The following is a 144,179-nucleotide window of genomic DNA, read 5'->3' as shown; positions in this document are numbered from 1 at the left end:
CCCCTTTGTTGTATGACACGTCGTGTTCTCACGAGCAATAAAAACCTTTGTTGGTAATTCTCCTGTCAGAAGCTGGACTCAATATTCACAGCTCAATGAGGCCTTTAATCGGGACTGCGTATTCTATGTCTTGGCCATTGTGTGTGAACATTGACGGCTTATGGAGGCAGAGTCTGATGATGACGTTTAGCTGCCAACGGGAGACAAAACCCGTCGGGCACAATAAAAAAGACGTTGGCGTAGGTATGTGCGTGTCAAGGGATATGTGTGTGTAACGTTTAAGACTGACCCAAAATGCTGGAGTAACTCAGCGGGTCAGGCAGGTTCTCTGGGGAAAAGGAATAGGTTACGGTTCGGGTCGAGAGTCTTCGTCATACCCAGACGCTATCTGATGAAAGGTCTCGACCCGAAGCATCATCTATTCCTTTTATCCAGAGATGCTGCCTGACCCATTGAGTTACTCCAGCATTTTGGGCATATCTTCGGTGTAAAACAGCATCTGCAGTTCCTTCTTACACACTGTGCGTAACAGTAAACTATGTGGTAGCCAGATCAGAGTGTGGTCCGTTTACTCTGGTATTTTATTTCATTCTTCACACGTTTAAATTATAATGTTTTATTTTTAATTGTCTACTGTGTTAATTGTCTATTGTTACTTGTGAGCAAAGCACCAAGGCAAATTCCTTGTATGTATACATATTTGGCTAATAAAATTTATTCAATTCAATTCAATCATGCCCAATCTATCTTTCCCTCCGAACCCCTTTCTCCTGCCTTCTCCTCGTAACCCTTGACACCCGTACTAATCAAGAATCTATCTAGATAGAGCTAGATTAGATAGAGCTCTAGGGACTAGCGGGATCATTGGGATATGGGGAGAAGGCAGGCACAGGCAAAGATACTAGAGGAACAAGATAGACCACTCGACCCTAAAAACCATAGTACGTCAAGGCGCCATTTTAGTAGGCAGAAACCTGCAGAAACATTAAAAAAAAAATAAAAATCTGTGAATTGATAGATGAGACATATTCTGCATTTTAATGGTATCATCACACATACTGTTCCCCCAAAACACTGATTACACTGCGAGAGGCAGAGCGAACGGTGGGTTTTGCCTACTAAAATGGCGGACGCTACGCTCCTTTACATACAACACTTCAGTATAGACGATTTCAACGGAGTGGTCCATCTTGTTCCTCTAGTATCTTTGGGCACAGGTTACTGATTGTGGATGATCAGCCATGATCACAATGAATGGCGGTGCGGGCTTGAAGGGCCAAATGGCCTCCTCCTGCACCTATTCTATGTTTCTATCTCTACCTTAAGAATATCCACTGACGTGGCCTCCGCAGCCGTCTGTGGCAAAGAATTCCACAGATTCCCCACCCTCTGACTAAAGAAATTCCTCCTCATCTCCTTCCTAAACACTGAGCGTTGTATCATTATGATATTGTCATCTGCTTACTGAGATGATTTATATCAACGTCATTCTCTCACTTTATTCAACCATCTATTTTTTTCGAACGGCGGAACGGTGGCGCAGAGGAAGTGTTCCTGCCCCACAGCACCAGGGACCCGGGTTCGATCCCGACTACGGGTGCTGTCTGTACGGAGTTTGTAAGTTCTCCACGTGACAGGCGTGGATTTTCTTTGCCTTCCATCACAGTGAGGGTGTGCCTAGAGCAATCACTGTGATGGCTGTTTGTGTAAAATTGTATCTGTGTGTCCTGTGCTTTTTGTTGTCTACTGCCGGACCCTGACGTGAGAGGACGCTGGCGCTGTTTATTCGCCGCTTCTCCATTAGGATAGTTTGTCTGTTTGTTTTTATGTTATGATTGTTCTTGTAAAGCGCTTTGAGCTCCCGATAAGGCGCTATATAAAATAAATGCTTATTATTATTATTATTATTATTATCTTCGGTTTCCTCCCGCACTCCAAAGCCGCACAGGTTTGTAGGTCAATTAGCTTGATGTAAATGTAAATTGTCCCTAGTGTAGTATAGGATAGTGCTCATGTGTGGAGGATGATTGGTCGGCGTGGACTCAATGGGCTGAAGGGCCTGTTTCCACGCTGTAGCTCCAAATTAAACGAACCAAAACTACAACATGTTTAGTTTAGTTTAGTTTAGAGATACAGCGCGGAATCAGGTCCTTCGGCCCACCGAGTCCGCGCCGACCAATGATCCCCGCACACTAACACTAGGGACAATTTGCAATTTTACTGAAGCCAATTAACTTACAAACCTGTACATCTTTGGAGTGTGGGAGGAAACCGGAGCACCTGGAGAAAACGCACGCAGGTCGCGGGGGGGAACGTACAAACTCCATACAGGCAGCATTTGTAGTCAGGATCGAATCCGGGTCTCTGGCGTTGTGAGGCAGCAACTCTACCGCTGCGCCACCGTGCCGCATTCTTTGATATTGCAACCTAACTAGATTAAAGCTGACAAAAACATTGGCTGGTGCATCTGGTAGAGCTGCTGCATTATAGCACCAGAGACCCTGATCTTGGGAGCTGTCTGTGTGGAGTTTGTACATTTCTCCTGTGGCCGCCTGAGTTTCCTTCGGGTACTACAGTTTCCTCCCACATCTCAAAGATGTGTGCGGGGTTGTGGACTAATTCCCTCTGTTCCTCCAGCACTTTGTATTTTGTTTGATTGCAGCGTCTGCAGTTTCTTGTGTTGCCTTTATTTCACTGAACGTTGCATCAATATTGTGTTCAACGTTCTATCAATGCAGCTACCATCAAAGTAATTTCTTCTTGTCAGACTTTCATCTTGAAGTGCATCTTCAAAGGATGTGCTGTCTAGAATTTGTGCTATCGGAATCATGGAATGACACAAATGCATCATTGAACTGAATTGAATTGAATGAATCTTATTAGACATGAATGTACACATACAAGGAAATTTGCCTTGGTGCTTTGCTCACAAGTAACAACACGACATACGGTAAACATAGAAACATAGAAACATAGAAAATAGGTGCAGGAGTAGGCCATTTGGCCCTTCGAGCCTGCACCGCCATTCAATATGATCATGGCTGATCATCCAGCTCAGTAACCTGTACCTGCCTTCTCTCCATACCTCCTGATCCCTTTAGCCACAAGGGCCACATCTAACTCCCTCTTAAATATAGCCAATGAACTGGCCTCAACTACCTTCTGTGGCAGAGAATTCCACAGACTCACCACTCTCTGTGTGAAGAAATGTTTTCTCATCTCGGTCCTTAACAATTAAGAATAAAACGTTATAAATTAAACATGTGAAGAATGAAATAAAATACCAGAGCACAAGAAAGCTACAGAGTTTTGGATGTTGAGTAGAGCTACTGCTCGTGTTTTTATGTCTGGCTGTGGCTGCTTTGACAGTCCGGAGTTGCCTTCCAGAGGGAAGTGCTTCAAAGAGATTGTGGCCAGGGTGAGAGGGGTCGGAGATGATCTTGCCCGCTCGCTTCCTGGCCCTTGCAGTGTACAGCTCGTCGATGAGGGGAAGGTTGCAGCTACTTGATCTATCATGACTGTGCCATCTTTTTTGGGAGACCCATCCTATTAAACCACACTCTTTCCCATGGTTCAAATTTGCTCATTCGAAGAATTCCAGAAATTCTTCACAGTTGCTCTGAATGTTCTTACACCGCCATTTCATCTGGTGTGTTTCGGATGAAAATTGTTCTTTTCAAATGTTCGCTCGCTCATACATTGGTTATTTTGTAAACCACCTTATCGTTGCCATTCGTCCCAGGGTGGTGGGTACATGGAACGCGCTGCTAGAGGAGGTAGTCGATGCAGGCACTATAACGTTTGAAGAAGGGTCTCTCCCTAAACGCCACCCATTCCTTCTCTCCCGAGATGCTGCCTGACCCGCTGAGTTACTCCGGCATTTTGTGCCTACCTTTGATTTAAACCAGCATCTGCAATTTTTTTTTCTCCCACTATAACGTTTGAACAGGTACATGGACAGGACAGGTTTAGAGGGATATGGGCCAAACGCAGGCAGGTGGGACTTGATTTAACAGGAACCTGAGGGGCAACCTCTTTATACACATGGTGCTGGGTACATGGAACGAGCTGCCAAAAGAGGTAGTTGAGGCAAGGATTATAACAGCATTTAAAAGACACTTGAACAGGTACATTGATAGCAAAGGTTTAGAGGGATGTTGGCCAGATATGGAGAGATGGGAGATAGACACAAAAAGCAGGAGTAAGCTGGGTCAAACCTATTCCTTTTCTCCAGAGATGCTGTGTGACCTGCTGAGTTACTCTAGCTTTTTGTGTCCGTCTCCGGTTTAAACCAGCATCTGCAGGTCCTTCCCGCGCATATGGGCACATTGGACTAGCTTAGATGGCGCAGCTTGGTCAGCATGGGCAGGTTGGGCCGAAGGGCCTGTTTCCGTGCTGTATGACTCTGCGACTCTACGACCCCTCTTCCAAAGAAGGATCTTCTCTGCATCCTACCGCAACCAGTTATGATAACCAGTTATGCTTGGGCAGCTTGCAGCCCAGCGGTATGAACATTGACTTCTCCAACTTTAGATAGTTCCTCTGTCCCTCTCTTCCCCTCCCCCTTCCCAGTTCTCCCTCTATCTTCCTGTCTCCACCTACATCCTTCCTTTGTCCCGCCTCCCCCTGACATCAGTCTGAAGAAGGGTCTCGACCCGAAACGTCACCCATTCCTTCTCTCCTGAGATGCTGCCTGACCCGCTGAGTTACTCCAGCATTTTGTGAAATAAATACCTTTGATTTGTACCAGCATCTGCAGTTATTTTCTTACAGTTATGATATTGACCATTTACAGAATCTTCTCCCTGCTACATAGAAACAGAACAACCAACTTCTCCAATCCCTGGGGAGCACCTTCATGCAGGGTAAGGCGTGGCCTAGTTCCAATGGTTTCTTCTCCCTATATTTGTGCCTGCAAGGCATCCACCTTGGAGAGAAGTTCAGACTGGATTTTAACTACAAATTCACAAAGACGTGTGGGATTGAACCAGTCTCTGTAAATTTGCCCCTGGTGTGTAGTGAGTAGATGAGAACGTGGAATAACAAAGAAGTAGTCTGAATGGATGATCGATTTGTCAGTGTGGACTCGGTGGGCCGAAGGATGTGGTGTCATATGGGTTAGCATTTCTCACCAGGATGTTGCCAGGACTTGAGGGCAATAGACAATAGACAATAGACAATAGACAATAGGTGCAGGAGGAGGCCATTCGGCCCTTCGAGCCAGCACCGCCATTCAATGTAATCATGGCTGATCATTCTCAATCAGTACCCCGTTCCTGCCTTCTCCCCATACCCCCTGACTCCGCTATCCTTAAGAGTTCTATCTAGCTCTCTCTTGAATGCATTCAGAGAATTGGCCTCCACTGCCTTCTGAGGCAGAGAATTCCACAGATTCACAACTCTCTGACTGAAAAAGTTTTTCCTCATCTCAGTTTTAGATGGCCTACCCCTTATTCTTAAACTGTGGCCCCTTGTTCTGGACTCCCCCAACATTGGCAAAATGTTTCCTGCCTCTAACATGTCCAACCCCTTAATAATCTTATACGTTTGTGAGGGCCTGAGCTACAGGGAGAGAGTTTGAGAATTCTAGGACTTTGTTCCTTGGAGCGCAGGAGGATGAGGGGTGATCTTACAGAGGCATGTAAGATCATGAGAGGAATAGATTGGGTAGACGCACAGAGTCTTTTATCCAGAGTGGTGCAATCAAGAACCAGAGGACATAGGTTTAAGGTGAGGTGGGGGGGGGGAAAGATTTAAGAGGAACCTGAGGAGCAATTTCTTACATAAAGGGTGGTGAGTGAGGCAGGTACTATCACAACATTCGTGAAACATTGGGACAGGTATATCGATAGGAAAGGCATGGAGGGGAAATGGGCCAAACGCATGCAGGTAGGACTAGTGTAGATGGAGTAAGTTGGTCGGCGTGGGCAAGTTGGGCCGAAGGGCCTGTTTCCACATTATATGACTCCATGATGCTATGACTCTATAATCTGTTTCCATGCCGGTATCTTTCAAAGAAAAACAACTTGCATTTACATAGCACCATTCATGATTCACACAAAGGGTGGTGGGTGTATGGAACGAGCTGTCAGAAGAGGTAGTTGAGGCAGGGAATAGTTGTTTGGTGTTGGGCAAGTTGGGCTGAAGGGCCTGTTTCCATGCTGTATAACTCTATGACTCTATGACTCTATGACTCTATGACTCTGATCTCAAGGCTTCCATTGCGATCCAGGAAACCAGTTTGAGTAGACAGAGCAACGAGCTGATGACCATTAGGCTCGGACACAAGAATTAATCCTCCTACTCTTCTTTGAATAGACTGCACCTATTTGGCACCATCAACAGAAGGTGATATATTCAAGGATCTGGAATGGGTTTTGAACCTAAGAGCGTCAAGGGCAAGCATTCCACGCAGTGAGCCGTGGCTGATGATCCAATGCCCCTGCGAGAAAGGGGGGTGGTAAATAGAAAGACAGGAGCTGATTCAACAGCAATCACATTCACCAAGCTCCCACATAAAGGATGATAATAGGATGGCGCACCGAGAAGTGGGGAAAAGGAAAGATTTAGACTTTAGAGATACAGTGCGGAAACAGGCCCATCGGCCTACCGAGTCCACCAATCGCCCCGTACACGAACGCTGTCCTACACACTAAGGCCAATTTTACAACTTACCAAAGCCAATTAAGCCAATTATCTCATTATCCCAGGGGCTATGGGGAGAAGGCATGAGAATGGGGTGTAGATGGCAGGATTGGTCAGCCATGATCGAATGGCAGCATAGACTTGATGGGCCAAATTCAACCTCATTCTGTTCCTACAACTTCTGCTCCTATCACTTATTTTGCATCCTGCGCACTAGGGACAATTTCCAGAAGCCTATTAAACTACAAACCTGCACGTTTTTTTGGGGGGAAACCGGAGCACCCGGAGGAAACCCACCCGGTCACAAACTCCACACAGCCAGCAACTGTGGTCGGGATCGAACCCGGATCTCTGGCGCTGTGATGAGGCAGCAGCTCTACCCGCTGTGCCACCGTGCTGCCCTTAAAGTGTGCTTTAAGTGGAACCAATGACATACCTCGACCTTATTGCACTCCACACAGACAGCACCCGTGGTCAGGATCAAACCCGGGCCTCTGGCGCCCTGAGGCATCATCTCGACCGCTGCGCCCCTACCAGCCGGGAATGAATGGGTAAACAAAGTTTGCAAAGCATTGGTGTCAAAGAACAACGCCGCACTTAGTGATTTTGTTTTGAATGATGGTGTTATGGGGCGAGATAGAGACAGACTGATTTACGAAGTATGGACTTGTTGAGTTTTATTATTTATGGGTTGAGTCAAAAACGCTGGAAGTAAAGGCTCTAAAACTTAAATTAACGGCACAGTAATAACTTTTTCTCCAAACGCAGGGCACCAGTGGCTGAATAATTAGTGGTCTCTGACTGAAATATCAGCAGTCTGGGCCAGAGATGCTGTAAGCACCACAATGCTTTACACGTTGAAGCTCAGATCAACTTTCTATCATATTCGTCGAACTCACTTCTAATTATTTCCCCCCCAAATTTGTCACGGTTTATGTTTCCCCTTTGGCTCGGGAGTTAATGGGTTGGATGTTGTTATGTGTGCGAAGTGAACTGCAGATGCTGGTTTACACCGAAGATGGACAGAAAGCGCTGGAGTAACTCAGCGGGTCAGGCAGCATCTCTGGAGAAAAAAAAGAATAGGTGGCGTTTCGGGTCGAGACCCCTCTTCAGTCTGAGGGTCGAGGGAAGAGGGAAATGAGAGATGGAGAAGGTACGTAGAACAGATGAATGCAAAATACAACGATGATCGAGGACAGGTGGAGCCCACAATGGTCCATTGTTGGCTGTGGGGTTGGTGATGACGAGCTATACAGACAGTGAAACTCAACAGAACGACAGTGAAACTAGGACGGCAACTAGGGTGAGAGAGTAAACTAGGGTAAACTGCTGGGTGATTGCATTTTGCGTCTAGCTGGGATGATAAGTTCGAAAGACAATACACGATTTCAATCGAGTCATCCACAGTGTACAGATACATGCACAGTGTACAGATACATCCCCTCCCTCCCCCTCATCCCTCCCCTCCCCCTCCCCATCCCCTTCCCTCCCTCCCTCCCCTCCCCTCCCCTCTCCCCTTCCCTTCCCTCCCTCCTCCCTCCCTCCCTCCCCCCCTCCCTCCCCTCCCCCTCCCCCTCCCCCTCCCCTCCCGCTCCCCCCTCCCTCCATCCCCCTCCCCCTCCCCCTCCCCCCTTCTCTTCCCTCCCGTCCCCTCCCCCCACTCCATCCCCCTCAACCCCCCTTATCCTCCCTCCTCCCCCCCTCCTCCCTCCCTCCCTACCTAGGAGATAGATTTAAACTTTAAAACTATAACACCGATTTCAATGAAACTTCTTCCATTAGCACCAAAGGGACGACGGTGAGTAAGGTGGGCCTAAAAGTGTCGCGCTATCGTGTACCGTTTTGGCTGTAGTTCAGGAACAAACAAACAAACAAACAAACAAGAGTTTTAGTATATAAATGGATTGAGTCAAAGTTGCTGGAAGCAAAAGCAGCAATATTGAAATTATCGGAACTAAACCTATGTTAGAAATATGCATGGAGTTAGGTCTTTTTGTCACCCTCTCGCATTGCCATTCAGCTCTGTTTTATATCGGTCAGTAAAGAGAGATTTTTCCCTTTGGGTCCAAATACTTCCAGAGGTTGCAGCATGGACAATGGTCTTCCCAACTACCAGCTGATTGTTAGTACAAATAGTATATTTCCTTTCAGGAAGGACTTTCCCTCCATCTACGCGGGCATACTTTAAAACTGTGTGAAACTTTCAACGAAACAAGTCGTGTGAAACAGATTAGAAATCATTAGCCAGTCAAGAACTGTTATTTAATTCTAGAGGCAGTAGAAAGCACCTAGAACTGCAGGCTATTATGAGTCCCGTAATGGAGAAAAGGAAAATGTATTGGTTCTGTGCTTCTGGGGTGCTTAGAAATGCAATGAGTGATGGTTATCATAATAAATGAGCAGTATTGTGATTGTATGGCCTAATAGTTCCGAGCCATGATTATTTCCGACTGAAGATCACATCAACTTAACGTTTCTTTTATTTTTTCCAAGGTGAATTGCTTTAATTAAGAAGATGTATGGGCAAAATTTCCGGGCAGGCTAAATTATTCTCATCCATCCACCCATTTTTGCCGAGATTTATTTGCCTCGCCTTTAAATTTTCTTCCAATTGCACTGGCATGCAGTGTTCATAATTTCAGAAGTCCATAAGTGTCAGGAGCAGAATTATGCCATTCAGCCCATCAAGTCTACTCCGCCATTCAATCGTGGCTGACCTGTCTCTCCCTCTTAACTCCACCTCCTGCCTTCATCCCATAACCTCTGACACCCGTACTAATCAAGAATGTATCTATAACTCTGCCTGAGAAATATCCACTCATTTCCATCAACAACCAATACAACCCATCAGTAATGAATGGCGAAGATAGACACAAAATGCTGGAGTAACTCAGCGGGACAGGCAGCGTATCTGGGGAAAAGGAATAGGTGATGTGTTGGGCTGGAACCCTTCTTCAGAGCGAAAGAATGAGGTGCGGGGAGGAAGGGGGGTTGGGGGTGTGGAAGGGAGGATGGAAACAGGAGGTACGGTGGCACAGCGGTAGAATTGCTGCCTTACAGCGAAAGCAGCGCCGGAGACCCGGGTTCGATCCCGACTACGGGGCGCTGTTTTACGGAGTTTGTACCTTCTCCCCGTGACCTGCGTGGGTTTTCTCCGAGATCTTCGGTTTCCTCCCACACTCCAAAGACGTGCAGGTATGTAGGTTGATTGGCTTAGTAACGGTAAAAATTGTCCCTAGTGGGTATAGGATAGTGTTAATATGCGGGGATCGCTTGTCGGCGCGGACCCGGTGGGCCGAAATGGCCTGTTTCCGCGCTGTATCTCTAAACTAAACTAAACTAATATCCCCCACACGAGGGAAAACTTTACAATTTTACCGAAGCCAATTAACCTACAAACCTGTACGTCTTTGGAGTGTGGGAGGAAACCGGAGCGCCCGGAGAAAACCCTTGCGGTCACGGGGAGAACGTACAAACCTCCTACAGACAGCAGCCGTGGTCAGGATCGAACCCAGTTCTCTGGCACTGGAAGGCAGCAACTCTACCGCTGTGCCACTGCTCCAAACTTCTGCCACTTCATCAGCTTCAAGAAAAAGTTTGTGTGATGAAAAATAACGACCAAAGTTTGTGTGTCTAAAGTGAACCCAGAGACAGAGGCCAGCTGAGAGGAAAATAACTGCAGATGCTGGTACAAATCGAAGGTGTCACAAAATGCTGGAGTAACTCAACAGGTCAGGCAGCATCTAGGAGAGAAGGAATGGGTGACGTTTCGGGTCGAGACCCTTCTTCAGACTGTCTGAGGTCTGAAGAAAGGTCTCGAGCAGAAATGTCACCCTTTCCTTCTCTCGCAGATGCTGCCCGACCTGCTGAGTTACTCCAGCATTTTGTGATACTTTCGAGGCAAGCTGAGAGATCAGAACAACACAAATGGTGCCGACTGCATTCATGGGTTTACCGAACTTTAAATTAACACAAAACCCTCGAATGGAAGAGAAGCCAAGTTCAAGCTTCTAAGTTAACAAGGCTGCCTGGGAGAATAAGGGGGAAATATTTCAGACAGCAAATTCGAAATTAAATGAACAAAACCCAGTCCAGAGGGCTTCAGCCGCCGAACTTCCAGCGAGCCTATTTAACATTTTCAAGTTGTGCTTTTAGGAAATGTTTCAAACCAATTTTGAGTTTAAATGCTTACTTGCAGCAATTTTTTTTTGCCTGATCCAAATTTACATGCACAAGGTAAATATCAGGCAGCAATTATTAAAAATCCAATATCTTTACCAGTCTCGGAGTGCTATCATCTTATTGAGCAGTTTCTACCATGGTCTTAAAATCAAACATACTGCTTCCAGGCATTTGAGACAGTTCTCTGCAGCTCTAGGTTAGTGTTAGCGTTTCAGCATTGCACCCAGTCTCGCTTTGATCAGCGTAATCATTTCGCACGCAGATTTTAGTTTAGTTTAGTTTAGGGTTACAGCGCGGAAACAGGACCATCGGCCCACCGAGTCCGCGCCAACCAGTGATCCCCGCACACTAACACCATCCTACACACACTCGGGACAACTTACAATTTACAAACCAAGCCAATTAACCCACGAACCTGCACGTCTTTGGAATGTGGGAGGAAACCGGAGCGCCCGGAGAAAACCCACGCGGTCACGGGGAGAACGTACGAACTGCATACAGACAGCAGCCATAGTCGGGATCGAACCTGGGTCTCTGGCACTGCAAGGGCAGCAACTCTACCCTCTGAGCCACTGGCGGTAAAGACACAATGAAAGATGAGAAAGGGGAAGATGAATGAAATGGTAGAGAAAGGATCAAGAGAGAACGAAAACCCAGTAGTCACCCTCGGTCACCCTCTTAAATGCAACTTCAATGCTAGTACTTTTCAATGTGAAGTCTAAAAAGTTACAAGTCTGGATTGAAAATCAAATTGCTTGACGAAGCAGGAAATATGAAATAAAAACTTCCACGCTCCATCTCCGAAGTCTAATGTCTAAGGCCCCCGTCCCACTCAGGCGATGTTTTAGGCGACACACAGGCGACTAGGCTGTCGCCACACGGTTGCCGGGGTGTCGCCTGTGCGGTCGCGTGTCGTCTCCAAAGAGTCGTAGCGTTTTTCTGGTCGACGCTGGATTTTGAGATGATTAAACATTTTCGGCGACTGTTGGTTTGACGCCAATGATCGTAGCTTGACGTCTCCTGACGAGGGCGCTGTCGTTGGTTGTCGCCAGGTGACGTAGGTTGTCATTGGTGCAGACTTCGGTGAATTCCATTGGCGACTACCTACGTCAACCTACGCCAACCGACGTCAACCTACGTCAACCGGCGACAGGCACCGGCGTCAAAACCGGAGGCCAAAATGACGTGAATTGTCTTCGGTTATCGCCGACACGGTCGTAGCTTGTCGTAGCTTGTTGCGGGTAGACGTAGATTGACTTCAGTTGTCGTAGGTTGTCGCCTGCGTGGTCGTAGCTTGTCGTAGGCGCGGTCGTAGGTGGACGTCCAAAGTCGCGAAGATTGGGTCGCCGGTAGCTTGATGTCGACTGGGTGGTAGGTTGTTGTAGCTTGTCGTGGACAGGGTCTCGACCCGAAACGTCTCCTGCTCCTTCTCTCCAGAGATGCTGCCTGTGCCGCTGAGTTACTCCAGCGTTTTGTGTCTATCTTTGGTACCTATCCTTTTGTTCAAGGTCCATCTTGGTGATAAGGAGAACACTGCCATCGTGTGATGGACAAAATGAAGAGGAGTCCGGAGAAGGGTCCCAACCCAAAAGGTCACCTACTGCTTTTCTCCAGAGATGCTGTCTGACCCGCTGAGCTACCCCAGCATTTTGTGTCCATCTTCTGGATGAAGCGAAGTCCGGATTGGTAACACTCGAGTGCGCTGCATTGTGGAGCTGAAGAATTTAGCTAGCTTTGACATTGTCTTGCGTCTACCTTCGATTTAAACCAGCATCTGCAGTTTCCTTTCCTTGACATTATCTTTGGGTGTTTTTCTTCATTGTTTTGTTGGGCTGAGAATGTTGTGGAGAAAACTCACGGGGCATTAACTTCTGGACAATGTCTTTGTCGGTTGCCTCCCTAGGGAGATTAGATGTGTTGGTGGGAGTCGTGGCAGGTCTTAAGACACGGCTGGCAACGTTTCCAAGAAGCAACGTCACAGCAATTTCAAGGCTATAATTCCACCAGTAAAGTTTGGACGGTCTTGAGGAAGTCCATTACCAGTACAATTCCTCTGTTTCCTCTCCCTTGACACTTGCCTCTCTTTCAATGGTCAATGGTTCTCCATTATCACATGTTCGTAAGCTACAGGAGCAGAATTAGGCCAATCGGCCCATCACGTCTACTCCACCATTCAACCATGGCTGATCCACCTTTCCCTCTCAACCCCATTCTCCTGCCTTCTCCCCATAACCCCCGACACCCGCACTAACATACAGAAGTACAGTGAAATTCGTTTTTTTTGTGCATACAGTTCAGTAAAGTATTGCCATACCTAAGCACAATCCCCGATTAGGTCAAATTGTAAGGGAATAGCCGACTGAGAGTGCTGGCAATGATCGCCAGGTTTTGGTGCCATTTTCAAAGTCCAAATACCTCGATCTTCTGGAACTGAAGCCAAAAGGTGTCTAGAACTAAGAACATAGAACATAGTGTGGCGGATCAGGCCACTCCTTGGGTCAGCCCCCTCGTTACGTGACGGACAGGCGTAAGGGGTTAAAAGCCAGACCAGGGGGAGGCGTGGCTCATCCCTAGGTGGACTACGCTGTGGGCAGGAGCTCACAGCCTAATAAAAGAATCTTACTAAAAACTGCCTGGCGTCTTGCCTTTTCTCTGGCCTCCGCCAGGCCACTACAATAGTACAGGACAGCACAAAAAAACAGGCCCGTCGGCCCCCGTTGTCTGTGCCGAACATAACGCCAAGATCATCAAGGACAAAGGAGGAAGCGGCGTGGGGGAACTGCCCCCGGGAGGGAGGGGGGGGGAGAACAAAGGAGGAACGGTCATGGGATGTTTTGTTACTTTAACGCCGCCCTTTGTGTGGTGAATCTTTGCATACCTTGTGTGTGCAAAACAAAGAATATCACCGTGACTTGTCATATGTGACAATAAAATATTCATTCATTCATTCATTCATTCATTCATTCATTCATCGACCAATAATAACCCATATCCACTCCCTGCGTACCCATATGCCTATTCAAAAGTATTTTAAATGCCACGTATTTGCTTTAACAGCATGTTCCAAGCACCCGCTACTCTCTGTATTAAAGAAACTTGCCCCTTCTTGATTTCTGGGCGTTTTGAGTTGCCGAACCAGGAAGTGATGCAACCAGTCAATACACCCTCTGCTGTACACCTGTAGAGGCTCAAGAGAGTTTTCGGTGACATACCGAATCTTCCCAATCTTCCAAAGAAGTAGAGGGGATGATGGACCTTCTTTGTGGCTGCACATGAATACGCAGGGAACGGAGGGGATATGAATCATATGCAGGCAAACGAGATTAGTTCATCTTGGCATCGCGTTCAGCCCTGACATTGTGGGCCGAAGGGCCTGTTCGTGTGCTGTACTGTTCTGTGATCTATGTTCCGTGTCAGTACTGAAGTTGTGGGCTGAAAAATTCAGGTAACATTAAGCTGATAGCAAAAGAACACAAGTTTATAGAAGCAGAATTAGGCAGTTCGGCCCATCAGGTCCACTCTGCCATTCAATCATGGCTGATCTATCTCTCCCTCCTAACCCCATTCTCCTGCCTTCTCCCCATAACCCCTGACACCCGTATCTACGGTGTTTCTCTTCATCACTTTGTTGGGGTAGGTACGTCACTGAGAATATTCATTGGGCTTCCACCTGGAGAGAATGTCTCCATCAGTCATCGCCCTGGGAAGATTAAACGTGTTAGTAGGAGGCATGGCAGGTCATTAGACACGGTTTGCAGGATGCCTATGAAGCACTAGCACTGCAATTCCAAGGTTTAGTTTAGAGATACAGCGCGGAAACAGGCCCTTCGGCCCACCGAATCCACACTAGTAAATTGTCCCTAGTGCGTAGGATAGTGCAGCGATCAATGCTCACTAGCACTATCCTCCACACTAGGGACAATTTACAAAATGATACATGTTGTGATAACCACGAAGTACAACAATACCAAGCCAATGAACCTGCAAACCTCTTTGGAGTGTGGGAGGAAACCGGAGCACCCAGAGAAAACCCACGCAGGTCACGGGGAGAACGTACGATACGATACGATACAATAGAACTTTATTTATCCCAGGAGGGAGATAGACCTGCCAACAGTCATAAAAACACAACACACACAAACTCGGTACAGACAGCACCCATAGTCAGGATCGAACCCGGGTCTCTGGTGCTGGAAGGCAGCAACTCTACCGCTGCGCCACCGTGCTGTTTTGGCGGAAAAATGTCGACTATGTGGAAACGTCAGGCACGTACACCTTGGTTTGCGTGTTCTGAAAGGTCCCGCTGGTACTGCTTGGCAACCGTCATCCAAGCAGAGGCATTGAGGGACTTCTGTGTGAGAAGATAAAATTAACTTATTTTGTCCTGAGAACTGCAGTTGGAGTTTCATTGTTCCCAGGAGCTCCAAAGGCATTTAATCATCACGAGCCCTGAAACCCCACATTGACACAGATATTTAACAAGCCTTTCAATGTTCTGTAAAGAAGGGACAAGTTGATCAACAAAGCAATAAAGAGGCATTGTTTGCAATAAAATAATAATAATGTCTGGCGATGGAAAAGAGAAAATTATATTAATGCAACATCAAAAACACAGCCCATGGAGATATCATTTTAAATCCTTTAAGGCTTTAATGGGTGGGTAATGTGACAGACATTTTGTGAGCAGCAAAATCTCATGTACAGTAATGAGACCAAATGATCATTATTGAACATTATTGCTCGCGTTTATTAAGGGGTTGGACACATTAGAAGCAGGAAACATGTTCCCAATGTTGGGGGAGTCCAGAACAAGGGGCCACAGTTTAAGAATAAGGGGTAGGCCATTTAGAACTGAGATGAGGAAAAACTTTTTCAGTCAGAGAGTTGTGAATCTGTGGAATTCTCTGCCTCAGAAGGCAGTGGAGGTCAATTCTCTGAATGCATAGAGCTCTTAAGGATAGCGGAGTCAGGGAGTATGGGGAGAAGGCAGGAATGGGGTACTGATTGAGAATGATCAGCCATGATCACATTGAATGGCGGTGCTGGCTCGAAGGGCCGAATGGCCTCCTCCTGCACCTATTGTTTATTGTCTATTGTCTATTGTCTATTGTCTATTGTCTATTGTCTATTGTCTATTGTCTATTGTCTATTGTCTATTGTCTATTGTCTATTGTTTATTGTCTATTGTTTCTGCGGCAATTTTAGAAACGAGGAACTGCAGATGCTGGTTTACGAAACTAGACACAAAGTGATGGAGTAACTCAGCGGGTCTGGCCGCATCTCCCAGGAACATGGATAGGTAGGTGACCTTTCAGATTTCAGATGTAAGATGCAACTAGTACGCAGACAGATCCTGACCCGGCCTGGATGGAGTAGATGTGGAGAGGATGTTTCCACTAGTGGGAGAGACTGGGACCAGAGGTCTTAGCCTCAGAATTGAAGGACATTCCGTTAGGAAGGAGATGAGGAGGAATTTCTTTAGTCAGAGGGTGGTGAATCTGTGGAATTCATTGCCACAGAAGGCTAAGTCTTCTGGAGTTAGACTCTCCCAAGAGTGGAAACATCCACTCTCCACATCCTCTCTATCCAAGTCAGTGGATATTTTTAAGGTAGAACAGATAGATTTATGATTCGTACGGGTGTCAGGGGGTTATGGGGAGAAGGCAGGAGAATGGGGTTAGGAGGGAGAGATCATATCATATCATATATCTACAGCCGGAAACAGGCCTTTTCGGCCCTCCAAGTCCGTGCCGCCCAGTGATCCCCGTACATTAACACTATCCTACACCCACTAGGGACAATTTTTACATTTACCCAGCCAATTAACCTACATACCTGTACATCTTTGGAGTGTGGGAGGAAACCGAAGATCTCGGAGAAAACCCACGCAGGTCACGGGGAGAACGTACAAACTCCTTACAGTGCAGCACCCGTAGTCAGGATCGAACCTGAGTCTCCGGCGCTGCATTCGCTGTAAAGCAGCAACTCTACCGCTGCGCTACCGTGCCGCCCATGATTGAATGGCAGAGTAGACTTGATGGGCCAAATGATCTAATTTTGCTCCTATCACTTTTGACCTAATGACCTTATATCGAACGCCTAAGATGTTTGGTTGTGGGCAATATAGTATAAGAAAATAACTGCAGATGCTGGTACAAATCGAAGGTATTTATTCACAAAATGCTGGAGTAACTCAGCAGGTCAGGCAGCATCTCGGGAGAGAAGGAATGGGATTCCTTCTCTCCCGAGATGCTGCCTGACCTGCTGAGTTACTCCAGCATTTTGTGAATAAATGGTTGTGGGCCTCGGAAGCTAGCACTGCAATAGGTTCTATCATCTGTCCCTCATATCCCAGAATAAGTGTGTTTTTAATTTTCCATTTCTGGTGATGCTGAGACTAAACGCAATCCTTGTCGGAGTGGCCAGTTTACCGGATTCATCACGCGCGCTACAGTGTGTGATTTTCTTTTTCTGACACAGAAACGCAGAAAACGAGACAGACGATTTGTCAGGCTGCGGATTATGCCTTTAACTACCGGGCAGATTTATTGAGCAGTGAGCGGATAAATCAATGGCAGCAAAAGCAAACCATAGATTTCCGGTAATTATAGAACTGAGGGTCAGTTCGGCGAGGAGCGATCTCAATTCCAGGTCGATAGGTTGTGGACTAATTGTCCACTTTGAGGTCTTCAGCACAGAATCCAGATTCACTTACTCTAGCATTTTGCGTCTATCTCTGTGGTGTAAACCAGCATATGCAGTTCCTTCCTATCAGATTAACACTACTGTGTGGTAGCAAGGAGGAAGCTACGCGATCTGGGATAGACAATAGACAATAGGTGCAGGAGGAGGCTATTCGGCCCTTCGAGCCAGCACCGCCATTCAATGTGATCATGGCTGATCATTCTCAATCAGTACCCCGTTCCTGCCTTCTCCCCATACCCCCTGACTCCCCTATCCTTAAGAGCTCTATCTACCTCTCTCTTGAATGCATTCAGAGAATTGGCCTCAACTGCCTTCTGAGGCAGAGAATTCCACAGATTTACAACTCTCTGACTGAAAAAACTTTTCCTCATCTCCGCTCTAAATGGCCTACCCCTTATTCTTAAACTGTTGGCCCCTGGTTCTGGACTCCCCCAACATTGAGAACATGTTTCCTGCCTCTAACGTGTCCAACCCCTTAATAATCTTATATGTTTCGATAAGATCCCCTCTCATCCTTCTAAATTCCAGTGTATACAAGCCTAGTCGCTCCAGTCTTTCAACATATGACAGTCCCTCCATTCCGGGAATTAACCTAGTAAACCTACGCTGCACGCCCTCAAAAGCAAGAATATCCTTCCTCAAATTTGGAGACCAAAACTGCACACAGTCCTCCAGGTGTGGTCTCACTAGGGGCCTGTACAACTGCAGGAGGACCTCTTTGCTCCTATACTCAACTCCTCTTGTTATGAAGGCCAACATTCCATTGGCTTTCTTCGCTGCCTGCTGTACCTGCATGCTTCCTTTCATTGACTGATGCACTAGGACACCCAGATCTCGTTGTACATCCCCTTTCCCACAGTTGCCGCAGTTACACTAGCATGGTGGTGCAGCTGGTAGAGTGTCTGCCTCAGCGCCAGAGACAGACGTAGTTCACTGGGAGAACATACTGACTCCGTACAGACAGCACCCATGGTCAGGATGGAACCCGGGTCTCTGGCGCTGTAATGCAGCAACTCTTCCGCTGCGCTCATTATCTTTTTGCTGTTTTGTGGGTGTTTCGCATACACAAACCTGCATGCACCTCACGACAGTATTCAGACTTCAAAAGCAGTCAATTAAATCGTTTTAGTTTTAGTTTTTAGAGATACAGCGTGGAAACAGGCCCTTCGGCCCACCGAGTCCGCGCCGACCAGCGATCACCTGCACATTCGTTCCATCCTACACACGAGGAACATGTGTAGACATGTGTAGGTTAATTTACAGAAGCCAATTAACCTACACCTTTGGGTCTTTGGGAGGAAACCGGAGCACCCGGAGAAAACCCATGCAGGTCACAGACTCCGCACAGACAGCACCCGAGATCAGGATCAAACCCGGGTCTCTGGCGCTGTAAGGCAGCAGCTCTACCGCCGCGCCACTTCAAAAAGAGAAGATGCTTTGTGATGTTCCGCAGTTGTGAAAGATATCGCGTCTCATTAGTTGCTCCCTAGACTCTAGCCTACCCTTTTCGGAGAGACTAGTGGCTTGGAAATGGCAGCTTCAGAGTCTTCGCCAATTCAACTGGGGAAACAGAAAGCTGATCACAGCTCACAGTCGGAAAGATTTCCTATCAGACGAAAACCCTTCAAAAGGTCCGGAGGGAGGGTTGAGTTTGGAAAGAACAGTTTGACTCGCTACTTGGGGACTAATTATATTATCCCACCTGACCGGAGACGAAGAAATGGAGCAGGTCATCCAGTCTGCTCTGTCATTCGTTTGGACTGTCACTGACACAGAAATTTGCTTCATTCATTCATTCATTCATTCAAATCTAATTTAGAAGGATGAGAGGAGATCTTATCGAAACGTATAAGATTATTAAGGGGTAGGACACGTTAGAGGCAGGAAACATGTTCCCAATGCTGGGGGTGTCCAGAACAAGGGGCCACAGTTTAAGAATAAGGGGTAGGCCATTTAGAACTGAGATGAGAAAAACTTTTTCAGTCAGAGAGTTGTGAATCTGTGGAATTCTCTGCCTCAGAAGGCAGTGGAGGCCAATTCTCTGAATGCATTCAAGAGAGAGCTGGATAGAGCTCTTAAGGATAGCGGAGTCAGGGGGTATGGGGAGAAGGCAGGAACGGGGTACTGATTGAGAATGATCAGCCATGATCACATTGAATGGCGGTGCTGGCTCGAAGGGCCGAATGGCCTCCTCCTGCACCTATTGTCTATTGTCTATTGTCTATTGTCTATTGTCTATAACTTTCTCCGTGTAGTTCAGCTCAGTTTGTTGTCACGTGTACCGAGGTACAGTGAAAAGCTTTTGTTACGTGCTAACCAGTCAGCAGAAAGGCAACACACGATTACAATCCAGCCACTTACAGTGTACAGATACACGATAAGGGAATAACGTTTAGTCCAGGGTAAAGCCAGTAGACTCCGATCAAAGACAGTCCGAGGGTCACCAATGAGGACGACGGTAGTTCAGGACCGCTCTCTGGTTGTTGGTAGGATGGTTCAGTTGCTCGATAAGGCGACACGGTGGCGCAGCGGTAGAGTTGCTGCCTTACAGCGAATGCAGCGCCGGAGACTCAGGTTCGATCCTGACTACGGGTGCCGTCTGTACGGAGATTGTGCGTTCTCCCCGTGACCTGCGCGGGTTTTCTCCGAGATCTTCGGTTTCCTCCCACACTCCAAAGACGTACAGGTATGTAGGTTAATTGGCTGGGCAAATGTAAAAATTGTCCCTAGTGTGTGTGGGATCGTGTTAATGTGCGGAAATCGCTGGGCGGCACAGACCCGGTGGGCCGAAGGGCCTGTTTCCGCGCTGTATCTCTAAATCTAAAATCTAAAATCTAAAATAACAGCTGGGAAGAAACTGTCCCTGAATCTGGAGGTGTGCGTTTTCACACTTCTGTGCCTTTTGCCCGATGGGAGAGGGGAGAAGAGGGAGTGGCCAGGGTGCAAATCGCCCTTGAAGTGTCCTTGCGACTCAATCTCACCATTAAAGTCTAAAACCACAGACTTTTGAGTGGGGTAGGAAGAAAGAATCCCAAATTTCGACCTTTATGAACAAGTCCCTCCTGACTTCCTATATCTCCATTCTTTAGACTTTAGAGACACAGTGCGGAAACAGGCCCTTTGGCCCATCGAGTCCTTACGTACACTTTACACTAGCACTCTCCTGCGCACAACTTACAATTAACATGCAAACCTGTGCGTCGTTGGAATGTTTGAGGAAACTAGAGTACCCGGAGAAACCCCACTCAGTCGCAGGGAGACCCCACTCAATGCACAAACTCTGTACAGACAGCACCCATTGTCGGAATCGAACCAGGGTCTCTGGCTCTGTAAGGCAGCAACTCTACCGCTGAGCCACTGTGCCAGTTGGTGGCAGTAAAGAGAGAATGAGAGATGAGAAAGAGATGAAATAAATGGTAGAGAGGGGAACAGGAGGGAGAAAGTAAGTCCTGTCACCCTAGTTCACCCTTTTAAACGCTACGTCACATGCTGTTTAATGTATTACAGCACCCGTAGTCAGGACTGGACCCGGGTCTCTGGGGCAGTAAGGCACCTTGCCACCCCAGCATGTTCAATGTTATATCTTGTACTGACTGTTGTACCTTCACCCTTTAACTGTGCATTGTGGACGGCTTCATTGTCATCATGTACAGTCGTTTTTCTGACTGGATAGGACGCAAACAAAAGCTTTTCACTGTACCTCGGTACAGGTGACAACAATTAACTGAACTAGTTTTACTTTCCAGATGAATTGTTTCTCTTTTGGAGAAAGAATTGCTCAGGTCCATAGTGGGCTTCCACTATTTTAAATACCCAGATTAGATATACCTCCAATTATCCAAACCCAGGAGAATGCAAAGTAACTTTGTACAGCTTATCACTGAATGTTTGTACTCTGCTTTTGTGCTGGTGAATCTGCATTGTGCGCCTCTCCTGGGCCAATGCGTTTCCTGAAGAGCATTTTTGTTCTGAAGCCTTGCCAACTCCAATCTCCTCTCATTTTTATCACACACGTCTCCCCCATGACACAAAATGCGAATGTGGACTGCACCGCCTGAAGTCAATGGTGACTTTCAAAACGGGAACACTTTTTAGTTTTTAAGCTCGAGAGATACAGCTAGGTTTAGTTCAGACCAGTTTAGAGACGCGATGCGGAAACAGGCCCTTCGGCCCACCGAGTCCACGCCGACCAGCGATCCCCACACACTGGTTCTATCCTGTACACTCAGGCCCTGTTTCTGCAGTGTGTCTCGAAACTAAACGGAACTCAAATTAAGACTCGGGGTTCAATTTCAATGGAAAGAAAAGAAGAGTGAAATCATTGTGGACCTTCATTTGAAATCCCCCCCCTTTTTTAGATTTTTTTTTTCTTTAGAGATACAGCGCAGAAACAGGCCCTTCGGCCCACCGGGTCCGCGCCGACCAGCGATCCCCGCACGCTAACACTATCCTACACCCACTAGGGACAATTTTTACATTTGCCCAGCCAATTAACCTACATGCCTGTACGTCTTTGGAGTGTGGGAGGAAACCGAAGATCTCGGAGAAAACCCACGCAGGTCACGGGGAGAACGTACAAACTCCGTACAGGCGGCGCCCGTAGTCAGGATCGAACCTGAGTCTCCGGCGCTGCATTCACTGTAAGGCAGCAACTCTACCGCTGCGCCACCGGGCTGCCCTTTTTGCCTGCCATATCAATTGGTTTCCATAGCTTGTTTAAATGCAAGGATTAATGACTTTGTTGAAGGAGCAGAACTAAATTTCTAATTCTGTGAGCCAAAGCACACTACACACAGATTAATTCTAATCTATTAATATTGGGTCTCAAAGGACTTTCAAATCTCATTCACTAATTTGTCTCCATTCTCTTAACACCTGGATGTTGCCTTGTCCAAAGGGAGTAAATATTTGGGAAAATAGTTCTGTTGGGACACAATGCACAGCGATTTCATTGAAGGAAAGATTATCGTAAACATCCATGTGTGATTTCTTGGCAATGGGAATGCTTATCTTTCTCAGCCTCAAATAATGTCCTCTGTTTCTACAAGACCTATAATCTGATCGTCCTTTGTTCCCAAATCTCCCCGGCTGTAAGGACTATGTTACTGAACACAAGATGAGTTTTGTTACGTGCCTGTAGGGGAAAAGTGGCAAGGCTATTCACCAGAGTTTGGCACTGGGGACATTTTTATTATCGTTTAGCTTACAGCACGGAAATAGGCCCTTCGACCCACCAGGTCCACGCTGACCAGCCATCCCCGCACGCAAATACCATCCTACACATACTAGGGACAATTCTACGATTTTACTGAAGCCAACTGGCCTACAATCCTGTACGCCTTTGGAGCGTGGGAGGAAACTAGAGATCCTGGAGGAAACCCATGCAGGTCACAGGGAGAACATACAAACTCTGTACAGGCAGCGCCCGTAGTCAGGATCGAACCCGGGTCTCTGGCGCTGTAAGGCAGCAACTCTACTGTGAGTGAGGTGTAGACTAAACTAAACTGAACTAAATGTGACTGGATATGAATCAGTGATCTATCTCCAGCAGTTCCTGTATGCCACTGCCACAATACATCACCTTTGTGCCAAACCTACCATCATTCAGTTTATTTAATTAGTAATTAACTTTTTCAAATCGCTATTTATAACTTCTAATTATAATTCAGCCTAGTTAATAATCTTGTTTGAGATTAAAAAAAGAAATTAGTTACATTTTTAGCTTTGGGTTGTTAATTAGAGTGAATCCCTTTAAAATAGAGTTGAAAGTTGCACAACTCACTGTTCAATTGATTACCTACCTTCCTCCGACAGCACTCTCTCGGTGTTTTTCAAACGCTTCATCTGGGTTGCCACCGTTATTAATTCGATCCTGACGTCTTTTAAATATCAATGCGGCAACACTTTCCTGAGTGTGAACAGATTTCTTTGACAATAGACAATAGACAATAGGTGCAGGAGGAGGCCATTCGGCCCTTCGAGCCAGCACCGCCATTCAATGTGATCATGGCTGATCATTCTCAATCAGTACCCCGTTCCTGCCTTCTCCCCATACCCCCTGACTCTGCTATCCTTAAGAGCTCTATCTAGCTCTCTCTTGAATGGATGTTTCTTTATTTTGTTGTGGTGGTTGGGGTTGTGTAATTTGCTTATTTTACTGCATTTATTGTTGGACTGTGGGTGACTAAATAAAGATATCCTGAATCCTGAATCCTGAATGCATTCAGAGAATTGGCCTCCACTGCCTTCTGAGGCAGAGAATTCCACAGATTCACAACTCTCTGACTGAAAAAGTTTTTCCTCATCTCACCCCTTATTCTTAAACTGTGGCCCCTTGTTCTGGACTCCCCCAACATTGGGAACATGTTTCCTGCCTCTAACGTGTCCAACCCCTTAATAATCGTATACGTTTCGATAAGATCTCCTCTCATCCTTCTAAATTCCAGTGTATACAAGCCTCGTCGCTCCAGTCTTTCAATAGACAATAGACAATAGACAATAGGTGCAGGAGTAGGCCATTCAGCCCTTCGAGCCAGCACCGCCATTCAATGCGATCACGGCTGATCACTCTCAATCAGTACCCCGTTCCTGCCTTCTCCCCATACCCCCTCACTCCGCTATCCTTAAGAGCTCTATCCAGCTCTCTCTTGAAAGCATCCAACGAACTGGCCTCCACTGCCTTCTGAGGCAGAGAATTCCACACCTTCACCACTCTCTGACTGAAAAAGTTCTTCCTCATCTCCGTTCTAAATGGCCTACCCCTTATTCTTAAACTGTGGCCCCTTGTTCTGGACTCCCCCAACATTGGGAACATGTTTCCTGCCTCTAGTGTGTCCAATCCCCTAATTATCTTATATGTTTCAATAAGATCCCCCCTCATCCTTCTAAATTCCAGTGTATACAAGCCCAATCGCTCCAGCCTTTCAACATACGACAGTCCCGCCATTCCGGGAATTAACCTAGTGAACCTAAGCTGCACGCCCTCCATAGGAAGATATGAGAGTGGAGAGACCCAGTGAAATTGTGGTGAGCCCTTAACCTAGAGGTCACTGGATCAAAAACCTTCCTCTGCTATTCTTCAGGTGAAATACCCCAACTCAGCATTCAACCCCGGCAGACTTTAGTAGATGTCAGTCAGTGGGTTTATAGATACGCTGCACCTGCGCCCGGGGTGAGGTGTTTCACACTGGGGCATCAGAGATCTCCTCATTCTTCAGGAAACGGGGCTTCCCCTCTTCCATTATAGATGAAGTTCTCACTAGGGTCTCTTCTACATCCCGCAGCTCCGCTCTTGCTCCCCCTCCCCTCATTCATAACAAGGACAGAATCCCCCCTCTTTTTCACCTTCCACCCCAGCGTATCCAACAAATCATCCGCCAACATTTCCGTCACCTACAACGGGACCCCACCACCGGCCATATCTTCCCATCCCCTCCCCTTTCTGCGTTCCGCAGAGACCATTCCCTCCGTAATTCCCTGGTCCACTCGTCCCTTCCTACCCAAACCACCCCATCCCCGGGCACTTTCCCCTGCAACCCGCAGGAGATGCAACACCTGTCCCTTTACCTCCCCCCTCAACTCCATCCAAGGACCCAAACAGCCTTTCCAGGTGAGACAGAGGTTCACCTGCACCTCCTCCAACCTCATCTATTGTATCCGCTGCTCTAGATGTCAACTTCTTTACATCGGCGAAACCAAACGCAGGCTCGGCGATCGCTTCGCTCAACACCTTCGCTCAGTCCGCCTTAACCAACCTGATCTCCCGGTGGCTGAGCACTTCAACTCCCCCTCCCATTCCCAGTCTGACCTTTCTGTCATGGGCCTCCTCCAGTGCCATAGTGAGGCCCACCAGAAATTGGAGGAACAGCACCTCATATTTCGCCTGCAACTTTAGATAGTTCTTCTGTCCCTCTCTTCCCCTCCCCCTTCCCGGTTCTCCCTCTGTCTTCCTGTCTCCACTGATATCCTTCCTTTGTCCCGCCCCCCCTGACATCAGTCTGAAGAAGGGTCTCGACCCGAAACGTCACCCATTCCTTCTCTCCTGAGATGCTGCCTGACCTGCTGAGTTACTCCAGCATTTTGTGAAATAAATACCTTCGATTTGTACCAGCATCTGCAGTTATTTCCTTACACAACCTACAAACCTGTGCGTCTTTGGAGTGGGGGAGGAAACAAAAGATCTCGGAGAAAACCCACGCGGTCACGGGGAGAAACATAGAAACAAGCACCCGTTCAAACCCGGGTCTCCGGCGCTGTAAGGCAGCAACTCTACCGCTGCACTATCATGCCACCCTAGAGTTGATTGGTGCCTTTCAAATGCCGCAGTATGTTTGTATTGGCATGCACCATGCCCATCTGCCAAGGTATTGCTATTTCTCCTTTACTGCCATCATAGTGGCACGTGAGCATGTGCCAGCCATCTGCAGAGGAAACTAAACTGGCAAAGATCAAGAAACTGCAGATGCTGGCTAATAAATAGAAGAACACAAAGTGCTGGAGTAACCCAACAGGTCAGACAGCATCACTGGACAACATGGATAGGTAACGTTCGAACAACTATCCTGGAGAGGCTACATGACCTGCTGAGTAACTCCAGCATTTTGAGTCCTTCTGTGTATTAATCAGCATCTGCCTGGTCCTTGTTTTGTATTTTGACTGCTCCTCTGTGAAATCTCCCCAAAGGTTCGGCACGGTGGCGCAGCGGTAGAGTTGCTGCCCTACAGTGCCAGAGACTGGGGTTCGATCCTGACGACGGATGCTGTCTGTTACGGAGTTTGCATGTTTCCCTGTGACTGCGTGGGTTTTCTCCGGGTGCTCCGGTTTCGTTCCACACTCCAAAAAAACGTACAGCTTTGTAGGTTAATTGGCTTGGGTAAAATTGTAAACTGCCCCTAGTGGGTAAGATACTGCTGGTGTGTGAGGTGATCGCTGGTCGGCGCAGAATCGATGGGCCAAAGGGCCTGTTTCCACGCTGTATCTCTGAAGTCTAAAGTAGAGTCTGCCTCCTTCGAAAAGTTCTCCTGCTCTCTCTGATGGGAGTTCTGTGAGAGGCTCCTCCAGCACGTTGTGCCCTTTTGGCAATGTGGCTTTTGTGATCATTGTGTTCACTTTTGGTTTCATTGCATGTTGAATGACGGAGCTGGATCTCTAAACTAAACTAAACTAAACCGAACTAAACAAGCTTCGAGATACAACGTGGAAGCAGGCCCTTCGGTCCACCGAGACCGCACCGACCAGCAATCCCCGCACATTAACACTACCTTACACACACTGGGGACAGTTTACATTTTAACACTGAGCCGATTAACCCACAAACCGGTACGTCTTTGGAAGAGTGTGAGGAAATCGAAGATCTCGGAGAAAACCCACGCGGGTCAAGGGGAGGAGGTACAAACTCCCCTACAGACAGCGCCTGGAGTCAGGATCGAACCCGGGTCTCTGGCGCTGTGAGGCAGCAACTCTACCGCCGCGCCACCGTGCCGCCCGTCTATAAATGTCTCTCGGCAAAATCATGTCTGGGTCTTTATAAGCACTGTGTGAATGGTAGTTGGAGAGATAGCTGGTTTACAAGGCCATAAATGCTGCCACCTGACTGTCACTTCATGTTTATACTTTGATGGATTGTGCGTTCCAGCACAAAGGGCGCAAACCACTTCCAAACGGTGCTTCTCACATCTCTCGGCCGTTAAAGTTATTGCCCCATTAACCCCAGGCATCGCTCAGATGTGCCGCTCCGAGAATTTAATTAAGAGCAACCCCAGAAACTGGCGTGCTTGCAGATATCGATTTGCCTTTCTCTTTCTCGGTTCTCAGCGAAAGAGAGCTGAGAGGTAAAGCTTGGTTGGAGGGAATGTGTAGGAATGAACTGCAGATGCTGGTTTAACCCGAAGATAGACATGAAAAAAGCTGGAGTAACCCAGCGGGCCAGGCAGCGTCTCTGGAGAGAAGGAATGGGTGACGTTTCGGGTCGCGACCCTTTCTTCAGAAGCAGGGGAGGGGAAGTGACGCTATTAAGACTGAAAAGAGAACAAACAGGTAATTTGCCTGTATCTCAAGCTATGTTGTCAAGCTGGAAAGGGTACAGAGAGGTTTTACAAGGATGTTGCCAGGACTCAAGGGTTTGAGCTACAGGGAGAGGTTGAGCAGGCTGGGGGACTCCATTTCTTGAGGTGCAGGAGGATGAGGGGAGATCTTATAGAGGTGCATAAAATCATGAGAGGAATAGATCAGGTAGATGCACAGTGTCCCTTGCCCAGAGCAGGTGAATTGAGGACCACAGGAAATGGGTTTAAGGTGAAGGGGAAAAGATTTAATAGGAATCTAAGGGGTTACTTTTTCACACAAAGGGTGGTGCGTGTATGGAACAAGCTGCCAGAGGAGGTAGTTGAGGCGGGGAGTCAAGTCAAGTCAAGTCAAGTTTATTTGTCACATACACATACACGATGTGCAGTGAAATGAAAGTGGCAATGCCTGCGGATTGTGCACAAAAAATAATTACAGTTACAGCATATAAATAAAGTTAATAAGTTACTATAGTGTAGACAAAAATTTAGTCTCTGGGGTTATAAAAGTTGACAGTCCTGATGGCCTGTGGGAAGAAACTCCGTCTCATCCTCTCCGTTTTTACAGCGTGACAGCGGAGGCGTTTGCCTGATCGTAGCATCTGGAACAGTCCGTTACTGGGGTGGCAGGGGTCCCTCATGATCTTGCTTGCTCTGGATCTGCACCTCCTGATGTATAGGTCCTGCAGGGGGACGAGTGTAGATCCCATGGTGCGTTCTGCCGAACGCACTACTCTCTGCAGGGCCATCCTGTCCTGGCATGTTGAGTATCCCAACAATGTTGAGATCCCAACATTTAAGAAACAGTTGGACAGGCATGTGGATAGGACAGGTTTGGAGAGATATGGGCCAAATGCAGCCAGGTGGGACTAGTGTTGCTGGAATATGTTGGGCGGTGTGGGCGAGTTGGGCCGAAGGGCCTGTTTTCATTCTGTATCACTCTATGACTCAATGATTCTTTCTCCTCGGATGAATAGGGCAATTTATTTCACCAGACACAGTTCGGCACTGGGTACAAGGCGACACAGTGGCGCAGCAGTAGAGTTGCTGCCTTACAGCACTTACCTTGCCAGAGACCCAGGTTCGATCCTGACCACGGATGCTGTCTGTATGGAGTTTCTACGTTCTCCCCGTGACCTTCATGCGTTTTCTCCGCGATTTTCGGTTTCCTCCCACACTCCAAAGACGTATAGGTTTGTAGGTTAATTGGCTGGGTAAATGTAAAAATTGTCCCTAGTGTGTGTAGGATAGTGTGAATATGTGGATATCACTGGTCGGTGCGAACTCGGTGGGCCGAAGGGCCGGTTTCCGCGCTGTATCTAAAATAAACTAACATATGATTGCCACTATTAAATCCATTTGAGAAAGAGAAAAAGAGTTTTTTTAACCCAGACAATGATTTGATTCTGGTTCACCTGCACCTCCTCCACCTCATCTCTTGCATCCGCTGCTTTAGATGTCAACTTATTTACATCGGCGAAACCAAGCGCAGGCTCGGCGATCGCTTCGCTCAACACCTGCGCTCGGTCCGCGTTGGCCAAACTGATCTCCCGGTGGCCGAGCACTTCAACTCCCCCTCCCATTCCCAGTCTGATCTTTCTGTCATGGGCCTCCTCCAGTGCCATAGTGAGGCCCACGGGAAATTGGAGGAACAGCACCTCATATTTCGCCTGGGCAGCTTGCAGCCCAGTGGTATGAACATCGACTTCTCCAACTTTAGATAGTTCCTCTGTCCCTCTCTTCCCCTCCTCCTTCCCAGATCTCCCTCTATCTTCCTGTCTCCACCTATATCCTTCCTTTGTCCCGCCCCCCTGACATCAGCCTGAAGAAGGGTCTCGACCCGAAACGTCGCCCATTCCTTCTCTCCTGAGATGCTGCCTGACCCGCTGAGTTACTCCAGCATTTTGTGAAATAAATACCTTCGATTTGTACCAGCATCTGCAGTTATTTTCTTATACTATATGATTCTGGACAAAAGCACACAAGGTACTGGAGTAATTCAGCAGGTCAGGCAGCACCTCTGGGGAACATCAATAGATGATGTTTTGGATCGAAATCCTTCTTCAGAATTTTAATTATGGGGATTACGGTGCATGTAGACATTGGACTTTTGAGATATCGTGCAGAAACAGGCCCTTCAGCCCACCAAGTACGCGCAGACCAATGACCGCCCTGTACCCTAGCTCAATCCTACCCACTAGCGACAATTTACAATTTTACCAAAGCCAATTAACCTACAAACCTACAAAGAAAGACACAAAGCGCTGTCTGAAGAAGACTCCTGATCCGAAAAGTCACCTATCCATGTTCATCCAGAGATGCTGCTTGACCCGCTGAGTTACTCCAGCACTTTGTGTCTTTTTTTTTTGGGAAACCATCACCTGCTGTTCCTTGTTTCTCCTCTTGACATCTGCCTGATCAATCCCTCTCCGAGTAAATGCCACCGTAAGATGCTGAAAGTCTGTTTTACAATCTGGGAGAATGAATTGAAAAAGTCCAAGGCCTAATGAACATTAAAGATTCTCTTGACTGAAACAATTTGGTCTGATTGCCATTTAGGCTCTTTGGAAAGCAGAGCAAAAAGCCTTCAGCTCGAGAGCCCAAGGGATTGCACTGATGGAATGGTTTTCGACTAACACTAACTTTCTTTGTTTACCTTTAAAATGTTATCTTCATTACAGGAGAGCAATTAGACGGTGTCTTTGCAGTTAGTGTGCCCACTAGCTTCATTTCCTAAAAGGCAATATCCAGGGACAATTTACAACATTTCTCCATTCCTCTCTTTAAAAAATGCAAAGCGCGTTTTGGAAAGAAAAACAGACCACTTCTGTCTTCTGAGACAGAGTTGCTGCTTCACTAATGAGTTGCGGCGGTCTGAGGATGGAGTAGCAATTGTGGTTTTGCCATCTTTATTCTCGCAAATAATACAGAATCGTTACTTCACAGATCCGTTCCCTTCCATCGCCCTTTCAATCACCACAACAACCTCACGAAACTTGTTGATCTCTACCAGATTTTCTGCCACCCCACCCCAACCTGCAGAATGAAACGTTCCTGGTTCCATCGTTTAGTTGTAGTTCTGGAGGTACAGCGAGTCCATGCCGACCGGCCATCACCCACCCACACGTTCTATCCTACGCACTAGGGACTTTTTACAGAAGCCAATTTACCTACAAACCAGCACGTCTTTGGAATGTGGGAGAGAAACCAGAGCACCCGAACTAAACTCACGCGGTCATATGGGGAGTGTACAAAATGTGTAGGAAAGAACTGCAGATGCTGGTTTAAATCAAAGGTAGACACAAAATGCTGGAGTAACTCAGCGGGACAGGCAGCATCTCTGGAGGGAAGGAATGGGCGCCGTTTCAGGTCGAAACCCTTCCTCAGAGTTACTCAAGAGTTACTCCAGCATTTTGTGTCTACCTAGGGAGTGTACAAACTCTGCACCTTTAGTCAGGATCGAACCCGGGACTCTGGCGCTCTAAGGCAGCAACCCTGCCACTGTGCCGCCCTTTAGTTTACTTTACTGTAGAGACACAGTGTGATAAAAGGCCCTTCGGCCCACCGAGTCCACGCCGACCAGCGATCAATGCTAGTACACTAGCACTGTCCTACACACTCTAGGGACCATTTACAACTTTACCAAAGCCAATTAACCGGCAAACCTGCACGTCTTTGGAGTGTGGGAGGAAACTGGAGCACCCAGAGAAAACTCAGGCAGTCACAGGGAGAACGTACAAACTCCATACAGACAGCACCCGTAGTCAGGATCGAACTCGCGTCTCCGGCGCTGTGAGGCAGCAACTCTACCACCGCGCCAGTCAGAGAGTTTTTCAGTCAGAGAGTTGTGAATCTGTGGAATTCTCTGCCTCAGAAGGCAGTGGAGGCCAATTCTCTGAATGCATTCAAGAGAGAACTGGATAGAGCTCTTAAGGATAGCGGAGTCAGGGGGTATGGGGAGAAGGCACGAACGGGGTACTGATTGAGAATGATCAGCCATGATCACATTGAATGGCGGTGCTGGCTCGAAGGGCCGAATGGCCTCCTCCTGCACCTATTGTCTATTGTCTATTGTCTATTGTGCCACCCTCAGAAAAGTGATTGTACGAAACTTGACATCAGGTCACATTTGGGGTTGGGATTTATTTGAAGTATTTAAGGTTCTGAGCAATGGAGCAGAAATAATTTGTTGGGGCTGTCTTTGGCAGTGAATTGCAACCAGGCTTGAGTGAGTATCGTCCCATGTCTGAGACAGGAGTCTGTACCTTTGAATTCCCCTCCTGCAGTTTGTAAATTCATGGCCGCAGTGCTAAATGAACGCTGACTACCAAAAGGGTCATTTAATTTTGTTTAGAGATACAGTGCGGAAACAGGCCCTTTGGTGCACCAAGTACGGATCAGCGTGGAAATTGGCCCTTTGGCCTAACTTGCCCACACCGACCAACGTGTCCCAACTACACTAGTCCCACCTACCTGCATTTGGCCCATATTCCTCCAAACCTGTCCTATCCATGCACCTGTCTAATTGTTTCTTAAACTCTGCAATCGTCCCTGCCTCAGCCACCTCCTCTGGCAGCTCGTTCCATACGCCCACTGCCCTTTGTCTGAAGAAGGGTCCCTACCCAAAACGTCACCGATCCATTTTCTCCAGAGATGCTGCCTGAAAAAAATTGTCATCTGTCTTCTCCTACCCAGCTAAATATTGACTGCAGGGGGCTTACAATATTGGTCTGGTTCCGTGAAATGAGAAGTTAGTTTGACAACTAAAGATAAGGTGTAAACTTTCCGGTTGAACGCATCTGCTTAAGGTTTCCTCCAAGATCACTCGAGCAGAATAAACCAGTTTGTGCTTTCCTTCGAGAACTGAAGTTGGTCGTGAACAAATTTTCTTAGTTTATCGCAGCTACTGAAAGACACAAAAAGCTGGAGTAACTCAGCGGGACGGGCAGCATCTACAGGAGAGGAGGAATGGCCGACGTTTTGGGTGGAGACCCTTCTTCTAGTCTAGAGCTAAATAAAGAGCCAGGGGGAAAAGGAAACGAGATAGAAAGACGGTGATGTACCGAGATATAGAACAAACGAATGAAAGACATGCAAACAAGTCACGATGATAAAGGAAACAGGCGCTGTTAGCTGTTTGCCAGGTGAGAACGAGAAGCTGGTGCGACTCGGATGGGGGAGGGATGGAGAGAGAGGGAACTCTATATCTCTTGTTTCCCTTTCCCCTGTCTCTAGTCTGAAGAAGGGTCTTGACCCGAAACGTCACCCATTCCTTCTCTCCAGAGATGCCGCCTGTCCTGCTGAGTTACTCCAGCTTTTTGTGTCTATCTTCGGTTGAAACCAGCATCTGCAGTTCCTTCCTGCACATTTTATCTAAGCTGCAGTTTGTTATTAATGTCCTGTTGTCGGCCACTGGGAGCTCTTTTATGTGTGCATTTGTTTACTGATATAATTCTATTGAAGATTAATCTCTTCAACATTTATTGGTGGTACAATGTCCTGCATTGAATTTGAACAAGTCTTAAGGTACACTGTTTAAGCGACAGCATTATAAGGAGATAAATAATGTCACCTGTTTCCTGCATAAGATAGTTCCCATAAACCAGAAATGATTTTTCATCTTAGTTTCCCTTATGTAAGCCTTTAAACTCATTTCAGTATTCATGCGAGCTTTTCTTTATATTATTTATTTTCTTTCACAATATTCTTGTCTCTTATCTTAATTGCCCAAAGCCAATTGCACATGACATTGTAAGCAGCTTATTGCATTAACATACCTTAACATTCCCTTCTACCCTTCTACATTCTGAGTGAGTCTGATTTTATTGTTCTGTCCTCCCTACGTAGTCCATATTTTCCTGCTGAATTTAAATCCTGTTAATTAAATAAACCTGGCCTTATAAAACCAGCATCAATAATGGTAACAATGCAATGATCATATCACCGCTAGATAGTTCTTTCAGGGAAGTCAATCTCCATCCTTTCCCACTCTGGCTCGTTCATGACCTTCAACTTCATCAGCATCAAAATATTTGACGTTTAATCTCAGGTATGCACAGCTCGAGTGGCAAATAAATAGCCTCACCCGAGAAATATATAATTCCCCCCCAAAAAATTTCAGTAAAGTTTTTTTATAGTTTGTGCAGATAAAGTCATAGAGTCAAAGATGGACACAATGTGTTGGAGTAACTCAGCGGGTCGGGCAGCATCTCTGGAGAGAAGGAATGGGTGACGTTTCGGGTCGAGACCCTTCTTCAGACTGATGTCAGGGGGGCGGGACAAAGGAAGGATATAGGTGGAGACAGGAAGATAGAGGGAGATCTGGGAAGGAGGAGGGGAAGGGAGGGACAGAGGAGCTATCTAAAGTTGGAGAAGTCGACGTTCATACCACTGGGCTGCAAACTGCCCAAGCGAAATATGAGGTGCTGTTCCTCCAATTTCCCGTAGGCCTCACTATGGCACTGGAGGAGGCCCATGACAGAAAGGTCAGACTGGGAATGGGAGGGGGAGTTAAAGTGCTCGGCCACCGGGAGATCAGTTTTGTTAATGCCTTCTAGAGTTACTGCCTTACAGCACCAGAGATCTGAGTTTGATTCTGACTGCGGGTGCTGTCTGTACGGAGTTTGCACATTCTTCCAGGATCTTTGCGGGTTTTCTCCAGGTGCTCCAGTTTCCCCAATTCCTGTAGAATTTTATTCTGTTACTAGTTCGTCACCAGGCAAGCAAAACTCCCTCCAAAACACCTTTCAGAAGGTCATAAGGCCATAAGTGATAGGAGCAGGATTAGGCCTTTCGGCCCATCGTGTGTTACTCCGCCATTCAATCATGACTGATCTATCTCTCCCTTCTAGCCCCATTCTTTGTAATAACTAACTCATCCTTTCCTCTCTCCTTTCCATCCACATTCCTACGACTTCAATTTTTAATATCCTATCGTACTGAATTAAATGGGACCGCATTTAGAATATTGTGTTCAGTTCTGGTCACCATGTTATAGAAGATATGTTGTCAAGCTGGAAAAGGTACAGAGAAGGTTTACAAGCAGGTTGCCAGGGATAGAGGGTGTGAGCTATAGGGAGAGGTTGAGTAGGCTGGAACTCTATTCCTTGGAGCGCAGGAGGATGAGGGGTGATCTTATAGAGTTGCATAAAATCATGAGAATCTTTTCCCCTTCATCTTAAACTTATGCCCTCTGGTCCTCCATTCACCTATTCTGGGCAAGAGACTCTGTGCATCTACCCGATCTATGCCTTTCATGGTCTTATACACCTCTATAAGATCACCCCTCATCCTTCTGCGCTCCAAGGTCCTCCAAAGGTCCAAAGGTCAGTTTATTGTCACATGTACCAATTAAGGTACAGTGAAACTCGAATTACCATACAGTCATACTAAACAAAAGTAACAAGACAAACAACTACATAAAAGTTAACATAAACACCCACCACTTTCCTCACTGTCATGTAAGGCAATTAAGTTTAATCTACTTCCCTCTTTATTCTCCCGTGGTCAGGGCATTCGAACCATCTGCAGTCGGGAAGATCGAAGCTCCCGCGATCGGGGATGTCGAAGGTCCCGCGGCTTGGAGCTCCCGAAGTCGGTCTCTAACCAGGGACCGCGAGCTCCACGATGTTAAAGTCCGCAGGCTCCCGCGGTTGGAGCTCCCGAAGTCGGTCTCTACCAGAGGCCGCCAACTCCTCGACGCTAGGACGCAGTGCGGACGGAGATACGATACGGAAAAAAAATTGCATCTCAGTCAAGGTAAGAAATTTAAAAAAGTTTCCCCCCACACCCCCCACATAAACGAAGCTAAAGGACACTAAAACATATATATATAACACATACCAAAAATAACAACAAAGAAGGAAGGTGCAGACAGACTTGACGAGGCAGCCATTGCTGGCGCCACCCAGTGGTTATTCAGCCTACTCAACCTATTCAGCCTACTCAACCTCTCTCTATATCTCAGACATTCGAGCCCTGGCAACATCCTCGTAAATCTTCTCTGTACCTCTAATATAAGAAAATGACTGCAGATGCTGGTACAAATCGATTTATTCACAAAATACTGGAGTAACTCAGCAGGTCAGGCAGCATCTCGGGAGAGAAGGAATGGGTGACGTTTCGGGTCGAGACCCTTCTTCAACCTGATGTCAGGGGGGCGGGACAAAGAAAGGATATAGGTGGAGACAGGAAGATAGAGGGAGATTTGGGAAGGAGGAAGGGAAGGGAGGGACAGAGGAACTATCTAAAGTTGGAGAAGTCGATGTTCATACCACTGGGCTGCAAACTGCCCAGGCGAAATATGAGGTGCTGTTCCTCCAATTTCCGGTGGGCCTCACTATGGCACTGGAGGAGGCCCATGACAGAAAGGTCAGACTGGGAATGGGAGGGGGAGTTGAAGTGCTCGACCACCGGGAGATCAGTTTGGTTAATGCGGACCGAGCGCAGGTGTTCAGCAAAGCGATCGCCGAGCCTGCGCTTGGTTTCGCCGATGTAAATTTCGCCGATGTACCTCTTCCAGCTTGACAACATCTGTCCTATAAAACGTTGCCCAGAACTGAACACAGTGGTCTAAACTTGGCCTCACCAAAGCCTTATACAACTGCGACATGACCTTCCTTCTTCGGCACGAGGGAGAATCTCTTGCAAAGGGCCGGGCTCGCTCTGAAACGTCACCCATTTCTTCTCCCCAGAGATGCTGCCTTTCCCGCTGAGTTACTCCAGCATTTTGTGTCCGTCTGGATGATGGGTCAGATACTGTGCTCACATGCTACTTGGGCCAGTGAGACTCAGAGAGCAGGGAAAGGCCGCAAGGCACTGACGGTAATGACAGCCGTACTCTTTGCTCAACTTCAATGCTGGGAACTGGGACTTTATTGGAACGTAGTCAAGAGCAAAATATTTTGACCGATCTGAAGCATGTGATCAATTCTTGATGCACCAGATGGCTGATGCGCAAAATGTTCTATTGGCCAGATGGCCATGGACCGGCATGTTTCGCAAACTTTAATGGTGTCCTTCTTTTAATGAGTTTCTGTGTCTGCCAAGATGGTTGTGAGGTGGGATTGACAGAGATTTAACATACTTTTACAAGTAAATTGTGCTCATTGAAGCTAAGTGGCTTCATTAGGGGACAAGAGTATTTAAAAAAAAATATTGGTTTAATTATCTCTCATTTTTTGAAAAAATACATAGAAATCTTGGTGCGTGGCCTTTCCGAGGTATGGAATTGCTGCCTTACAGCGCCAGAGACCCGGGTTCGATCCTGACCATGGGCGCTGTCTGTACGGAGTTTGTACCTTCTCCCCGTGGCCTGCGTGGGTTTTCTCCGGGTGCTCCAGTTTCCCCCCACACTCCAAATACATACAGGTTTTGTAGGTTAATTGGCTTGGTAGGAATGTAAATTGTCCCTAGTGCGTGTAGGATGGTGTTAGTGTGAGGGGATCGCTGGTCGGTGCGGACTCGGTGGGCCGAAGGGCCTGTTTCTGCACTGTATCTCTAAACTAAACTAAAACTCGTCGGAGCGCGGAGTACCGGGAGGGAGCCGCTGGAGACGTTGCCCGGCAGGAGCGAGGGCTGGCAGGAGGGTGAACCGGTGCAACGCCTCCAGCGCCTTCAAGGTCGGCTGCAGGAGGCATCCCCCCCCCCCCCCCCCCCACCAAGGGGGCACAAAGATGGCCGGGCGAGGAGAGGAGAGGAGAGGAGAGGAGAGGGACGTTGGGTCGAAAGCGACGGAGGAAGGCCCTGCCGGAGCCTGGGGCTCGCCTGGGTCAGGAGCAGCTCAAGTAGACTGAGCACGCGGGCCGACCGAACCCTGGACTCTACAAAATGGCACCAAAACATGGCAGCACCTGCATCAAGAGTCAAGAGTCAAGAGAGTTTTATTGTCGTGTGCCCCTGATAGAACAATGAAATTCTTACTTGCAGCAGCACAACAGAATATGTAAACATAGTGCATTGTAAATAATAACAATAACAATAACAATAACAATAACAATAACAATAACAATAACAATAACAATAACAATAACAATAACAATAACCATTACCATTACCATTATCATTATCATTATCATTATCATTATCATTATCATTATCATTATCATTATCATTATCATCATCATCATCATCATCATAATACTACTACTACTACTACTACTACTACTACTACTACTACTACTACTACTACTACTACTACTACTAATAATAATAATAATAATAATAATAATAATAATAATAATAATAGTCTATTGTAGTTCAGAGCGTATTGAGGTTGCAGTGTTTAATAGCCTGATGGCTGTAATGAAGAAGCTGTTCCTGAACCTGGACGTTACAGTTTTCAGGCTCCTGTACCTTCTTCCCGATGGCAGGAGTGAAATGAGTGCATGGCCAGGGTGGTGTGGGTCTCTGATGATGCTGGCTGCCTTTTTGAGGCAGCGACTCCGATAAATCCCTTCGATGGTGGGGAGGTCAGAGCCATGTGTAAATACGCAAACATAATTCACAAAATGAAAGCACTATCTGCGGATTCTTGTGCGCACTAATGTAGTTTACATTGAATCCACCAAATGTCGGTATGGAAATACAATCACATTGTACCTTCAGGGTGCAGGCTGATTATAGTTTATCACCCAAAGATCATTCCTAACAATCTGTAGGCCTCCAGTTGTCTCAAGGTCATAAGGTCTTAAGGGATAGGAGTAGAATTAGGCCATTTGGCCCATCAAGTCTACTCCGTCATTCAATCATGGCTGACCTATCTCACCCTCCTAACCCAATTCTCCTGCCTTCTCCCCATAACCTCTGACACCTGTACTAATCAAGAATCTATCTATCTCTGCCTTGAAAATATCCGCTGGCTTGGCCTCCATGACCTTCTGTGGCAATCTCCTTCCTAAAAGAACGTCCTTTAATTCTGAGGCTATGACTTCTAGTCCTAGACTCTCCCACTAGTGGAAACATCCTCTCCATGTCCACTCTATCCAAACCTTTCATTATTCTGTATGTTTCAATGAGGTCCCCCCTCATTCTTCTAAACTCCAGCGAGTACAGGCCCAGTGCCGACAAACGTCCATCATAGGTCAACCTACCCATTCCTGGGATCATTCTTGTAAACTTAATTCTTGATCATTCTTCTTTTGTGTCTCCTCCTTTGACCTCTTCACATCTTTTTCTGAACTTTCTCTATAGAACTGACATTATAATTGTCCATTTCATTTGGTTACCTTCAGTTTCTCTTCCCAGCCCGTTTTCTTTATCCTGCACTGAAATCACATTGCATTTAGTTCTCAGCGAACCATCTCCAACTCGACTCCAGTATTTCACTGGATCTTAAAACTATTGATTCCTTAAATCTTGTAGCCTAAGCTTAATGTCACCTGTAGAACGCTAGCTGACCTATCCTGTAGAAACAAGGAATTGCAGATACTGCTTAATACGATTTTAAAAAAGGGCACAAAGTGCTGGAGTAACTCAGCGGGTCAGGCAACATCTCTGGAGAACATGCTTCGGTGATGTTTCGGGTTGGGAACCTTCTTCAGACTTATCTTGTCCTCTTTCTGACTTAGATATTAGCTTTTCCCATTTGTATCTTCTAAAAATTCTTGCTCATCATTATTCTTAAAAATTAAGATTGAAATTTTCTGAAATTCTCTTTTGCAGTATGAATATATTTACTCTAGTTTTTCTACTGCTGAAACTGCTGTTTTAATCACTCTATCCATAAATGTCATGTCCACTAATCTTTCTCTTGTCTGAACCAGTGCACTTGTTAGTGATGCCAGTGATAATGGGAAATGAGACAGGATAAATCATTTCCCCAGTGGATAAGGTGCCCAGCTGGACTAGTAACAAGATTGTCATGGTGGACATTTATCATGAAATGGTGCTGATTCACCAATGGAAAAAGCCAACGTATTCCTTCTCGTGCAACAAAGCCCAGTGGTGCAACTGGTAGAGTTGCTACACTACAGCGCTGGAGACCCGGGTTCTATCCTGGTCTGTTGTGAGTCTGCACGTTCTCCCAGTGATCGCGTGGGCTTCCTCCAGGTGCTTCTGGTTCCTCCTACAGCCCAAAGATGTGCAGGTTTGTAGGTTGATGGACTTCTGTAAAATTGCCCCTGGTGTGTAGGCAGTGGATGTGAAAACGGGATAACGGAGAACGAGTGTGAATGGGTGAGCGATGGTCGCTGTGGACTCGGTGGGTCGAAGGTCCTGTTTCCATGCTGTATCTCTGAACTAAACTAAAGATAGACACAAAATGCTGGAATATTCCCGAGGGGTCAGGCAGCATCTCTGGCGAAAAGAAATAGGTGACGTTTCGGGTAGAAGGGTTCCGATCTGTGGAATTCTCTGCCAGAGAAGGTAGTTGAGGCCAGTTCATTGGCTATATTTAAGAGGGAGTTAGATGTGACCCTTGTGGCTAAAGGGATCAGGGGGTATGGAGAGAAGGCAGGAACGGGATACTGAGTTGGATGATCAGCCATGATCATATTGAATGGCGGTGCAGGCTCGAAGGGCCGAATGGCCTACTCCTGCACCTATTTTCTATGTTTCTATGATCCGAAATGTCACCTAAGTCCTTTCTTAGCAGAGACGCAGTGTGACCCCGCTGAGTTACACCAGCATTTTGTGCCTATCTTTGGTATAAACCACCACCTGCTACACATCTAAACTAAACCAAGCAGAAAATGCTGGGAATATCAGCAGGTCAGATGGGAGTGTAGGGTTGTTAGCTCCTATGTCAGGATCTCCAATCTGAAACATTAACTATTTATCTTCCAACATATGCACCCTGACTTGTGCATTTCCATTAATTACTGTTTTTACATAGAAACATAGAAACATAGAAAATAGGTGCAGGAGTAGGCCATTCGGCCCTTTGAGCCTGCACCGCCATTCAATATGATCATGGCTGATCATCCAACTCAGTAACCTGTACATGCCTTCTCTCCATACCCCCTGATCCCTTTAACCACAAGGGCCACATCTAACTCCCTCTTAAATATAGCCAATGAACTGGCCTCAACTACCTTCTGTGGCAGAGAATTCCACAGATTCACCACTCTCTGTGTGAAAAAAACGTTCTCATCTCGGTCCTAAAAGACTTCCCCCTTATCCTTAAACTGTGACCCCTTGTTCTGGACTTCCCCAAACATCGGGAACAATCTTCCTGCATCTAGCATGTCCAACCCCTTAAGAATTTTGTAAGTTTCTATAAGATCCTGTAAGTTTCTAAAATAAACTTGTGTGGAATTCACATTTCCAGCATCTGCAAGATTTTTGATTTTCATTCCTTCTTGTTCGTTGGCAAAACATTCTATGACCAGAGGACATCGCCTCAGAATAAAAGGACATTCCCTTCGAAAGGAGATGAGGGGAATGAATTTTTTTAGTCTGATGGTGGTGAATCTGTGGAGCTCATTGCCAAGTCAATGCGTGCTTTTAAGGCACCGATCAATAGATTCTTGATGAGGACGGGTGTCAGGAGTAATGGGGAGAAGGCAGGTTGTGAGGGAAAGATAGCTCAGCTATGATTGAATGGCGCAGTAGACTTGATGGGCCAAAAGGTCTAATCCTGCTCCTGGAATTTACAAACTTATGAACTTTAGAAAGTTGCTGCCTCCATCAGTTCTACAATGAGGGAGATGCATATGAGGTTCAAAGTAAACAAGATGGCCACTGTGGTGAAGGTGCTGCCATCTGACCACTGCCAACTTGTCACACAGTTTAATCACTTCAAGGTGCAGTAATCTAATCCAAGGAGCAAGAAGCAGGCAAATATAGTCTCCCCTCTCACTGAAATGATAGCTCTGCGGCACGGAGGCGCACAAGTAGAGTTGTTGCCTCACAGCGCCAGAGACCCGGGTTCGATCCTGACTACAGGTGCTGTCTGTATGGAGTTGGTACGTTCTCCCGTGACCAGATGGGTTTCTCCGGGAGCACTGGTTTCATCACACAAAGATGTACAGGTTTGTAGGATAATTGGCCTCTGTAAATTGTAAATTGTCCCCAGTGTGTACGATAGTTCCTGAGTTCGGGGATTGCTGGTCGGCGCGGTCTCTGTGGGCCGAAAGGCCTGTTTCTGCGCTGTATCTTTAAACTAAACAAAACTAAACGAAACTAAACCGAACTTCATTCTGGAGAAGGGTCTCGACCCGAACTAAACTTCAGTCTGAAGAAGGGTCTCGACCCGAAACGTCACCCAGTCCTTCTCTCCCGAGATGCTGCCTGACCTGCTGAGTTACTCCAGCATTTTGTGAATAAATCGATTTGTACCAGCATCTGCAGTTATTTTCTTATAAATCTTTTCTTGTGCAGGAAGGAACTGCAGATACTGGTTTAAGCCAAAGATAGCCAAAGAAATGCTGGAGTAATTCAGCAGGTCAGACAGCATCTCTGGAGAAAAAGGAATAAGCAACATTTCGGGCCGAAACCCCTTCTTCAGACTGAGAGTCGGGGGAAAGGAAAACGAGAGACATAGACGGTGATATGGAGAGATATAGAACAAATGAATGGAAGAATGAGACCTTTGCTTGTACCTCTTTCCCTGTAACAAACATTGTGTGATCATTTCTGAACCCTATTTAATGGATCATGATCAAAATAGATTTAAAAAATCCACCCCTGACATTCTGATTGCTGTAAGCAACTCAAAGCTTCCAAAATAGCAAGTGACCTGGATACATTCTCGGGCAAATAAGGTGGATTGTTTTAATTATTTGTCAAAACATTGTCAGATATTCAAATACGGTGCATGAATAATGTAATGAAAATTGTAATCTTTGCGTTCCAGACGCTTGCAATGCAAAATGTATCATTAGAAAGTCATTACTGCAATGAACATTATTTGTTCCTGTTTCTGACACTAATCTGTATCCAGTGTCAGTATTATGTATTGGCTGTTCACAAGACTGGTCACCACTAGGAGGTATTTTCACTAATACTTTCATTCTGACTGAGTATTCAATGTAGTGTCTAGTTTACTGCAGTTTAGTTTAGAGATACAGGCCTTTCGGCCCACCGAGTCCGCGCCGACCAGCAAACACACACGAGGGACAATTTACAATTGTACCAAGCCAATTATCCTAGAAATCGAAGACAGACACAAAAAGCTGAAGTAACTCAGCAGGACAGGCAGCATCTCTGGAGAGAAGGAATGGGCGATGTTTCGGGTCGAGACCCTTCCTCAGACTGAAAGTCACGGGAAAGGGAAGAGAAAGATAGAGACGATGATGTAGAGAGATATCGAACAATGAATGAATGAATGCAAAAAAGTAACAATGATAAAGGAAGCAGGCCATTGTCAGCTGTTTGTTGGGAGAGAACGGGAAGGTAGTGCGAGTAGGGTGGGGGAGGGATGGAGAGAGAGGGAACCTGAAGTTAGAGAAATCAACATTCATACCACTGGGCTATAAGCTGCCCAAGCGAAATATGAGATGCTGTTCCTCCAATTTGCATTTAGCCTCACTCTGGCAAAAGAAGAGGCCTAGGGCAGAAAAGTCATTGTGGGAATGGGAAAGGGAATTAAAGTGTTTGGCAATGGGGAGATCAGGTAAGTCCAGGTGGACTGAGCGAAGGTGTTCAACGAGACGATCGCCCAGTCTGCGTTTGGTCTCGCCGATGTATAAGAGTCCACATCTTGAACAACGGATACAGTGGACTGGAAACCTGTACGCCTTTGGAGTGTGGGTGGAAACCGGAGATCCCGGGGAAAACCCACGCAGGTCACGGGGAGAACGTACAAACTCCGTACAGACAGCGCCCATGGTCAGGATCGAACCCGGGTCTCTGGCAGCTGGCGGCACGCCCATTAGGAGGATAATTGCACTCTGACTGTGTATTCAATGTAGTGAATTAGTCTCGACCCAAAATTCCCTTCTCTCCAGAGATGCTGCCTGTCCCGCTGAGTTACTCCAGCATTTTGTGTCTACCTTCGATTTAAACCTGCATGTGCGGTTCTTTCATGCACACATTCAATGTAGTGGTTGACTGTGGGGCGTGTATCTGCAACAAACCTCTTCTGCTTCCAGAAGTGACTTTGAGTGTTCCGCCTTAACCCGTGTACTACTAAAAGGTCTCTAAACCATGCAACCCTTCACGAGCTGTAACCTTTTCCCAGCTGAATACACAGCATCTCCATATGGCAGCACAGTGATCTTTCTACTAGCCCCGCTGATTTAACGCTGCGGTTACACAGTGAGTCGACTTTACCCTGACGACTGAACACCAACCCCAGATGGTTTACTGAATGAACGATCTGTACCCTGTTGAATATGCAGCTACTCCGCACAGCTACACAGTGAGAAGCCCTCACCTTCTCAGGTAAACAAGCTGCATGCAGGCTTGTGTATTGATTGATCCTTGCCCCTGATGAATAACGAGCCACTACGCACAATTTACCAGCTTATTCTGCTGCGCGAGTGCAGTCTGTAACGTTCACTGCCTTGTGTAAACTGGAGTAATCGGGGCGGCACGGTGGCGCAGCGGTAGAGCTGCTGACTTACAGCGCCAGAGACCTAAGTTCGATCCTGACTACAGCTTGTCTATGCGGAGTTTGTACGTTCTCCCTGTGACCTGCGTGGGTTTTCTCCGAGATCTTCGGTTCCCTCCCACACTCCAAAGACATCATTGGCTTGGTAGGAATGTAAAATTGGCCCTGGTGTGTGTGGGGTAGTGTTAATGTGCGGGGATCGATGGTCGGTTTGGACTTGGTGGGCCGAAGGGCCTGTTTCCGCGCTGTATCTGTAAACTAAACTAAACTACAGCATAGTTGTAGTGAATAACTTCTGCATCTCCCTTCTACATTTACGAGGATGTTGCTAGGACTCCTGAATTACGAGGTTGAGCAGGCTTGGACTTTATTCCTTGAAGCACAGGACGATGAGGGATGACCTTATACAGTTGACCCACTGAGTAGATCCTGCACTTTCTGTTTTTATTAGTGTACAAAATCATGAGAGGAATACATCAGGTCGATGCACAGATTCCCTTGCCCAGTGTACGGGAATCAAGAACCAGAGGGCATGGGTTTAAGGTGAGGGGGGAAAGATTTAAAAGGAACACGAGGGGAACTGTTTTACACACAGGCTGGTAATGATATGGAATGAGCTGCCGGAGGAAGTAGTTGAGGTAGTATCACAACGTTTAGAAAACATTTGGACAGGTGCATGGATAATATATTCCTTTATTCATCCCACACCGGGGAAATTTACAATAGGATAGGATAGGTTTAGAGGGATATGGGCCAAATACAGGTAGGTGGGACTAGTGTAGAAGGGGCATGTTGGTCAGTATGAGCAGGTTGGACCAAAGGGCCTGTTTCACACTCTATAACTCTATGACTCCCAGTTTAGTTTAGTTTAGAGATACAGCATAGAAACAGGCCCTTCAGCCCATTGAGCACAGCCTGGTCATTGGTATCACAAAATACTGGAGTAACTCAGCAGGTCAGGCAGCATCTAGGAGAGAAGGAATGGGTGACGTTTCGGGTCGAGACCCTTCTTCAGTCTGAAGGAGGGTCTCGACCCGAAACGTCACCCATTCCTTCTCTCCTAGATGCTGCCTGACCTGCTGAGTTACCCCAGCATTTTGTGATACCTTCGATTTGTACCAGCATCTGCAGTTATTTTCCTGCAGTCTGATCATTGATCACCCATTCACATTAGTTATCCCATTTTCCAATACACTCTTTACACACCAGGGGCAACTTTACAGAGGGGAGAAGCAGGACAAAGCGTGCATAGCAGATAATAATTCGACACAAACAAGAGGTTTTTTTTTGACAGCCAGGCAGTTGGAACAAAAGCCAGCGGTAAGAACAGTAGGTGTGAGACAGGTTTGAAGAGTTGCGAAATGACCTGCACATAATCCATATCCCTCCACTCCCTGCATATTTAAATGCCTATCCAAAAGTTTCTTAAATGGCAATATCATATCTGCTTCCAGATTTATGGATAGATCGTGAAGGAAGGAACCAGCAGGTGCTGGTTTAAACCGAAGGTCTGAAGTAGGGTCTCGACCTGAAAAGTTACCCGTTCGTTCTATCCGGCGATGCTGCCTGTCCTGCTGAGTTACTCCAGCGTTTTGTGTCCAATTTCATGGATAGTTCCTTCCCAGCTGTTATCAGGCAACTGAACCATCCTACCGCAACTGGAGAAGAATCCTGAACTACTATCTACCTCATTGGAGACCCTGGGACGATCTTTGATTGGACTTTACTGGCTTCATCTTGAACTGAGCGGTATTCCCTTTATCATGTATCTGTGCACTGTGGATGGTTCGATTGGAATCATGTGTTGCCGTGCCGTTGACCGGTTAGTAGGCAACACACAATCTTTTCACTGCACCTCGGTACAAGTGACAATAAATAAAACTGAACTGAACTGTACTGCCTCAGCCACCGACCGACCCAGCAGCAAGTTCCAGGCACTCACCACCCTTGGTGTCTACAAAATATTGCTTTCCAGATCAGACAGCCTCTGAGTGAAGAAATATTTTTGTTTTTAGTTGAGATTCCAGGCGCCTTAACTCACGGGCAGCATGGGGTGTAAAATAACAACTGACATAGTGATAGTAAATAAGACAGCGGCTCGGGACCCTTCCATCGCCTGCCCCAGACTATCCCTCTCAGTAGCGTTGTGTTCAAGTACACATCAAACACAATGGTAAGTGGACAAATACCTCCTTAGAGTCATAGAGTGATACAACGTGGAAATAGGCCCGTCAGCTCACACCGGCCAGGCACGTGCCAGCTCCACTAGTTCCACCTGCCTGCATTTGGTCCATATCCCTCCAAACCTGTCCTATCCATGTACCTGTCTAAACTGCTTCTTAAATGTTGGGGTAGCCCCAGCCTCAACTACCTCCTCCGGCAGCTCGTTCCATACACCCACCACCCTTTGTGTGAAAAAGTTACACCTCAGATTCCCATTAAATCTTTTCCCCTTCACCTTGAACCTATGCCCTCTGGTCCTCGATTCGCCTACTTTGGACAAGAGACTCTGTGCATCTACCCGATATATTCCTCTCATGATCTCATGCACCTCTATAAGATCGCCCCTCTTCCTCCTGCGTTCCGAGGAATAGAGACACAGCTTCCACTTCTGCCTGTAGCTCAGACCCTCTAGTCCTGGCAACATCCTCGTAAATCTTCTCTGCACCCCGTACTCCATACTCCTTTTGAACATTTAGCTCTGATTGCAATCACAATACACCCATTCCACTTTAACAAAGTAACAAATAAAACAGCTCAGCGTAATTGAGTGCAGTGTGGATGAAATTACCCAGTGTGAAGATCAATCTCAAAAGTCCTTCATTGATGAGCTGATTACGGTTTGAATATTTTATATTTTAATATCTTGATTAGTAAATGAATGTTTAATATATTAATATGCAGACTGGAATTCAACCAGCAAAGAGATTAGCATAAAGATTAGAGTGTGCAAGCTTAACATATAAGTGTGTGCAGATTAGAGTTTGCTTGTATGGATCAGAGTTTGAGTATTTAAGGTTTAAAAGCGCAGCTATGTGCACAAGTTCTTAGTGCACTGTTTGTGTGTTAAAACCTTGCTGACTTAACAATAGGATAACATTTTGGCTGATGCATTGTCAAACTAATTACCGAATAGACCTGCGATTTCTTAGGAGCTTACGATCCTAATATGATCGCCTTCTGTATGCAAATGCAGACAGCACAATATTCAATAAAAGATTTGTGGTACAAATTGAATGAATGGTGCTTTATTACCACATCTGACAGGTCACAGTGAAATTCTTTGTTTTGCAGACATTGTTTTGCATGCTTACCTGTTCTTGCATCCAGCGTATGCAAAGAGGTGCCACGTATAGAAACATAGATACATAGAAAATAGGTGCAGGAGTAGGCCATTCGGCCTTTCGAGCCAGCACCACCATTCAATATGATCATGGCTGATCATCCTAAATCAGTGCCCCGTTCCTGCTTTCTCCCCTTATCCCTCGATTCCGTTCGCCCTAAGAGCGATATCTAACTCTCTCTTGAAAACATCCAGTGAATTGGCCTCCACTGCATCTCTGTACCAGAGAATTTCACAGATTCACAATTCTCTGGGTGAAAAAGGTTATCCTCACCTCAGTCCTAAATGGCCTACAGGGCGCCGACAAAGCTACAAAGTGTTCAAGGTCATCCGTCTTCATTCTCTGCAGCCCCCCCCCCCCCCCCCCCCCCAGGCTGGGTGCAGACAGCACCCGTAGTCAGGATTGGATCTGGGTCTCTGGCGCTGTGAGGCAGCAACTCTACCGCTGCGCCACCGTGACACCGCCGTTATAGTCTCTTTTTTTTTTAGATTTAGAGATACAGCGCAGAAACAGGCCCTTCGGCCCACCGGGTCCACGCCGCCCAGCGATCCCCGCACACAAACACTATCCTACACCCACTAGGGACAATTTTTACATTTGCCCAGCCAATTAACCTACATACCTGTACGTCTTTGGAGTGTGGGAGGAAACCGAAGATCTCGGAGAAAACCCACGCAGGTCACGGGGAGAACGTACAAACTACGTACAGACGGCGCCCGTAGTCAGGATCGAACCTGAGTCTCCGGCGATGCATTCGCTGTAAGGCAGCAACTCTACCGCTGCGCCACCGTGACACCGCGGTTATTAGTTGCACGTGAATTAATACCATCAAAGCGTTGACGCGTGAATATCCTTTCCCTTGCCTGGCAATGGCTGAAGCCGCGTGCCGTGAGACCGGCGGGCTTCAAGCCACCATTTCCAGATGGTCAAGCAAAGAGCTGCCTCCTGCAGGTGACAACCAGGCAAACCTGCCAGGGTTTTGTTGAACATAAACTAGACCATGTCAAGCAGGCCCCTCGGTCCCAATGCCACGGAGCACTGCCTTGCGTTTCCACAGTGTCTTTCCCAACATAGAAACAAAGAAAATAGGTGCAGGAGTAGGCCATTCGGCCCTTCGAGCCAGCACCGCCATTCAATATGATCACGGCTGATCATCCAAAATCAGTACGGGGTACTGATTTTGGATGATCAGCCGTGATCATATTGAATGGCAGTGCCGGCTCGAAGGGCCGAATGGGACCTCTCACTGTGCTTCATGACCAATACATATTTTTGGAAGATAGTCAGTGTGCAGTGTCAGAAATCCAGACTGCAGGCAGCAAAATTTCACCGACAGCAACGACATGGATTTCGATATGATGTGAGAGGAGGGAACAAAATCATGGGATTTTCTACACTTCCATCTCTAGTTTTTTAGTTTCTTTTAGTTTAGAGATACAGAGCAGAAACAAGCCCTTCGGCCCGTCGAAGATAGACACAAAATGCTGGTGTAACACAGCGGGACAGGCAGCATCTCAGGAGAGAAGGAACGGGTGGTGTTCCGGGTCAAGTCTGAAGAAGGGTCTCGACCCAAAACGCCACGCATTCCTTCTCTCTAAAGTCTAATGTCTTGTGATTATGTGCAGGAAGGAACTGCAGATGCTGGTTTAAACCGAAGATGGACACAAAAAGCTGGAGTAACACAGTGGGACAGGCAGCATCTCTGGAGAGAAGGAACGGGTGAATGAAGGGTCTCTTGTGATTATGATCTGTTATGATCTGTTGCTCAGGAAAATGTCTGGATTAGCCTGAATCCTAGAAGTGGAGCTCAGTGCAGACTCAGCCTGGAGTTGAGGTGGTGGTGGGCAGGGGTGGCCCATCTCTGCCTTTCTCCAGGTCAGATTAACTTTAACAGTTCAAGTTGTCCAAAATGTTGAGCGTATATATATATATAACGAGAGAAAAATAATATTGGTGGGTCTGTATTACTAGCGTTTAATATTGCTCTCGTAAAGGTACATTGCAGTAGAATGCTGATATGGCTTCATGATCACAATGATTGGCGGTGCTGGCTCGAAGGGCCAAATGGCCTCCTCCTGCACCTATTTTCTGTTTCTAATATGGAGTCGCCTGCTGATTGTGTTCTCTGCTATCTATAAAACCCAACGGAATTCGATCCTGACTGAGGGTGCTGCCTGTACGGAGTTTGTACGTTCGCGCCGTGACCCCGTGGGTTTTCTCCGAGATCTTCGGTGTCCTCTCACACTCCAAAGGCACTCACACGGGTTTGTAGGCTAATTGGCTTCATAAATTAAAATTGTCCCCGGTGTGCGTCGGATAGTGTCAGTGTGCAGGGGTCGCTGGTTGGCAGGGATTCGGTGGGCCGAAGGGCCTGTTTCTGCGCTCTCTAAGCTAAAACAAGACTAAAAAGAATGCCACATGTCCATATTTCTGAGTCTTCTCACAGTCTCCAAGCCAGGCAGGGTTACATCGTTGGGAACACGTTTGAATCCATGTCAACGAGTACTTGACTTCTTTGTCAAGCAGTATTTTGACCAAAGTCGGCCCCACAGCTGGACACTGGGCTGCTGTTTCTGTACACTGCAGGCATGCATGCATCGCCCACTGACAAACTGATGACCCATAACCCATTAAATCATTCCTTGCGTCAAGTGTTTCAATCCCCTAGGGTGAAAAGTCAGTCTTTTGCACCAGTGTGAGCTGATTATTAAAATGCAGTTTTTTTTTTCTGAATGTAAACTTGGGGAATAAATGTAATATAATCGAGTCATTGGGCTCATGGAGTGATACAGCGTGGAAACAGGCCCTTCAGCCCAACTTGTCCACACAATGCCAACATGCCCCAGCTACACGAGTCCCCCCTGCCCGTGTTTGGCCCATATCCCTCCAAACCTGCCCTGTCCATGTACCTGTCTAACTGTTTCTTAAATGTTGGAATAGTCCCTGCCACAACTACCTCCTCTTGCAATAGACACAAAAAGCTGGAGTAACTCAGCGGGACAGGCAGCATCTCTGGAGAGAAGGAATGGGTGGCGTTTCGGGTCGAGCCCCTTCTTCAGTCTGAAGGAGGGTCTCGACTCAAAATGTTCACCCATTCCTTCTCTCCAGAGATGCTGCCGGTCCCGCTGAGTTACACCAGCTTTTTGTGTCTATCTTCCGTTTAAACCAGCATCTGCAGTTCCTTCTGAAACATACCTCCTCTGGCAGCTCTCCCCACCACCCTTTACGTGAAAAAGTTACCACTTAGATTCCTTTTAAATCTTTCCCCCTTCACCTTAAACCTGTGGCCTCTGGTCCTCAATTCACCAAGAGACTTTGTGCATCCGCCCGATCTATTCCTCTCATGATTTTATACACCTTATATAATATAATAAATATAATATAATATAATAATATTAAAAATAAGTAAAAATAAATGCTTAATATTCCGGCCAGTCCAATCAGAATCATTATCTCAACGCGAAACGTCCCCTATTCCTTTTCTCCAGAGATGCTGCCTGACCCCTTGAGTTACTCCAGCATTTTGTGTCTATCTTCGGTGGAAATGAGTTCCTTCCTAGACAGAATCATTGAACAATATTTAAGAACGCTTAATTCTTAATTCCTAATTCTTTAAATTCTTCATTTTTAAGTCAACATTTAAGAAGCATTTATCATCATATCATATCGTATATATACAGCCGGAAACAGGCCTTTTCGGCCCACCAAGTCCGTGCCGCCCAGCGATCCCCGCACATTAACACTATCCTACACCCACTAGGGACAATTTTTTACATTTACCCAGCCAATTAACCTACAGACCTGTACGTCTTTGGAGTGTGGGAGGAAACCGAAGATCTCGGAGAAAACCCACGCAGGTCACGGGGAGAACGTACAAACTCCTTACAGTGCAGCACCCGTAGTCAGGATCGAATCTGAGTCTCCGGCGCTGCATTCGCTGTAAAGCAGCAACTCTACCGCTGCGCTACCGTGCCGCCCTAGACAGGTACATGGTAAATGGATAGGATAGGTTTAGAGGGATATGGGCTAATTGCAGATGGGACTAGTGTAAATGGGACACGTTAGTCGGTGTGGGCAAGTTGGGCCAAAGGGCCTGTTTCCACGCTGCATGACGCTAATATTGGACCATTTGTACAATGGTGGCACGATGGCGCAGCTGTTAGAGCTGCTGGCTCACAACACCAAAGACCTGGGATTGACCCTGACCCCCCCCCCCCCCCCCCAGTTATTAACTGTGTTGCGTTTGCATGTTCTCCCTGTGACTGCGTGGGTCTCTTCCAGGTGCTCCAGTTTCCTCCCATATCCCAAAGATCTTCGGCTCTGTTGGTTAACTGGCTACTGTAAATTGCTCCTGGAGTTTAGTTTAGTTTAGAGATACAGCGTGGAAACAGGCCCTTCAGCCCAGAAATCTGCGTCAACCAGCGATCCCCGCACATTAACACTATCCTACACACACTAGGGACAATTTACCCGATTCTACCAGCTAATTAGCCCACAGAACTGTGCGTCTTTGGAGTGTGGGAGGAAACTGGAGCTCCCGGAGAAAATCCACGCAGGTCACGGGGTGAAAGTACAAACACCGTACAGACACCACCCGTAGTCTCGGATCGAACCCGGGTCTCTGGCGCCGTGAGGCAGCAGCTCCACCACCATGGAGTGCAGGGAGTAGGTGAGGAAGTGGGACAACACGGCGGCACGGTGGCGCAGCGGTAGAGTTGCTGCCTTACAGCGAATGCAGCGCCGGAGACTCAGGTTCGATCCTGACCACGGGCGCCGTCTGTACGGAGTTTGTACGTTCTCCCCGTGACCTGCGAGGGTTTTCTCCGAGATCTTCGGTTTCCTCCCACACTCCAAAGACGTACAGGTATGTAGGTTAATTGACTGGGTAATATGTAAAAATTGTCCCTAGTGTGTGTAGGATAGTGTTAATGTGCGGGGATCGCTGGGCGGCGCGGACTCGGTGGGCCGAAGGGCCTGTTTCCGCGCTGTATCTCTAAATCTAAAAATCTAAACATAGAAGTAGTGTGAACAGTTGATCAATCGTTGGCATGGACTCATTGGGCCGAAGGGCCTGTTTCCACACTGCATCTCTAACCTACAGTAAACTCAAATAAAAGATATAGGACATTAAGTTATCCCTTGGAATTAAGTAACAATATTTGTGAGCTAGGGGGATCGATCCATCAGAACTCTGTGCCATGGCGATGAACTGATAGTTAATTTTTCGCTTGGAACTCCATGACTACCAAACAGGGTAAATAATGAAAAATAACTGGATCCATTGGGATTCCCTCTCTTCAAAAAGATTTGTCAATTAGAAGACTTGTAGCACAAACAAGAACAAACAACTCAAACAGAGATGTTCTTTTAATAAAACCGCAAGATAAAGAAAAAATGCCCCCCGGTTCATTTTTATTGCACTATAAAAATGAAATAAACACAAGTTATTATTGAGGATGGTTTTGTTAAAAAGTTGGAGGGGAAGTCAGTAATACAAATAATAGCCAATATGAATCTAAGTAGTATAAGCACAGAACGGCAAGGAGAGAATTATGTTACCTGTATCAGAGCCTGTTTAGACAACAAATTCCAAGTACAGTCTGTACTTACGATAACAGCAAAAATATTGAATATACTGGAGATGTCAGAGGGTGGTGAATCTGTGGAATTCTTTGCCACAAAAGGCTGTGGAGACCCTCAATGGATATTTTTAAGGCAGTGACAGGTAGATTCTTGATTAGTACGGGTGTCAGGGTTTTTGGGGAGAAGGCCGGAGAATGGGGTTGGGTGGGAGAGATAGATCAGCCATGATTGAATGGCGGCGTAGACTTGATGGGCCGAACGGCCTAGTTCTGCTCCTATCACTTATGACCTTATGAGAAGATGCACAAAACTTTTAGAGGCCTAACAGCAGGCAAGAACTAGGAGTATACTCCTGACTGCAGAAACCAGAGCATCAGGGAGTCATTGATCCAGATACATGTCCATATGCATATGAATGGGTTTTGCAGGGGATATGCAGAAAAGCACACAAAGTGCTGGAGTAACTCAGCAGGTCAGGCAGCAGCTCCAGAGAACATGGATAGCATGACGTTTCAGGTCGAGAGCCTTCTCCAGACTGATTGTAGAGGGAATAAAATAAAGTTGGAAAATTGGAGAAGTAGAACAAAGAGTGCCAAGCGCAAACCAGGCTCGGCGATCACTTCGCTGAACACCTGCGCTCGGTCCGCATTAACCAAACTGATCTCCCGGTGGCCGAGCACTTCAACTCCCCCTCCCATTCCCAGTCTGACCTTTCTGTCATGGGCCTCCTCCAGTGCCATAGTGAGGCCCATCGGAAATTGGAGGAACAGCACCTCATATTTCGCCTGGGCAGTTTGCAGCCCAGTGGTATGAAAATCGCCTTCTCCAACTTTAGATAGTTCCTCTGTCCCTCCCGTCCCCTCCTCCTTCCCAGATCTCCCTCTATCTTCCGGTCTCCACCTATATCCTTCCTTTGTCCCGCCCCCCCTGACATCAGTCTGAAGAAGGGTCTCGACCAGAAACGTCACCCATTCCTTCTCTCCCGAGATGCTGCCTGACCTGCTGAGTTATTCCAGCATTTTGTGAATAAAGAGTGCTAAGTAATAGGTTGAAATAGGCGTGGAGGGTTGGGGCATTTTGACAGGTTTTGATAGTTTCGAGATACAGCGCGGAAACAGGCCCTTCGGCCAACTGAGTCCGTACCGACCAATGATCCTGGCACACTAACACTATTGCACACGCACACACACACACACACACACTAGAAATAATTCTACATTTATACCAAGCCAATTAACCTACAAACCTGTATGTCTTTGGAGTGTGGGAGGAAACCGAACATCTCGGACAAAGCCCACGCGATCACGGGGAGAACGTACAATCTCCATACAGACAGCACCCATAGTCGGGACCGAACCCGGGTCTCTGGTGTTGTAAGCGCTGTAAGGCAGCAACTCTACTGCTGCACCACTTTGCCGCCCTGGAGCAACAGTTCACGAAAGATGGTTGGAACAAATCATTATAACACCATGATATAATACAACAAGCCATAAAAGATATTAAAAAGATTTTGCTGCCTCTGAAAGAGTCTGAAAAATACATTTTCACCAATAACTCCAATAGGCAGTTCAGACGAAACTTCTTCGGCTAGAAAGTAGTGAGAATGTGGAATAAGTCACACAAGAATAAGCATAAAGGAAGTAATATAGAATGTTAACGGGAATGCTATTCATAGGACTGCTGGACAAACTGAGGATTCAATGGGCCAGATTGCGTTGGCTGTTCAGAGTGATACCACGTGGAAACAGGCCCTTCGGCCCAACTTGCCCACACCAGGCCAACTGTCCCATCTACACTAGTCCCACCTGCCTGTGTTTGGTCCATATCCCTCCAAACCTGTCCTATCCATTCTGTTAGATCAGCTTTGCTATGCTGCAATGCTCCTGCTGGTGGAATTCTGGAATCGCCGAGTCATAGAGTAAAACAGAATTGAAAAAGGCCCTTCGGCCCAACTTGCCCATGCTGACCAAGATCCCCCATCTACGCTAGTCCCAGCTGCCTGTATGTGGCCCATATCCTTCTAAACCTTTCCTATCCATGTACCTGTCTAAATGTCTTCCATTGGTTGTTATAGTATCTGCCTCAACTACCTCCTCTGCCAGCTTGTTCCATATACAATATGAAAAACCTTTTCCCTCAGGTTCCTATTAAACCAATGTCCTCTGGTTCTTGATTTCCCTACTCTGGGCAAGAGAAACTGTGCGTCTACCCGACCTATTCCTCTCATGATTTTGTACAAATTTCTGGATAAAATGCTCTGTGCATTTACCCTTTCTATTCCTCTCAAGATCTTATACACCTCCATAAGATCACTCTTGATCCTCCTGCTCTCCAAGGAATAAAGTCCTAGCATAAAGTCAGGCGCTGTAAGGCAACAACTCTACCTCTGCGCCACTGCGCCGCTCGTACGCTGAGAAGCCTCACCGTCTGCCAGCACTTCTTGGCAAACCCTGGCAATTATGTTGCATTACCTACTGATTTGCTGTGTAGGCAGAGGATTTCACAGTGTAATAAGTGCTTAATGTGCAAAATGAAAGGGGGTCGAAAAAGCTAATGGTCCAAAGATTAACAAGACCTCAAAATGTGCATTTAAATCTCATAACATTGAAGACAAGAGTGTTCTGAGACTGAAGCCTTGTTAGAAGCAGGGACGAAAACTGATCGTGGGATCAAGAGAGGAACAAAGCCATCTTTCATCCATTGCGCAGCGGTAGAGTTGCTGCCTCACAGCACAAGAGAACCGGGTTCGATCCTGACTATGGGGGCTGTCTGTACAGAGTTTGTACATTCTCCATGTGACCGCGTGGGTTTTCTCCGGGTGCTCCGGTTACCTCCAACACTCCAAAGACATGCGGGTTTGTCGGCCAATAGGCTACACTATCCTCCACACACTAGGGACAATGTACAATTTTATCAAGCCAATTCTTCCAACTCTTTCCCTTCCCCCAACCTGCAGACCATTAGTCTGAAGAAGGGTCCCGACCCGAAACGTCACCTATCCATGTTCTCCAGAGATGCTGCCTGACCCACTGATTTACTCCAGCACTTTGTGTCTTTTTTAAAAAATGTCTTCACAAACCAACCTCCCTTCCATTGACACCTTCTACACTCCATCTACCTCGGCAAGGCCACCAGCATAATCAATGACCAGTCTCTCCCCAGTCAGTCCCACTTCACCCCTCTCCCACCGGGCAAGAAGTACAGAAGTTTGAAAACGCACACCTCCAGATTCAGGGACAGTTTCCTCCCAGCTGTTTTCTCTGAACCAACCTACCAACAACTAGAGAGCATTTATTCACAAAATGCTGGAGCAACTCAGCAGGTCAGGCAGCATCTCAGGAGAGAAGGGGTGGGCGACGTTTCGGGTCGAGACCCTTCTTCAGACAGGGTCTTGAACCGAAACGTCGCCCATTCCTTCTCTCCTGAGATGCTGCCTGACCTGCTGAGTTACTCCAGCATTTTGTGAATAAATGCCTTCGATTTGTACCAGCATCTGCTGTTATTTTCTTACCCTTCTTCAGACCGATGTCAGGGGAGGGGGGCGGGACAAAGATAGGATGGTAGTGGGAGACAGGAGGACTAGTGGGAGAACTGGGAAAGGGGAGGGGATAGAGAGGGACAGGGGAACTATCTGTGAAGTAAGGTACCTGCCTCAATTGCTTCCACAGGCAGCTCGTTCCATTTACCCACCACCCTTTCTGTAACAAAAAAGAAAGCTGCCCCTCAGGTTCCTATTAAATCTTTTCCCCCATTCGCCTTATATCAATGTCCTCTGGTTCTTGATTTCCCCCGCATTGGGTGAAAGACTGGGACTGTGCGTTGAATGCAGCATCAACAAACATTGCCAGCCTGCTTGAGTCTCTGGAGAGAGACTTGAATTCACAACCTTCAGTTAAGTGAGGCTTTAGTTGTGATGTTAAACTGCCTGCGTGACAACGTACCAGGCTTGTGACCTCATTCACCTGTAGTGTGTGTTCACATCCATTTGTGGATGTTCACATCCATTTGTGGATGTATTTGTCATGTGCCACCGTCGCTTCCTGAGTCCATCGGAATATAATAGGCAATAGACAATAGGTGCAGGAGGAGGCCATTCGGCCCTTCGAGCCAGCACCGCCATTCAATGTAATCATGGATGATCATTGTCAATCAGTACCCCGTTCCTGCCTTCTCCCCATACCCCCTGACTCCGCTATCCTTAAGAGCTCTATCTAGCTCTCTCTTGAATGCATTCAGAGAATTGGCCTCTCTTGCCTTCTGAGGCAGAGAATTCCACAGATTCACAACTCTCTGACTGAAAAAGTTTTTCCTCATCTCCGTTCTAAACAGCCTACCCCTTATTCTTAAACTGTGGCCCCTTGTTCTGGACTCCCCCAACATTGGGAACATGTTTCCTGCCTCTAACGTGTCCAACCCCTTAGTAATCTTATACGTTTTGATAAGATCTCCTCTCATCCTTCTAAATTCCAGTGTATACGAGCCTAGTGTATACAATCTCAATCGGTTGCGAGGATATCTTCAATGTGGGGGGGGGGAATGATATATGAATGGACAGAGGGAGGCTAAGTACATTCCTCTGCGAAATGGCCGCAGGATAGTTAATTCCACACATCTCTCCTAGGTCAATAAAGGGAATTACTTCTACAGCCCGTGTGCAATTTTAGGAGCCACGATTTCATGCTGCGATATTAATGTCACAGATCAGCCAGCCCTTTTCTCTCAGCTGGACTTGATGTGACTTTGTCTACCAGTTATAAACATTCTCCGCGGCAGGCGCGATTGGCAAAGCACAGGTTCATCGTGTTTTTATTGCAAACAAAATCTCCGAGGTGGCACGAAGTTCCCTAAAAGTGAGCGCTTGCAGCTTTTGCGAGGCGTATTTCTGGCCCATTTTCACCGTTGCTCCAATGCTTGAAACAGAAGGAGATCAAAGGGCGGCGCGGTGACACAGCGGTCGAGTTGCTGCCTCACAGCGCCAGAGACCCAGGTTCGATCCCGACCACGGGCGCTGTCTGTACGGAGTTTGTACGTTCTCCCCGTGACCTGCACGGGTTTTCTCCGAGATCTTCGGTTTCCTCCCACACTCCAAAGATGTACTGGTTTGTAGATGGATTGGCTTGGTACGAATGCAAGTTGTCCCTAGTGTGTGTAGGATAGTGTTAGTGTGCGGGGATCACTGGTCGGTGCGGACTCGGTGGGCCGAAGGGCCTTGTTTCCACGCTGTATCTCGAAATTAAACTAAACTAAACCAAACCCACTGCATCTGCTCAGCCATTTAAATGGATGCCAGGTGATTTGTTCCTCAACCATCTCCATTGTCATAGTGAGGCCCAGCGCAAATTGGAGGAACAGCATCTCATATTTTGCTTGGGCAGCTTACACCCCAGCGGTATGAACATTGATGTCTCCAACTTCAGATAGTTCCTCTGTCCCTCTCTTTCCCCTCCCCCTTCCCAGTTCTCCCACTAGTCTTCCTGTCTCCTACTACATCCTATCTTTGTCCCGCCCCCTCCCCTGACATCAGTCTGAAGAAGGGTCTCGACCCAAAACGTCACCCGTTCCTTCTCTCTGGAAGCTCCAGTTTCCTCCCACACTCCAAAGACATACAGGTTTGCAGGTTAATTGGACTCGGTAAAATTGTAAAGTGTGTAGGATAGTGCTAGTGTACTGGGGGATCCCTGGGGCGAAGGGCCTGTTTCCGCATTGTATCTTTAAAGTCAAAAGTCTAAAGTTTAGGATGAGAGGGGAAAGATTTTGAAAAAAGACCTGAAAAGCCATTTCTTCACGCAGAGGGTGATGTGTTTACGGAGCGAGCTGTCAGAAGATGTTGTTGAGGCACGAACAATGGTGATGTTTAAAGGACATTGAGGCAGACGTAGATGGATAGGAAAGGTTTAGAGGGGTGTGGGCCAAATGGTGAGATGAGCATTGTCCCACAATATGGAAGTAGTTCAAAAGCTCCAAAGATCAAAGCTGATGGAAGCTTACAGCCACAAAAGAAAAAATAGTGTAGAGAATCATGAGAGAAATAGATCGGATTGACGTGCGGAGTCGCCTGCCCAGAGTAGGAGAATCAAGAACCAGAGGACATGCAGTAGATTTAAGGTGAGGTGGGAAAGATTTAATCGGAACCCGAGGGGTAACCTTTTCACACAAAAGGGTTGTGGATGTATGGAACGAGCTGCTGGAGGAGGTAGTTGAGACAGTTACTATCGCAACGCTTAAGAAACATTTAGACAGATACCTGGGATTACTGTGGATAGGGTGAGCAGCTTTAAATACCTGGGAGTCCACATCACAGAGGATCTGACATGGACAACACACATTGCCGCACTGGTGGGTAAGGCAAGGCAGCGCCTTTACCACCTCAGACAGTTGAGGAAATTCAGAGTGTCTCTGAGGATCCTTCAATGCTTCTACTCTGGGGCTGTAGAAAGCATCTTGTCCGGGAACATCACAATCTGGTTTGGGAACAGCTCTGCCCAGGACAGGAAGGCTCTGCGGAGAGTAGTGCGTTCGGCTGAACGCACTATGGGAACTACACCTGCCCCCCTGCAGGACCTATATATCAGGAGGTGCAGATCCAGAGCCAGCAACATTATGGGGGACCCCTACCACCCCAGCAACGGACTGTTCCAGCTGCTACGGTCAGGCAAACGCCTCCGCTGTCACGCTGTGAAAACGGAGAGGATGAGACGGAGTTTCTTCCCACAGGCCATCAGGGCTGTTAACTCTCATATCACCAGGGACTAATTTAATTTACTGTATTAATTTATTTTTTAATGTTAAAAAAAAATTCTATTCTGTTTTGTAGTTTAGCACAATCCGCAGGCATTGCCACTTTCATTACACTGCACATCTTGTATATGTATGTGACAAATAAACTTGACTTGACTTGGATAGGACAGGTTTAGAGGGATATGGGCCAAATGCAGGCAGGTGGGACTTGTGTAGATGGGACATAGTTGTCTTAGCTTCATCCCCAGGGCCATAGCTGCTATGAACCGGTCCTGCTGAGCCGGATGGCCACAACGCATAGATCAACTTGCACTTTACCCTGTCTAAAAACTGATCCAATTGTTTCGTTTCGTTGGGTTGCTGTTGTCTAAATTACTTAAATTATTGCATCGTATGGGAGGCGCATTCCCAATCTCGTTGTACCCCTGGGTACAATGACAATAAAGATATATTGTATTGTATTGTATTGTATTGTGGGCAAGTTGGGATGAAGGGCCTGTTTCCACACTATGACACTGGAGTTCCATAACTCCAAATTGCATACAGTTTTGGTCTCCTAATCTGAGGAAAGACATTCTAGCCTTAGAGGGAGTACAGAGAAGGTTCACCAGATTGATCCCTGGGATGGCAGGACTTTCATATGAAGAAAGACTGGATAGACTAGGCTTATACTCGCTGGAATTTAGAAGACTGAGGGGGGATCTTATAGAAACATATAAAATTCTTAAGGGGTTGGAGAGGCTAGATGCGGGAAGATTGTTCCCGATGTTGGGGAAGTCCAGAACCAGGGGTCACAGCTTAAGGATAGGGGGGAAGTCTTTTAGGACCGAGATGAGAAAAATTTCTTCACACAGAGAGTGGTGAGTCTGTGGAATTCTCTGCCAAAGAAGGTAGGTGAGGCCAGTTCATTGGTTATATTTAAGAGGGAGTTAGATGTGGCCCTTGTGGCTAAAGGGGGTATGGAGAGAAGGCAGGTACAGGATACTGAGCTGGATGATCAGCCATGATCATATTGAATGGTGGTGCAGGCTCGAAGGGCCGAATGGCCTACGCCTGCACCTATTTTCTATGTTTCTATGTTTCAAATGCAAGCAAATGAGATTAGCTCAGCTATTAAACCTGGTCAGCATGGTTGTGTGTAGGCTGAAAGGCCTGAGATGACTCATCTCTTCAACCACAATCATTTCTATTTCGGTACCACTTTGCTTTCACAGCATCTCACATCCCGACTCCCTGCAGGCACTGGACCTGTTACTTTCAGTTTTAGTTTTAGCTTTAGAGATACAGCGTGGAAACAGGCCCTTTCGGCCCACCGGGTCCGAGCCGACCAGCGATCCCCGCACACTAACACTATCCTGCATCCACTAGGGACAGATTTTACATTTACCAAGCCCACGAACCTACCTACCTGTACGTTACGTCTTTGGAGCGTGGGAGGAAACCGAAGATCTCAGAGAAAACCCACGCAGGTCACGGGGAGAACGTACAAACTCCATACAGACAGCGTCCGTAGTCGGGATTGAACCCGAGTCTCCGGCGCTGCATTCACTGTAAGGCAGCAACTCTACCACTGCGCCACCGTGCCGCCCTGATGCTTTTGAAGTCAATCAAGCCAACTCCTCTGACTTTCTCTTTTTGAATTGTCTCCGAGGTTTTCAGACCTGCCATGGTCCAGGCAGGTGGCTGAGAAACAGGACTTCTAGGGTGGTTATCTCTGGGTTTAATTCCAGTACCTCGTGCAACATGAGGATAGGAACAGGGAGATAGGCGATCTGAACGTGTGGCTGAGGAGTTTGTGCAGGGGGCAGGAATTTAGGTCAGTGGAATCTCTTTCAGGGGCAGGGGTGATCTGTACAAAAGGGACGGGCTAATTGGAGGGTGACCAACATTCTGGCAGGCAGGTTTGCTAGTGACACACAAGTGGGTTAAAACAAGTGGGGGGGGGTGGGGATGGGGGAGGGGAGTCAACAATGCATGCAGCTAACAGGAAAGAGAGGGTAGTAAAGGTCACGTTTCAACTAACAGGGCAGGGGGTGGGAACCAATGCAAGGAGACAGAGGGCCATAAAAGGAGGACAGAAGCCAAAGGTAGAAGGGAGGTAAGAAAAACTAACCCATAAGCTTTGTGCCTTAATGCGAGGAGCATTCGAAATAAGGTGGATGAATTGAATGCGCAGTTAGTAGTTAAGGGGTATGATAATCTCGATTGCCTGCATGTGTTCCATATTCCTCCATACCCTGCCTATGCATGGGCCTATCTAAAAGCCCCTCAACCCTGACTATAGTCTCTGCTTCCACCAACGCCGTGATATTTCCACCCGGTGAAGAAAAGGTTCTGACTGTCTACCCTCTCTGTGCCTCTCATAATTTTACAACCATCTGTCAAGTCTCCTCTCACACTCCAGCGAAAATAATTCCAGTTTGTCCAACCTTTCTTAATCACTAACGCCTTCGAATCCAGGCAACATTCTGGTCAAAATAGACTCAAAAAGCTGGAGCAACTCAGCAGGACAGGCAGCATCTCTGGAGAGAAGGAATGGTGACGAGTGTTTCTGGTCGAGACCCCACTTCAGTCTGCCTTTGTACATTCTCCCTGTGACCACATGGGTTTTCTCCGGGTTTGTTAGATTAATTGGCTTCGATAAATTGTCCCTAGTGTTTTAGAATGCAAAACTTCACAACATAATGTTAGTTTGAAGAAGGGTCTCGGGCCGAAACGTCACCCATTCCTTCTCTCCTGAGATGCTGCCTGACCTGCTGAGTTACTCCAGCATTTTGTGAATAAATACCTTCGGTTAGTGTAGGCCAAAGGGTCTGTTTACACGCTGTATCACTAAACTAAGCCAAACTACTGTAAATATGTCCACAGTCAGGCCAGAAGCTTTACTGATTTCTTAAAAGTTGTACTTGCATTATGCGCATAGTTATCAACATGCTGTGTGATTCTATGCAGCTTCTTTGTGAATTCAAGTGAGAAAAAGTAATGACGTTAATTCTCGGGGAATCTCACGCAAAAGTATATTTAATTAGCTGAACCTTTATTGGGAAAAACAAGTGAAATAATCATCAAACTTCAGGCAGAACAGTGGTTGGAATATGCTGCTGTGAATCATCGGCTGTTCCCCGGGGGGGGCTTTTTGTTTACTCACCACCTGCCCGTGAAACCAGCAAACTCAGCGGCATGTAGTCAATCCGCTCAGAGGGACGAGAGATGCTTTAATCTGTGCCAACCAGCGTCACAGGACGCCACACATTCTCCAGGCACAAGGAACTGCAGATGCTGGAGAATGAGGAAGAGTCTCGATCCAAAATTATCTTCAGGTGCAGGGCCTGAAGAAGGGTTCCGACCCTTTGTGTCGATCTTCGGTGGAAACAGCCCCCTTCGGCTCACCGAGTCCGCTCCGACCAGCGACCAGCACTATCCTACACACTAGGGCCACTTGTTTTACAATTTACAGGCACCAACTAACTTACAAACCTGACCTCCAGATCCATTGAGTGACCAGAACGTTTTGTGCTCTGCCAAGTATTCTTCCAGAGTCTTGGAATTTACACTTGAGACTTTACTTGGAGATACAGCAATAGAAACTGGCCCTTCGGCCCATCGAGTCCGCACCAACCAGCGACCCCCATACGCTAACGTTATCCTACATACTCGGGACAATTTACAATTTATAGAAGCCATTTAACCCACAAACGTCTTTGGGAGTGAGCTGAGAAACCGGAGCACCCGGAGAAAGCCCACACGGTCACAAACTCCATGCGAACAGCACCCGTAGTCGCGTTGAAACCGGGTCTCTGGCGCTGCATGGCAGCAACTCTACCGCTGCGCCATTGTGCCACCCAATTGTGAATGTCAGAAGTGCCATTTGGCCATCATGCCTGTACCAGCCTTTCAGATCAATCGCACTGTCTTGTCTCCCGCTGAAAACTAATCCCGCACAAGTTAGACAATAGACAATAGGTGCAGGAGGAGGCCATTCGGCCCTTCGAGCCAGCACCACCATTCAATGTGATCATGGCTGATCATTCTCAATCAGTACCCCGTTCCTGCCTTCTCCCCATACCCCCCGACTCTGCTATCCTTAAGAGCTCTATCTAGCTCTCTCTTGAATGCATTCAAAGAATTGGCCTCCACTGCCTTCTGAGGCACAGAATTCCACAGATTCACAACTCTCTGACTGAGAAAGTTACCGTTGAATCAGCTACTCTTACCCGATCAAGAAGCACATCCAAACTACAACTCAGCGGGACAAGCAGCATCTCTGGAGAGAAGGAATGGGCGACGCTTTGGATTCGAGACCCTTCTTCGGAGTCTGAAGAAGGGTCTCGACCTGAAACGACATCCATTCCTTCTCTCCAGAGATGCTGCCTGTCCCGTTGAGATATTCCAGCTTTTTGTGTCTATCTTTGGTTTAAACCAGCATCTGCAGTTCCTTCCCACACAATAATGAATCAGATCTCGCCTCTTGGTCCTTTGGTTTATAATCACTAAATCAATCCTTCTGGCCACGGAATGAATTTTCCTTATTACTTTGATCAAAATTCCTGATAATTGAATCCCTCTGCTGTATCACCTGGTGACCTTCTCTGTTCTCCTCATTGCCAACTTCATGAATCATCCTTCAGGCTTCGAAACTTTTCGCAGGAATTGACCCAAAATAAGAAAGCGCAAAGGTGCTTAACTCCGCGAATCAATTTCCATGTAGAGTTGGAGAGGCTAATACCATGCAACGATTGATGGGTCCTTGTTCTGAACGGATAAGGTAAAATGAAGCAGGCACCCTTCCCCAATCTGTATTCATCCCGTGTTCAGAGGAAGTTCAATCCTCTGCACTTTAATGATACACTTCATGATTTAGAAAAATTGCTTTCTGTCACACTTTGATCTTCTGATCCATCTTGCTGTCCCTCCTGCAGAGAGAATGGAGAACAAAAGGCATCAGCCTGTCCTTTGTCCTCTCTGTCCTGACCTTCGCTTCCGTTACTGGGCCCGTCGTGATTGTGAAGGACTCAAGGAGATCCTTCTTTGCTTGTGAACTTAGCTTGTGAACTCACCTTCCTTCTGACTATTTAAAAAATGTTGCGCATTCAGCTCAGCTTAGTTTAGCTTGGCTTGGCTTAGACAATAGACAATAGGTGCAGGAGGAGGCCATTCGGCCCTTTGAGCCAGCACCGCCATTCAATGTGATCATGGCTGATCATTCTCAATCAGTACCCCGTTCCTGCCTTCTCCCCATACCCCCTGACTCCTCTATCCTTAAGAGCTCTATCTAGCTCTCTCTTGAATGCATTCGGAGAATTGGCCTCCACTGCCTTCTGAGGCGGAGAATTCCACAGATTCACAACTCTCTGACTGAAAAACTTTTTCCTCATCTCAGTTCTAAATGGCCTACCCCTTATTCTTAAATTTATTCTTAAGACGAGTGAAACTCATGTCAACAGCTCTGTCAGAAAGCTTTCAGTGGGAAAACAGACAATAATGTTCTTTCTTTTTTTAGCTTAGCTTAACATAGAGACGCAGTGTGGAAACAGGACCTTCGACCAGCAATCCCTGTGCACTAGTGATATCCTACACACTAAAAACAATTTACAATTTTTACCAAAGCCAATGAACCTACAAACCTGCACGGCTTTGGAGTTTGGGAGGAAACCGGAGCACCCGGAGAAAACCCACGCGGTCAGGGGTTGAACGTAGAAACTCCATACAGATAGTACCTGTAGACAAGATTGAACCCGGGTCTCTGGCGCTGTAAGACAGCAACTCCACTGCTACACCCCTAGCTTCTGATTTAGGTTTACGTTTATTATGGTCACATATACCATTTGTCCTTATATACACTGCAACCCCTCATATAAATATATGCACACTTCTGTGATCTGTGATCTCCTAACTCCTGATTATATTTCAATGTATAAGTTAGGGAACACTATTTAGTTTAGATAAAGTAAGAAAATAACTGCAGATGCTGGTACAAATCGAAGGTATTTATTCACAAAAAGCTGGAGTAACTCAGCGGGTCAGGCAGCATCTCAGGAGAGAAGGAATGGGTGACGTTTGCAGCCCAGTGGGATGAACATTGACTTCTCCAACTTTAGATAGTTCCTCTGTCCCTCTCTTCCCCTCCCCCTTCCCAGATCTCCCACTGTCTTCCTGTCTCCACCTATATCCTTCCTTTGTCCCGCCCCCCTGACATCGGTCTGAAGAAGGGTCTCGACCCGAAACGTCAGGAACGGGGTACTGATTGAGAATGATCAGCCATGATCACATTGAATGGCGGTGCTGGCTCGAAGGGCCGAATGGCCTCTTCCTGCACCTATTGTCTATAACGTCACCCATTCCTTCTCTCCTGAGATGCTGCCTGACCTGCTGAGTTACTCCAGCTTTTTGTGAATAAATACCTTCCATTTAGTTTAGAGGTGCATGGAAACAGGCCCCTTGGCCCACTGATTGTACGCTGACCAGCGATCACCCATATACAAGCTCAATCCTTACATACCAGGGACAGTGACAGAAGCCAATTAATCTACAAACCTGCACGTCATTTAGAATGTGGGAGGAAACCGGAGCACCTGGAGAAAACCCACACGGTCACAGGGAGAAGGTACAAACTCCAAACGGACAGCAGCCGTAGTCAGAATCGAACCCGGGTCTCTGGCGCTGTGAGGCAGCAACTCTACCGCTGCGCCACCGTACCGCCCTTTGACGCCATTGTTCATAGTTCTCCTCCAATGAGCGTTTTCATAACACGAGGCTGATATAACGCAAGAAAAACCGTTCAGCCAAAAAAACAAAGAACATTCGTGTCTGTTGTCCCACTGAACAGCTTTCTGACAGAGCTGTTAACATGAGTTTCACTCGTCTTTTCATCCACCTTAGTCCTTGTCAGGGACATATCCTGCATCCAATGCAAAATCTGTGACTGTTCAACCATTGACAAAAGACAACTATTTTTACTCTAAGGTAATAGCTCTGATGCGGTCGACAGATTTTCTTTCCTCGCACGTGTGACTTCCTCCCCGTGGGCACAGTAAGGTTGTTTCATGCTGGGCTCCTCACTGCCGCCACCTGAGGTCAGCCCTGTATTGCTCCTACCCCCTCCCCTAACCTTCCCAGTGCATCTTCCCAATGCTAGAAGTTTGCAAAACAAAACGAAAAATTGTCCACCTTTGTTACTTTATCTACCTAATCCAACCTCCACATTCTCCATGGATGCTGCCTGACCCGCTGAGTTACTCCAGCATTTTGTTTCTTTCCTTGGTAAACTGGCATCTGCAGTTCTTTGTTTCGACAAAAGGATAGTTTCGTTTAGTTTAGTTTAGGGATACAGAATGAGAGCACAGGATCCGTGCTGACCAGCGATCAGCCCGTACACGATCCTACGCACTAGGGACAATTTACAATTTCTTTTAACAGACGCCAATTAACCTACAAACCTGTACTTCTTTGGAGTTTGGGGAGAAACCGGGGCACTCGGAGAAAACCCACACGGTCACGGGGAGAATGTACAAACTCCGTACAGACAGTACCCGTAGCCAGGATCGAACCCGGGTCTGTGGCGCTGTGAGGCAGCAACTCTACCGCTGCGCCACTCTGCCGCGCTTCTATCACAATGTGCTTGGTAAAAATGTGGATTTCCAGGCAGATACACTTAATGACATTTATTTGGATATGCACGTGGATATGCATAGAATGTAGGAATGTGGATCATTTGCAGGCAGATGAGATTAATTTAACTTGGTATCATGTACGACACAGACATTGTGGGCCTTAGGGCCTGTTCCTGTGCATTCTGTTCTATGTCCTACAGGGCCCTGGTAAGACCACATCTGGAGTACTGTGTACTGTTTTGGTCTCCTAATTTGAGGAAGGACATCCTTGTCATTGAGGCAGTGCAGCGTAGGTTCACGAGATTGATCCCTGGGATGGCGGGACGGTCATAAGAGGAAAGATTGAAAAGACTAGGCTTGTATTCACTGGAGTTTAGAAGGATGAGAGGGAATCTTATAGAAACATACAAAATTATAAAAGGACTGGACAAGCTAGATGCAGGAAAAATGTTCCCAATGTTGGGCAAGTCCAGAACCAGGGGCCACAGTCTTAGAATAAAGGGGAGGCCATTTGGCGGGACTGTCGTATGTTGAAAGGCTGGAGCAATTAGGCTTGTATACACTGGAATTTAGAAGGATGAGGGGGGATCTTATTGAAACATATAAGATAATTAGGGGATTGGACTTTTTCAGTCAGCGAGTGATGAAGGTGTGGAATTCTCTGCCTCAGAAGGCAGTGGAGGCCAGTTCGTTGGATGCTTTCAAGAGAGAGCTGGATAGAGCTCTTAAGGATAGCGGAGTGAGGGGGTATGGGGAGAAGGCAGGAACGGGGTACTGATTGAGAGTGATCAGCCATGATCGCATTGAATGGCGGTGCTGGCTCGAAGGACTGAATGGCCTACTCCTGCACCTATTGTCTATTGTCTATTGTCTATTAAAACTGAGGCGAGAAAAAACGTTTTCACCCAGAGAGTTGTGAATTTGAGGAATTCTTTGCCACAGAGGGCAGTGGAAGCAAAATCACAGGATGGATTTAAGAGAGAGTTAGATAGAGCTCTAGGGGCTAGTGGAATCAAAGGATACGGGGAGAAGGCAGGCACGGGTTATTGATTGGGGACGATCAGCCATGATCACAATGATTGGCGGTGCTGGCTCAAAGGGCCAAATGGCCTCCTCGTGCACCTATTTTCTATGTTTCTATTAATCTTTATTGTGAGCATTCCCAAAAGGGTGATTTACCCTCTAATCAGCCCGGTAGGAAGATCACTTCATGAACATCAGCATCTTCTAAGGGTTTTTATCCTGTTGTCAAAAAAGTAAAATGCAATTTGACCCCAGGGTTAACTTCAGAACTTAGACTTTAGAGATACAGCACGGAAAGAGGCCCTTCGGCCCACCGAGCCCGCACCCACCAGCGATCATCCTGTACACTAACACTACCTTGCACAATAGGGTAAGTTACAATTTTAACAAAAGCCATCTAACCCACAAACCTGGAACGTCTTTGGAGTGTGGGAAGAAACCGGAGAACCCGGAGAAAACCCACGCGGTCACAAGGAGAACGTACAAACTCCATACAGACAGCAACCGTAGTCAGGATCGAACCTGGGTCTCTGGCACTGTGAGGCAGCAACTCTACCGCTGCGCCACCAACCCAAGAGCAGAGGTAAGATAATGGGCCTCTATTTTGATACAGTACGTTGTTCTGTTCTGGAACATGATCTCTGGCAGGGCAGTGGAAGCATAGTTAATAATACCTTTCATATGGCATTTATCAAACATATTGGAAATGGTTAGATCTAAGAGACGGGCAGTGGAAGTGGACCACTTGGAAATCTCTTTCAAGGCTCATAATGGATCAATTACTTTGTGGCACGGTGGTGCAGCGGTAGAGTTGCTGCCTTACAGCTCCAGAGACCTGGGTTCGATCCTGACTACAGATGCTGTCTGCACAGAGTTTGTGCGTTCTCCATGTGACCGCGTGGGTTTTCTCCGGGTTCTCCGGTTTCCTCCCACACTCCAAAGACGCGCGGGTTTGTAGGTTAATTGGCTTTGATAAAATTGTAAATTGTCTCGAGTGTGCAGGACAGTGGTAGTGTAGGTGGTGATCGCTGGTCAGCGCGGACTCGGTGGGCCGAAGGGCCTTTTTTCCCGCACTGTGTCTCTAAAGTCTAAACTGTATCATTCTGTGTTAAAAGGGGCCGTTTAACCATACTCTCCCAGTCCAACTTCTGTTTCCCATGGAAACCTTCGGGGAGTATAGAATTCCTTCTCAAAGGCAAAGGCATAAGAGAGAGAGGACTTACAAAAGAGGAAACCAGGCAGATAAATAGAAGCGTCATTAGTTGGTTGTATTCAGGAAGGCAATCGAAACCTTGAAAGCTCAAAAAAGAAATAATGCTATAAAATATAATTCAACCCTGACAAAAGAGAAAGACTTTGAACTGGATCCAAATCTATCATTCTATCTGAAACCCAGAATAATTATCAATTTTCTTTCGACTGTGTTTTCTTGCAGCTAGTCAGAAAGTTGGAGTCGGGCATAATTTGTTAAGTGTAAGAAGGAACTGCAGGTGCTGGCTTAAACCGAAGATAGACACAAAAAGCTGGAGTAACTCAGCAGGACAGGCAGCATCTCTGGAGAGAAGGAATGGGTGGCGTTTGGGGTCGAGACCCTGCTTCAGGTTCTTTGTCAAGTTCCATGCTATGGTATGAGATAAATGGTACATAGTTTTATGTTAGCTTGTGACACAGGTGTTATAGAGTTATAGTTCCAATTCTCAAGTGCAAAATTCAATCTTTAATTTCTCGTGAATGAGAGCTTAGCACTGCAAAATCACAACCCTATCCCCGACCTGAAGACTTCTCAGACTTATTTTTTTACTTTTGATTGAGTTTAGTTTATTGCCACGTGTACAGTGAAAAGCTTATGTTGCGTGCTATCCAGTCAGGTTATACGAGATCATAGAAACATAGAAAATAGGTGCAGGAGTAGGCCATTCGGCCCTTCGAGCCTGCACCGCCATTCAATATGATCATGGCTGATTATCCAACTCAGTATCCCATTCCTGCCTTCTCTCCATACCCCCTGATCCCTTTAGCCACAAGGGCCACATCCAACTCCCTCTTAAATATAGCCAATGAACTGGCCTCAACTACCTTCTGTGGCAGAGAATTCCACAGATTCACCACTCTCTGTGTAAAAAAATACTTTCTCATCTCGGTCCTAAAAGACTTCCCCCTTATCCTTAAACTGTGACCCCTTGTTCTGGACTTCCCCAACATCGGGAACAATCTTCCTGCATCTAGCCTGTCCAACCCCTTAAGAATTTTGTACGTTTCCATAAGATCCCCCCTCAATCTTCTAAATTCCAGCGAAATTCACAATCAACCCGTCCACAGTGTACAGGTACATGATAAAGGGAATAATGTGAATGACGTTTAGTGCAAGATAAAGTCCAATAAAGTCTGACCGAAGATAGTCCGAGGGTCACTAATGAGGTAGATAGTAGTTCAGGACTGTTCTCTAGTTGTGGTCGGATGGTTCAGATACCTGATAACAGCTGGGAAGAAACTGTCCCTGAATCTGGAGGCAGTGTTCATAAAACATATTTTCCCAGTCATTAATCACACCAATGTGCTTGAACTGAGGATTAAGCTGAACAACATGAATATCTTGTGAAGGAGACAAAATGCTGGAGTAACTCAGCGCGACAGGTGGCATCTCTGGAGCGAAGGAATGGGTGACTTTTCGGGTCGAGACTCTCGACCATTGACCCAAGCCATTACTCCAGCCCCCCCCCCCCCCCCCCCCCGGGGGTCTCCACCAGCGACTCCGCCGGTCCCTCGCCTCTCCAGCGCCCAGCTGTGGGCAGGAGCAGCCACCTCACCTGAGTTCCAGCCTCAGCACCAGGCCCACAGCCTCCAAGATGAAGACTCCAAACAACGGCGGACAGCCAAGGGTCAGCGCAGTCGCTGGTAGAGATACCAGCGCGGAAACAGGCCCTTCGGCCCACCGAGCCGACCAGCGATCAACCCTCACATCGACACTACCCTACACACGCTAGGGACAATTTACACTCTTCCACCAAGCCAACTAACCCACAAACCTGTACGTCTTTGGAGTGTGGGAGGAAACCGAAGATCTCGGAGAAAACCCACGCGGTCGGTCACGGGAAGAACGTACAAACTCCGTACAGATGGCATCCATGGTCGGGCTCGAACTCGGGTCTCTGGCGCTGCAAGCGCTGTAAGGCCGCAACTCTACCGCTGCGCCACCGTCCCGCCCCATAAAGGTTTGGGTTAATGGTAGGATCTCGACCCGAAACGTCAGCTAATCCTTCCCTCCAGAGATGCTGCCTGACCTGCTGAGTCCCTCCAGCATTTTGTATCTATCTTCCGTTTAACCCAGCATCTGCATACCCTTCCTGCACATAAATATCTTGTGCCTAAGTTGGAATGTCCACGCCTCTGCCTTATTTTGCAGTTAATCTGAATTTACTGATGTGTAGAAGGTATATAGGTGTAAAATAGATAAATGCATCAATTTAACATCCTTTTCCACTGCTTCAAATTCATTATTTCAATACTTATCCCTTTTGAGGACCATGGTATCACAAAATGCTGGAGTAACTCAGCAGGTCAGGCAGCATCTCAGGAGAGATGGAATGGGTAACGTTTTGGGCCTCAACCCGAAACGTCACCCATTCCTTCTCTCCTGAGATGCTGCCTGACCCGTTGAGTTACGCCAGCCTTTTGTGATACCTTCGATTTGTAACAGCATCTGCAGTTATTTTCCTACACAACCTTTAGAGGACCGTTATTTTCCAGAGTCAAGGCGTATTAGGCATAAATTGGATCCAATAACTTTCTCACCTTGTGCAAGAAGGAACTGCAGATGCTGGTTTAGGGGAAGTGGCCTGACCCGAAACGTTACATATCCATGTTCTCTCGAGATTCTGCCAAACACGCTGTGTTACACCAGCACTTTGTGTCCTTTTGTGTAAAACAGCATCTGCGGTTCCTTTTTTCCCCGCATAGAAACGCTAATGGCTCTTGTCCTTTGCTTTCTCCGTCTTACTCATATCATATCATATATATACAGCCGGAAACAGGCCTTTTCGGCCCACCAAGTCCGTGCCGCCCAGTGATCCCCGTACATTAACACTATCCTACACCCACTAGGGACAATTTTTACATTTACCCAGCCAATTAACCTACATACCTGTACGTCTTTGGAGTGTGGGAGGAAACCGAAGATCTCGGAGAAAACCCACGCAGGTCACGGGGAGAACGTACAAACTCCTTACAGTGCAGTACCCGTAGTCAGGATCGAACCTGAGTCTCCGGCGCTGCATTCGCTGTAAAGCAGCAACTCTACCGCTGCGCTACCGTGCCGCCTGATCACACTTAGCCTGAACCTGAAGTTAGGGAACTCCAATGGCTGAAAATTGTCCTCAAAAATTATAAACACCAATTAGATCGCGTGAACGATTAGGCAATTTGGAATAGTAAGGGTGAATGCACAGAGCTTTTTTTTACCCAGTAAAGGGGAGTCAGGAACCAGGTGACATAGGAGATAAGAGGACCAAGATTTCAGAGGAACCCCAGGGGCAAGTTCACATTGGTTCCATGCCATCCCATTTTCGCATCCACTCCCTACACACTAGGGGGAGTTTATGGAGGCCAATTACCTTGTAAACCTGCGTGTCTTTGGGATGTGGGAGGAAACCGGAGCACCCGGAGGAAACTCAGAGGGTGGTGGGTATATGGAACGAGCTGCCAGAGGAAGTTAAGGCAGGTACTATAGCAGTAATTAAAGAACTTGGGCAGGTACATGAATCGGAAAGGTTTATGGACAAAAGGCGGATAAATGGGACTAGCTTAGATGGTCAGCATGGAAGAGTTGGGAAGCCTGGTTTTAGATTTTAGATTTAGATTTAGATTTAGAGATACAGCGCGGAAACAGGCTCTTCGGCCCACCGAGTCTGCGCCGCCCAGCGATCCCCGCACATTTAACACTATCCTACACCCACTAGGGACAATTTTTACATTTACCCAGTCAATTAACCTACAAACCTGTACGTCTTTGGAGTGTGGGAGGAAACCAAAGATCTCGGAGAAAACCCACGCAGGTCACGGGGAGAACGTACAAACTCCGTACAGACGGCGCCCGTAGTCAGGATCGAACCCGAGTCTCTGGCGCTGCATTCGCTGTAAGGCCGCAACACTACCGCTGCGCCACCGTGCCGCCCTTTAAATCACCCTGGTTCCGTGCTTTATGACTCTTATGGTCCCTGGGAAGGATGGAGAGGCTGTGGGGAAGTTGCAGAAAAGACTTGGATGACGCTGCTGGCCTTGCCGAGGCAGCGTGAGGTGCAAATGGAGTCAATGGAAGGGAGGTTGGTTTGTGTGCTGGTCTGGTGCAAGAAGTGGTGCACCCATGTTGCATGGCTGATGGCAGGGTTTGAGTTGTGTGACGGTCGGTTCAAGTAACGGGAGGTTGGGGGAAAGTGACTGTTCCTCAACCTGGTAGCCTGGGACTTCAGGCTGTTGCACCTCCTGCCCAATGGCAGCAGCGAGAAGAGGGCCTGGGCCAGAAAGTGGAGTTCGAAGACGATACCTGCCATCTTCTTGAGGTGGGGTGTCTTGTGTTCTCGGTGGACAAGCCCGAGCCCACCACTCTCTACGGCCGCTTGCATTCCCCTACATTGGAATTGCTGACCCATGATACGAATAGTCTGGACACTGTCCACACTGCATCGGTAGACCTTTATTGGAGTGTTTGTTGACGTGCCAAACCTCTTTAAATACCAAGATGGCTCTTCGTGCTGGGACTGGGCCAGACCACCTGAGATGATAACGCCGAGGAAATTGAAACTACTAACTCACTTCACGGCCAGTTTTCTAACGAGAACTGGCAGGCACAAGGATCTGCCGATGCTGGCATCCTGAACGAAACACACGACTTCCAATTATAGACACAAAGTGCTGGAGTAACTCAGCGGGCTGGGGTGGAAAAGGATGGGTGACCTTTCGGGTCGGGAAACGTCACCCATCCTTTTTCTCCAGAGATGCTGCCTGACCCGCAGAGTTTCTCCAGCACTCTACGTGCTATCTTTGGTATACACCAGCATCTGCGGTTCCTTTCCACACGAGGTTCGGACTGAATCTTTCTCCTCTCGCCTACGCTCTGTATTTCTTGATTCCCCAACCATGGGGGAAAAGAATATGTGCATTCATCCAACCCATGCCCCTCATGATTTTATACGCCTCTGGAAGATCATCCCTCAGTTTATGGAGATCAATCCTGCCTTGCCCTCTCCCTCCAACTCTGTCCTTCAACAACCTTTGTAAATCTTTGCTGCATTCTTTCCAGCTTGGTGGCGCGGCGGGTAGAGCTGCTACCTCACAGCGCCAGTCGCAGTCTCGATCCTTACCTCGGGTGCCGTCTGTGTGGAGTTTGCACGTTCTCCCAGTGATCGCGTGGGTTTCCTCCGGGTGCTCCGGTTTCCTCCCACGTCCCAAGGACATGCGTGCTTGTGGGTTAATAGGCCTCTGTAAACTCGCCTCTAGTGTGTATAATAATAATAATAATAATAAGCATTTATTTTACATAGCGCTTTACCAGGTGCTCAAAGCGCTTTACAAAAACAGTCATAACATAAAAACAAACAGACAAACTATCCTGACGGAGAAGCGGAGAACAAACAGCGCCAGCGTCCTCTCACGTCAGGGTCCGGCAGTAGACAAGTATGGAGTAGTATGGAGCTGATGAGAAAATGGGATCACATAAAAGAGTGTGAACAGGTTGGTGCAGACTCAGTGGGCTGAAGGGTCAGTTTCCATGCTGTATCTCTAAACTTAGTAACATCATAGATGATGAACAGCAGCCTGATGTACGTAGTTCCTGTTTGGCAGAAAGTCCAGGGCAGAGTGGAGATGCAGTGAGATCACATCTACTGTTGACCTGATCTGGCATTTAGTGCAAGGAAATAACTGCAGATGCTGGTACAAATCGAAGGTATTTATTCACAAAATGCTGGAGTAACTCAGCAGGTCAGGCAGCATCTCAGGAGAGAAGGAATGGGTGACATTACGGGTCGAGACCCTTCTTCAGACATTTAGTGTAGTTTAGTTTAGTTTAGATATACAGCACAAAAACAGATCCTTCAACCCACCGAGTCTGCTCCGAACAGCGATCTCCGTACACTAGCAATATCCTACACACTCTAGGGACAATTTACAGTTATTACCTGAGCCAATTAACCAACACACCTGTACGTCTTTGGAGTGTGGGAGGAAACACACTCGGGACAATTGTGCCAGGAAACCGGAGCACCCGGAGAAAGCCCACGCAGTCACGGGGAGAACATACAAACTCCATCCATCACCCGTAGTCAGGATTGAACCTGGGTCTCTGGCGCTGTGAGGCAGCAGCTCTACCGCTGAGCCACCGTGCTGCCCGAAAGGCAAATTGCAGCAAATCCAGGTGATTTCTGATGCAGGGGTTGGCTTAGTCAACCACTTTAACACAGTGTATCTGATTACCTAGATGGGCACACAGAAATGCAGGGAACGGAGGGATATGGATCATGTGCAGGAAGACGAGATGAGTTTATCTTGACATGATGTTCAGCACAAACATTGTGGGCTGAAGGGCCTGTTCCTGTGACAATAGACAATAGGTACAGGAGGAGGCCATTCAGCCCTTCGAGCCAGCACCGCCATTCAACGTGATCATGGCTGATCATTCTCAATCAGTACCCCGTTCCTGCCTTCTCCCCATACCCCCTGACTCTGCTATCCTTAAGAGCTCTATCAAGCTCTCTCTTGAATGCATTCAGAGAATTGGCCTCCACTGCCTTCTGAGGCAGAGAATTCCACAGATTCACAATTCTCTGACTGAAAAAGCCCCTCCTCATCTCAGTTCTAAATGGCCTACCCCTTATTCTTAAACTGTGGCCCCTTGTTCTGGACTCCCCCAACATTGGGAACATGTTTCCTGCCTCTAACGTGTCCAACCCCGACATCAGTCTGAAGAAGGGTCTCGACCCGAAACGTCACCCATTCCTTCTCTCCCGAGATGCTGCCTGACCTGCTGAGTTACTCCAGCATTTTGTGAATAAATCCCTTAATAGTCGTATACTTTTCGATAAGATCTCCTCTCATCCTTCTAAATTCCAGTGTATACAAGCCTAGTTGCTCCAGTCTTTCAACATACGACAGTCCCGGTGTGCTGTCCTGTTCCATGTTCTCTGCTCTACCAGCGATGACTGGACACGCATGGTTTGTGCCGTCTCAAATGCATTTGAACAAATGGATGAGACACATCAGAACTCTCTGCTTAGCATCAGAATTCAATAAGAGACACTTATGGTGGCGTCGCTGTTCACTGGGTAATTTATGAAGGGCGAAGGTTTTTTTGCTGCTCCACTTTTCTCGCGATGTGCGTGTGGACTGAGTGTTAAGGCACCCACAGGCACTCTGTCTTCCTGCCAGTTAGACTTTGTGCGGGCATCAGTCACAGCCATCAAATAGTAATGAGATGGTGTCCTCATGTGAATCCACCATGTTCTGGCTGAACAACGCTGCTACCAGTGGATGAGTAACGTTGGGTACATTAATGGGCACCTTCTCACTCAAGCAAGCTTCGCTCCGTGATTTTAGGTTTGGAAACGGCTGTAGGATGTCTGTCTAATGCCCACTGTGGTCACAAAAGCAGCAGAAGGTCCTGGCAAATGGCAATGAAGATTCCTGTTAATAGGATGCCACAGAGGCGTAGCGTTAGCGTTGCTGCCTTACAGCGCCAGAGACCAGGGTTCGATCCTGACTACGGATACTGTCTGTATGTTCTCCCCGTGATCCGCGTGGGATTTCTCCGGGTGCTCCAGTTTCCTCCCACACTCCGGAGAAGTCCAGGTTTGTAGGTTAATTGGCCTTAGGTAAAATTGTAAATTGTCCCTAGTGTGTGGGGTAGTGCTAGTGTAACCCCTGACACCCGTATTAACCAAGAACCTGTCCATCTCTGCCTTAAAAAATCCAATGACGGCTTCCACAGCCTTCTGTGGCAATGAATTCCACAGATTAAGTTCAGTTTAGTTTATTGCCACGTGTACTGAGGTACAGTGAAATGCTTTTGTTGCTTGCTAACCAGTCAGCGGAAAGACAAAACATGATTACAATCGAGCCATTTACAGTGTATGGAAATATGATAAGGGAATAACGTTTAGTGCAAGTTAAAGCCAGTAAAATCCAATCAAGGATAGTCCGGTGGGGGGGTCACCAATGAGGTAGATGGTAGGTCAGGAATGCTCTCTGGTTGTGGTAGGATGGTTCAGTTACCTGATAACAGCTGGGAAGAAACTGTCCCTGAATCTGGAGGTGTGCGTTTTCACACTTCTGTACCTTTTGCCTGATGGGAGAGGGGAGACGAGGGAGTGGATAGGGTACGACTCGTCCTTGATTATGCTGCTGGCCTTGCCGAGGCAGCGCGAGGTAGAAATGGAGCCAGTCATTAGGTCACAGCAGCTCAAAGTTTCAAAGATGTTCTCCAGGTCTGCTTAAAAGACAACATCCCCATCGAGTCCTGGGAATCTTGAGCCCAAGCCCATTCAAGGTGGAGAAGGAGCATTTAGCTTGGTATTGAGACTATCAAGGCCATGTACCAACGGCACATAGAGGTTCTGCATATGTAGTGATGGGGGCACGCAAGCTCATTCAGTGTACATTCTCCAAGACCAATATCACCTCCGCCACATCTACGGAAGAGTTTCACCTTGGGCCTCATGAGCTACCTGAGAACCCACAAAACCAGCACGTAAACAGTTCGACCTCAAGGCCTAGGGTCTGCTTAAGAGAAAAGTATATTGAAATAACGAAGTTTTTGAAAATATGTTCGTCAAGCAAGTCTCTAAAGTAGCTAAAAAGCCTCGTCACTCTGGAGTCAATAAAATAACCTTGGCAATCCCGTTCTTCTGATTGATTCCATTCCATTGAATGACATTAGTTTCCTTCTTAAATATGGACCAATCTGAGGCCGTTCAGTGTTCTGTAAAACACAGATGCAGCAGATAAATCTATTGCGAGTCATCGTTTTTTTTCCGTCCAAACTCACTCCAAACAACTGCACTTTTCCAAATGCTCCATTTGACAAAGGTCTCAGCAGTTGATTGCTTCCCAATGGGCAGCATGGACCTTTATGGATTTTTGTAGGTACCAAAGACCCTCTGGTTCAATATTCAAAACCAAACACAACGTATTAGATACAGTCTGATCAATGCGCATGTGCTGTTGTATTTCAAAGCAACAGCATGAAGAAGGGTCTCGACCCGAAATGTCACCCATTCCTTCTCTCCCGAGATGCTGCCTGACCTGCTGAGTTACTCCAGCATTTTGTGAAATAAATACCTTCGATTTGTACCAGCATCTGCAGTTATTTTCTTATAGTATCCTTAAGATAAAGGCTGATATCAAATCATTCGCTTTGATAATCTTTTGTGCTTTTACACCAGCATTTAGTGGGGTGTACCTTATCATCTTTAGTTTAGATTGGTTTAGAGATACTGTGGCCCTTTGGCCCACTGAGTCTATGCTGACCATCGATCACCCATACTACAATAGCTCTATGTTATCCCACTTTCGCATCCTACATATCAGGGGGGTATTTTTACGGAAGCCAATTAACCTACAAACCTGGACGTTTAGTTTAGTTTGGAGATACAGCGCGGAAACAGGCCCTTCGACACACCGGGTCTGCGCCGACCAGCTATCACCCCGTACAACGTCACTATCCTACGCACACGAGGGACAATTTCCAATTATACCAATTTTACACACCTGTACGTCTTTGGAATGTGGAAGGGAACCGGAGCACCCAGAGAAAACCCACGCAGTCACAGGGAGAACATACAAACTCTGCACAGACAGCACCCGTAGTGAGGATCGAACCCTGGTCCCTGGCGCTGTGAGGTAGCAGCTCTACCGCCGTGCCACCTTGCCACCCTCACCTCTTTCCTCCCCTACTAATTTACATAATACATAGTCCAGCGTAGGTTTACTAGGTTAATTCCCGGAATGGCGGGACTGTCATATGTTGAAAGACTGGAGCGACTAGGCTTGTATACACTGGAATTTAGAAGGATGAGAGGGGATCTTATCGAAACGTATAAAATTATTAAGGGGTTGGACACGTTAGAGGCAGGAAACATGTTCCCAATGTTGGGGGAGTCCAGAACAAGGCGCCACAGTTTAAGAATAAGGGGTAGGCCATTTAGAACAGAGATGAGGAAAAACTTTTTTAGTCAGAGAGTTGTGAATCTGTGGAATTCTCTGCCTCAGAAGGCAGTGGAGGCCAATTCTCTGAATGTATTTAAGAGAGAGTTAGATAGAGCTCTTAAGGATAGCGGAGTCAGGGGGTATGGGGAGAAGGCAGGAAAGGGGTACTGATTGAGACTGATCAGCCATGATCACATTGAATGGCAGTGCTGGCTCGAAGGGCCGAATGGCCTTCTCCTGCCCCTATTTTCTATTGTCTATTGTCCATAGAACAACGCAGCACAAGAACAGCCTACACGATTCGGCCGACAATGTCTGTGCTGAACATGATGCCAAGACCAACTCACATCCACCTGTACATATTCCCACCTGGGAATATCCCATTCCCTGCATATCCATATGCCTATCCAAAAGTCCCTTAAATTCCACTATTGCATCTGCTGCAAGCACCGCCCCTGGCAGTACATTCCAACCACTCATCACCCTCTATGCAAATAACTTGCCCTGCACACCACCTTTAAACTTTCTCGCCTCAAAGTTGTCTCCGCTAGTATTAGAATTTTCCATCCGGGGGAAAAGGTTCTGACTGTCTACCCTATCTACGTCCCTCATCATTTTATATATGTTAACAGACCGCAGGATAGACCCAAATGCAGCACACGGAACCAAGGAAGTAGTTTTAGAATGAGCTTTCTTTCTACCTGCTCGTGGTCGGGGACAGAAGACTGAGGCGTTCACCAGGGCGACGATGAGGCGTGAAGGTCGGGAGCAGGAAGGGTCGGCAACAGGAAATCAGTTCAAAAGAGAATGCGGGAAAGTCTTGCATCAGGGCTAAGAACAATCTGGCAAAGAGTGTGTGTGCAGGAAGGGTTTATATGCTGGCTTGATTGGTGATCTGAAGCAGGTGAGTGAACAGGTGAGGGGAGTTGGCTTAACGTGGTGGGCGTGGCTGGCAGGTGAGTGAACAGGACAGACTGTGACAATATACTTCTCTTAGGTCCCCCCGTAACTTCTAGTCCTCCAGAAAAATTAAAAATCCAATCTGTCCAACCTTTCCCTGTATCTGATGCCCCCTAATCCAGGCATGATTTTGGTAAACCTCCTCTGCATCCTTTCCAAAGTCTCTACCTCCTTGCTGGAGGTGACCGGTACTACTGCACGGGATACAACTGAACCAAAGTACTATCAATCTGCAACATGACTTCTTGACTCTTGCATTCCATGCCCTGGTCTAGGAAACCAGACATACCATATTCCTTTTTTACCACTCTATCTGTGGGGGGTGGGGGGGGGTATTTTTATAGAAGCCAATTAACCTGCAAACCTGAATGTTTAGTTTAGTTTAGAGATGTAGCGCGGAAACAGGCCCTTCGGCCCATCGAGTCCGCCCTCAACAGCGATCCCCGTACACTTTCAGGGGTTTTCAGCGGGTTATGGACTTGGACTCCAAGAACCCTCTCGACATTAATGTGGCACAGTGTCGCAAAGGAGCGGCACGGTGGCGCAGCGGTAGAGTTGCTGCCTACCAGCGCAAGAGACCCGGGTTCGATCCTGAGACTCTCGTCTGTACGAAGTTTTGATCGTTACATTTGAATCAGGATTGGGAGGATGAATAATCTTTTCGTCTCATGTAGGAAGGAACTGCAGATGCCGGTTTACACCCAAGATAGACACAAAATGCCGGTGTAACTCAGCGGGACAGGCAGCATCTCTGGAAAGAAGGACCTTTTTTTTGGTGGAGACCCTTCTCGAGAGGACTGGGATCATAGATATCGCTCGAGTCTCCCACTAAAGCTGACGTGCCTAGCACCCTCTGACTCGACAAGAATCCAGGATCAAATGATCTGTGCTCTTTGGTCTGATGTCCTGCAGAGCACTTATGATTTGGAGAGACCCAGAGGGCATCGTCTTTAATGTCTGAAATGGAAAAAGGTACAAAAATGCGAGCGAGCGAGCGGGTGTTATTGAACATCTATGGATCTAAACAGAGGAAGCCAGCATAAGCAATCTTAATACATCTGGAACTTCCAGCTGTGCTTTCATCAGCACTTTGATAAATTACCAGCAACAAAGCGAGCCTGTTGGGTATGCAAAGCAAGAAGGTTTCTGAGAGATTCATCGTTAGCAAAGCTTGCCTTTATGTTACGGCTTTAAGCATTGTGAACGAACCATCCCAAGATAGATCATAGCGGCATAATCAGACAGAAGTGCACACCAAGCAGCTTGCAGCCCAGCGGTATGAACATCGACTTCTCCAACTTTAGATAGTTCCTCTGTCCCTCTCTTCCCCTCCTCCTTCCCAGATCTCCCTTTATCACTGGAATTTAGAAGATTGAGGGGGGATCTTATAGAAACTTACAAAATTCTTAAGGGGTTGGACAGGCTAGATGCAGGAAGATTGTTCCCGATGTTGGGGAAGTCCAGAACAAGGGGTCACAGTTTAAGGATAAGGAGGAAGTCTTTTAGGACTGAGATGAGAAAGTTTTTTTTCACACAGAGTGATGAATCTGTGGAATTCTCTGCCACAGAAGGTAGTTGAGGCCAGTTCAATGGCTATATTGAAGAGGGAGTTAGATGTGGCCCTTGTGGCTAAAGGGATCAGGGGGTATGGAGAGAAGGCAGGTACGGGATACAGAGTTGGATGATCAGCCATGATCATATTGAATGGCGGTGCAGGCTCGAAGGGCCAAATGGCCTACACCTGCACCTATTTTCTACGTTTCTATGTTTCCTGTCTCCACCTATATCCTTCCTTTGTCCCACCCCCCTGATATCAGTCTGAAGAAGGGTCTCGACCCGAAACGTCACCAATTCCTTCTCTCCTGAGATGCTGCCCGACCTGCTGAGTTACTCCAGCATTTTGTGAATAAATACCTTCGATTTGTACCAGCATCCGCGGTTATTTTCTCATACAGCCTTTGAAGAGAAGCGTTAGCAAAGAAGGTCACAGAGCAAACCTCCGTGATAAAGTTTAAAGACGGGGTACGATGTAAAGGCAGCTAAGCAGCAAACTTAGGAGGTTCAAATTATATGGAAGACGAGAGGGAAAGTGGAGTTGAGGCCAAAGTCTCATTGAGTAGTGGAACTGGTTCCAGGGTCCGTGTGGATCATATCATATCATATATATACAGCCGGAAACAGGCCTTTTCGGCCCACCAAGTCCATGCCGCCCAGCGATCCCCGTACATTAACACTATCCTACACCCACTAGGGACAATTTTTACATTTACCCAGCCAATTAACCTACATACCTGTACGTCTTTGGAGTGTGGGAGGAAACCGAAGATCTCGGAGAAAACCCACGCAGGTCACGGGGAGAACGTTCAAACTCCTTACAGTGCAGCACCCGTAGTCAGGATCGAACCTGAGTCTCCGGCGCTGCATTCGCTGTAAAGCAGCAACTCTACCGCTGCGCTACCGTGCCGCCCTCATTCCTGGCTCCGTTTTCTTATTCCGACATTCAGGGAATAGATGTTTAGTCTAGTTTAGAAATACAGCGCGGAAACATACCTTCGGCCGACCGAGCCTGCACAGACCAGCGATCCCTGCAAATGAACACTATCCAACACACACTACAGACAAGTTACGCGTATACCAAGCCAGTCAAACAACCAACCTGTACGTCTTTGGAGTGTGTGAGGAAACCGATGATCTCGGAGAAAACACGCAGGACACGGGGAGAACGTACAAACTCCGTACAGACTAGCGCCCGTAGTCGGGATCGAACCCGGGTCTCTGGCGCTGGAAGGCAGCAACTCTACTACCGCCCATGTGTTTGATTAAAATGTTAGAAGATAGAACAGTAGAAGGAACAGGGACAGTTTCCTCCCAGCTGTTATCAGGCAACTGCACCATCCTACTAACAACTAGAGAGCAATACTGAAGTACCTTCTTATTGGAGACCTTCAGACTGTCTTTGATCGGACTCTACTTCCTTTATCTTGCACTAAATGTTTTTATGTTTGCTTTGTTGTGGTTGTTTCCTGCGTATTTTACAGAGTGCTATGTTTACATATCTGCTGTGCCGCCATTTCGTTGATCCATTTCGGAACACATGACAGTAAAACACTCTTGAGCCTTGTCCTGAAACATTGCCTGTCCACGTCCTCCAGCGATGCTGCCCGACCCGCTGAGTTACTCCAGCATTTTGTGTTTCAGTTGAGATTTCAGCGTGTGCAGTTTATCGAGTCTTCACCTTGTCACTTGTGGAAGAGAATTCCAAAGATTTATAGACCTTTGAGTGAAGAAAGGGTCTCTCCTACTTTCAATCATAAATGGCCTAAACTTTGTCTTGCAGCTATGGTTTCTGATGTGTAGATTCCCCTTTCAGCATCAATTCACACTTAAGAATTGCTTCCCTTTCAATGAAATTCAATGATTCCATGATACTTTATTGGCACGCGTACTAGGTGCAGTGAAATGCTTTGCTTTGTGTACAACCCGGTAAAATCACACAGCAGACCAATTGTTCTCGGCGGCTATTTCTATGTTATCCCACTTTCTGAACCACTTCCAACACAATAGGGACGATTTTCAGAGGCCAATCAACCTAGAAAACCCGCACGCCTTTTGGATGTGGGAGAAAACCAGAGCACCCGGAGGAAACCCACGTGGTCACAGGGAGAATGTGCAAGCTTCACACTGATCCCATCCGAGGTCAGGGTCAAACTTGGTTCCCGGGCCCTATGAGATAGCAGCTGTATCTCTTCTATTCTCCTCCGAATAGTGAAAGGCTTGGACAGAGTGGATGCGGAGAGGATGTTTCCACTGGTGGGAGAGTCTAGGACCAGGGGCCACAGCCTCAGAATTGAAGGACAGTCCTTTAGAAAGGAGATGAGCAGGAATTTCTTCAGTCAGAGGGTGGTGAATCTGTGGAATCCTTTGCCACAGACGGCTGTGGAGGCCAAGGCAAAGGTTATTGTTAAGGCAGAGATAGATAGATTCTTGATTAGTACGGGTATCAGAGGTTAGGGGGAGAAGGCTGGAGAATGGGGTTAGGAGGGAGAGATAGATCAGCCACGATTGGATGGTGGAATAGACTTGATGGACCGAATGGTCTAATTCTGCTCCTAGCCCTTATGACCTTTTAAACTCTAGCAGACAGCGGATTTCACGTTTAACATCACAGAGCGCTCTGCAATCTGCACATTCATGGACCGTTGTGGAAATAATGTGGGTGTCCGACCACTCAGTCCGCACTTGCAGTGTCACGCAGTCATGGGTTCAGAAGGTTTCCCTTCTTTAAAAGTCCCATCTCAGTTCAAGCTACTTTGGAATTCAGTGCACAGAGGAGCAAAGTTGCTTTGGAAGGGCAGCCTGATGAAAAACATAGGCTTTAATGACCTTATCGCCAAAACCCCATTAAAGCACGACTTCAAAGTATTCGAAAGCTTTGTTGCGGCCCTAATGTGATTTTATAATTAAGCGCCCATGAAAACTAGTGGTTTCTTCTGATAAACCTCTCCACAAATTCCCTCACGGACTCAGTTCTTAGGCAAATGAAAATTTTCCCATCAACAGGCAGAGTTATATCTAAACTGCCTGGCTGGCATTGTGGAAATGTCAGGAGAATATAATTATGCCCAGAAATTGGATCAGATAGCACTGCTTATTTCAAAGCTATGTAATTCAAAAGTCAGTGTAACCCAGAACAAATTGGATCGACGGCCTACTCTGGCTAAAACTGCGCCAGTCATAAAATTGGATTGGCGACAGCGCGGTGGCGCGGCGGTAGAATCGGTGCCATACGGCGCCAGAGCCCCGGGTTCGATCCTGACTACTGCCTGTATGGAGTTTGCATGTTCTCCCCGAGACCACGTGGGTTTTCTCCAGGTGACAATAGACAGTAGACAATAGGTGCAGGAGTAGGCCATTTGGCCCTTCGAGCCTGTACGCACCGCCATTCAATGTGATCATGGCTGATCATCCACAATCAGTACCCCGTTCCTGCCCTCTTCCCATACCCCCTGACTCCGCTGTCATTAAGAGCTCTATCTAACTCTCTCTTGAAAGCATCCAGAGAATTGGCCTCCACTGCCTTCCGAGGCAGAGAATTCCACAGATTCACAACTCTCTGACTGAAAAAGGTTTTCCTCATCTCAGTTCTAAATGGCCTACCCCTTATTCTTAAACTGTGGCCCCTTGTTCTGGACTCCCCCAACATTGGGAACATGTTTCCTGCCTCTAACGTGTCCAACCCCTTAATAATCTTATATGTTTCGATAAGATCCCCTCTCATCCTTCTAAATTCCAGTGTATACAAGCCTAGTCGCTCCAGTCTTTCACATATGACAGTCCCGCCATTCCGGGAATGAACCTAGTAAACCTACGCTGCACGCCCTCAATAGCAAGAATATCCTTCCTCAAATTTGGAGACCAAAATTGCACACAGTACTCCAGGTGCGGTCTCACTAGGGCCCTGTACAACTGCAGAAGGTCCTCTTTGTTCCTATACTCAACTCCTCTTGTTATGAAGGCCAACATTCCATTGGCTTTCTTCACTGCCTGCTGTACCTGCATGCTTCCTTTCAGTGACTGATGCACTAGGACACCCAGATCTCGTTGTACGTCCCCTTTTCCTAACTTGACACTAATATACCCCCTGTCCTAATTGGCCTCCACTGCCTTCCGAGGCAGAGAATTCCACAGCTTTACAACTCTCTGAGTGAAAAAGTTTTTCCACATCTCCATTCTAAATGGCCTAGCCTTATTGTTAAACTGTGGCCCCTGGTTCTGGACCCCCTCCCCCCCCCTCTCCCCACAACATTGGGAACATGTTTCCTGCCTCTAGTGTGTCCAATCCCTTAATAATCTTATATGTTTCAATAACTTTGGTCTTCCCCCACATTCCAAAGACGTGCGACTTTGCAGATTAATAGGATCATACATTGCCCCTACTGTGTAGGATAGTGCTAATGTGTGTACTGGGATCGCTGGTTGGGCCAAAGGGCCTTTTTTTCCTCGCTGTATCTCTAAAACTAAAAACTAAAATTAAAACTTCAACGTTGGGTCTCAATACCACGACTGACATTTTCCAGGCATCAGAAACACATTAAATTACTTCAATCGAATGTAAGTAACACATTTTGTAACAAAGAACTGAGAGGATGTTTCCACTGGTGTGAGAGTCCAGGACCGGAGGCCATAGCATCAGAATCAAAGGGCGTGGAGTGGACTTAATGGGTCGAATGGCCTCATTCTGCTCCTAGAACCTATGAACTTATGAGAACTGTAGATGCAGAAAAGGACGCACAAAGTGCTGGAGTAACTCAGCGGGTCAGGCAGCACCTCTGGAGAGCATGGATAGGTGACGTTTCGAGCCGAGACCCTCCTTCACACTGAACAGTCCCGACCTGAAGCATCATCGCCTGCCCACTTCCTCCACAGATGCTGCCTGGTCTGCTGAGTTACACCAGCACTTCAATATTGTTACTCAATATTCCAGCAACTGTCGTTCCTTGTGACTTTGGAGAGGGTGCGGACGAGGTTTACCAGAATGCTGGTTGAGGGATAGTCGAGAAAAGGAACAGATTACGTTTGGGTCGAGACCCTTCGTCAAACCCGACTCGAAACGTCACCCATTCCTGCACACCGGAGATGCTGCACACCGGAGATGCTGCACACCGGAGATGCTGCACACCGGAGATGCTGCCGGACCCGCTGAGTTACACCTGCACTTTGTGTTTATCTTCGGTGTAAACCAGCACTTCCTTCCCACTAGGTTAATTCCCGGAATGGCGGGACTGTCATATGTTGAAAGGCTGGAGCGATTGGGCTTGTATACACTGGAATTTAGAAGGATGAGGGGGGATCTTATTGAAACATATAAGATAATTAGGGGATTGGACACATTAGAGGCAGGAAACATGTTCCCAATGTTGGGGGAGTCCAGAACAAGGGGCCACAGTTTAAGAATAAGGGGTAGGCCATTTAGAACGGAGATGAGGAAGAACTTTTTCAGTCAGAGAGTGATGAAGGTGTGGAATTCTCTGCCTCAGAAGGCAGTGGAGGCCAGTTCGTTGGATGCTTTCAAGAGAGAGCTGGATAGAGCTCTTAAGGATAGCGGAGTGAGGGGGTATGGGGAGAAGGCAGGAACGGGGTACTGATTGAGAGTGATCAGCCATGATCGCATTGAATGGCGGTACTGGCTCGAAGGGCTGAATGGCCTACTCCTGCACATATTGTCTATTGTCTATTGTCACATTGTATAACTTGTATTGGCTGCCTCAGGGAGTGTCCCTTTAAAGACCGATGTCCTTTAATTAATGCACAGTAAAGCAGCAGTAGCTGGGATAAATTGGGAAGCACACAGATTTTTATTTAATGCCCTCTTTTCGGACGGAAGTACTCTAACATGGTGCAAGGTGGTTTTGAGTTACAGTCACATCTTTTTTTTAGGACATCTGATTTGGTGCTGATGCTGCACACAATATCTTTGTGTGCCAAAAAAACAGTTTGCTATTTTAATCAAGTGCCTGGCCTTCATGTATTGTGGCCTGTGTTGTGGGAGGGAACTGCAGATTCTGGTTTACATCGAAGATAGACACAAAATGCTGGAGTAACTCAACAGGTCAGGCAGCATCTCGGGAGAGAAGGAATGGGTGACGTTTCGGGTCGAGGCCCTTCTTCAGACTGCGGTATTTATTCACAAAACGCTGGAGTAACTCAGCGGGACAGGCAGCATCTCGGGAGAGAAGGAATGGGCGAACTCTGAAGAAGGGTCTCGACCCGAAACGTCGCCCATTCCTTCTCCCCCGAGATGCTGCCTGACCCGTTGAGTTACTCCAGCATTTTGTGAATAAATACCTTCGATTTGTACCAGCATCTGCAGTTATTTTCTTATACTAATGTAGTTTAGTTTATTTATTGTCGCGTGTACCAAGGTGCAGTGAAAAGCTTTTGTTTTGCGTGCTAAGCAGTCAGCAGAAAGACTGTATACGATTACAGTCGAGCCTTCCACAGCGTACACATCCACGATAACGTTTAGTGCTAGATGAAGTCCGACCTCCCATGATATCCTTGAGGGTCTTCAATTCAGGTTGATGGCATCTCGGGATTGCTCAGAGCTGACCAGTCTGAAGAAGGGTCTCGACCCCGAAACGTCATCCCATTCCTTCTCTCCAGAGATGCTGCCTGACCTGCTGAGTTACTCCAGCATTTTTGCGCCTATCTTTCGCTCCATAGTTGTTGGTAGGACGATGGTTCAGTTGCCTGATAGTAGCTGGGGGGAGGGGATTCGATATCTGAAGGTATGCGCTTTCTCACTTCTGTACCTTCCCCTCACTGAAAGTCAGTGGGCCGGAGGGGAGTAGCACAATGCTCAGATGCACTCACGTCAAGGCTAACTCTGGTGCAAAACTGACACAAGATTGTCCCAAAGCTGGCCAGGCTGCTGAGTGTAAGGCCACTCAGCCGGGGATTTCAGCAGCAGCGTAGTGGAAGAGCCAACAAAGGGAGAAATGGCAAACCACGCAAGTGCAGGAAGGAACCGAAGACAGACACAAAAAGCTGGAGTAACTCAGCGGGACGGGCAGCATCTCTGGAGAGAAGGAATGGGTGACGTTGCGGGTCGATGTCTGAAGAAAGGTCTCGAGCAAAGATGTCCTTCTGCAGTTGTACAGGGCCCTAGTGAGACCGCACCTGGAGTACTGTGTGCAGTTTTGGTCTCCAAATTTGAGGACGGATATTCTTGCTATTGAGGGCGTGCAGCGTAGGTTTACTAGGTTAATTCCCGGAATGGCGGGACTGTCGTATGTTGAAAGACTGGAGCGACTAGGCTTGTGTACGCTGGAATTTAGAAGGATGAGAGGAGATCTTATCGAAACGTATAAGATTATTAAGGGGTTGGACACGTTAGAGGCAGGAAACATGTTCCCAACGTTGGGGGAGTCCAGAACAAGGGGCCACAGTTTAAGAATAAGGGGTAGGCCATTTAGAACTGAGATGAGGAAAAACTTTTTCAGTCAGAGAGTTGTGAATCTGTGGAATTCTCTGCCTCAGAAGGCAGTGGAGGCCAATTCTCTGAATGCATTCAAGAGAGAGCTCATAAGGATAGCGGAGTCAGGGGATATGGAGAGAAGGCAGGAACGGGGTACTGATTGAGAATGATCAGCCATGATCACATTGAATGGCGGTGCTGGCTCGAAGGGCCGAATGGCCTCCTCCTGCACCTATTGTCTATGGTCTATTGACCCGAAACGTCAGCCATTCCTTCCATCCAGAGATGCTGCCTGTCCCGCTGAGTTGCTCCAGCATTTTGTGTCGATCTTCACTTCCATCTCTATTGAGATCTGTGCATGTCTTTGCAGTTTTTTTTTCCATTACATTGAAGCAGAATTATGACTATTCAGCATCTGTTCCCAGACAGCTAACGGGCACGCAGCCAGACGTGAAGCTGTATGCAACTAAACCTATTTAGACAGGCAAGACTCTCACTGAATGATCGGTGTGGGTGCTATCAAGCCAGGTAGAGTTATCACCAGAACAATGCAGCTGCATTTAGCAGTGGAGCTCAAAATACTCTTGCTTTCCTGCGGCAGTGTGAATGTTTCAAGCATACAACAGCAACGCTTGGGTAACTAGGTGGTGCTGCAGTCAGTGCAGGAAGCCTCACCTCACAACTCCAGGGACTCAGGTTTGACCCTGACCTCCAACGCTGTCTGAGGCAGGCTACTAAAACGGAAATTTGACCTAACAATAGGCGATAGACAATAGACAATAGACAATAGACGCAGGAGGAGGCCATTCGGCCCTTCGAGCCAGCACTGCCATTCAATGTGATCATGGCTGATCATTCTCAATCAGTACCCTGTTCCTGCCTTCTCCCCATACCCCCTGACTCCGCTATCCTTAAGAGCTCTCTCTTGAATGCATTCAGAGAATTGACCTCCACTGCCTTCTGAGGCAGAGAATTCCACAGATTCACAACTCTGACTGAAAATGTTTTTCCTCATCTCCGTTCTAAATGGCCTACCCCTTATTCTTAAACTGTGGCCCCCTTGTTCTTGACTCCCTCAACACTGGGAACATGTTTCCTGCCTCTAACATGTCCAACCCCTTAATAATCTTATACGTTTCGATAAGATCCCCTCTCATCCTTCTAAATTCCAGTGTGTACAAGCCTAGTCGCTCCAGTCTTTCAACGTATGACAGTCCCGCCATTCCGGGAATTAACCTAGTAAACCTACGCTGCACGCCCTCAATAGCAAGAATATCCTTCCTCAAATTTGGAGACCAAAACTGCACACAGTACTCCAGGTGCGGTCTCACTAGGGCCCTGTACAACTGCAGAAGGACCTCTTTGCTCCAGTACTCAACTCCGATTGTTATGAAGGCCAACATTCCATTGGCTTTCCATTGGCTAACCCAGTCTGAAGTAGAGTTCCGACCTGAAACATCACCGAAGATAGATGCCAAATGATGGTGTAACTCAGCGGGTCAGGCAGCATCTCCGGAGAGAAGGAATTGGTGACGTTTCGAGAGTCAGGGGAGAGGGAAACTAGAGTCTGAGGAAAGGGTCTCGACTCAAAACGCCACCTATTCTTTTTTTCTCCAGAGATGCTGCCGAACCCACTGAGTTACTCCTGCATTTTGTGTTTAACTTCGGTGTAAACCAGCATCCGCAGTTCCTTCCAATAGACAATAGACAATAGGTGCAGGAGGAGGCCATTCGACCCTTCGAGCCAGCACCCCCATTCAATGTGATCATGGCTGATCATTCTCAATCAGTACCCCTTTCCTGCCTTCTCCCCATACCCCCTGACTCCCCTATCTTTAAGAGCTCTATCTAGTTCTCTCTTGAATGCATTCAGAGAATTGGCCTCCACTGCCTTCTGAGGCAGAGAATTCCACAGATTCTCAACTCTCTGACTGAAAATGTTTTTCCTCATCTCAGTTCTAAATGGCCTACCCCTTATTCTTAAACTGTGGCCCCTTGTTCTGGACTCCCCCAACATTGGGAACATGTTTCCTGCCTCTAACGTGTCCAACCCCTTAATAATCTTATACATCATCTGTCCCGGTCTGAAGAAGGATCCTCACCCAAAACGTTACCTATACCCTGTCTGAAGAAAGGATTCGACTCAAAACATCACAAGTATCCCGGAGAACGATTTTACCAAAGGAGGCCATTCTGCCCATCGTCGATGGCATTCTGCCCATCGCCGTTGGACAACTTTGTTAGTCTCTGCCCCTGGCTCTCTTCTCAAATTATTTTCCTGAGGGCTTATCCAATTTCCTTTTGTAAGAACAGAATCTCCCTGTTACCCCTGTTACCCCATCATTTGGGGTGGCGCCGCGTTAGAGCTGTTGCTTTACACCACCAGAGACCTAGGTTCGATCCTGATCACGGGCGCTGTCTGTACGGAGTATGTACATTCTCCCTGTGACCGAGTGGGTTTACTCCGGGTGCTACGGTTTCCTCCCACACTTCAAAGACGTACAGGTTTGTCGGTTTATTGGCTTCGGTAAATTATAAATTGTTCCTATTGTGTAGGATAATGTTAGAGTATGGGGTGTAAGAAAATAACTGCAGATGCTGGTACAAATCGAAGGTATTTATTCACAAAATGCTGCAGTAACTCAGCAGGTCAGGCGGCATCTCAGGAGAGAAGCAATGGGTGACGTTTCGGGTCGAGACCCTTCTTCAGACTGATGTCAGGGGGGCGGGACAAAGGAAGGATATAGGTGGAGACAGGAAGACAGTGGGAGATCTGGGAAGGGGGAGGGGAAGAGAGGGACAGAGGAACTATCTAAAGTTGGAGAAGTCAATGTTCATACCGCTGGGCTGCAAGCTGCCCAGGCGAAATATGAAGTGCTGTTCCTCCAATTTCTGGTGGGCCTCCTTCGCTCCGTCCGCCTTAACCAACCTGATCTCCCGGTGGCTGAGCACTTCAACTCCCCCTCCCACTCCCAGTCTGACCTTTCTGTCATGGGCCTCCTCCAGTGTCATAGTGAGGCCCACCGGAAATTGGAGGAACAGCACCTCATATTTCGCCTGGGCAGATTCCAGCCCAGCGGTATGAACATTGACTTCTCCAACTTTAGATAGTTCCTCTGTCCCTCTCTTCCCCTCCCCCTTCCCAGTTCTCCCACTGTCTTTCTGTCTCCATCTATATCCTTCCTTTGTCCCGCTCCCCTGACATCAGTCTGAAGAAGGGTCTCGACCCGAAACGTCACCCATTCCTTCTCTCCTGAGATGCTGCCTGACCCGCTGAGTTACTCCAGCATTTTGTGAATAAATACCTTAGGGTATGGGGTGATCGCTTGTCGGAGTGGACTCGGTAGGCCGAAAGGCCTGTTTCTGCGCTGTATCTCTAGTTTAAAGGCTAAATCATCAGTAGATCACGACTGTGGTCTCTTTAAAAAAATATTGTTCTCACTTGTGCCATCAAATTAAATTGCAGCCTTCAGGGTCTTGAACCATCTGCGAAAAAGAATAGTTTTTCTAATTATCCTGTCTAAACGTAGCATGATCCTGGACATTTCTTTTGTTTTGCCTCTCAGTTTCCCATTCGAAGGAGAGCAATGTCATCTTCTGTAAACTAAGGTTGCTGCTGAAATCCCCACCTCAAGAATAATATAGTAAAACCCCTATCCCACTTAGGCGATGTTTTAGGCGACGAGAAGCAACGAGGCTGTTGCAACATGTGTAGGAAAATAACTGCAGGTGCTGGTACAAATCGAAGGTATCGCAAAATGCTGGAGTAACTCAGCGGGTCAGGCAGCATCTCTGGAAAGAAGGAATGGGTGACGTTTCAGGTCGAGACCTTTCTTCAGACTGAAGGTTCTTCAGACTGACCCTTCTTCAGGCTGTTGCCACACGTTCACCTGTACGTTCGTAAGTCGTCACCAAAGAGTCGTAGCGTCTTTCTGGTCACCGCTGGACTTTCAGAATGTTGAAAACTTTTCTGCAACAGTGGGTTTGACGCCAATGAGCGCAGCTTGACGCCTCCTGACGTAGGTGCTGTCGTAGGTTGTCGCCAGGTGACGTAGGTTGTCGCCAGTGCTGTGGAATTCCCTGCCTCAGAAGGCAGTGGAGGCCAAGTCTGTGAATGCATTCAAGAGAGAGCTGGATAGAGCTCTTAAGGATAGCGGAGTCAGGGGGTATGGGGAGAAGGCAGGAATGGGATACTGATTGAGAATGATCAGCCATGATCACATTGAATGGTGGTGCTGGCTCGATGGGCCGAATGGCCTACTCCTGCACCTGTTGTCTATTTTCTATTGCTGACTTCGGTGAATTCTATTGGCAACTACTTGCGTCAACCTACGTCAACCGGCGACAGGTACCGGCGTCAAAACTGGAGGCCAAAATGACGTGAATTGGCTTCAGTCGTCACCGACAGGGTGGTAGCTTGGCTTTGGTTGTCTTAGGTTGTCACCTGTGTGGTCGTTGGTTGTCGTAGGTGCGGTCGTAGGTGGACGTCCTACTCGTGACGATTGGGTCGCCGGTTGTCGTTTGCTTGCCGTAGCTTGACATCAACTAGGTGGTAGGTTGTTGTAGCTTGTCGTAGACATTGTCGAGGGGGGGTCCAGTCGCTGGTTTTTCGGTGACCTGCTACGACTACTGACAGTCGCCTAAACAGATTGCCTAAGTGGGGCAGGCCCTCAAGGACGAGGCGCACCCTGGCCACTCCCTGGTCTCCCATCTCCCGTACAGAAGTGTGAAAAACGCGCACCTCCAGATTCACGGACAGTTTCTTCCCAGCTGTCATCAGGCAACTGAAGCAAATACCTACCACTAACTAGAGTAAGAAAATAACTGCAGATGCTGCTACAAATCGTAGGTATTTATTCACAAAATGCTGGAGTAACTCAGCAGGTCAGGCAGCATCTCAGGAGAGAAGGAATGGGCGACGTTTCGGGTCGAGACCCTTCTTGACCCGAAACGTCGCCCATTCCTTCTCTCCTGAGATGCTGCCTGACCTGCTGAGTTACTCCAGCATTTTGTGAATAAATACCACTAAATAGAGAACAGTCCTGAATTACTATCTAGCTCATTGGAGACCCTCGGACTATCTTTACTGCCTTCATCTAGCACCAAACTTTATTTCCGTTATTCCCTTTACCCCCGTATCTGTACACCCTGGATGGCTCAATTGTAATCATGTATTGTCTTTCCGTGACTGGTTAGCACGCAACAAACTCTTTTCACTGTTCCTCGGTACGTGTGAAAATAAACTCAACTCAACTCAACGCACTATCATGGGTGAGCTTTTAATTTGTAATTTGCGCCCATATCTTGTAATTGTGCAGTCTTTTTCCTTTTCACTCTCTGGTGTAATTCACATTTGTGTGTTTGAGTCTAAGTGCTTGCGATGCTGCTGCGAGCAAGATTTTAATTGTACCTGGACCTCACTATACCTGTGCCTCTGACAACAAAACTCACCTTGACTTGAATCGAAACAAGGAACTGCAGATGCAGGTTTAGACCAAAAGATAGACACAAAGTGCCGGAGTAAATCAACGGATCAGGCAGCATCTCTGGAGAAAAAAGGAGGGGTGACATTCTGGGTCGGGACCCTACTTCAGTCCCGGAACGTCACCTATCCGTGTTCTTCAAAGATGTTCCCTGACCCATTGAGTTCCTCCAGCACTACGTGTCTTTTTCTTGTAAACTAGCATCTGCAGTTCCTTTGCGGCATGGTGGCGCAGCGGTAGAGTTGCTGCCTTACAGCAAATGCAGCGCCGGAGACTCAGGTTCGATCCTGACTACGGGTGCTGTACTGTAAGGAGTTTGTACGTTCTCCCCGTGACCTGCGTGGGTTTTCTCCGAGATCTTCAGTTTCCTCCCACACTCCAAAGACGTACAGGTATGTAGGTTAATTGACTGGGTAAATGTAAAAAATTGTCCCTAGTGTGTGTAGGATAGTGTTAATGTGCGGGGATCGCTGGGCGGTGCGGACTTGGTGGGCCGAAAAGGCCTGTTTCCGCGCTGTGTCTGAAATATGAAATAAAAATATGAAATATGAAATATGAAATATCTACATTTATAGAAATGGGCAGGTGATTCAGGATCTTGGAATGGAAGGGAAGGGAAGGGACAAGTAAAGTTTGGAATGGATTCCTCACCAATTTCCAGTTCTTTCCCTGCCTTTTCTTGCCTCCAGCTCTCCTCCCTCTCCCCCCCCCCCCCCCCCCCCCCCTCCCCCCACCTTCCCTCTCTTCCTCCCTCCCTCCTCACCCCCTTACTTTCGGTCTGAAGAAGGGCCCCGACCCAAAATGTCACCCATCCTTTTTCTCCAGAGATGCTGGCCTGACCCATTGAGTTAAACCAGCACCTTGTGTCTATCTTCAACTTGACTTGACTCGACTTGACTTTGGAACCAGTGTGATGTGAGTTGGAATGGGGTCCACTGTGATTAAAGACAAACGATACAAGGAGGATCAAAAAGACAGATATATTTTTGTACAAAAGCAGTCCCAGCAAGATAAGACAGCTGCCTAAATGTAATTAACTGTACTCATTCTGAATTATTTATGTGGTGTGGGTGTTTCAGCCAAAACCAACATTTATTCCTCACCCTGACAGACCATGAGGAATTAGTCTTGAACTGCTGTAGGCCTTGCGGTAAAGATTCTCTCACAGTGCTTTGGTTTATTTAGTTTAGAAATACAGCGTGGAAACAGGCCCTTCGGCCCACCGAGTCCATGCCGACCAGCGATCCCCACACAGTGCATTCAGAAAGTATTCAGACCCCTTCACTTTCTCCACATTTTGGCACGTTACAGCCTTATTTTAAAATGGATTTAATTCTTTTTTTCTCTCATCAATCTACACACAATACCCCAGAATGAAGAAGCGAAAGCAAGTGTTTAGAAATGTTTGCAAAGTAATTAAAAAGAAATAACTGAAATATCATATTTACATAAGTATTCAGACCCTTTGCTATGACACTCAAAATTGAACTTATGTTTGTCCTGTTTCCATTGATTATCCTTGGGATGCTTCTACAACTTGATTGGAGTCCACCAGTGGTAAATTAAATTGATTGGACATGATTTAGAAAGGCATATATAAGGTCCCACAGTTGACAGTGCATGTCAAAGCAAAAACCAAGCCATGAAGATGAAAGAATTGTCCGTAGACCTCTGAGACAGGATTGTGTCAAGACACGGATCTGGGGAAGGGTATAAAACAATTTCTGCAGCATTGCAGGTACTGAAGAATACAGTGGCCTCCATCATTCTTAAATGGAAGAACTTGGAACCACCAGGACTCTTCATAGAGCTGATGGCCCGGCCAAACTGAGCGATCAGGGGAGAAGGGCCTTGGTCAGGGATGTGACCAAGAACCTGACGGTCACTCTGACAGAGCTCCAGAGTTTCTCTGTAAAGAGCAACCTTCCAGAAGGACAACTATATCTGCAGCACTCCACCAATGAGGCCTTTATGGTAGAGTGGCCAGACAGAAGCCACTCCTCAGTAAAAGGCACAATCACAGCCCACTTGGAGTTTGCCAAAAAGCACCTAAAGGACTCTCAGACCATGAGAAACATGATTCTTTGGTCTGATGAAACCATGATTGAACTCTTTGGCCTGAATGCCAAGCAGCACTGCTCATCACCTGGCCAATACCACACCTACGGTGAAGCATGGTGGTGGCAGCATCATGCTGTAGGGATATTTTTCAGTGGCAAGAACTGGGAGACTAGTCAGGATCGAGGGAAAGATGAACGGAGCAAAGTACAGAGAGATCTTTGATGAAAACCTGCTCCGGAGCGTTCTGGACCTCAGATTGGGGGGAGATTCACCTTCCAACAGGACAACGACCCTGAGCACACAGCCAAGACAACGAAGGAGTGGCTTCATGACAAGTCTGTGAATGTCCTTGAGTGGCCCAGCCAGAGCCCGGACTTGAACCCGATCGAACATCTCTGGAGGGTCCTGAAAATAGCTGTGCATCGACGCTCCCCATCCACCCTGACAGAACTTGAGAGAATCTGCAGAGAAGAATGGGACAAATTACCAAAATACAGGTGTGCCAAGCTTATAGCGTCATACCCAAGAAGACTTGAGGCTGCAATCGCTGCCAAAGGTGCCTCAACAAAGTAAAGGGTCTGAATACTTATGTAAATGTGATATTTCAATTATTTCTTTTAAATTACTTTGCAAAAATTTCTAAACTCCTGTTTTTGCCTTTTTATTATGGGGGTAATGTGTGTTGATTGATGATTAAAAAAAAAGAATTTAATCCATTTTAAAATAAGGCTGTAACATAGCAAAATGTGGAAAAAGTGAAGGGGTCTGAATACTTTCTGAATGCACTGTACACCTGCACTATTCTACAAACTGGGGGCAATTTACAATTTTAACCGAAGCCAATTAACTTATCCACCAGTCTGTTTTTGGATAGGCAGATGGAAGTGTAGGGAACAGAGGGATATGGATGAAGAAAGATTACAACCCGAAACATCAGCCATTCCTTTCCTCCAGAGATGCTGCCTGACCCGCTGAGTTACTCCAGCATTTTGTGTCTATCTCTGTGTAAACCAGCATCTGCACTTCCTTCTGACAAACCTGTACATCTTTGGAGCATGGGTGGAAACCGGAGCACCCGGAGAAAACCCACGAGGGTCATGGGGAAAACATACAAACTTCGTTCAGACAGCACCTGTAGTCAGGATCGAACCTGGGTCTCTGGCGCTGTAAGGCAGCAACTCCACTGCTGCGCCACCGTGCCGTACTATTGAATAGGGCGGCACGGTGGCGCAGCGGTAGAGTTGCTGCCTTACAGCGAATGCAGCGCCGGAGACTCGGGTTTGATCCCGACTGCGGGTGCCGTCTGTACGGAGTTTGTACGTTCTCTCCGTTACCTGCATGGGTTTTCTCAGAGATCTTCGGTTTGCTCCCACACTCCAAAGAGGTACAGGTATGTAGGTAATTTGGCTTGGCAAATGTAAAAACTGTCCCTAGTGTGTGTAGGATAGTGTTAATATGCGAGGGTCGCTGGTTGGCGTGAACCCAGTGGGCTGAAGAGCCTGTTTCCATGCTGTATAACTAAACTAAACCAAACTATTAAGCTCCAGCTTACTGACTGAGCAACCATGAGGAAATGGCTTTATATTTTCATGGGGAAATGGTGTCTGACTTTTCAGTTGATGGTATATGCCCATGTGCCTGCTGTCCTTGTTGTAGAGGACATTGCTTTGGGGAGCATTGTTGAAAAAAACTTTGGAATTAATGGCGATTACCAGTTGCAAATCATTTTGTTTGTGACATTTACTGCAGCAACCGCAAGGAAACGCAGAGGGATTGGATGCTTAAGGCTAACATTCTCATTACATAAGGAATCAAGGAAATGGATATTCGAACTCGAACATAGAACACGACAGCACAGGAATGGGTCCTTAGTCACACCAAACATTATTCCCCTAACATGTATCTGTACACCGTGAATTGCTCGATTGTAATTGAGGGGGGACTTGATAGAGGTTTTTAAAATTATGAGACGGGACGGACAGAGTTGACGTGGGTAGGCTTTTCCCTTTGAGAGTGGGGAAGATTCCAACAAGGGGACATAGCTTCAGAATTGAGGGACAAAGGTTTAGGGGTAACATGAGGGGGAACTTCTTTACTCAGAGGGTTGTGGCTGTATGGAATGGGCTTCCGGTGGAAGTGGTGGAGGCTGGCTCGATTTTATTATTTAAGAGTAAATTGGATAGGTATATGGATAGGAGGGGATTGGAGGGTTATGGTCTGAGTGCAGGTAGATGAGACTAGGTCAGGGAGAATGGTCGGCGTGGACTGTAGGGCCGACAGGCCTGTTTCCATGCTGTAGTTGTTATATGTTATATGTTTGTTATATGTATTGAGACAATACAGTGTATTGTCTTTCTGCTGACTGGTTAGCACACAACAAAAGCTTTTCACTGTACCTCGGTACACGTGACAATAAACTGAAACTGAAACATTGTTTACACGAACATGATGCCTCGATAAACTGATCTCATCTGCCTGTGTATGGTCCATACCTCTCTATTCCCGTGCCGATCCAAAAAGCATCCTAAATACCACCATCGTATCTGCCTCCACCCTGGCAATTCTTTCCAGCCCCCCACCCCTCTCTATGTAAAAAAACTTGCCCGGAACATCTCCATTAAACTTATCCCCCCTCTCACCTGAAAGCCATGGACATTTCCAACCTGGGTAAAAGGTTCTGACTGTCCACCCTATCTATGCCTCTGTAAGATTTGAGAAGTTTTCCCTCATTTGGAAAGCAACACAAAACCAAAGAGCTGCAGTTTGGACATTTTACACGGAGACTGGGGCTGATAGCGGAGAAAGGCTGCGGTCAAATTAACAAAGGATGTCACAATCCGTGGGTCCTAAAATGGCCGCAGGACCTCGTGACCAGCCACAAAAGGTAAAAACCTTCCATCCCAGTCTCTAGGTTTTCTGCAAAGCCATGGCCAGAACAAAGGATGGGTATTGGCCATGCAGAAACCTACGAAACCAGGTCGAGTCCAGACACTGGGGCGCTGACATCAGCATACTCACAATGCCCCAAGCCGACCTAAACAGTTCATCTCGTTGAGGGGGCACAATAGCCCATATGAAAACTACCTGGTAGGTGATGGGAAACCAGTTAACACCCATCACCTCACAACGAAATCCCAATTAACACCGTCTGGCCATCCCCGGTATCCCCGAACATAAGCGCAGATCAGAAGAAAAACTCATACATATCTTTTTGAACAAAGAGATTCCAAGATCCGTCGGGAGATAGGACGGGTCAGAAATAGTATAACTGGCCACTATTTTTGGGTGAAAGAGTACAGTCAAGAAGCGCAGAGAAAACCGGGTTCGAAGTCAACTGAAGTCAAGAAGCGCAGAGAAAACCGGGTTCGAAGTCAACTGAAGTCAAGAAGAGAGTCGGAAGGAAGTCAAACGAATACAGGAGGAAGAAACGACAGGCAAGAAGCACGGATGCAAGAGAGAGGAACAGGCACGCAACTTGAGAAGAAATACTGCAAAACGAACAGCCAGTAACCCCAGTAATAGCCCCATGGTGAGCATGTACTCCAAATCCTACATATCCTGGACATAGTTTAGTGTAGAGGGGAGGGTGGTTGTGAATAAACGTTGGGTGTGTATTAAAATATGTGTTGGTCAAGGTTGCGATGCGTCGTACGTTCCCGAATCTTACAGTCGTGTGTATGTCTTGTAGAACTGTGTGTCTAAGATTCATAAGTAAAAGGGATTCGTGTATATGTTTGGTGGAACTGTGTGTTTCAAGAAATCAGCGAAAAAGGCATTCGGGTATATGTCCTGTGGAACTGTGTGTGTTTAATGATTCATAGGTATAAGTATTCGTGTGATTCGGTATGTGTTTCATAGACATGTATTATAGAACTGTATAAGTATTCATGGACAATAGTCCCAAGTGCTGAATAAAAGCCTTTTCATTTAAACCCTGGTTTCAAATCTGGTCTGGTTGAATTTTTCTGCACTATAAGAGCTCCTGCATCTAAGTCCAGTGTCTAGAACCGTAAGGGGTGAGTGGGTCGAACCACTCACGGGGAACCAGTGTGCACGGCCTGGTCAAGGGATCAGAGCAAGGCACGGGGACCTTAGGTCGGGCGAAAGCTCGGCGCAGAAACCCCTTACACCTCTCAAAATATTATACACTGCTGTCACGTTAATTGACAATAGACAATAGGTGCAGGAGGAGGCCGTTTGGCCCTTCGTGCCAGCACCACCATTCAATGTGATCATGGCTGATCATTCTCAATCAGTGCCCCGTTCCTGCCTTCTCCCATACCCCCTGGCTCTGCTATCCTTAAGAGCTCTATCTAGCTCTCTCTTGAATGCATTCAGAGAATTGGCCTCCACTGCCTTCTGAGGCAGAGAATTCCACAGATTCACAACTCTCTGACTGAAAAATTTCTTCCTCATCTCCGTTCTAAATGGCCTACCCCTTATTCTTAAACTGTGGCCCCTTGTTCTGGACTCCCCCAACATTGGGAACATGTTCCTGCTCTAATGTGTCCAACCCCTTAATAATCTTATACGTTTCGATAAGATCTCCTCTCATCCTTCTAAATTCCAGTGTATACAAGCCTAATTGCTCCAGCCTTTCAACATATGACAGTCCCGCCATTCCGGGAATTACCTAGTAAACCTACGCTGCACGCCCTCAATAGCAAGAATATTTTCCCCTCAATCTACGACATTCCAGAGAAAACAATCCAAGTCTATTCAACTTCTCCCTGTAGCTGAAAATTCTCACCCATTCATCATTCTGGTAAACATCTGCACCTTCTCCACTCTTTGTGTTAAAACTAGCCCTGCGCATCTCCTTTACATGTATCTCCCCTCTCACCCTAAAGCCATGCTCCCCAGTGTTGGACAATTCCGTCCTGGGTAAAAGGTTCTAACTGTCCACCCTATCTATGCCTCTCAAAATATTATATGCTGCTGTCAGGTTTCCCCTTAACCTAAAACATTCCAGAGAAGATAATCGAAGTCCATCCAAACTCTCCCTGTAGCTGAAACCTTCTAGTCCAGGCCGTGCCCTGGTAAACCACCTCTGCACCCTCTCCAAAGCCTCCACATCTCTCCTGTACTGGGACAACCATAACAGCACTACATATTTCGCTTGGGCAGCTTACACCCCAGCGGTACGAATACTGACTTCTCCAACTTCAAGTAACCCTTGCTTCCCCTCTCTCTAACCTTCCCACTTCCTAGTTCTCCAACCAGTCTGACTGTCCCCGTTTACCTTTTATCTCTATTTGCTTTGTTGTCACCTTCTCCTCGCTAACAATGATCTATTCTACAATAGACAATAGACAATAGACAATAGGTGCAGGAGTAGGCCATTCAGCCCTTCGAGCCAGCACCGCCATTCAATGAGATCATGGCTGATCACTCTCAATCAGTACCCCGTTCCTGCCTTCTCCCCATACCCCCTCACTCCGCTATCCTTAAGAGCTCTATCCAGCTCTCTCTTGAAAGCATCCAACGAACTGGCCTCCACTGCCTTCTGAGGCAGAGAATTCCACACCTTCACCACTCTCTGACTGAAAAAGTTCTTCCTCATCTCCGTTCTAAATGGCCTACCCCTTATTCTTAAACTGTGGCCCCTTGTTCTGGACTCCCCCAACATTGGGAACATGTTTCCTGCCTCTAATGTGTCCAATCCCCTAATTAACTTATATGTTTCAATAAGATCCCCCCTCATCCTTCTAAATTCCAGTGTATACAAACCTAATTGCTCCAGCCTTTCAACATACGACAGTCCCTACAAAATGTGATCTACATTTTCCTTGATCACATCCCCTTTGATGTCTCGTTTTCACGTCTTACACTTCCTTATCTCTGTGTCCATTTCAATCTGAGGAAGGGTCTCGACCCGAAACATCACACATTCCTTCTTTCCAGAGATGCTGCCTGTCCCACTGAGTTACTCCAGCATTTTGTGTCTATTTTCGACCAGAACTGCATGCGATTCTCCAAATACAACCTAACAATAGACAATAGACAATAGACAATAGGTGCAGGAGGAGGCCATTCGGCCCTTCGAGACAGCACCGCCATTCAATGTGATCATGGCTGATCATTCTCAATCAGTACCCCGTTCCTGCCTTCTCCCCATACCCCCTGACTCCGCTATCCTTAAGAGCTCTATCTAGCTCTCTCTTGAATGCATTCAGAGAATTGTGATGTAACCAAAGTCCTTTGGAGCCACATCACTCCTTCCTGTTCTCCTCATTGTCCTCCTTAAGAGTGTATCTGATTATGGAGAGATTGAATGGAAGCGCGCAAAGTCATGAAAAGTTTGATAGTCAATGGGAAGAGACTGGTCGAAGAGACCAGTTACTATAGGATGGGTTTTTTGTGATGGGTAATGCCATGGGATTATAGCGGTACACAAAGAGTGCATGTACAGCATTCAGTTCAATGGAATCTCCCAACACTTTCCTTGTTGCCCTACCATTTTTAAAAAAAACGAGGAGAGTTGGCAGAAAAATGACAAGGTTGGTTTTGGGAGGCAGATTAGTGAAGGACTCACTCGCCAGTATATTGGGATGTTGTTGTGCGGAGCGCACCTTCTGAAAGGGCAGTGGTGGCAGGTTCAAGCCAACCCTTCAGAAAAGGTGACGGAAGGCAAGAAAATGGGAAGGAGAATAATTACAGGGCTTCAGTGAGTGAGCAGGAGTCAGGAGTCTCTACATAACAGGTATAACAGGTATAACAGAGCTTTATTTGTCGTTCGGTACCGAAGTACCGAACGAAACTACATAGCAGTCATAGAAAAAAAAAGAAAAAAAAGAACACAAGACACATGACCCCAACACAAACGTCCATCACAGTGACTCCAAACACCCCCTCACTGTGATGGAGGCAACAAAACTTCCACTCTCTTCCCCACGCCCACGGACAGACAGCTCGTCCCCGACCGACCCGCACAGTCCCCGCACCGGGCGCTGAAACGTCCCGCGGCCGAACCGGGCGATGAAAGGCCCGCGACCAAGCCTTGCGCAGCTAAGTCCCGTGGTCGAGCCGCACCGGGCGATGTCAAGTCCGCAGCCGAGCCGCACCGGGCGATGTTAAGTCCCGCAGCCGAGCCGCACCAGCGGTGAAAAGTCCCGCAGCCGAGCCGCACCAGCGGTGAAAAGTCCCGCAGCCGAGCTGCACCGGGCACTGTTAAGTCCAGCGGCCGAGCCGCAGCGGGCGATGTTAAGCCCCGCAGCCGAGCTGCACCGGGCACTGTTAAGTCCAGCGGCCAAGCCGCACCGGGATGTAAAGTCCAGTGGCCGAGCCGCAGCGGGCGATGTTAGGCCCCGCAGCCGAGCCGCACCCCGCGCCGTGAGGAAGAGAAAAGTCCCCCCCCCCCCCACCACACCCACCCACACCACACCCACCCACACCACCACCCCCTCCCACACATACACAACCAAAAAAATATATATAAAAACCATCCCAACACCGACACACAACAAAAAAAGGGAAAAAAAAAACGGACAGACTGCTAGTCAGCCGCTGCCGTTAGGCGCCGCCACATGTCGCGTGTACCAGAAATGGAACAATTCCGTTTTCAAGGGCGGTCACGGTAGCAACGTGCAACGGTAGAGGGCAACGGTAGAGTTGCTGCCTTACAGCGCTTACAGAGCCAGAGACCCGGGTTCGACCCCGACTACGGGCGCCGTCTGTATGGAGTTTGTACGTTCTCCCCGTGACCCGCATGGGTTTTCTCCGAGATCTTCAGTTTCCTCCCACGCTCCAAAGCCGTACAGGTTTGTAAGTTAATTGGCTTGGTATACATGTAAATTGTCCCGAGTGTGTGTAGGACGGTGTTAGTGTGCTGGGGTCGCTGGTCAGTGTGGACTCGGTGGGCCGAAGGGCCTGTTTCCGCGCTGCATCTCTAAACCAAACCAAACGTTGCAGCTTCACATGCATATTAACCCAGGGACACAACAAATTAATAGACAATAAACGATAAATTAGTTTAGTCTAGTTTATTATTGTCACATGTACTGAGTGAGGTACAGTGAAAAGCTTTTTGTTCCGTGTTAACCAGTCAGCGGAAATACAATACATGTTTACAATCGAGCCATTCATAGTGTGCAGATACAGGATAAAGGGTACAATGTTTAGCGCAAGGTAAAGTCAAATAAAGTCTTATTAAAGGTTGTTCAAATGTCACCAGTGAGGTAGATAGTAGCTCAGGAACGCTCCTCGTGAATTTAGCATTAAAAGAAGACACAAAATGCTCGAGTAACTCAATCGGTCAGGTGACATTTCTGGAGAACATGGATACGCGATGTTTATGGTCTGAAGAAGGTTTCCGACCCAAAACGTCACATATCCATGTTCTCCAGAGATGCTGCCTGACCCGATGCCTGATGTTGAGCTACTCCAGCATTTCGTGTCTTTCTTTGGCATAAACCGGCATCTGCAGTTCCTTGTTGTTACATAGTGAATTTAGCTTTGATCTTTGTGGACCATTCCAGACCTCCATCTTGAAAAACAACCCTCAATCACCACCCTTTGCTTCCTGCCTTCCAGCCAATTTTGTATCCCGTTGGCTAGCTCGTCTTGGATTCCATGTGATCTAACCATCCAAATGAGCCTGCCGTGGCTATCTATCTATGACACAGGCATATTGGGCTGAATGCCCTCTGTCCTCTGTCATTCTGAGACGTAACCCTTCCATTGAAAAGCACAAAAAAATATCTACAACTGTCTTCAAACGTACTCTGACCAAATAGAGAAAGCTCTACTTGCTCTCTGTTGAGCTGTTTTACTAAATGGAGTCAGTACAGAAACAATCTTTCATGTACAATATTAACCTTAAAATGTACTTGTACAGCTTCACAAATAGCATTTTTCATCACATATTCCTCGATTTCTCTCAGTCAGGTGTAGTTCAGAATCACAGCAGTAATCTGTCTAGCAAGTCAGTTTCACTCATATTACAAGTGTTACAAGCCTTTCAGCAAGCGCTGACAAGCGCTGATATCAAAGCCACTGTCTGTTTTAAGTGATTCTGCGGATTTATTAGCACCAAAGGGAGAGGCAGTAGATAATAGATTTTTCTCGAGGTCACCTGCTAAGGAGAGAGTTTTTAAAGAAGAAAATACACTTCTCAAACTTGTTTGCGTTATTTATGAAATAGTTGTAAATGCAGGAAAACTGAATTGAAAAAGGAGAAGGGGTGTTTGAAATAAAGCAGAGTGCAAAGTGAATCAGCATCTGTAAAGAGAAACATAGAAAATAGGTGCAGTAGTAGGCCATTCGGCCCTTCGAGCCTGCACCGCCATTCAATATGATCATGGCTGATCATCCAACTCAGTATCTCGTACCTGCCTTCTCTCCATACCCCCTGATCCTTTTAGCCACAAGGGCCACATCTAACTCCCTCTTAAATATAGCCAATGAACTGGCCTCAACTACCTTCTGTGGCAGAGAATTCCACAGATTCACCACTCTCTGTGTAAAAAAAAACTTTCTCATCTCGGTCCTAAAAGACTTCCCCCTTATCCTTAAACTGTGACCCCTTGTTCTGGACTTCCCCAACATCGGGAACAATCTTCCTGCATCTAGCCTGTCCAACCCCTTAAGAATTTTGTAAGGTAAATGTGTGGGAAAGAACTGCAGATGCTGGTTTATACCGAAGGTAGACACAAAATGCTGGAGTAACTCAGCGGGTCAGGCAGCATCTCTGGAGAAAAGGAACAGGTGGCGTTTTTGGTCGGGACCCTTCTTCGGACTGTAGAGATAGATCTGTCTATCTATAAAGAAAGGTAAATGTTTAGTTTAGAGATACAGCGTGGAACAGGCCCTTCGGCCCACTGATTCCACACCGACCGTCGATCACCCGTACATACTATCACTCCGACACACTAGGGGCAATTTGCAGAAGCCAATTAACCCGACAAACATGCACATCTTTGGAGTGTGGAAGGAAATGGGAGCACTCGGAGAAAACCCACGCGGTCACAGGGAGAACGTGACCGAAACTGCACACAGACAGCCCCCGTAGCCAAGATTGAACCCAGGTCTCTGGCGCTGTGAGGCGGCAGCTCTACCGCTGTGCCACTGTGCTGCCCTGGTAGTTCAAATGTCTCAAGTGTTTCTCAAAATACGCCATGATTTCCACCTGCCTGCGTTCTGCAGGACCATTTCAACTCATGATTATGACCCAGGGCTCCAGATTATTATGTCCACGAGCCCATTGCACTTTACCTCAGATACACAATGATTTCATAAATTGTATGATATGAAAAGTAGTAAAACCCAGATAGAAAGGAGATTGTGCTTCATCGCCAGTGCTGCAATGTTCCACTCACCAGTATCAATCCAACGGGCTAGGGTCTATTGTTGCTCCAAGTCAGACCATTTGCTAAACGCATTGATGCATCACACAAACCGACCTCCCTTCCATTGACTCCATTCGCGCCTCACGCTGCCTCGGCAAGGCCAGCAGCATCATCAAAGACGAGTTGCACCCCAGCCACTCCCTCTCTCCCATCAGCATGAAAACGCACAGCTCCAGATTCGGGGACAGTTTCTTCCCAGCCCTCATCAGGCAACTGAATCATCCTCCCATCAACCAGAGAGCAGCACTGAACTACTATCTACCTCATTGGTGACCCTCGGACTATCCTTGATCGGACTTTGCTGGCTTTACCTTGCACTGAACGTTATTCCCTTATCATGTATCTGTACACTGTAAATGGCTCGATTGCAATCACGTATTGTCTTTCCGCTGACTGGATAACACGCAACAAAAGCTTTTCACTGTATCTCGGCACACGTGACAATTGACTAAACTAGCTAACCAACACTGTTCAAAGGTTCTGGCCATGATATAGACTTAACATTCAGAGACTGGAGTTCAAATCCCATGATTGCACTGTGGAATATACATTCAGACTGTAGAGTCATAGAGTCGTACATCATGGAAACAGGCCCTTCGGCCCAACTTGCCCATGCTGATCAAGATGCCCCATCTACACTAGTCCCACCTGTCCTTTTTTGGCCCATTCCCTGCTAAACCTCTAGACAGTTTCCTACCTATGCACCTGTCAAATTTTATTTTGAATGTTATTCTAGTACCTGCCTCAAAATCTCCTCTGGCAGCTCATTCCATGTACCATCCACTCTCTGTGTGAAAAAGTTGTCCCTCAGGTTCCTGTTAAATCTTTACACTCTCACCTTAGTCCTATGTCCTCTGGTTCTTGATTCCCGTACTCTGGGTAAAATACTGTGCAATTACCCTCATGATCAGATACACTTCTATAAGATCACCCCTCATCCTCCTGTGCTCCAAGGAATAAAGACCTAGCCTGCCAATCCTCATCCTGCAGCTCAGTTTAGAGTTCAGAGATACAGCGTGGAAACAGACCCTTCGGCACACCCAGGTCAAACCGACAATCGATAGCCCGTTCACACTAGTTCTGTGTTATCCACTCTCATATCCTACGCATTAGAAGCAAAATGCAGAGGGCCAATTGGCCTACAAACCTACATATCTTTGGGATGTGTGAGGAAACCGAAGCACCTGGAGGAAACCCACGCGGTCACAGGAAAAAGGTGCAAACTCCGCACAGACAGCGCCCAAGGTCGGTATCGAACCCGGGACTCTGGCGCTGAGAGGCAGCTGCTTTACCGCTGCATCACCGTAAAGGCTCTCAAGTCATAAGGTCATAAGATGATAAGGTCAAAAAAATAAGCGTAGAATTAGGCCATTTGGCCCATCAAGTCTACTCTGCCATTCAACCATGGCTGATCTATCTCTCCCTCCTAACCCCATTCTCCTGCCTTCTCCCCACAACCTCTGACAAACGTATAAATCAAGAATCCATCTATCTCTGCCTTAAAAATATCCACTGACGGCCCCCACAGCCTTCTGTGGCAAAGAATTCCACAGATCCACCACCCTCCGACTAAAGAAATCTCTCCTCATCTCCTTCCTAAAAGAGGTCCTGGCATCATCCTTGTAAATCTTCTCTACACTGGAAAGCTGGATGGAGTATTTTGTTCTTAATTAGTGTAGAATCATTGGAGATGAATTTCCCAAGGACCTCGCCCGCTTAAAAGCTTGGCAAGGAAAAGCCGGAGAAATAGTTCAGTTACAGCAAACGAGTGGAGAAAATAAATGTCCCCGTGAATTCTAGACGTTTAGTAAAGAAATTACGTCTCTACAAAACTGTCAGCAAGGCATCAATGTGATCTGCTCATTAATAAATCTGCAGGATGAGCCCATAAATGACAAGTTAATTTCAACAAAGGTAGGTGTGAGCTGGTGCATTTTGATAAGAAAATTAATGTCGTTTCGTATATTAGTTGGAAAATAAGAACAGAAGTGAAGTAGAACAAAAAGATCCGGATGTACAAATGCATAAATCGTTTAAAATACTGGCACAGATTAATAAAAGCAAATGAAGAATTACAATTCATTTCTCAGGAGGGGGGGGGGGGGAAGAAAAATTGAAAAATTGATCAATTATGCTAAACTTGAAGAACAGCTTTTTAGTTTAGTTTTTGTTTAGTTCAGAGATACAACGCTGAAACAGGCCCTACGGCCCACCGAGTCCGCACCGACCAGCGATCCCCGCACACTAACACCACCCTACATGCACCAGGAACAATTTCACATTTATAATAATAATAATAATAATAATAATAAGCATTTATTTTATATAGCGCCTTATCAGGTGCTCAAAGCGCTTTACAAAAACAATCAACATAAAAACAAACAGACAAACTATCCTAACGGAAAAGCGGCGAATAAACAACGCCAGCGTCCTCTCACGTCAGGGTCCGGCAGTAGACAACAAAAAGCACAGGACACACAGATACAATTTTTACACAAACAGCCATCACAGTGATTGCTCTAGGCACACCCTCACTGTGATGGAAGGCAAAGTCTTATCTCCTCCTCATTCTTCTCCCGTGGTGCCACGAGGTGATCGAGGCTCCCAACTTTTTGAAGCCCCCACCGGGCGATGGAAAGTCCCAGGGCCGAGCCGAGCAGGCCGATGAACCTACCAAGCCAATTAACCTACAAACAGATTGTTGTCAGTGGGAATTCACAATGCGTGAAACATTTCCTCAGGCTCCTTCATTGTAACAGTTAGCTCCAAAGTAAAAAATATTAATTTGTTGTAAAGCACTTTGGAACATAAAGTTGTGAAGGGTGCCATGTAAACGCAGGATCTTTCTTTTTACAAACACATTGGCAATTCATAACCTGCAATTTACACACCAATGTTGCCAGGGCGGCAGAGTGGTGCAGTTGCTTGCGCTGCCTCCTCACCGCGCCACACACCCGGGTTCAATCCTGACCTCGGGTGCTGTCTGTGTGGAGCTTTTTCAAATTCCCCCTGTAACCACGTGGGTTTTCTCCAGGTGCTCCGGTTTCCTCCCACATCCCGAAGACGTGCGGGTTTGTAGGTTAACTAACCTCTGTAAACTGCCCCGGGCATGTAAGGAGTGGATGAGAAAATAAGATAACGTAGAACTAGCTTGAATGGATGACTGATGGTCGGCAAAGACTCAGTAGGCCGAAGAGCCTGTTCCCACGCTGGTTACTCAAAAATAAAATAAACTCAATTTTCTCTGGTTCAAATCATAAATGCATTTAATTAAATCGTTAATCGAACATAGAACAGTAAGGCATAGAACCAGGCCATTTGGCCCATAATATCTGTGCCAAACATGACGAAAAGACCTTTATCCCCAAAGTGGGAATGTCAAAGACCAGAGGGCGGAGCTTAATGGTGAGAGGGGCAAAGTTTAAAGGAAACTAGATCAATAGACAATAGACAATAGACAATAGGTGCAGGCGGAGGCCATTCGGCCCTTCGAGCCAGCACCACCATTCAATGTGATCATGGCTGTGCATTCTCAATCAGTACCCCGTTCCTGCCTTCTCCCCATACCCCCTGACTCCGCTATCCTTAAGAGCTCTATCCAGCTATCTCTTGAATGCATTCAGAGAATTGGCCTCCACTGCCTTCTGAGGCAGAGAATTCCACAGATTCACAACTCTCTGACTGAAAAAGTTTTTCCTCATCTCAGTTCTAAATGGCCTAGTTGGACGCGTTGGGCCCAAACCTCTCCTGCATTGGTGCAGCACCCTCCCCTCCCCCACTCCCCCTCCCCTCTCCCTCCCCCCCCTCCCCTCCCCCCCCTCCCCTCTCCCCCCTCCCCTCCCCCCCTCCCTCCCATCTGCCTGCAAGTGATCCATCGAACATCGAACTAGTTTGAATGGATGATCGATGGTCAGCGTGGACTCGGTGGGCTGAAGGACCTGTTTTTCATGCTGCATGTCTAAACTAAACTGAACTTGAGGTGACAAAGGGACAAAAGAGATCACTGTGGGCACTGCCACTATCCCACACCGCTCTCAGCGTGAACAAGAGTCCATTAATAGTGTGAGTAGCAGATTGATCATTGCATCCCCCTCACCACAGTCAGTAGGAGGTCCCGAATCATGGGATGTGAACTGCTTTTCAACGACTGATGGTTTACTAATAATAGCAGCAGATGAGTTAAAAATGCAAAAATACAGGATGATAATGTTTTCATTAAAACTGCTGCGGATCCCACTCTGCTGAGAGACTCCTCTGTAATTGCTTTCCATCTCCAGTGTTGTGCTAATGGATTTGCAAAAAGCTTGTTTTCCTTTCGCCGTGTCTGTGTTTTGAGTAAGTCTAATTGGGTTTAATGCCACATTGGGAGACGAAGAGTCGAAAATTCACCTTATGCAATGTTAAGTGGACCGTCTGTTTAATGCCATGGACATCTGACAGAGGTTACTGGGAGTTAATGGCCTGGCATTTCCTGGCAGCTCTGAGATACTTGTTTGTCCTATACCCACGTGCTAAGGCCACATTGACTGGAGACACCCCTCTCACAAACATGGACGGATGTCACCCCATGGGGCCACATGAGGGGCATGGGTGGACACAAAGTGCTGGAGTAACCCAGCGGGTCAGGCAACATCTCTGGAGAAAAGGAAAGCAGTTCACCAAACTTGACCTGTCGCACGCTTACCAGCAGTTGGTTTTGTCGTCCAGATCCCGTGAACTGGTGACGATAAATACCCATCGCGGTTTGTTCCAATACACCAGAATGCCGTTTGGCATTTCAACAGCACCGGCTGTATTTCAGCGTACGATGGACAATCTCTGGCGGGGATTTCTGGGGTTGCCGTGTATCCGGACGATCTGCTCGTCACAGGTAGTTCCGAGGAAGAACACCTCGACAACCTCGAAGAAGGTTCCTCCGCAGGCTCCAAGATGCAGGCCTACGACTGAAACGGGAAAAATGCGTCAATGAAGTCCAATACCTGGGCCATAAGGTGAGCGCTGAAAAGGGCTGCAGCCAGTGGATGAACGAGTCAAAGCCATCGATGAGCTGGCTGAACCGAAGAACGTCAGAGAACTGAAGGCGTTCCATGGGATGCTGAACTATTACGGCAAATTTCTGGTCGGAAAGGCGAAAGGAGGCGATGAGGAATTAATTTTGTCCCAGAGGGTGGTGAATCTGTGGGGGCCAAGTCAATGGATATTTTTAAGGTGGAGAACGACAGATTCTTGATCAGTACGGGTGTCAGGGGGTATGGGGAGAAGGTAGGAGAATGGGGCTGAGAGGGAAAGATAGATCAGCCATGATTGAATGGCAGAGTAGACTTGATGGGCCAAGTGGCCTAATTCTACTCCTATAACGTATGAACTTATGAACTCTTCTTCAGACTCTGAAAAAGTGTCCCGACCCAAAACGTCACCTATTCTTTTTCTCCAGAGATGTTGGCTAACCCTACATTTTGTATTTATCTTCAGTATTAACAGCATCTGTAGTTTCTTCCGACATAGCAGTGGCGAGGGTGTTTTGTTTAAAGATAGGTGCGAACACTACCGAGTATGATACTGTTCAATGTCGACACTGAGAACGTATAAAGAAGTTTTGCACAGTTTTGTTTTGTATATTTTTAAAATTCTGGATACATTTGTTTATTAAATTTATTTTTGAAATTTAAAAACATTCTCCGTGTGGATTCATTGCGAGCAACATTTCTGCTAAAAAGTAGCTTATTTTGTCAAGAACATCGGAGGTTGATGAGAGAGCTACTGGAAGTAGATGAAATGGTGAGAGGAGTAGATTGGGTAGACAGTCAGAACCTTTATCCTCAAAGTGGGAATGTCAAAGACCAGAGGGCGGAGCTTAACGGTGAGATGGGCAAAGTTTAAAGGAAACTAGATCAAGTGGATGCATTGGGCTCAAACCTCTCCTGCATTGGTGCAGCACCCTCTCCTCCCCCACTCCCCCTCCCCCCTCCCCTCACCCACTCGCCCCTCCCCTTCCCCTCCCCCTCCCTCCAACCCCCCTCCCCATCCCATCCCTCCCTCATCCCTCCCTCCCTCCTCCCCCTCCCCCCTCCCCTCCCCCTCCCTCTCACTCCAACCTCCCTCCCCTCCCCATCCCTCCCTCATCCCCCCTCCCTCCTCCCCCTCCCCCCTCCCCTCCCCCTCCCTCTCACTCCAACCTCCCTCCCCTCCCCATCCCTCCCTCATCCCCCCTCCCTCCTCCCCCTCCCCCCCTCCATCCCCCTCCCCCTCCCCTTCCCCGCTCTCCATCCCCCTCAACCCCCCTTATCCTCCCTCCTCCCTCCCTCCCTCCCTCCCTAGGAGATAGATTTTAACTTTAAAATGTGAATAACTGTAAAAATTTAACACCGATTTCAATGAAACTTCTTCCATTGGCACCAGAGGGACAACGATGAGAAAGGTGGGCTTAAAATCATTGCACTATCGTGTACCGTCTTGGCTGTAGTTCAGGAACAAACAAACAAACAAACCAGAGTTTTAGTATATAGATGTGAGGGGTGGGTTTTACTACGCAGAGAGTGGCGGATGCATGGAACGCATTGCCAGGGTTGGTGGTGGAGACAGGTGTTAAAGAGGCTTTTGGGAGAACCATATGGACATCCCAGGAATGGAGGGATATGAATGACGCTCAGACAGAGGAGATTAGTTTATTTTGGCATCATGTACGACACAAACCTAATGAGCTGAAAAGTCTAGGTGGCGCAGCGGTAGAGTTGCTGCCTTACAGCGCTTGCAGCACCAGAGACCCGGGTTCGATCCCGACCACGGGTGCTGTCAGTGCGGAGTTTGTACGTTCTCCCCGTGATCGCGTGGGTTTTCTCCGAGATCTTCGGTTTCATCCCACACTCCAAAGACGTACAGGTTTGTACGTTAATTTAATTTGGTGTAAATGTAAATTGTTCCTAGTGTGTGTAGGATAGTATTAATATACGGGGATCGCTGGCCGGTGCGGACTTGGTGGGCCGAAGGGCCTGTTTCTGCGCTGTATCTCTAAACTAAACTAAACTAAACTGCGTTGTAATTTTCTCTGTTGAGCTTCAGGGAGAAGTTGAGCAGGCTGGGACTCTATTCCTTGGAGCGCAGGAAGATGAGGGGTGATCTTATAGAGGTGTATAAGATCATGAGAAGAATAGATCGGGTAAACCGTACAATCTTTTTCCCAAAGTAGGGGAATCAAGAACCTGAGGACATATGTTTAAGGTGGGGGGAGGGGGGGAAGATTTAATAAAAACCTTAGGGGTGATGTTTTTGCACAAAGGGTGGTAGGTATATTAAACAAGCTGCCAGAGGAGGTAGTTGTGGCAGGTACTACCACAGAATTTTTTTTTAAAACGCTTGGATAGGTACATGAGTAAGAAAGGTTCAAAGGTATATGTGCGACACACAGGAAGGTGGGACTAGTGTAGATGGGGCATGTTGGTCGATGTGGGCAAGTTAGGCCAAAGGGCCTGTTTCCACGTGGTATTATTCTGTGACTCTTTGAAACGCTGAGGAATAAAATTTCATCAGCCAGCTAAACCACGCTTTGGTTCAGCCAGATGCTGAAACAGATAACAACTTGAGAATATTAATTTAGACCTGTTGCAGGTTGAGCAATTAACATGGAGAAGGATGGCTGCAAGGATCCAGTTAAGTTGAAGGCAAATTATAATTTTATTTAATTGACTTCAATTAAAGAGTTTAATTGTGTTTGTGTTATTGTGTGCCCTGCGTTTTAATGATTACTTCTTAAAAATTATTGCTTAAACTTTTCCAATCATTTGGTTGTTTCCAACTGTCAGATACAATTGCAAGCAGTAGCACGACTTGCAGAGCTGGTTACCTCACAGCGTCAGAGATCCCGGTTCAATCCTGACCTCGGCTGCTGTCTGCGTGGAGTTTGCACGTTCTCCTCCAGTTGGGTTTGCTCTGGCTGCTCCGGCTTCCTCTCACATCCCTAAGACGAGCGGGTTTTGAGATTTAATTGGCCGCCGTGAATCGTGTAGATGAATTGTAGAGTCCCGGGAGAGTTAATGACAATACAGAGAGAATAAAGTTGGATTAAGATGAGACACAAAATGCTGGAATAACTCAGCGGGACAGGCAGCATCTCTGGAGAGAAGGAATGGGTGACGTTTCGGGTCGAGACCCTTCTTCAGACCCGAAAGATGACTCGACTAGAAACATCACCCATTCCTCTCCAGAGATGCTGCCTGTCCCGCTGAGTTACTCCAGCATTTTGTGTCTATCTTCGGTTTAAACCAGCATCTGCAGTTCCTTCCTACACATAAAGTTGGACTAGCTTTATGATGAGTGTAAATGGGTGGTTGGTGGTCAGCATGGACTGAATGGCCAAAGGAATGGTTTCCATGCTATCTCAATCTCCATCTCCATCTCTTTCTGCAACTTTATCTCCATGTCCAACATTTATCCAAATCCAAGTTAGTCTATCTTCGGTGTAAACCAGCATCTGCAGTTCCTTCCGACACATTCATCCAAATCCAGCCTGTTCCAAGAATTAGGGTCCCATCCCGCAAGGTCACCTATCCATGTTCTCCAGAGATGCTGCCTAACCCGCTGAGTTACTCCAGCACTAGGCTGTCAACCAGCATCTGCAGTTCTTTGCTTCTACAAATGCTGGTTTAATAATATAAAGGGTACAAAGTGCTCCAGATTTTTTCGTCCAACATCTATAGACAATAGACAATAGACAATAGGAGGCCATTCGGCCCTTCGAGCCAGCACCGCCATTCAATGTGATCATGGCTGATCATTCTCAATCAGTACCCCATTCCTGCCTTCTCCCCATACCCCCTGACTCCGCTATCCTTAAGAGCTCTATCTAGCTCTCTCTTGAATGCATTCAGAGAATTGGCCTCCACTGCCTTCTGAGGCAGAGAATTCCACAGATTCACAACTCTCTGACTGAAAACGTTTTTCCTCATCTCAGTTCTAAATGGCCTACCCCTTATTCTTAAACTGTGGCCCCTTGTTCTGGACTCCCCCAACATTGGGAACATGTTTCCTGCCTCTAACGTGTCCAACCCCTTAATAATCTTATACGTTTCAATAAGATCTCCTCTCATCCTTCTAAATTCCAGTGTATACAAGCCTAGTCGCTCCAGTCTTTCAACATATGACAGTCCTGCCATTCCGGGAATTAACCTAGTGAACCTACGCTGCACGCCCTCAATAGCAAGAATATCCTTCCTCAAATTTGGAGACCAAAACTGCACACAGTTTTAACTAAATCGATTCATCCTTGACATCGTTTCTCCTCAATCTTTGCCTTCATCCTAAGTCCCTGATGCATTAGAAATGCTGGTCTTACATGGAGACAATTTTCTGTTTCTTCACATGATGATGGCAAGTGGCAGCATTTACAGACTAGGCCTGCTTTGTCCCGTCCCCACCTCTTTTCCAACTTTCTCCCCCCTTTACTACAATCAGTCTGAAGGAGGGTCCCGTCACCTAAACATCACCTGTCCATTTCCTCCACAGGTGCTGCCTAATCCGCTGAGTTACTCCAGCACTTTGTGTTTTACTGAAGATTCCAGCATCTGCACTTCCTTGTGTCTACATTTAGGAACGAGATGCATTTAGATGTAATAAAGAGGAACTGCTGGTGCTGGATTGTACCAAAGATAGACACAAAATACTGGAGCAAATGGAATGACTGGTGCAAAGTCATTCAGAGGAAGGGAGTGGGGGGGAGGGGGGGAGAGGGGGAAGTAAGGGCATGAGGGTTGGGTGGGAGAAAGGAGAGGGGATAGGGGGAGGAAGGTGTTTGTAGAAGTTGTTCAATATTGGAGAATTCAACGTTCATACCATTGGGTTGTTAGCTACCCAAGCGGAATATGAGGTGCTGTTCCTCCGGTGAAGATAACCATTTAGACGACCACTTGAAATAACACAAGATGGAAAGTTTACAGGCAGAGTGCTGGAAAATTGAATCAGCATAGAAATGTACTTGGTGGCTGCTATCATCATGGTTTGCCCAAGGGCCTGTTTCCACACTGTTTGACTTTATCTTCCAGATGCCCATTTTAAAAGTACCAAAAGGTACCAGAAGGTGGGGTGGCACAGTGGAGTAGTGGTAGAGCTACTACCTTACAACCCCAGAGACCCAGGTTCGATCCCGACTACGGGCACTGTCTGTACGGAGTTTGTACGTTCTCCCCGTGAACTGCGTGGGTTTTCTCAGAGTTCTTCGGTTTCCTCCCACACTCCAAAGACGTACAACCAAGTTGACCAATCGGGCTCATTGGCTTTGTATGAATGTAAAATTGTCCCTAGTGTGTGTAGGGTAGTGTTAATTTAGTTTAGTTTAGAGATACAGCGCGGAAACAGGCCCTTCGGCCCACTAAAACTATTTACACACACTAGGGACAATTTTTACTTTCACCAAGCCAATTAACCTACAAACCTGTACGTCTTTGGAGTGTGGTAGGAAACCGAAGATCTCAGAGAAAACCCACGCAGTCACGGGGAGAATGTACAAACTCCGTGCAGACAGCACCCGTGGCCAGGATCGAACCCGGGTCTCTGGCGCTGAAAGCACCGTAAGGCAGCAACTCTACCGCTGCGCCACCCTTTGCAGGGATTGCTGGTCGGTGCAGGCTCGGTGGGCCGAAGGGCCTGTTTCCGCGCTGTTTCTCTCAAACTAAACAAAGAAAAAAGCTCAAATCCAAATCATTCCATTGTTAATCGTTGCAAAGCTGTTTGCCTAAATCCAGATTAATCTACAATGCCACGTTAAAAAAAATTAAATCCTCTCATTCGCATTCTTCCTGCGTCTGTGGACTCTATAAATAGCTTCGAAGTGATTCTTGATGCAAATTACCTTGGCAAACGAAGCGAACCCTTTGGGTACTGAAGTCTTCAATGATTGTGAGCTATTAATAACAAAGTGGTATAATATGAAACGAGCGGTGAAAGTTGGATTAGAACACAGTACAAATATTAGCTGCAATGTTGCATAATTTATTGTGAAGTTGCAGCAGTTCACAGCAATCAGTCATCGATTAATCTCGGTTTGCCATTCATGCATTTGTCATGCGATAACCTTGCCAGGGAAATGTCACCACCTTTAATACTCAATGAAGAATTTTATCGTAACAAGCGACCCAGACCAACTTTGGGGCGGCACGGTGGCGCGGTGGGCCGAAGGGCCTGTTTCCGCGCTGTACTTCTAAACTAAACTAAATCTATTGCTAAAGATAGACACAAAATGCTGGAGTAACTCTGGAGAAAATGGAAAGGTGACGTTTCGGGTCGGGACCCTTCTTCCGACGTGGCCTGAGAGGGCGGCACAGTGGCGCAGCGGTAGAGTTGCTGCCTTACAGCACCAGAGACCCTGGTTTAATCCTTTGCCTTGTTTGTCTTGTTAATAACTGCACCAACCGCCGCTGTCGGGCTATAAACGCGCAGTCCCTCATGCATGCAGTTGCAGATTTGAAATTTAGTGTTTGCAAGTAACAGTTTAAAAGATTTACTATCAGCAGCAGATTTTATATGCGGTGGCAAAGGATGCCTTACAGCGCCAGAGACCCGGGTTCGATCCTGACTACGGATGCTGCCTCTACGGAGTTTGTACGTTCTCCCTGTGACCAGCGTGGATTTTCTCCTGGTGCTCCAGTTTCCTCACACAATCCAAAGACGTAGAGGTTTGCAGGCTAATTGGCTTGGTAGAAATTGTAAATTTGCGGAGTTTGTACTTTTCCTTGTGAGTCACTGTGCATTCTTCCAAACCTACCCACAATTAAAAGAAATTTGAACCCTCAAGTATAATTTTTCTATCAGTCACTTGCTCATCAATATTGGCATTCTGTAACAGTGCAATGGTCTTCTTTAAAATGCATTCTCAATGACATTGAAACACTTTAACCTGAAGATGATCTTCAGATCTAATCACTCAGGTTTCATAAGGTTATTTGAACCACTCTTACCAGCATGTCTGCATTCCTGAAATTATCTTTGGCAACCAGTAGTTTAAATCATGTTCATCAAAGCTTGTTTGCTTCCCTCTTATTTCTGCCAGTTACTCTGACATTGAGCGGAATGTTCAAAGCAAAAATTGTAATTAAGTGTGAACCGAAATCTAGAGATTTTGTTTTAATTTGAAAGTCACTTATCTTTAATTTTTTCTTAAATGGAGCTGTACGTGCTTTTTTGTTTTGTCAGCCCTTTCATTGATATTGTCCTGAATCAGCACTTCTACCATCTTTTTATCTTTCTTTTCTTTATTAATATGGGTGGAGGGGTGGCGTGGAGAATGGGTCGATGGATTGTAACTACATATGCCCAGCGGATGCCAGAGAGCAAATGGGAGAAGAGGCTGGGGCTTCTACTCTGGGGCTGTAGAGAGCATCCTGTCCGGCAACATTACAGTCTGGTTTGGGAACAGCTCTGCCCAGGACAGGATGGCCCTGCAGAGAGTAGTGCGATCGGCAGAACGCACCATGGGAACTATACTTGCCCCCCTGCAGGACCCTTTACATCAGGAGGTGCAGATCCAGAGCAAGCAAGATCATGAGGGACCCCTGCCACCCCAGTAACGGACTGTTCCAGATGCTACGATCAGGCAAACGCCTCCGCTGTCACGCTGTGAAAACGGAGAGGATGAGACGGAGTTTCTTCCCACAGGCCATCAGGACTGTCAACTTTTATAACCCCAGAGACTAAATTTTTGTCTACACTATAGTAACTTATTAACTTTATTTATATGCTGTAACTGTGATTCTTTTTTGTGCACAATCCGCAGGCATTGCCACTTTCATTTCACTGCACATCGTGTATGTGTATGTGACAAATAAACTTGACTTGACTTGACTTGAGGCGGCACGGTGGCGAAGCGGTAGAATCGCTGCCTTACAGCGCCAGAGACCCGGGTTCGATCCTGACTACAGGTGCTTGTGTGTACGGGGTTTGTACGGTCTCCCTGTCACTGCCTGGGTTTTCTCCGGGTGCTCCAGTTTCCTCCCACACTCCAAAGACGTGCGGGTTTGTAGGTTAATTGGCTTCTGTAAACTGTAAATTGTCAGTAGTGTGTCGGATAGTGCTAGTGTACGGGGTGATCGCTGGTCGGCACGGACTCGGTGGGACGAAGGGCCTGTTTCCAAGCTTCCACTCTTAGGTCTACAAGTACAGGAATAAAGAACCAAGAATGCCACTAACATCACAATTTCAAGCAGTCCAGGGATGTTTCAGGCAACAGCTGTGAAAAACTTGCTTAGAATTGTCCACAAAATCATTATCATCAAATCAAAATAATTTCACCTTTGTGTAAAGTTGCATTTATCTAGTACCTTTAACATTGTGCCTCACTGTCGGCTAATCAGACAAAATTTGACACCAAGTGGATACAAGGAATTGCAGATGTTGGTTTACAAAGAAAAAGACACAAAATGCTGGAGTAACACAGCGGGTCAGACAGCATCACTGGGGAACATGGAGAGGTGATGTTTCGGGTCGAGACCCTTCTTCAGACTTCATAAGGGTCCAGACCTCAAAGAGTCACCTATCCATGTTCTCCAGAGATGCTGCCTGACCCGCTGAGTTACTCCAGCACTTTGTGTCTTTAAAAAAAAATGGATGCCATGATGCACAGACAGATTTTTTGAAAATTTGAAAATTTGAAAAAAAAAGCACTTCAACTCTCCCTCCCACTCGCAGTCTGACCTTTCTGTCATGGGCCTCCTCCAGTGCCATAGTGAGGCCCACTGGAAATTGGTGGAAAAGCACCTCACATTTCGCTTGGGCAGCTTGCAGCCCAGCGGTATGAACATTGACTTCTCCAACTTTAGATAGTTCCTCTGTCCCTCTCTTCCCCCCCCCCCTCCCCTTCCCAGTTCTCCCTCTGTCTTCCTGTCTCCACCTATATCCTTTTTTTGTCCCGCTCCCCTGACATCAGTGTGAAGAAGGGTCTCGACCCGAAACGTCACCCATTCCCTCTCTCCGAGATGCTGCCTGACCTGCTGAGTTACTCCAGCATTTTGTGATACCTCCGATTTTAAAAAAAATATATACATTGCAGGCTCTTCTCAGCAGAAATGAAATTCTGCTGTTATCGGCACCTGCCCTGATGCACGGTCTCAACACAAAATGTTGGCTTGCACCATTTTGCCTCCGTGGATGCTGATTGACCTGCTGTACTTCCAATGATGAGGCCGCACTTGGATCATTTTTCAGTTTGGGAAAATTTCCGTTTTGGTCAATAGACAATAGACAATAGGTGCAGGAGTAGGCCATTCAGCCCTTCGAGCCAGCACCGCCATTCAATGCGATCATAGCTGATCACTCTCAATCAGTACCCCGTTCCTGCCTTCTCCCCATACCCCCTCACTCCGCTATCCTTAAGAGCTCTATCCAGCTCTCTCTTGAAAGCATCCAACGAACTGGCCTCCACTGCCTTCTGAGGCAGAGAATTCCACACCTTCACCACTCTCTGACTGAAAAAGTTCTTCCTCATCTCCGTTCTAAATGGCCTACCCCTTATTCTTAAACTGTGGCCCCTTGTTCTGGACTCCCCCAACATTGGGAACATGTTTCCTGCCTCTAATGTGTCCAATCCCCTAATTAACTTATATGTTTCAATAAGATCCCCCCTCATCCTTCTAAATTCCAGTGTATACTGGTCACCCTGGACACCATTGTGCTGGAAAGAAAGCAGAGAAGATTTAAGAAGATATTGCCAGGACTTGAGGCCCTGTGCCAATGGAAGATGTTGGGAAGGCTAGGACTTTATTCCTTGGAGTGCAGGAGGTTGAAAGTTGATCCTATGAAGGTGGATAAGATCATGGGGTGAAATAGATAGACTGAATGCACAGAGCCTTTACCCAGCGGAGATTTAGACTTTCATTTAAGACTTTATTTTAGACTTTAACTTACAGCATTAAAACAGGCCCTTCAGTCCACTGACCAGTGATCACCCATACACTAGTATTTATTCACAAAATGCTGGAGTAACTCAGCAGGTCAGGCAGCATCTCAGGAGAGAAGGAATGGGTGACGTTTCGGATCGAGACCCTTCTTCAGACTAGTTCTACCCTACACACTAGAGACAATTGGCAGAAGCCAACTAACCTCATTGGAGACCCTTGGACAATTTTTCATTGGAATTTACTGGACTCTATCATGCACTAAACATCATTCCCTTTATCCTGTATTTGTACAATGTGAACAGCTTGATTATAATCATGTACAGTCTTTCTGCCAACTAGTTAGCACGCAACAAGAAAGCTTTTTACTTTACCTCAGTACACGTGACAATGAATTTAATTTAACTAACCTAAACTAAACTAATCTTTAATACCTCCAATATTAATACCATTTAATCTTTAAATGGATAATAATCCATTTATCCATATCCAGTAGCTGACAAACTTTCTGATAGAATTAGTAGTTTGAGGAGATTTGTGCCTTGACACAGGTTTAAGATGAGGGGGGAATAGATTTAATAGGAACCTGAGGAGCAACTATTTTGCACAAAGGGTGGTGGGTGTATGGAATGAGCTGCCGGAGGAGGTAGTTGAGGCAGGGACTATCGCAGCGTTTAAGAAGCATTTAGACAGGTACATGGATAAAGATAGGTTTAGAGGGACATGGGCCAAATGCTGGCAGGTGGGACTAGCGTGGATGGGGAATGTTAGTCGGCGTGGGCAAGTTGGGCCGAAGGGCCTGCTTCCACGCCGTATGGCTCGATGCCTCCAAGCCTACAGGACTCGGGTTTGAAACCACAAATTCAATTTACAGGAGCTCACATCTCACAGAAACGTTTTTAATTCCCCGAACAATAGCTGCCTTGGTTTCAAACGCTGATGTTCTGGAGGTAAGAAGTTCATGTCTAATCCATCATTTCACTCAGTTCCCAAAACAAAGCTGATTCTTAATTGCAAAAAGATAACATAACGTTTTACACATTGAGAACAGATAAAAGAATGAAGTACATTTTTCAGTAAAGCTAATCAGCGTGGTAAGGCAAGCGCAGTGGATAAGGTGCAGCGAGCATACGGAGGGAGGAATAATGAAGGACGATGAGTTCACGAGAAACACGCTGACAGTAATCATTAGCTGGAGATTGGTTTTGTTTCTTGCAATGGCCGGAAAATGACTTCACCCCCATCACCCTTACTCCCCCCCTCCCCACCCCCCCCCCCCCCCCCCTCCCCCCTCCCCCACCTTCTGCAGCTCATTCCCATCTACAACTTTTCCACCCTGGAGATATATCCACTGCCAAAATGGAAAGGACTAATCAAATAAAGGGAGTAGATTCTGCCGGCAGAGTAATACTCCTGAAATACAATGTCAATGTTTCTGCCGTGATATCAAACAGAAACAAATAGGGCGGCACGGTGGCGCAGCGGTAGAGTTGCTGCCTCACAGCGCCAGAGACCCGGGTTCGATCCTGACTAAGGGTGCTGTCTGCATGGTTTGTACGTTCTCTCCAAGACCACGTGGGCTTCCTCTGGGTGCTCCAGTTTCCTCCCACATTCCAAAGATGTACAGGCTTATTTATAGGTTTGTAGGAAAATAACTGCAGATGCTGGTATTTAATGGGGTTTTTTTGTGATGGTAGATGGCCAGCCGGGGGAGTCAATAGACAACAGACAATAGGTGCAGGAGGAGGCCATTCGGCCCTTCGAGCCAGCACCTCCATTCAATGTGATCATGGCTGATCATTCTCAATCAGTACCCCGTTCCTGCCTTCTCCCCATACCTCCTGACTTCGCTATCCTTAAGAGCACTATCTAGCTCTCTCTTGAATGCATTCAGAGAATTGGCCTCCACTGCCTTCCGAGGCAGAGAATCCCACAGATTCACAACTCTCTGACTGAAAAGGTTTTTCCTCATCTCCGTTCTAAATGGCCTACCCCTTATTCTTAAACGGTGGCCCCTTGTTCTGGACTCCCCCAACATGTTTCCTGCCTCTAACGTGTCCAACCCCTTAATAATCTTATACGTTTCGATAAGATCTCCTCTCATCCTTCTAAATTCCAGTGTATACCCCTCCAGAGTCCAAGAGGAGGGGTTCTGCTGGAGACGGGAGAGGGGGTCATCACTGGGTGGCGAGGACTCCTTCCCATGGAAAAAGGCTCGGAGGTGGAGGCGACGGAAGAAGAGCAGATGAGGGGTCTCGACCCGAAACGTCACCCAATCCTCCTCTCCTGAGATGCTGCCTGACCCACCGAGTTACTCCAGCATTTTGTGTCTACCAGGCTTATAAGTTAATTGGCTTAGGTAAAATTGTTAATTGGCCCCTTGTGCGTAGGACAGTGTTAGTGTACGGGGTGATTGCCGGTCGGTGTGGGCTCGGTAGGCCGAAGGGACTGTTTCCCTGCTGTATTTCTGAACTATCGCTAAACTAAACTAAACTAAGCAGTTGAACAAGGGGGTGATCAACTTGGAGATCACGAGATTCCCCGTGCATCCACTATTTTTGTTTTTTCTTGAGGAGAAAGCCAAGGCAACCACTGTGGTGCAGCGGTAGAGTTGCTGCCCTTACAGCGCTTGCAGCGCCAGAAACCCGGATTCGATCCCATCTACAGGTGCCATCTGTACGGAGTTTGTACGTTCCCCCCATCACCGCATGGATTTTCTCTGAGATCTTCGGTTTCCTCCCACACTCCAAAGACATAAAGGTTTGTAGGTTAATTGGCTTGGTGTGTGTGTAAATTGCCCCGAGTGTGTGTAGGATAGTGTTAATGTGCGGGGATCACTGGTCGGTGCAGACACAGTGGGCCGAAGGGCCTGTTTCTGTGCTATATCTCTAAACTAAACTTCTTATCGTGTCCACACATGCTAGATATTGTGTTTCAGCCAAAACTGAACACAACTCTTAGCAACAGGAGGAACAGCACCTCATATTTCGCTTGGGCAGCTTGCAGCCTAGCGGTATGAACATTGACTTCTCCAACTTTAGATAGTTCCTCTGTCCCTCTCTTCCCCTCCCCCTTCCCAGTTCTCCCTCTTATCTTCCTGTCTCCACCTATATCCTTCCTTTGTCCCGCCCCCCCCGACATCAGTCCGAAGAAGGGTCTCGACCCGAAACGTCACCCATTCCTTCTCTCCTGAGATGCTGCCTGACCCGCTGAGTTACTCCAGCATTTTGTGAAATAAATACCTTCGATTTGTGCCAGCATCTGCAGTTATTTTCTTACACAACTCTTAGCAAGGTATCACAAAATGCTGGAGTAACTCAGGCACAACTCTTAGCAAGATCATTGTTCTCTTTGAGGTCCTCAGCTTTGCATTCGTGCTCCAATAGAGGATGTCTCAAAAGGTGCTCCATAGTTTGTGGTTCAGTGCCACATATGCTGATCACGTCTTCAGTGTCTATATAACCCCACTTCTTGAGAGTCGCTTTACTACGACCAGTGCCAGCTCTCAGTCTGCTGAGGCATCTCCCTTCAGCCCAGCTTGATTCGACCCCAGGAGGAAGTTCTTTGGTGGCACTTATGGACATGGATGTCGTTGATGGGAGATTGGCTAGTCTCTCAGTTTAGTTTAGAGATACAGCACAGAAACAGGCCCCTCGGCCCACCGGGTCAACGCCGACCAGCGATCCCCGCACATTAACACTATCCTACACCCACTAGGGACAATTTATTTACATTTACCAAGCCAATTAACCTACAAACCTGTACGTCTTTGGAGTGTGGGAAGAAACCGAAGATCTCGGAGAAAACCCACGCAGGTCACGGGGAGAACGTACAAACTCCGTACAGACAGCACCCATAGTTGGGTTCGAACCCGGGTCTCCGGCGCTGCATTCGCTGTAGGGCAGCAACTCTACCGCTGCATAATGCAACTCTAGCACCTTCAGCTTCAGCATTTGGTTCAACTTCGTTGAGGGACTAAGCTAAGGGCTAGGGAAATGATTTTGAAAAGGCCTCGACAAATTGGAAATAAAAATACCAAAACGCTGGCAATGCTCGGCAAGATCAGGCTGCACCTGTGGGAAGAGAAACAGAATTATCGCCAATGGTAGCGCTCTGGGTAGTTTTGCAGAGCAGAGGGATCCAGAAATGCAGGTACATAGTTCCCTGAAAGTGGTCTCACAGGGAGAGACCAGGTCAAAAAGCATTTCCGTACATTGTCTTTCATCAGTCAGGGTATTGAGTATCGAATGTGTACGAAAGAACTGCAGATGCTGGTTTAAATCGAAGGTAAACACAAAATGCTGGAGTATAAATCGAAGGTAGATGTCTGAAGAAGGGTCTCGAACTGAAATGTCACCCATTCCTTCTCTCTAGAGATGCCGCTTGTCCCGCTGAGTTACTCCAGCATTTTTTTGTCCACCTATTGAGTATCGAAGCTGGGATAGGATATTGCAATTGTACAAGGCATTGATGAGGCCACATTTGGAGTATTGTGTCACCCTGGAACAGGTCACCCTTCTATAGGAAGGCTGTCGTTAAGCTGGAAAGAGTGCAGAGAAGATTTACGTCAATGTTGCCAGAACTTGAGGGCCAGAGCAATAGGGAGAGGTCGGGCAGGCTAGGATTCTATTCCTTGGAGTGCAGGAGACTGAGGGGTGATCTAATAGAGTCATAGAGTCATGGAGTGATATAGTGTGGAAACAGGCCCTTCGGCCCAATGTGCCCACACCGGCCAACATGGCCCAGCTACACTAGTCCCAGCTGCCCACATTTGGTCCATATCCCTCCAAACCTGTCCTATCCATGTACCTGTCCAACTGTTTCTTTGATCGAGGTATGCATTATCATGAGGGGAATAGATAGACTGAATGCACAAAGTCTTTTGCCCAGAATACAGGAATCAAGAACCAGAGGACATAGGTTTAAGGAGTCCAAATTTGAGGAAGGATATTCTTGCTATTGAGGGCGTGCAGCGTAGGCTTACTAGGTTAATTCCCGGATTGGCGGGACTGTCATATGTTGAAAGACTGGAGCGATTAGGCTTGTATACACTGGAATTTAGAAGGATGAGAGGGGATCTTATCGAAACGTATACGATTATTAAGGGGTTGGACACGTTAGAGGCAGGAAACATGTTCCCAGTGTTGGGGGAGTCCAGAACCAGGGGCCACAGTTTAAGAATAAGAGGTAGGCCATTTAGAACAGAGAAGAGGAAAAACCTTTTCAGTCAGAGAGTTGTGAATCTGTGGAATTCTCTGCCTCAGAGGGCAGTGGAGGCCAATTCTCTGAATGCATTCAAGAGAGAGCTAGATGGAGCTCTTAAGGATAGCGGAGTCAGGGGATATGGGGAGAAAGCAGGAACGGGGTACTGATTGAGAATGATCAGCCATGATCACATTGAATGGCGGTGCTGGCTCGAAGGGCCAAATGGCCTACTCCTGTACCTATTGTCTATTGTCTATTGTCTATTGAAAGGGGAAAGGTTTAACAGAAGCCTGACAGTGGAACAAGCTGCCAGAGGAGGTAGTTGAGGCAGATACTATGACAATGTCTAAAAGTCATTTGGTTTAGAAGGATACGGGCCAAACACGGGCAGGTGTGACTAGCGCAGATGGGCATGGGAAAGTTGGGCCGAAGGTCCTGTTTCCGTGCTCTATGACTAAATGACTCTTACCATTTCAGATCAAAAACTCGTCAACAGATTGGAGACAAATCTGAGCAGGTTTTGGTGGATGTTAGACATGGTAATGCTTGAGTAGACATGATCGTGAGTATTGTGTGTGGTACAAGAAGGTAGCTGGTAGCCTTAACCCCAACTCTAAAAAAGGATTCAGCAAAGAAACGCACAAAATGAAAGTGCCCCAAGCTAATCAATTGATCCAAATATTTTGCCTCCTCAATAAATCAAAAATATATCGATTTACCTTTCCTGATATGTTAATATTTCAGGTGCACCAAAGTGGATCACATATTACAAGAGACAAATAAACTGGGAAAAAGGAATGGTGTTCTTGCAGGAGGTAGAGTGAGATAGACACAAAGTGCTGGAGTAATTCGTTGGGTCAAGTGGCATCTCTGGAGAAAAAGAATAGGTGACGTTTCGAATCGGAACCATTTAACCTTGTGCTTCCAGCTTGGAGAAACCTTGATAGTGCTTAATAGTGCACAGCAGTGCTGAATTACGACCTACCTCTTTGAAGACCCTCGGACTATCCTGGATCGGACTTTGCTGGCTTAGCCTTGCACTAAAACCCTATTTACTTATCATGTATCTGTACACTGTAAATGGATCGATTGTAAATGGATCGATTGTAATCACGCATTGTCTTTCTGCTGACTGCTTGGCACGCAACAACAGCTTTTCACTGTACAAGTAACAATAAACTCAACTCAACTGGGACGGAACTAAACTAATAAGCTGGAAATTAGAATTCAATACATTGCAGCAGGAAGAATGTGGACAGCAGGAACTAGGACAGAAGGAAGCAAGGATGGAAACCGTAATACCGACATTTCAAAAACAGTGAAGAGCTCCATGGTTTGAAAGCCGTGATGCTATAAAATAAATCACATTGATAAGCCGGTAATTCAAAGGAATGGGTTTGAATTCCAAAGGACAGGTTCAAATTTCATCCTGCCTGTTTGAGAATTTAATTTAGTTTTAGGAACTGTCCGGGAATATGAAGTTGGCGTTTGCATTACCTGCTGTGAAGATATCACAGTGTTGTGAAAAAACAACTATCCTACCATTACCCTTTCTGGATTGAAAATCTCCTGGACCTTGTCAAGGCTAGGTTCATAAAAACACACGCGCCAGGCTTTTGTTCATAGACTACAGCTCAGCATTTGACAGCATCGTCCCCTCCAAAGTGGTTGCCGAGCTCATGGAACTGGGTATGTCCGGGCGCACGTCTGTGAAGATCTACGGTGGAATCAGCACATCGATGCAGAAAGCCCATCAACACCCCTACTTCCTCAGAAGTTCGCGGAGATTTGGCATCTCAATGAATGCACGGAGGCAGAGAGGAAAGCTCTTCAGCGGGTAGTCCATAGAGCTCAGAGGACCATCGGAACACAGCTACCAGCCTTGGAGGGCATCTACAACACACGATGCCTCAGAACAGCCACCAGCATCCACAAAGACTCTTCGCACCCCTGCAACAGTCTGTTCGAACTCCTTCCATCGGGCAGACGATACAAGGTCTTCTACGCCCGCACCTCCAGACTCAGGAACAGCTTCATCCCCAGGGCCATAGCTGCTATGAACCGGTCCTGCTGAGCCGGATGGTCACATCGCACAGTGAACCGGCACAGATCTACTTGCACTTTATACTGTTTTGAAACTATTCTAATTTGTTTCATTGGGTTGTTGAAATGAATACTGACTAGCTAATTAATTTATTGCATCGTATGGGAGGCGCATTCCCAATCTCGTTGTAACCCCTGTACAATGACAATAAAGGTATATTGTATTATAATAATAATAATAATAATAATAATAATAATAATAATAATAAGCATTTATTTTATATAGCGCCTTATCGGGTGCTCAAAGCGCTTTACAAAAACAATCATAACATAAAAACAAACAGACAAACTATCCTAACGGAAAAGCGGCGAATAAACAGCGCCAGCGTCCTCTCACGTCAGGGTCCGGCAGTAGACAACAAAAAGGACAGGACACACAGATACAATTTTTACACAAACAGCCATCACAGTGATTGCTCTAGGCACACCCTCACTGTGATGGAAGGCAAAGAAAAGTCTTATCTCCTCCTCATTCTTCTCCCGCGGTGCCACGAGGTGATCGAGGCTCCCATCTTTTTGAAGCCCCCACCGGGCGATGGAAAGTCCCAGGGCCGAGCCGAGCAGGCCGATGAAAGTCCTGAGCCCCCACCGGGCGATGGAAAGTCCCAGGGCCGAGCCGAGCAGGCCGATGAAAGTCCTGAGCCCCCACCGGGCGATGGAAAGTGCTGCGGCCGGGCCACGCAGGGCGATGAAGGGCCTGCGAGCGGGTCGATCGTACCTCGCGCTTCGGGCGGTCGAAGCTGCTACGGCTGGAGCTCCCAAAAACCGGTCGCCAGCCAGGGACCTGCGAACTCCCGATGTTGCGGTCTGCAGGGCCCATGGCCGAAGCCTCCGAGATGGTAAGTCCAGGCCCTGCGACCGGAGTCTTCAAGGTCGATCCCAGCTGGAGGCCGCCGACTCCACGATGTTAGGCCGTAGCGCGAACGGAGATACGACACGGTAAAGGTCGCATCTCCGTTGAGGAAGAGATTAGAAAAAAAGGTTTCCCCCAACCCCCCAACCACCCCCCCCCACCACCCCCCCACATATACAGAGTTAAAAATAGAACAAAACGTACATTAAACGATGACAATAGACAAAAAAAACAAAAAAAGACAGAGAGACTGCCGGTGAACCGCAGCTCACTTTGTATTGTATTGTATTGTATTGTATTGTATTGTAATACTCTCTTGAACTTCTGCAGGTGTACCGGTGGGAGGAAGTTGAATGGTCGCATCACGGTCTGGTTCAGCCCAGGAACAAGGAAGATTACAAAATGTGGTGGACCCTGCCTGGTCCATCACGGGTACTGATCTCCCCACCATCGAAGGGGTGTGCAAGAGTCACAGCCAGCATCATCAGAGACCCATACCACCCTGGCCACACACTCATCTCACCCCTGCCACCGGGAGGAAGGTACAGGAGCCTGAAAACTGTAACGTCCAGATTCAGGAACAGCCTCTTCCCTGCAACCATCAGGCTATTAAACACTGCAACCTCAAATAGGAAACAAACTATATACACTTGGGCACATTATTTTTAACTTTGCACTGCTTTTGTCTATTTATTTGGCTGTTTTTTTCTTTTCATATATACTGAACTTTAAAAAAATATACTGAACTATTGTTTATTATGGGTACTGTCCGATTCACCTCAGCCCTGTTGTGGTCATTGGACTTTGTATATGGAACTGGTGCACTACAAGGTGCTACAATGCAAAGAGCTATATTCTGCATTTTGTGTCTTCCCCTTTTGCTCTATCTGTTGTAATTGAGTTTGACTTGATGGCATTTATGTATGGCATATTTGATCTATTTGGATAGCATGCAAAACATGGGAACTTATGTGGCACGGTGGCGCAGCAGTAGGGTTGCTGCCTTACAGCACCACAGGCCCGGGTTCCATCCTGACTGTGGGTGCTGTCTGTATGGAGTCTGTACGTTCTCCCCGTGACCAGGTGGGTTTTCTCCGGGTGCTCCAGTTTCCCCCCGCACTCCAAAGACATGCAGGTTTGTGGGTTGATTTGGCTTCTGTAAATTGTAAATTGTCCCCAGTGTGTGGGATAGTGTTAGTGTACGGGTTGATCGCAGGTCTGTGCGGACTCGGTGGGCCGAAGGGCCGGTTTCCACGCTGTTAACTAAACTAATACTACACTGGAATTTGGAAGGATGAGAGGGGATCTAATCGAAACGTATAAGATTATTAAGGGGTTGGACACGTTAGAGGCAGGAAACATGTTCCCAATGTTGGGGGAGTCCACAACCAGGGGCCACAGTTCAAGAATAAGGGGTAGGCCATTTAGAACGGAGATGAGGAAAAACGTTTTCAGTCAGAGAGTCGTGAATCTGTGGAATTCTCTGCCTCAGAAGGCAGTGGAGGCCAATTCTCTGAATGCATTCAAGAGAGAGCTGGATAGAGCTCTTAAGAATAGCGGAGTCAGGGGGTATGGGGAGAAGGCAGGAACGGGGTACTGATTGAGAATGATCAGCCATGATCACATTGAATGGCGGTGCTGGCTCGAAGGGCCAAATGGCCTCCTCCTGCACCTATTGTCTATTGTCTAAACTAAACTAGAGACTGTTCCTGACCTGCCATCTACCCCATTGGAAATCTTCACACTATCTTTAATCAGACTTTACCGTACTTTATCTTGCACTAAACATTATACCCTCTGTCCAGTATCTGTAGACTGTGGACGGCTTGATTGTAATCATGTATAGTCTTTCAGCTGACTGGATAGCACACATCAAAAAAAAGCTTTCCACTGTACCTCGGGACACGTGACAATAATAATCAACGAAGCTATCTTGGTACACGTGACAATAATAATAAACCTCAACTCCAAGAACTTCTGTCAAGCCGTGATCTGCTCTCCGTGGTGGAAATAAAAGGCACCAGTGTGTTCTTTTTTGACGGAGACCTTGGGTAATGTTATATCTCAATCTAGATTACAAGAAAAAGGAAACAAATTATCCGCAGTCAGAACACGCTCACACGGTTGAATGATTTACATTGCACAGATCACATTTACAGGAATCAAAGCAAACAGTTTAAAACGACAATCCGACGTGTTTAGTTCTGAACGATTAACAGTGTTCCCGGCCGGCGTCCATGGCCGATGGTATACTTGCACCTTCTCGATTACACCATCTCCCGGTTGCCAAACATTTTTAACTCCCCTTCCCCATCCCCACTCTGACCTTTTCATCCTGGGCCTCCTCCACTGTCAGAGTGAGGCCGCACGCAAACTGGAGGAACTGCACCTCTCATTCCGCTTGGGCAGCTTACAGCCCGGTGGTATCAACGCTGATTTCTCTAATTTCAAGTAACTCCTACTTTCCCTTCCCTTTCACCCTCCCCTCTCTCTCTCACCCCCTCTCCCCCACCATAGTCATCCTACCAGCTCCATTGTTCGCGACCTTGTCTCCATAAAGTCATAAGGTCAGAAAGAAGGGAAAAGAAATAAACTGAGAATAAGAAATGATGGGTCCCTTAAATGTGTATATTTTAATGCTAGGAGCATTGTAAGAAAGGTGGATGAGCTTAGAGCCTGGATTGACATCTGGAAGTATGATGTTGTGGCGATCAGTGAAACATGGTTGCAGGAGGGTTGCGATTGGCAATTAAATATTCCAGGATTTCATTGTTTCAGATGTGATAGAATTGGAGGGGCAAGAGGTGGGGGTGTTGCATTGCTTGTCAGGGAGGATATCACAGCAGTGCTTTGGCAGGACAGACTAGAAGGCTCGATTAAGGAGGCTGTTTGGGTGGAACTCAGAAATGAGAAAGGTTTAGCAACACTTATAGGGGTGTATTATAGACCGCCAAATAGGGAACGAGAATTGGAAGAGCAAATATGTAAGGAGATAGCAGATATTAGTAGTAAGCACAGAGTGGTGATTGTGGGTGATTTCAATTTTCCGTATATAGACTGGGAATCACATTCTGTTAAAGGGCTGGATGGTTTGGAGTTTGTAAAATGTGTGCAGGATAGTTTTTTGCAGCAATACGTAGAGGTGCCTACCAGAGAAGGGGCAGTGTTGGACCTCCTGTTAGGAAATGAGATGGGTCAGGTGACGGAGGTATGTGTTGAGGAGCACTTTGGGTCTAGTGATCATAATGCCATTAGTTTCAATATCATTATGGAGAAGGTCAAATCTGGACCAAGGGTTGAGATTTTGGATTGGAGAAAGGCTAATTTTGAGGAGATGAGAAAGGATTTAAAAGGAGTGAAATGGAAATTGTTGTTTTATGAAAAGGATATAATAGAGAAATGGAGGATATTTAAAGGTAAAATTTTGAGAGTACAGAGTCTTTATGTCCCTGTTCGGTGGAAAGGAAAGAATAATAATTTGAAAGAGCCGTGGTTTTCCAGGGAAATTGGACACTTGGTTCGGAAAAAGAGGGAGATATACAATAAATATAAGCGGCAGGGAGTAAATGAGGTTCTTGAGGAATATAAAGAATGTAAAAGGAATCTTAAAAAGGAAATTAGAAAAGCGAAAAAAAGATATGAGGCTGCTTTGGCAAGTAATGTAAAAGTAAACCCCAAGGGGTTCTACAGATATGTCAATAGCAAAAGGATAGTGAGGGATAAAATTGGTCCATTAGAGAGTCAGAGTGGACAGCTATGTGCTGAGCCGGAAGAAATGGGGGAGATATTAAACAATTTCTTTTCTTCGGTATTTACCGAGGAGAAGGATATTGAATTATGTGAGGTAAGCGAAACAAGTAGAGTAGTGATGGAAATTAGGAGGATTAAAGAAGAGGAGGTACGGACACTTTTGAAGAATATAAAAGTGGATAAGTCTCCAGGTCCTGATAGGATATTCCCTAGGACATTGAGGGAAGTTAGTGCAGAAATAGCAGGGGCTATGACGGAAATATTTCAAACGTCATTAGAAACAGGGATGGTGCCGGAAGATTGGCGCATTGCGCATGTTGTGCCTTTGTTTAAAAAAGGTTCTAAAAGTAAACCTAGCAATTATAGACCTATTAGTTTGACGTCTGTGGTGGGAAAATTAATGGAAAAGATACTTAGGGACAATATATATAATTATTTGGATAATCAAGGCCTGATTAGAAACAGTCAACATGGATTTGTGCCTGGAAGGTCATGTTTGACTAATCTTCTTGAATTTTTTGAAGAGGTTACCAGGGAAATTGATAAAGGCAAGGCTGTGGATGTTGTCTATATGGACTTCAGTAAGGCATTTGACAAGGTTCCACATGGAAGGTTGATTAAGAAGGTTAAATCGTTGGGTATTAATAGTGAGGTTGCAAGATGGATTCAACAATGGCTGAATGGGAGATACCAGAGGGTAACGGTTGACAATTGTATGTCAGGTTGGAGGCCAGTGTCTAGTGGAGTGCCCCAAGGATCTGTGTTGGGTCCACTGTTGTTTGTCATTTACATTAATGATCTGGATGATGGTGTGGCAAATTGGATTAGTAAATATGCAGATGATACTAAGATAGGTGGAGTAGTTGATAGTGAGGTAGATTTTCAAAGTCTACAGAGAGACTTGGGCCTTTTGGAAGGGTGGGCTGAAAGATGGCAGATGGAGTTTAATGCTGATAAGTGTGAGGTGCTGCATTTTGGTAGGACAAATCAAAATAGGACGTACAGGGTAAATGGTAGGGAATTGAGGAATGCAGTGGAACAGAGGGATCTGGGAATAACTGTGCATTGTTCCCTGAAGGTGGAATCTCATGTGGATAGGGTGGTGAAGAAGGCGTTTGGTATGCTTGCCTTTATAAATCAGAGCATCGAGTATAGAAGTTGGGATGTAATGTTGAAATTGTACAGGGCATTGGTGAGGCCGAATCTGGAGTATGGTGTGCAGTTCTGGTCGCCAAATTATAGGAAGGATGTCGACAAAATGGAGAGGGTACAGAGGAGATTTACTAGAATGTTGCCTGGGTTTCAGCACTTAGGCTACAGAGAGAGGTTGAACAGGTTGGGTCTTTATTCTTTGGAGCGTAGAAGGTTGAGGGGGGACTTGATAGAGGTTTTTTAAATTATGAGAGGGACGGACAGAGTTGACGTGGGTAGGCTTTTCCCTTTGAGAGTGGGGAAGATTCCAACAAGGGGACATAGCTTCAGAATTGAGGGACAAAGGTTTAGGGGTAACATGAGGGGGAACTTCTTTACTCAGAGGGTTGTGGCTGTATGGAATGGGCTTCCGGTGGAAGTGGTGGAGGCTGGCTCGATTTTATTATTTAAGAGTAAATTGGATAGGTATATGGATAGGAGGGGATTGGAGGGTTATGGTCTGAGTGCAGGTAGATGAGACTAGGTCAGGGAGAATGGTCGGCGTGGACTGGTAGGGCCGGACAGGCCTGTTTCCATGCTGTAGTTGTTATATGTTATATGTTATATGTTATAAGTGACAGAATTCGGCCATTCGGCCCATCGGGTCTACTCCGCCATTCAATCATGGCTGATCTATCTCTCCCACCTAACCCCAGTCTCCTGCCTTCTACCCATAACCCTCTTGGGCACCTTCCCCAAGCCAACAATGGGCCCTTCCTGAGGTCACCTGTTGCCAGCCCTGATTTGTTCTGGCCTATTCCTGCCTCCAGTTTATTCTCCCGCCCCCCACCCCTACACACCCACCCCCACACCCCCACAACCAACCCCCCCCCACACCCTACACACCCCCACCCCCCCACCCCCCACCTCTACTTTCAGTCTGAAGAAGGGTCTCGACCCGAAACGTCACCTATTCTTTTTCTCCATTGGCACAGCCCGGCCTGCTGAGTTACTCCAGCATTTTGGTACATTTGCCTTCGGTACATTTGCAACCCTGTGTGCTTGATGCACAAGGGACGGGCAGGCAGGTGAAATATCAGTCTTACATGTGGCCCTGTTGCTTCACTGCCGTGTTCATGAATTAGTCAGTGAACGTTGTAGCTCACTGGCTTATCTGGGCGATCGAAGGATAAACACTTGCCCACGCTTTGTGATCTCCTGACCGAAATAGATTGGCGGTGCTAAAAATAGCTCTCCCCCGGTCTTCTCTTTGTCAGGGGCCGAGCACAAAGACCGAGAAGGAATTTTCGAAAGAGAAAGGAAGGGCCTTTCCTGAGCGCTGGAAGAGACGATGTTTTTGCATCTTCCCTCTGGTGACTGAACCTTGGCCGTTCACAAGCGCTGGGTCACTGATGGGTCTCCGTGCTTTGACAGAGCGGGCCATTCAGCCCAGCCCCTCCATGCCAGTGTCCAAGTCAAGTCAAGTTTATTTGTCACACACACATAAATGTGCAGTGAAATGAAAGATTACCCACAGTCCAACGACAAGAGCAATTAAAAATAAGCAATAACACACACAATCAACCAAAAAGAAACATCTATCACAGTGAGTCTCCTCCAGTCCCCTCCTCACTGTGATGGAAGGCCAGAATGTCTTTTCTCTTCCCCTGCCGTCTTCTCCCGCGGTCAGGCTGTTGAAGTTGCCACGTTCCAGGCCGCGCCGGATGGTGAAAGGTTTGCGGCGGGCCGACCCGAGCCCCGCGATCCAGGGCTTCACTCGAAGCTCCTTCCATCCCCCTTAGTCGCTCCTCTTTAGTTTTAGAGGTACAGCGCGGAAACAGGCCCTTCGGCCCACCGGGTCCGCGCCGACCAGCGATCCCCGCACATTAACACCATCCTACGCACCACACTAGGGGCATTTTTTAACATTTATTCCAAGCCAATTAACCTACAAACCTGTTCGTCTTTGGAGTGTAACTGAAGATCTCGGAGAAAACCCATGCAGGTCACGGGGAGAACGTACAAACTCGGTACAGACAGCACCCGTAGTCGGGATCGAACCCGGGTCACCGACGCTGTATTCGTTGCAAGGCAGCAACTCTACCGCTGCGCCACCGTGACCGCCCGTGGTAAATGGCTAGGGTAAAATGGTAAAGTACTAGACCGTGGACCCGTTGGGCCCAAACCGCTCCTGCATTGGTGCACCACCCTGTCCTCCCCCCCTCCCCTGTCTCCTCAATCCCTTCTCCCCTTCTCCCCTACTCCACCCTCCCTCCCTTCCCTCCCTCCTCTCTCCTCCTCTCTCCCTCCCCTCCTTTTAAACTTTAAAACGTGAATAACTTTAAAAATATACCACCGATTTCAATAAAACTACTTGCATTATCACTAAAGTGACAACGGTGAGTAAGGTGGGCCTACAATTGTTGCGCTATCGTGTACCGTTTTGGCTGAAGTTCAGTCACAAACAAGATAACAAACGAGAGTTTTAATATATAGACGTAGAATGGCGTTAGTGCACATGGTGAACGCTGGCCTGTACGAAGGGCCTGTCTCCACACTGTGTCTGTAAAGTGCTCGAAAGTGCAGTATATAACAATGTGCTAAAAGCTCTCTTTGCGTAAGATAAGATCCAACGACTATATTCAGCAGCACTGGTTCATTGTGCAGCCAAGATGGCAGGAAAACGTATATCTTTGACTTGCATCTACCCATCACATCTTCCAACATCTTCTTCCATCTGATTTAGTCTTGAGTGGCCCTATATAAGGAATGTCTGCTGTCATTTAAACACAGAGTCGGGCCTTGATACAGAAAATAAATAACTGATCAAATTATGGGATTGAATTTGCCTTTCGGCTGCATTGCAAAGTGGGTGATAATGATCAGACAGTTATTTACATCCTACCCAATACGTTTAAACCTGTTTGGAAAAAAATAACAATCAGGCAGGATGTAAAGCTGATTGCTGAGTTTGCATTTGGCTTTTGTGTGAGCCAGTTTCATCCACGTTTGCTGCTGATTGTTCTTAGTTTAGTTTGGAGATACAGCGCGAAACAAGCCCTTCTTCATCCCACTGAGTCCGCGCCGACCAGCAATCCCCGCACATTAACATTATCCCACACAAACACACACTAAGGGCAATCTTTTACATTTATGCCAAACCAATTAACCTACAAACCTGATAGACACAAAGTCATTTTCACCGAAGGGACAATTGTGACAACAAGGGTCATAGAAACATAGAAACAAAGAAAACAAGTGCAGGAGGAGGCCTTTCGACCCTTCGAGCCAGCACCGCCATTCGTTGTGATCATGGCTGAACATCCACCATCAGTAACCTGTGCCTGCCTTCTCCCCATATCCCTTGATTCCACTAGCCCCTAGAGCTCTATCTAACTCTCTTTTAAATTCATCCAGTGAATTGGCCTCCACTACCTTCTGTGGCAGAGAATTCCACAAATTCACAACTCTGGGTGAAAAAGTTTCTTCTCACCTCAGTTTTAAATGGCCTCCCCTTTATTCTTAGACTGTGGCCCTTGGTTCTGGACTCCCCCAACATTGGGAACATTTTTCCTGCATCTAGCTTGTCTAGTCCTTTTATAATTTTACACGTCTCTATAAGATCCCCTCTCATCCTTCTAAACTCCAGTGAATACTAGCTTAGTCTTTTCTTAAAATTGGTGATAGCCCATCAGGTTTCAAATCAGGAACAACTTTTCACACAAAGAAGAGTAGATAGATAGTCAACTTTAGATAGTTCCTCTGTCCCTCTCTTCCCCTCCTCCTTCCCAGATCTCCCTCTATCTTCCTGTCTCCACCTATATCCTTCCTTTGTCCCGCCCCCCTGACATCAGTCTGAAGAAGGGTCTCGACCCGAAACGTCACCCATTCCTTCTCTCGTGAGATGCTGCCTGACCTGCTGAGTTACTCCAGCATTTTGTGAATAAATACCTTCGATTTGTACCAGCATCTGCAGTTATTTTCTTATACTAAGAGTAGATAGAAACTGGAAACGATTTTGACCTGGGCTTCAAATGACATTTCCAATCCTTGTGTGTGGATTTTGAAGTTGGGCATTAAGTCAGGGTGCATGGAACAAAGACGGATAAATGGAATTGAGATATGGGTGAATTGGTCAAAAAAATGAATGGTTAAGTAAACGTAAATGTTTACTATAAAACATGTACCCCATCCAATGTTTGTAGTCAAGTGACACCCTTCATAGCACCTCTTTAAATATGCTAGATCTTTAAGTCATTTCTCAGTCTCAGGTGAAGTAACTTGCCCATTTCTATACAAGGCAGCACAGTGGCACAGCGGTAGAGTTGCTGCCTTACAATGCCAGAGACCTGGGTCGGTCCCGACTACTGGCGCTGCCTGTACAATGTTTGTACGTTCTCCACATGACCGCGTAGGTTTTCTCCGGGTGCTACGGTTTCCTCCCACACTCCAAAGACGTACAGGTTTGGTTAATTTGGGTTTGGTACAAATTGTAAATTGTGCCTAGTTTGCGGGAGAGTCCTAGTTTACGGGGTGATCGCTGGGCGGCACGGTCTCGATGGGCGGAAGGGCCTGTTTCCATGCCGTATCTCTAAACCAAACTAAGCTAGACACCATACTTGGTGCCAGGTGTCCACTTGTCCAAGTGTGGCAAGCTGCAGGAAGGGAAGTGCAGAGGAAGAAGGAATGATTTGTGTGAATTGTGAATTCACAACCAGAGTTGTGAACCTGTGGAATTCTCTGCCCCAGAGGGCAGTGGAGGCCAATTCTCCGAATGCATTCAAGAGGGAGCTAGATAGAGCTCTTAAGAATAGCAGAGTCAGGGGGTATGGGGAGAAGGCAGGAACGGGGTACTGATTGTGAATGATCAGCCATGATCACATTGAATGGCGGTGCTGGCTCGAAGGGCCGAATGGCCTCCTCCTGCACTTATTGTCTATTGATTCATAGAATCAATTGGGTAGAGGAGTATGGGGGATTAATTGCAAAGATATGAAGAAGTTCCAGAGCCTGAGATTAATTTCGATAACTCTTTTTTTTTAAACTCCACACAAACAAGATGGGTTGAATGGTCTCCTACTGAGCAGGAAGATTGTGGGGAAATCCACCAATATCAATGGAACTGAATATTGGGAGGTTGGTATAAATGACAACTGATACCATTGATCTGGTGACCACCAAGGTATAGGTCTTCTCCTATGCTTCCAAATAAAGGCTGAGTTGCACCCACGAGCTCCAGTTTAGTTTCCTTTAGTTTAGTTTAGAGTTACAATGCAGAAACAGGCCCTTCGGCCCACTGAGTCTGCTCTGACCAGTAATCTCCGTACACTAACACTATCATACACACCAGGGACAATTTACAATTTTAAAGATGCCAATGAACCTTCAAACCTGTACGTCTGTGGAGTGCGGGAGGAAAACGGAGCACCCGGGGAAACCCCACACAGCAGGACACGGGAAGCACGTACAAACTCCGTATAGATAGCACCCGTCGTCAGGATCGCACCCAGGTCTCTGGCACGAAAAGGCAGCAAATTTACCACTGCGCCACCATGCCACCAGTTGCCTATAGGTAAGGAGGGCGGCACAGTGGTGCAGCTGGTAGGGTTGCTGCCTCACAGCACCAGAGAAGTGGGTTCGATCCTGACCTCGGGTGCTGTCTGTGTGGAGTTTACATGTTTTTCCTGTGACTGCATGGGTTTCTTTTGAGAGCTCCGGTTTCCTCCCACATCCCAAAGACACATAGAAACATAGAAACATAGAAAATAGGTGCAGGAGTAGGCCATTCGGCCCTTCGAGCCTGCACCGCCATTCAATATGGCCATGTCTGAACATCCAACTCAGTATCCTGTACCTGCCTTCTCTCCATTCCCCCTGATCCCTTTAGCCACAAGGGCCACATCTAACTCCCTCTTAAATATAGCCAATGAACTGGCCTCAACTACCTTCTGTGGCAGAGAATTCCACAGATTCACCACTCTCTGTGTGAAAAAAAACGTTCTCATCTCGGTCCTAAAAGACTTCCCCCTTATCCTTAAACTGTGACCCCTTGTTCTGGACCTCCCCAACATCGGGAACAATCTTCCTGCATCTAACCTGTCCAACCCCTTAAGAATTTTGTAAGTTTCTATAAGATCCCCCCTCAATCTTCTAAATTCCAGCGAGTACATCATATCATATCATATCATATATATACAGCCGGAAACAGGCCTTTTCAGCCCTCCAAGTCCGTGCCTCCCAGCGATCCCCGCACATTAACACTATCCTACACCCACTAGGGACAATTTTTACATTTACCCAGCCAATTAACCTACATACCTGTGCGTCTTTGGAGTACAAGCCAAGTCTATCCAGTCTTTCTTCATATGAAAGTCCTGCCATCCCAGGAATCAATCTGGTGAACCTTCTCTGTACTCCCTCTATGGCAAGAATGTCTTTCCTCAGATTAGGAGACCAAAACTGTACGCAATACTCCAGGTGTGGTCTCACCAATGCCCTGTACAACTGCAGCAGAACTTCCCTGCTCCTATACTCAAATCCCCTTGCTATGAATGCCAACATACCATTCGCTTTCTTCACTGCCTGCTGCACCTACACGCCTACTTTCAATGACTGGTGTACCACGACACCCAGGTCTCGTTGCATCTCTCCTTTTCCTAATCGGCCACCTTTCAGATAATATGTGGGTTTGTAGATTAATTGGCCCTTGGAAAATTGCCCCCTGGTGTGGAGGGATTAGGAAAGCAGGCGGCACGGTAGCGCAGCGGTAGAGTTGCTGCTTTACAGCGAATGCAGCGCCGGAGACACAGGTTCGATCCTGACTACGGGTGCTGCACTGTAAGGAGTTTGTACGTTCTCCCCGTGACCTGCGTGGGTTTTCTCCGAGATCTTCGGTTTCCTCCCACACTCCAAAGACGTACAGGTATGTAGGTTAATTGGCTGGGTAAATGTAAAAATTGTCCCTAGTGGGTGTAGGATAGTGTTAATGTACGGGGATCACTGGGCGGCACGGACTTGGAGGGCCGAAAAGGCCTGTTTCCGGCTGTAGATATATGATATGATATGATATGAACATAGAACTGGTGTGAATGGGGTGATTGATGCTCAGCATGGACACAAAATGGGCTGAAGGGCCTGTTTCCATGCTGTATCTTTCAATCAATCAATCTAAAGGTAGACCATCTCTGAGCTATCATGAAAGGCTTGTCTGTTTTGATTTACAGAGGGTCACCCTGCTAGCTGCCCACAACACAATCAAGAGAAATATTTATTATTTATTCTTTGACTTGTGCTGCCGTCAGATTGTAAATCTGACCTTCACCAAGTAACAAGTGACAGTCATTGGCTTCCAGTGTGCTGATGTTTAAAATGATCACATGTATGTTAAGCATTGTGAAAGTTTATGTGTGCTAAGATTCCAGAGATATCCTACAGCCCATCGATAATCAGCATGTTTTTTTACAGCATTAGACGGGCAGATGAGGCTGGTCAGCCTGGGAAGGCAGTCCATCTAGGAGAGGGAAAACTCTGATCTAAAACCGCCACTGCCTCGTGGCCGTATCCAGTCGTGGAAAAGGCTCCAGGCGTAAACCTCGAGAAAAATCCGGAGTCGGAGTCCCTAAGGCAGTTCGTCGTTCTCTCCAACCTCGTTCTGGCAGCTCCTGCGATGGCGCTGGTGCCAAACTGTAACGGCTGTGCTGTTCCTTTGGATCGATCAGCGACGTGGAGAGGGGGGACGTGCTTCACGGACAACAGCCTGTCCTTCATATGACATCGCCCGGGCTTGCATCCGACCCACACATCCACGCTGCTCTAGCCGAGGTTTGGAGCAAGCAGCCAACAACTAGGATTTAGATTTAGATTTAGAGATACGGCGCAGAAACAGGCCCTTCGGCCCACCGGGTCCACGCCGCCCAGCGATCCCCGCACATTAACACTATCCTAGCCCCACTAGGGGCAATTTTTACATTTGCCCAGCCGATTAACCTACATACCTGCACGTCTTTGGAGTGTGGAGTTTGGATGCATCACCCATGGTCAGCCATGACCGAGGGGGGCCTCAGAGGAAAACATCCCTTGAGGACCCAAAATTAAGGCTCAAGGTAGACACAAAAAGCTGGAGTAACTCAGCGGGTCAGGCAGCATCTCGGGAGAGAAGGAATGGGTGACGTTTTGGGTAAACGAGAGATATGGACGGATATAAGGTCATAAGTGATCGGAGCAGAATTAGGCCATTCGGCCCATCAAGTCTATTCCGCCATTCAATCATGGCTGATCTATCTCTCCCTCCCAACCCCATTCTCCTGCCTTCTCCCCATAACCCCCGGCACCCGCACTAATCGAACAGAGAGAGATATCGGGAGATGTAGGATAAATGAATGAAAGATATGCAAAAAAGTGACAATGATTAAGGAAACTGTCCTCTGTGGGCTGTGGGGTAGGTGATAACGAGTTGTACAGATAATGAAACTTAACAGGATGACAGTGAAACTAGTACAATGACTAGGGTGAGGGAGGGGCGGAGAGAGAGGGGACGCAGGGGTTATTTGAAGTTAGAGAAATTATACCTCATATTTTGCTTGGGCAGCTTACCAACAGTATGCATATTGATTACTTTAATTTCATGTAACCCTTGCATTCCATCTCTCTCCATCCCTCCCCCACCCTAGTATTCCTGCTGGTTCCACTGTTCCTATCCCTTCGATATCACCTACAGCCAACAATGGACCATTGTGGGCTCCACCTTTCCTGGTGCGTCAGTGCCGGTTCTGATTTGTTACGTATGTTTTCAAACCTCCAGTTTCCCTCTCCCCTGACTCTCAGGCTGCAAAGGTTTCTCAACCCACCTGAAACGTCAC

The sequence above is a fragment of the Rhinoraja longicauda genome, chromosome 24 (assembly GCF_053455715.1).
Source record: "Rhinoraja longicauda isolate Sanriku21f chromosome 24, sRhiLon1.1, whole genome shotgun sequence".
Classification (NCBI taxonomy): domain Eukaryota; kingdom Metazoa; phylum Chordata; class Chondrichthyes; order Rajiformes; family Arhynchobatidae; genus Rhinoraja; species Rhinoraja longicauda.
The sequence above is the reverse complement of the archived record's forward strand: the minus strand, read 5'-3'. Positions refer to the sequence as shown.